Consider the following 144,179-nt stretch of genomic DNA (forward strand, 5'->3'; position numbering starts at 1 on the left):
CTCGAGTTCGGGTATAGAACTCATCTCACAAAGATCATCAAGCAGCCATAGCCAGCCAACAGATACAACAATGATATGTACACAATGCAATAAGGTAAAGCAGGTAAATAAATAACTGTACAAAAGCATGAACACCCAATAAACAAACAAACTACAAAAGCTAGGAGGGACTCGCTTAGGGAAGATGGACCAGCAAGAGGTCAACTTCTTAGATTCCCCAGCAGAGTCGCCAGCTGTCGCAACCTGAAAAATACAGTGTGCGAAAAAACAACCGGCGAAAGAGAATGACAGGAGAGTCGCCATCGTGCGTTATTCATCCCAAAGGAGGGAAAGGAAACGCTCGAAGTAAACCTGAAAAAAGGAAAGGACAAGACGGTCTCGCAACCAAATCTTGGGTTCGGGAGTCGGTTATGCGAAGGGAAGGTATTAGCACCCCTACGCATCCGTAGTACTCTACGGGATCCACTTTTGTGGCTTTTTGTCTAAAGGGTGTGGGTTTGCCTAATGTACTATTTACTAAAAGGTTAAGAGAAATGACTCGCGTGGATGTCGCATCCACTGCATACGTATCTCATCTAAATATGAGAATCAGAGTCTTCGTAGCTCGGCTGACCTATGGGTTGGGGGATGTGTGCTCGCTAAGACATCGCGTCTTATGCCTACGTATCTCATCTGGAATGAGAATCAGAGCGAGCCGTAGTTTGGCTAACTACGGGGTCATGGAATGGGTTTTGGATGAACGACGTCACTACGCAATCTACCGGATGCTCGACCTTTGGAGACTTACTCGCCTGTAGTAGAAGGAGTAAACATGTGTTACTTTGGGTTTTAGGGTTTGGGATGCTCGAGGGCAAACGGGCAGTCCTTGACGAAGGAACCGCGCTACATGTGGGGATACGAATACAAAACACAAAACATGTATCTCAAAGTAAAATGCCACCAAGGGGCTCAAACATTGCCTCCTATCGAGATCTTCCAGCTAAGAAAGCGATAAAGTATGAGAAAGGGAAAAAATTACCACACGGATAAAGATCCGAAGCTATAGCAGTTAAAGGGGCAAGAAACCCTGAAATGTCTCCAGCTGGACCGTCAAAGGAAATCAGTCAACACGAATAATCAGAATAAAACTCCAGGGGGTATCCCACAAATAAAGTGGGAAACCACGCGAGTGTCTCTGCGAAAGCCATGTGAGCCCTCACAAGACTCGACAAAGGGTTAGAGCAGCAGGATGAAATCAAGAGAAAACAATGCCATGGAAACACAAGACAGGTTAGAATAAACAAAATAGGGTAACCCAGAGTTGCCCCTAAATCAAAATGTAACCACATGAATAATTCCATCAAAATTCACATAAGGCTCACAAAAAAGGTATCAAATTCACCCATAATACCTCATACATTTAGAGCATTCAAATAAAAGCCATAAAGATGATGGATATAGGGCAAACCTGATTGGAGAGCTTGATTGAAATTGAGTTGCACCCGTGAGGTTTACAAGTTGAGTTCCCTTCAGGGTTTGGAGGCTGCTCTGAACTATGTTAGTTCTTCTCTCACTATCTTTTTCCTCGGGGTTTTGTTCCAAGGAAACCTCAGAGTATTTTGCTTCTCTCCCTTTTTCTCAAGTGAATCTCCCAGTGTAACTCCAAGTGTAACTCCTCTACTGAAACTTCAGTATTTATAGACTGATTTTCGTGGGTAGTGGGCTCAAATGAGGGAGACCCAAGTCCAAAATAATTTGTTATATTTTATTTATTTATTTATTTAATTAATTAATTTTTTTTTCTTTTTTTTTCTTTTTTTTTTCTTTTTTTTTCTTTTTTTTTTCTTTTTTTTTAAGGAAAAATGAAGGGTAAATTTTGGGGTATTACACACATCCCCACTTACCGCTTTACCTAAGCCTTTGAAGTGGTATGTGAACCACCAAAATTATTCTGAATACGTGATTAATTCACAACAACAAATTGGACTTTTGGAGCAACGCTCCCCACCAAAATAGGGTTTTTGGAACAAAAGTTCCTCAGCAAAATATCAACAAATTCTCATAATATCATATTAATTCTCATGGCATCATAACATGATCCATTCTCATTTCATAAAACATACATGTTCCATACAAAGCCTATTGATTCATTTATCAAGTGAATACTTGTGCACGATACACACCTAGGTACCGTTGCGTCCAAGCATCATCGTATACTCATTTTCATAACCTAGATTTTCTTTCTAAGTTATTGATCAAGTTGTACCCCTATGGTTTCCTCACTCATCATCATATGTTTTTAATCATTCATGCACACACACAATAACAATACTTAGCATATATCATAATATGATTCATAACATTCATAAAGTATACACAATAGCATATCACAATTTCCTACATGTAACACACATAGTAACATAACATGTCATAATAAACCCTAGGCAAAACCATCTCACAGCTCACTCATCATTATCTTAGGTTATTGAAGCTGTTATGCACAAACAAGTCAGACATAATCATTACTATCCTCTACCAATCATCCTTGGTTAATTCATGGTATCTCAACACCATTCAATAGCCCATTGGATTATCTTTCCAATGCTTTAAGTTTCATATCAATCAGATTCACGGTTCTTGAATTATGGTGAAATCAAGAACCATATATTCAATTAACTAAACAACAACTCATGATATACATATTTATCATCACTATACTATCAATAATTGACATATAATCATGTTTTTATATCCCTATATAATAGGTAATTGAAATATCTTTCCAACGCCTCCGACCACGCCCAAAACGGATTTACAAAACTCATTTTATAGTGAAAACATTGAACCAATCGATTGCTGACAAGGACCAATCGATTGTATGAAGTTTCTATCCAAATTTTAACTATTTGCAATGGACCAATCAATTAATCCATGTAGCCAATCAATTGGCATCATCAAAAATTCAACTTTTCTTCATCGTAACATGAACCAATCGATTGGTTCTGCAGTGTAATCGATTGGCCTATGTTATTTCATCAAAAATTCATCTTCTAACCACATCAAACTCCATACTTAACCATTCTAAACCATACAAACACTTACACTAACATAAACCCACAATATTCAAGGGATTATAAGGTATGATTCAAAAACAATATACATATTCTACCATGGAAATCAAAGAAAACAAGAACAACATAGAAGCAACATCAACATTTGAGCAAGAACTACATCAACATCATCATGTCATAAGCAAGTAACAACAACACAAAATTCTACATCCCAAATCATGTATTCTTTCTCCTTAAAAGCTAAATCTTATCTAAGAACTCACCTTGGACACATGGAGATGGTGAAGATGATGAAATAGAGATGAAGTTGGTGATGATGATGATGAAGATGAGATGATGGTGGTGATGATGAATATCCATGGCTTCCTTCTTCTTCTCCAAGGCCTTCTTCCTTCTTTCTTCTCTTTTCCTCTTCTCTTCTTCTTATCCTTTCTTCTTTTCTTTCTTTCTGATAACTCTCTTTGTTTTACTTCTTATTTTTATCTCTTACTTTTCCTCTTTCTTTCTATACCACACAAATATATATAATATATAATTAATATATATTATAATATTATGTAGTAACATAAAATATCTCAATTGATATTTTATCTTCCAATACCAATTGATCAATTATTAATGTTATCAAAAATGTAATCTCTTGTACTTATTAATATAGGTTTGTCTCTTTTATTAATAATTAATCTCTTCAGAGTTCACTGGTTACTCTATTGGTCCCAATTGACAACATTTAGAGCACACAGAAGCTATAATTGTTCTAACTGACAAAAGATAGAATACACAGGAACTCAATTGGTCTCAACTGACAACTAATTGAGCATTTAAGGGAATAGGTGATATTACATATATATAATATGAATCATTATTTTATAGTTTTTTCACTTTGTTGTTTAGTGCTGAAGAAACCAAAAATTAGGTGATGGAGAAGAAAAATATTTAAAAAAATTTACATATAATATATCATTATACAATGTGAATATGACGAATACAAATAATAGTGAGCTTTATTATGTAATTTCACTTATTAACCATTTATATATAATATGAATCATTAATTTATAGTCCTTTAACATTGTTACTTAGTGATGGAAAAGAAAATTATTGAATTTATTTACATAAAATATATCATAATACAATGTGAATATACCGAATACAAATAATATTGATATTGATTATGTAGTTTCACTGGTTATCCATTTATATATAATATGAATCACTCATTTATAATTTTTTAACTTTGTTTATTAGTGATGAAGTAACCTAAAATTTGGTGATGGAGAAGAAAAATATTAAATTTTTCTACATATAATATACCATAATACAGTGTGAATATGATGAATAAAAATAATATTGAGATTTATTACGTAATTTCACTTATTAACCATTTATATATAATATGAATAATTAATTTTTAGTCCTTTAACTTTGTTACTGTGTGATTAAGAAACCTAAAATTTGGTGATGGAGAAGAAAATTATTGAATTTTTTTACATATAATATACCATAATAAAATGTGAATGTGCCGAATACAAATAATATTGATCTTGATTATTTAATTTCACTTGTTACTCATTTATATATAATATGAATCATTCATTTAAATTTTTTCACTTTGTTGCTTAGTAATGAAGAAACCTAAAGTTTGGTGATAGAGAAGAAAAATATTGAATTTGTTTACATATAATATACCATAATACAATGTGAATATGCTGAATACAACTAATATTGATCTTGAACATGTTATTTCACTTGTTACCCATTTATATATAATATTAATAATTCAATTATAGTTTTTTAACTTTTTGCTTAGTGATGAACAAACCTAATATTTGGTGATAAAAAAAAGAATATTAATTTTTTTTTACATATGATATACCATAATACAATGTGAATATGACAAATACAAATAAAATTGAGGTTTATTACGTAATTACACTTATAAACCATTTATATATAACATGAATGATTAATTTATAATCCTTTAACTTTGTTAGTTAGTGATGAAGAAACCTAAAATTTGGTGATAGAGAAGAAAATTATAGAATTTATTTATATATAATATAACATAATACAATGTGAATATGCCGAATACAAATAATATTGATTTTGATTATATAATTTCACTTGTTACCCATTTATATATAACATGAATCATTCATTTATAGTTTTTTCACTTTGTTGCTTAGGAATGAAGAAACCTAAAATTTGGTGATGGAAAAGAATTTTTACATATAATATATCATTTTACAATGTGAATATGACCAATACAAATAATATTGAGCTTTATTACGTAATCTCACTTATTAACCATTTATATATAATACGAATCATTATATTATAGTCCTTTAACTTTGTTACTTAGTGATGAAGAAACCTAAAATTTGGTGATGGAGAAGAAAAATATTGAATTTATTTACATATAATATACCATAATATAATATGAATATGCCGAATACAAATAATATTGATATTGATTATGTAATTTTACTTGTAACCCATTTATATATCATATGAATCATTCATTGATAGTTTTTTCACTTTGTTGCTTAGTGATGAAGAAAACTAAAATTTGGTGATGGAGAAGAAAAATATTAAAAGTTTTTTACATATAATATACTATAATACAATATGAATAAGACGAATACAAATAATATTGAGCTTTATTACGTAATTTCACTTCTTAACATTTTATATATAATATGAATCATTCATTTATAGGTTTTTAACTTTGTTTCTTAGTGATTAAGAAACCTAAAATTTGGTGATAGAGAAGAAAATTATTGAATTTATTTACATATAATATACCATAATGCAATGTGAATATACCGAATACAAATAATATTGATCTTGATTATGTAGTTCCACTTGTTACCCATTTATATAAAATATGAATCAATCATTTATAGTTTGTTCACTTTGTTGCTTAGTGAAGAAGAAACCTAAAATTTGTTGATGGAGAAGAAAAATATTAAGTTTATTAACATATAATATACCATAATACAATGTGAATATGACAAATACAAACAAAATTGAGCTTTATTACGTAATTTCACTTATTAACTATTTATATATAATATGAATCATTGATTTATAGTCCTTTAACTTTGTTACTTAGTGATGAAGAAACCTAAAATTTGGTGATAGGGAAGAAAATTATTGAATTTTTTTCATATAATATACCATAATACGATGTGAATGTGCTAAATACAAATAATATTGTTCTTGATTATGTAATTTCACTTGTTACCCATTTATATATAATATGAATCATTCATTTATTATTTTTACACTTTATTGCTTAGTGATGAAGAAACCAAAAATTTGGTGATGGAGAAGAAAATTATTGAATTTATTTACATATAATATACCATAATACAATGTGAATATGCCGAATACAAATAATATTGATTTTGATTATGTAATTTCACTTGTTACCCATTTATATATAATATGAATCACTCATTTATAGTTTTTTCACTTTGTTGCTTAGGGATGAAGAAACCTAAAATTTGGTGATGGAGAAGAATTTTTTCCTATAATGTGAATATGGCGAATACAAATGATATTGAGCTTTATTACGTAATTTCACTTGTTAACCATTTATATATAATATGAATCATTAATTTATAATCCTTTAACTTTGTTACTTAATGATGAAGAAACCTAAAATTTGGTGATGGAGAAGAAAATTATAGAATTTATTTACATATAATCTACCATAATACAATGTGAATATGCTGAATACAAAATAATATTGATCTTGATGATGTAATTTCACAAAGTTAAAGGATTATAACTTTTTTACTTAGTGATGAAGAAACCTAAAATTTGGTGATGGAGAAGAAAGTTATTGAATTTGTTTACATATCATATACCATAATGCAATGTGAATATGCCGAATTTAAATAATATTGATCTTGGTTATGTAGTTTCACTTGTTACCCATTTATGTATAATATGAATCAATCATTTATAGTTTTTTCACTTTGTTGCTTAGTGATGAAGAAATCTAAAATTTGGTGATGGAGAAGAAAAATATTAAAAGTTTTTTACATATAATATATCATAATACAATGTGAATATGACGAATACAAATAATAGTGAGGTTTATTACGTAATTTCACTTATTAACTATTTATATATAATATGAATCATTAATTTATAATCCTTTAACTTTGTGACTTAGTGATGAAGAAACCTAAAATTTGGTGATGGAGAATAAAATTATTGAATTTATTTACATATAATATACCATAATATAATGTGAGTATGTCGAATACAAATTATTGAATTTATTTACATATAATATACCATAATATAATGTGAGTATGTCGAATACAAATAATATTGATCTTGATTATGTAATTTCACTTGTTACCCATTTATATATAATATGAATCATTGATATATAGGTTTTTCACTTTGTTGCATAGTGATGAAGAAACCTAAAATTTAGTGATGGAGAAGAAAAATATTAAATTTTTTTATATATAATATACCATAATAAAATGTGAATATGCCGAATACAAATAATATTGATCTTATATATGTTATTTCACTATTCTACATCTAAAGTTTATCAAGATTTATCAACAATCATAATCCAAGATATATCAATTCAGACTTATTCATCAATATTCTACATTCATGATTAATCTTCTACATTCATTCATCATCAAGAATAATTATCAAAACTTGGAAGTTAATTGGATTAATGGAGCCTATTCTTCAAGTTTTCCGGATTTTCTTTTCGACGCTTCGATTTTCAACACTAACCGGAGCAAATCTCCGCTCCGTCGGTAATCCTTTATCTCTTCCACATATTTTCCATGAATTATTAGATTTTTGCTTGTTGATCAATTCTAGCTACTGTTTTGGAAATGCTTATTAGATAATCACTTACTTTTGAATGAAACACATAAACTTGAAAATAGTGATTCGTTGATTCTTAACTATTATTAACATGTTAATATACTATTTGAATCGATTTTTTTCATTGATCGTGAATATATAATTAGTTTTTCATTCCGATGTATATTTTAGTTTAACCGACGAATTCTTTAATCGAATTTCTCGTCCACTTTCGCTATTTTTTTCGATATAATTGGTAACTTGTTTCACAAATTGTAGTAAATATTTAATTCCTTTGTGAAATTCTGATTTCAATGATATATTAACTCGTCAAATTCAACTTCGTTGATCGTTACCGTAAATTTGTTGAAAACTGATATTTTCTTTCTTTTCCTATATGCCATGCGTTACTGCTAATACTATATACTGTTTTTTTTCTCTTTTTGCTTTTCCTATGTTATTATTATAGGTTTTTTTATAATGAGTTATGTTATTACTTGATGGAAATGGTATTGCAAACTCTATTGTAAATTTGAATTAGATGCTTCGGGAGTGAAAGTTTGTAATTTAAATTTGACTTAGCAATTGCACCGGAAATAGCTTAACGCATCTGTTAAGTTTGTAATTCAATTTAATGTGAACCATCAAAACATACCTACTGTAACCATATTTTATTTCTTTTTCTTTTCTTTAATATTCTCTTAATTATTATATTAATTATGAGTTTTATTTTACTTAATATAATATAATATAGTTACATTTATAACTATTATTATATTAGCCTTTTTACAATAATACTACATGTTAATTCTTAGTTAGTTATTAGATTAAGTTTAGAATATAATCCTATATTTTTTATTTCTCATTTTATTCTTTTTTTTTTTTAGCAATGTTATGGGACTAAATCTTATTTTTTTAGGTGATTAATTTTACTAATCAAATTGAATCAAACTTTAAATGAATAAATTTTGATAACTAATTTTAATTAGTTAAATTTTAGTTATTTTAACTTAAGATGATTTAATTACTATATTGATTAGATCCTCTATTTTACTTAGTTAAATATTTAACTCTTGATTGATTAAGAGACTTAATACTTGAACACCAGGAATTTATCATGAATATCCATTTAGAATTTAATCATGATACTTTTTTCTTCTTTAACTTTTTGCATGGTTCTTGATGTATATAGTTTAACCAAAATCTTGCATGAAACCCGATTGTCTTGATTTAATTAATTGATTAAATTCTATTTGGGCAATTAATTGAATTGATGACTTTAGGACTATTTAGTTACATCATTTTCAAAACAAATGCATGTTCCCTTAGGATAGTTTGTAACAAATTATAACCATTAGCTTAGGTTTTAACCTAGTTCTCAAAATTATTTCGAACCTTTCGACTCAAGTTGATCAAAAGTAATTTTGATCAACTAAATCCTTTGATATTGTATAATCCCACTGTCTAAATTAAGTGACCAAAAGACCCTTGGTCACTTAAGAATACTTTTTCCTTTAATCTGTGGAGCTCGAAGCCTCAAGTTAGATTCTCGATCAAGGCATCCTCAGTCATACCAAGCAGTAGATAATACAAGCAACCAAAGGTGGCAAATTGTAAGATCTTGTTAAATTAAAGTTAGAATTGTGTGGCCGAGCTTTAAGTAATGGAGAAAGAGTGGGACTGGAGAACTCCTACCCCCATTTTGGATATCTTTGGGTATGGGACGAATGACTCAGCGCTCATCGTATCCACCTCTATTCATTGACTTTAGCACAATTCTAATCATATGATTGACAAGTCTCTCTCCCTTCATAAAGCATCATGCAACAAGCAAAGACTACATCAACAACTTATCAATCATGAATCAAGTTGTACGACACGAGTCTTAAGCAATGGAGAAGGAATTGGACTAGAGAATTCCTACCCACATTCTAAATATCTTTGAGTATGGGCCGAATGATCCAACACTCATCCTATTCACCTTTATTCATATACTTTAGTGCAATTCGAATCAGACGATTGATAAGGTCTTCATCAACACAAACAACGACAAAGATCCTCCTCTCTCCACTTGAAAGTTAGGATGAGAATTACATGTCACGAGCCTTAAGTGGTAAAGAAGGAATGAGACTGGAGTTTTCCTACACTCACTCTGGATATCTTTGGGTGCGAGGCGTTTGGCTCGTTGCTTATCGTATCCACCTTTAATCATAGACTTTAGTGTGATTCTTATCAAGTAACTATCAAGTTTATTCCTTCATTTCATTCAATCATTATATAATCTCTTCTTGCCTCATTAGTCATCTTGTTTTCAACCCTAGTAGGCTAAACTATGAAAGCTCTGATTTCCTTATTGAACTATAAGGATACGTAGGCAGGAGAATTCAGATTCTTCGCGAGTTACCTTATTTATCGAGCTACCTTATTTATTGTTACCCTATTTATCAATCAATCATTCTTCATTTTATTCAATCAATATCATCTTTTTGAGATAAATCATACTTCTCCTTAGACTCTTTGTCTATCCTTTTAGGACGATTTAGCAACAGTCCACCTCATCAATCGAGAGTTGTTTGACACATCACCCAAACATTTAATTCATTCTTTTTCGGTTAAGACGCAACTTTGCTCTTCGATTAAGAGTCTACCCCTTTTTTGGATCCAAGATACTATTCTCATTTGATCTCGAACTTTTCGTTCCCCATCCAGTGATATATTGTTCCTTGTACACAACAATACTTTCTCTTGGGCCCCACTCTTACCCCTTTGAGACGTTGTAACACCAGTTTATCCTGTGAATCGAGAGTTGTTTGGCTCGTATCCCGACATTCAATTTAGTCCTTTGGTTGAGAGGCTTGTTTACTCTTTGATTCCAAGTTCCACCCATTTGTGGGTTCCCTTGATACCATTCTGTTGGTACAAGTCATACTCTTCATCATTGTATGTCTCTCTCTCTCTCTATTCTTGTAGTTTCGAACTACGATTGCTCTGATTTTCTCATTGCACAATGAGAATACATAGGCACGAGGATGTGAATCCTTGGCGAGCATACTTCTGATTATCCTTCCTTCGCCTTAGAGCATCATTCATATCTTTCACTATTCATTACCCACCTTCGATCATAAATCGTTCATCCAGTGACATACTATTCCTTTGACATCGAAACACATTTTCTTTGGAATTCCATATACATCCTTTTAGGACGCCTAACGTAAAGTCTGCGTTTCTATCTAGAGTTGTTTGGCTTGTTACCCAGACATCTCTATGGTATAAATCCCACTTCTCTTATGGATTCCAATACACTTTCAACTTTCGGTTTCGAATTATACTTCTTCACTAACTTGTTACCAAATCCCCCAATTCTGTGACTTTGGTCACTTCATTCTATTCATCTCCATGATGAATTCATATTCTACCTTCATTCACTCCACGTGATATACCTATTCTTTGAGCCAAATATGTTATACATTTATGCTTCATCTTATACCTCCTTGTGAACCAATAGTTGTTTGGCTTGTATCCCAAACACCTAATTCCTCTCTTTTCCGGTTGTTCCAATACAGTGATATTGTGTTGTAGGCTCTCACTTGTTGGTTCATACCACTTTACTCTTGGCTTCATCTTTTCACCCTTGTTGGAGTTCAAAACACAATTCTTTGGTTCAGAACGTACTTTGATCACAATTCTTTTCATCTCCCACCTCTAGTTCCTTGAACTATGAAGCTCTGAATTCCTCACTGCATATCACAAACAAGTTATTTGTTTACATGTGGGGGTACAACTATTTTATGGAGATCGGTGAAACAAATCATAACGGTAACATCATCTAATCACATAGAACTTTTAGCATTACATAAGGCAAGTCGAGAATTCTTTGGTTAAGATCCTTAATTCAACACATACAAAATACTTGTGGTTTATCTTCTAAAAAATTAAATACAACGACCATAATTGAAGATAATATCGCATGCATCGGACAAAACACATTTCTCCAAAAGTTCTTTTTTACTCATGATCTTCAAAAGAGTGGTGATATAAGCATACAACAAACTTGATTATGTGATAATCTTGCAGATCTTTTCACAAAGTCACTCAGAAGTATGATTTTTAATCAACTAGTACAAAAGATTGGTCTTCATCGAAGAAATGATCGTTCATCTAAGGGGGAGAAATGAAAGGATATGGTACTCTTTTTCTTTCACTAGATTTTTTTCCACTGGGTTTTTTTAGTAAGATTTTAACGAGGCATATCCTCAATGGACATCCAAGGGGGAGTTTTATGAATAAAGATAAAAGTGGATGTTCATCCTTATTCTTCTTTTCATCTTCATATTCCCTATTAATAATTGTGATTTTCCATCTCTCTTAGATCCTATAAATAAGATCCACATTGCAATATAAATGGTACTTTTGAAGAAGATAATATAATATAACTTTCTCTCTTATCTTCATCTCTTTGATATATATATATATATATATATATATATATATATATATATATATATAGATATATATATATATATATATATATATATATTATATGTGTGTGTGTGCGCGCGCGCGCGGGGGCGCGCACGTGTGAGGATCAATTTATTTTTAATTCTTAAAATATCAATCTAACCCTTAAATTAGATTCAATTTAGATTAGATTTAATTGAATGATTAATTAAGTAAAATGTTAATTTAACCCTTAAATTATATTCAATTTAAAAAGTGATGATATAAACACATGGGCCATTTGTTTTGGAAAATACAATAGTAAATATGGAAACTCATGGATATGATTTGGTCATTCATTTCCTTTTCCAAAAACATGGGTGTCATCTCTTAAATTATAATGTTTGACGTGTTAGTGTCTTTGACCCTTTAACTGTCATGTGTCAGTGCTTTTGACATTTTAACTATCACGTGTCAGTGACTCTATTATGATATGTATATAATATTCCAATTGTCTCAAAATAATTATCATAATTGATAATTTTATACGGATTAAAAAAAATAATAAATAAAAGAGAGAAAATAATATTTTTACCAAACTATCATTGTTTATTATTAATGTATTTGAATTATCATAAATATAGAATGAGAGAATAATAAATTAAAAATATTAATTAGAGAGCATAATTATAATTGTAACATAAACACTAAAATTATATTGAAAACTAAAATGCAATATTGTATAGAGAAAATTATTTTAAAATAGATGGAGTATAATTATATCAAAAGAGAAGTTAAAGAATGGAAGCTATCTCAAATAACTAGATTTGATGATCTGAACATACTAAGATAAATATTATTGTCCAATTTTTGAAAAAGCTATCAGGCTCAATCACTTATGATGTAAATGCTTAATTGGAGTGATTTGGCTATTTTCTTTTCAACTAAACATTCAACATCTTTTTCCTTTCTCTGAAATGTATAGCATCAGAAAGCTCTAATGACTCCCTTCTATTAGTATTTGCATTTGTAAGAAATAAAATAAAGAGCCAACCAAACTATGTTTTATCAATCAAAAGAGCCAACCAAACTATGTTTTATCAATCAAAAGCTCAACAGTCACCCTGTTTCCTTTTGGCCCTATATAACAAACTGAAATTAATACATAATTTCTTCATATAATGAATAACCATGATCAATATCACCTACATCCTTGCTTGCTAGATTATAATCAATGATTGCTATTTTAACTGACATTGATCCATCCATTTGCTGTCAATAACATTGAGAATAGTAGGATAAGTATTAAGAGAAAATTATAATTTATGGTGGAAGATTATATAAATTGTAATGAGAGACGACAAAACCGACATAAATGAAAAATAACACATCAATTTCTCAAAGTGGCATAGTCCATACACCATAAGTTAATCAAAAGTAAGCCATGAAGTCACTACTAATCAAAGTAGGCATAAAAACAAGAAAATTAGTTAACTTATAGGCTGCACTTGAGAAATTAGTTAACTTATAGGCTGCACTTGAGTCTCTAAAAGACGTGACGTAGCACAAGATTTAGAAAGGTGATATCAAACTCTCAACGTAGACTTGAAGTACCGTATTGAGAGGGAGACGGATGTTGTTTTGAAATTCAGGAAAACTATAAGTATTATTTATGGAATCATAAACAAGCACCCTATGATTTCTTATCCCAATCATAAGAGTCTCCATGAGCACTTGGTCATCCTCTGAAATATATAATACCTTAGGTATGCGACAAAAATCCCATGATTTCAAGTAAGGAACAGTAAATAATTTAGTCCAAGACTTTTGATTAGCAAATTCTTTCATAATCCAAATGTCAGCAAACGAGGCCCCACTTAAAACATAGGACAAACAACCCCTCAATGTCCCTAAGCTAACAAAACATGAAGCTGTAAAATGCAAATTAGAGACGGGTAGTGAAAGCTTTTGATAGGAGCCTTTCTCCAAATCAAGAGAAACAATGAAGCCTGATACCATCCGCCTTTGATAGGAGCCTTTCTCCAAATCAAAAGAAACAATGAAGGCTGATACCAACCAATTAACAGAGTCACTCACAAATATTCCCTCCCGGGGACCCTCAAATGTGAGTGATGAATCTTTGTTGAATAATAATTGGTGGGGACTTGGAAAGTCTTGAATCCTTGTCCAACAATGTGTACCCAAAATATGAACATAGACTTCTCTATTGGTGGCATGATGGGCATTAAGAGCTATAACCTTATAACTATGAATGAAACGGTCATAGAGTAATGTATATATCATTTCAACATTTCCTTGGTGTGGGAATTCCAAAAAAGGCAATGTTATGAATTTTCTAGTAGAAGGGTTACACAAAAGCACTGAAGAATTACCTATCATATAACATAGGATGCCGTCACAAGTGGAGACATTACCCCCTATAGATTCTCCTTTAAGATAGTAGCCGGACATAGTGGCTTCTTTGGAGCTGAAGATAGTCGAGATTGGGAAATGTAAATGAGGGAACTCGCGAGATTTTAGGATGAGATGGTGGCGGCCTTGGCATGAGCTTGACAACCGGAGTTGCTTCTTGGCAAATTTAGAATCTTCAGAGATAAGGGAATTCCATGACTTGCTCACGCATCGGAGTTGAGTCAGTTGTTTCATGGAAAATCTACAGAGGATTTCTGCAACCAGATCCAACGGAATATGCAGTGATGGTTCAGGTTGTTTCCGTCGTGTTAGTGTTCGATGAGGTTGTTTCCTCCGTCCAATCCATGATGTTAGGCTTGGATGAGGTTGTTTCCGCCGTCGAAGCGGTGATGTTAGGGTTAGATGAGGTTGTTTCTGCCGTCGAAGCGGTGATGTTAGGGTTAGATGAGGATGTTTCCTCCGTCCAATCCATGATGTTAGGCTTGGATGAGGTTGTTTCCGCCGTCGAAGCGGTGACATTAGGGTTAGATGAGGTTGTTTCCGCCGTCGAAGCGGTGATGTTAGGGTTAGATGAGGTTGTTTCCGCCGTCGAAGCGGTGATGTTAGGGTTGGATGAGGTTGTTTCCACCGTCGAAGCAGTGATGTTAGGGTTGGATGAGGTTGTTTCCGCCGTCGAAGCAGTGATGTTAGGGTTAGATGAGGTTGTTTCCGCCGTCGAAGCAGTGATGTTAGGGTTGGTTTAGGCCGTAGCATGTTTTTTGCCATTTGCTATCACCCCTCTTATCAAAATCCTAAGGAGAAGGCTACCCTTTTATAGATTTATTTAGGTTTAACGTTTTCTTACGGTAGGTTTTCTTACGGTAGGTTTTCTTAGTATCAAATTACTTTTTTTTTAGTTAAGACCTACTTTGGTCCAACAACTCAAAAAAAACAAATTATTTAATGCTTATAAAATAAGATTTTTTTTTATAAATTATATTAATTTATATTAACACTTATATATAAATAAAATTATTACAAGATATATATATATTAATTTATATATATATTAATTTATATATATATATATATTAATTTAATTTATAAACAATTAATATTATACACATGTAAATTAATATATATAAATATTTATTTACAATATATATATATATATATATATATATATATATATATATATATATATATTATTTAATTTATATGTAAATAATATTATTTATAAATTTTTGGGAGAATTAGGGTTAATCATGTTAAGGTTAATCTATCAATTATAATTAGGGTTTATTGATCGGTTATAATAAGAGTTTGGTAGTTATGACCTAATCGAAACCCTAATTAATCAAGTGCGACACTAATTAGGGTTAAGTAGATTGGTGTACAACCCAGATCTTTTCCTATAAATAAAGTGTTATTTCCTTGCATTTGCTTCACCACTATTTCTTATCACTTTCTCTATCAAGTTAAGTTCATGGCATCTCCAAGACCGTCATGGCAGCGAACATCATCAAGGCGCCCGGATCCTGAACAAGTAATCTTAAAAAGGGATAGGCATGTTATTTTTTCACCTTTGAAACCCCCAATGGAGATGAAATTTTGGAACATCCGTTCGTTGGACCAACTAAAAAGGTCCTTGATGTCTTGGTTAGAGGGAGATTACCAACCTGGTGAAGTCATTAGAAGGATTCAGAGGCTTAGAACAAGGTTCTCATTTGAAACTGGAGAAACAATACGTTGGTGGGTTGAAGTTGAAAGCGACATTGATTGCATCTAAATGATGCATGGATCAGACGATATAGTGTTAACTGTTGTAATTTCTTAGATTTTAATGGTTGTCTGTCATGTTGTTGTTGTATTTGTTATTGTTCTAGTACTTGTTCTTGTTTTAGTACTTGTTTTTGTTCCAGTGTTTGTTTTTGTTTCTCAGGTAATTGGTGTTGTAATGTTAGATGTTTGTGTTTGTTGTTCAAGTGTCATCTTCTATTTGGAATAAAAAGTAAACTTTAATGATAAATAACATTGGTACACAGATTTATGAATATGAAAACTAAGTTGTAGAACTAGATCCACGATATGGACATTTGTTCTTATTATGCCCTAGTTGTCTACATATGCTACACTTCCTCTGCATTTTCTCTGCGACGTCCATTTCAGTTCTAATGCGCCTGCTATTTGGGCGACCACTTTTATTCCGCCGCATCGATTTGTTGTGCCAAACAATTTCCCCGTCATACTCTGGTCAATACGCCTCCAATGCTACCACCGGAAAGGGATTGTCGTATACATTGAGCAATGTTGCAACTTTGTAGATGGGAGACACTAGCGATAATGCATCGAAGTGGCTGTGTGAACACGCTGCAATGACATGGGAACAAGGCATACGATATGCCTGAAATTGACCACAATCGCACCAACGGTCTGGTATTAGGACCCTATACTCTTGTCTAGGCAGCCCTTGGTTGTGGTCAATTGTTTCCTTGACACTAAAAGTGTGGCCATGGCGGTCGAATTCCGTAACCCGATGGCTGCTGGCTTTGGCAGATTCCTGCCTCATAAACTTCATGCAGGCATCACTATATACTTGACTCGTCTGCAACACTTCATTCCAGCGCCTGCCTCTTGTTACGAACAACGTTGCCATCCGAAAATAGGTCGCATTCACCAATGCGGTTACCGGGAGGTTACGTATGCCCTTAAAGACGTCGTTCATTGATTCCACAAGATTTGTTGTCATGTGGCCCCACCTCACCCCATCGTCGTATGATCTAGTCCACTTCGCTCTGTCGATATTATCGATCCACCTCCCTGCATCAGAATTTGCCACCTCCCTGCATCAATCACAGGATCAATAACCTGTGATTGAATATTCTGAGTTGGTTGAGGTTGTTCCAACACAATGTACAACACTATGTATTCGTAACCAGAGTACTCATGGTTACGAAGCATGTATTGTGTCTCCATGTCATTTTGTATCAATGACTTATAAAACTTGACAGAGTTATTTTCTGGAAAAAAAGGTTGTTGATAAAAAATTTGGGACACGGGTTGTCTTAGTTTGGACTCAATCTTCCTTTTCAGATAAGAGAAGTCAGCTCCTCTATTTAGACAAAACCGAGTGCATTCGGTGTTTCTAAATAGGAAGCCAGACATATCACATTCATAAGTCTCACCATTGACGTGAGCTTTGATTTTGTATTGTGAAGAAGATGACATGTTTTGTGAAGGTTTTGTGAAGATTGCTGTGAAGATATTGTGAATGTTTTGTGAGGATTGCTGTGAAGAAATTGTGAATGTTTTGTGAGGATTGCTGTGAAGATATTGTGAAAATGTGTGTGAATATTTATACTGCAAGATTCCCACACATCTTTGCATGCATGTCTTCAACCAAGTCTTCCCCAAGAGCAACGCATGCAAAACTTGGAGACGTGTAAAGCATGCAAGAATCTTGCAGGCTAGGTGGTTCCCCAAGACAAGACAACTCCCACCTAGTCTGCACCAATGCATGCCAACACTACCACCTAGCCTGCACCTATTCTGCAAGATTCCCACGCATGCCTTACACTTGTCACATTTTTGCATCATCAGATTCCACCAAGTCTTCCCCAAGACAAGACAACTCCCACCTAGTCTGCACCAATGCATGCCAACACTACCACCTAGCCTGCACCTATTCTGCAAGATTCCCACGCATGCCTTCCACGTGTCACATTTTTGCATCATCAGATTCCACCAAGTCTTCCCCAATGCATGCCAACACTAGGGCAAACATTGCCTCATTCGTAAGTTTTTCTTGAACATTGCTTCTTTCGTATGTTTGTAATTTGTTTTTTAAAAGTCCAATCTAATGATTGTTTATATTGTTTGTTTTTAAAGGATCCCAAGAAATTTCGTCAACGTTCACACTCTATGCCTTATCCAGACCCATGGTGCGTACCTTACATAGAGCGTGCGGGTTTCGGTCATGTTATGCATGTCGTAAATGCCACAATTGATGTCAAATTCATTTTGGCTCTGTGTGAACGTTGGAGACCTGAGACACACACTTTTCACCTACCAACTGGTGAATGTACCGTCACATTAGAGGACGTGTACATGCTTTTGGGTCTTAGAATAGATGGTAAGCCTGTGACCGGAAATGTTCAACAGCCTAACCAAATATGTGTTCAAATGTTGGGGGTAGATCTGGTCGAGGGTGAGGGGTCTGCCAAAGCAAGGGGTCAGGGTATTAAATTATCTAGCCTACAATTGTACCACGACTCCATAACTTTGACTGAGGAATCCTCCGAACAAGAAAAAGTCATAAAAACCCGGGTTTATATCATGCTATTGTTTGGGAACTTGCTATTTCCCGAAGGGACGGGAAATAGCATAAACTTTATGTACTTGAGTTTGCTCGGGGACATTGATAGAATAAGCACATATAGTTAGGGTTCTGCAGTATTAGCATTCCTATATAGCTCTTTGTGTAAAAATGCACAAAATGAGCACTGTACATTTTCTGGATGTGCTTTTTTGCTCCAAACATGGGGGTGGTGGAGATTGCCGAGGCTAGCCCCAGAAAATCCTAATGTCTACTCCTTCCCCTACGCAACTAGGTAAATTTATGATGTTAATTCATTTTGTATATTTATTCTATAAATATTTGTAAATAATATTATTTATCTTTTTTTGTTTAGGTTCATTACAACCGGACTGGATTACAGTCTTACCCCCAAAAATAAAATTATATTTTATCGTCAACTCTTGGATCGTCTCCGAGCACAAGATGTATTACCACTAAATCACTCATCTTCTAACTAATTTATTAATATCATGCATTCTCGATAAATAACATATTTGCTTTTTTCTTTGCAGTTTATTTGGAGGCCATATTTGGGATTGGAACATCAACCCAACCCCGAAGATGCAGCTGTTTGGACAGCAAAAACGACCATAATGCGGTTCACCACTGTGGAGATGCACCAAAGTGACCGTGTCAAGCTGCAATTCAGAATGCATCAAGAAATCCCAGGCCCCCCAATGTCTATGGAACCTTGGCATCTAAAAAAAGTCAGCCACCAGTGGTATGCCCAAAATTGGAAGGAATTTGCTAAGGAGTTTCGTAAAATGTGGAAAGATCGTGCCCACTATGTTCTACAATTTCCGGTGGCGCCCAACGAAATGAAGCCGACAAGGGAATATGTGGATTGGTATAGAGCAAATACAAATCCAGAAATGATTGTGTCTGACCCGTTCTATTTTGTAACAACCCGTATAATATATGTCTAGAATAATATCATACAAGTGTTAAATTTTGGTACTGTCACAACATAAGTGCCTAATGGCATCAATATATATACATGTCCAAAACTAAAAACATCAATGGAACATGTTATACAATAATGCCTAAACAATAAAATCTAAGAACTAGGTGCAATATCTTCATTGCACACCACTCCACAGCGGAAGATCATAATGAACAGCAACCCTTGAAACATCCATAACAGCTTCTCTTAGATTCAACCTGTAAAGAATTACCTGAAAAATAACAACAATGATGGGATGAGATAATAATCTCAGTGAGTTCTCCTATCCTATGGGTCCACTCGGCTCTACAGGGTATTCTAATCGATATTCAACTCATATCCAACTCAAGTCAACAAGGGAAAGAAGACTTGAGCGATGGGGAAATTATCTCGCAATTGTATGGCAACATGCATATGAGTTCTCATAACTCAACCACGATCATTATTCAGATCACAAAACATCAATTCCCGAGCGGACTTACGTCTAAGCCAGGCCCGGTTCATGCATGCTCGTATGATTCGACTTTCGCGGTGGATATCGGATCCTCTATGAGGCTTAATCCCCAGTTCAAGCGACCGTCACCCGTATGGGACTCTAACCCACCTAGGGTATCTTTCACCGTATGGGCCTCTAACCCACATAGGTGTCCACCTTTCCCCCATGTCCGCCATGGTTGGGGCTCAAACCCAATTGAGGCTCGAATCATTGGTCCCACATCCCAATGCTTACACGTTTAAGCATACCAATAGAGATGTGTACCATCATAGAAAAAAACACATTCTGAATACATGATCGGTTTCGCAAATCATTAGTTCCACGAACCATAACAAAATTCATAAATCATAGTTGACTTCATTCACTATGATACACACATAATAACATGGCATGTTTCATAATCATAAGTGACTTCATTCACCATAGTAAACAAATAATAACATGGCATGTTCCATACAATGCGTCTCATTCTCAATCATGGCAACAATTCGTCCACGACCTCACATAAGCGTCGTACGAATGAATACCGTATTCTCATACATGTATCTCACATGTTCCATAACCTAGATTATCTTTCTAAGTTATTAATCAAGTTATTCTCCTAGGTTTCCTCACTCATCTTTGTAAGGTTTTTAATCATGTTATTTCACCTTCCACATAATAACAATATTTAATTTTCATCATAATAAAATTCATGGAATTTATAAATCACATAATATTTTATAACATGGAACAATAATAATAGCCCTTTACGTTATCTTTCTAACGCATCCGGCCGTGTCCAAAACGGAGGTATAATACTCAATTAATTCATCAATCTATCCTAATCAAGATTTAGGTTAATATTTATTCATTGCATAAGCATTCAACAACAACCTCTCTAGCCTAGTGGTAAGGCATGTACAGTTTCAGAGGAGGTCCTGGGTTCAAACCCCACAGCAGACAAATTCTGCACAAACAGAAGATTTAATTCTGTTTCAGTGTTAACCGGTTAACCACTCACGAAACAAGTTTATCACAAATTCACACAAACCCTAACCCCACAAATATAGATTATTTTCCCCCAAAGGCTAAAACTATCTAAGAACTCACCTAGTAGAAGAAGATGAAGTTGGTGATGATGAAGATGAGATGATGAAGATGATTTTCCATCTTCTTCCTTCCTTCCTCTTCTTCTCTTCTTCCTCTTTTTCCTTTCTTCTTTCCTTCTCTTCCTCTTTTTCTCCTCTTCCCTTTCTTTCTTCTTTCTGATATATCTTCTTTTCTTCTTCTCTCAATCTCTACCACACAATATATATATATATATATAATATATATATAATATCAAGTAGTAATACAAAATATCCCCATTTATATTTTGTCTTCCAGTACCAATTGACCAATTATTAATGTTACCAAAAATATCCTCTCTTGTACTTATTAATATTGGTCTATCTCTTTTATTAATAATTAATCTCTTTAGAGTTCACCAGTTACTCTATTGGTCCCAATTGACAATATTTAGAGCACATAGGAGCTCCAATTGTTACAACTAACAAAAGATATAGTACACAGGTACTCAATTGATCTCAACTGACAACTAATTGAGCATTTAAGGGAATATGGGATATTACATTCTCCCCCCCTTAAATTGAAATTCGCCCCCGAATTTCCTTCACTCAACAAACAAACAATCCTTGTATCAACGTCTTAGACCAACGCTTGACCTCTCTTCAATTCCAAGTCTCTGACATACTTATTCTTCTAACTTATCTTTGCTGACAAATTTTCCTTCTTCCCTGAACTTTCGAAACTTCTTGATTTCCATCACAATCTCATTCTGATGTTGGATTAACAATTAAACTTGCTCTCACTTATTTTATCCGATATACCGCTCAACGTCAGTGGGTCACTTTCTTCCCGGAAACCATGACTTGCCTTCCTTGTACTAAGTTACACAAAACATAATTACAACATCTTATCTGGACTTGGTTAATCAATACTCATTAATTCTTCATAAGAAAATTTATTGATTCCTTAACCACAATAACATTGACTACTCTGCTCTTGTTATTCCTTCAACAAATTCAACAACTTTGTAATCCATTTATTGATAATCTCATAAACTTCACTTGATCTGTTACTGTATGTTATAAGCCCTTACTCCTACTGATTCCCTTCTCTCGTACTACTCCAATGAGATAGAACCATTAGCACGAGATTGTCTTACTCTCATCCTTACCTCCATTCTTACGAGTTACTATCTCCATGATCCCCATAGACTTGATTGAGCTCTTTCATCCATCACCTTCCATTGTGATACTCTGATTCCAATAGTGGAACACCTGGGATTCCTAGGCACTACTGTTTAGCTAACAATCTATAAGGAAACACACTTACCCTCAGAGTGCCTACTGTCCAAAATGGTACTAGAACCTTACCAACTTCTATTAGTAGAATAACTTCCTTGGTGACTCACAAAAGTGTAGAATAAAACCAACACTCTTCAAAAGATAGGTATCCAGGATTTACATTGTTACAACCATAAAAACATAAAACATCCAAACTCATCATGGGTTCGATGTAGCTAAACCAAATTAGTTTGACAATATCCGGTCCTGGTTACTATATTCCATATCAAATCCTCTCATAGGGTTTTGATTCATTCAAGATTTCTCCCGGCACATGATCTTGACCAAAACAACATAACACCATCAAGGAACTTTAACTCATCAACGAGACACCACTTCTAAGGAACTTAAGCAATCTAGAACATAACTATGAGTGTTCATACACCTCATAGAGTCACACAAAATATTCCATACACATCTAGAGATAACATTTCACTTTGTATCCAAAATCATTCATCTCAATCATTTTGTCCCATCTTCCATAATCTTAGCTCATGCTCTTACTAACATACCATCCGAGTTACATGTTTAACCGTAGGAATAGCTGATTCTCGTTTCTCCTGGGAAGTATAACTCATGAATCCTTCCAATAGGGTAAAGTATCATCGTACACATCCATTACCACTCTCAGGGAGTTTACATCTAAGGCTATGAATCCAAATGAATCAATCAATTTCATACCATGACCAACCGCTTCACACCCTATCAATTATACCACATACCTAGCTAATCTCTTCCAGATCACCACTTAGTAGGTCTCTTCCAAATCCGTTCCGTACAGTTATTCATAATCATAATAGTGGTACTTCCCAAACTTACTTAAACTGAGCATGGTCTACCAGGTTGGTTTTCCCACGCGTCTGACTTCCATGGTATCTCCTCAGATGACACACTACGCACTACACCTTCAGAAATCCCAATTTCCAAAACTACTAATCTGACTTGTGGGGACTTGTAACTCCATCCTCAATTTGTACATCCACAACGGTACACTTATGACATTTAAGACATCCTTAGCTCCAACACGGTGTGAATGTTTATACTCCCCGACCAACAAACCAACCAAACACTTTTTAAGAAGATAAATAACAACCAGACTTCCAATAAGCCAATATTACTCTTTCAATCCAAATAAAATGCACTTAAGATGAACCTTATCATTGCCAGACAATTATGACTGGAATTTTCTTCTAAACCAATACCTATTACACCCTTCGTCATACCGGGGTTACTTGTCCCTATGACTTCCCACGAATAATCCCCTTTGCCTCCCTATAAACTCTTGCAACATAACATATTCAACATCCTACACTTAGTCCATATGCTCCAGCTTAGCTTATCTTTCATTGTCTATCATCAACTCAACTTCTTAGAATACAAGACTCACTGCTCAAAAATGTATGTTACTTTACATCCATCTCAAGACAAGGAATCCATTACACTTACTTGTGACCATAATAATTTTCTTCTAAACCAATACCTATTACACCCTTCGTCATACCGGGGTTACTTGTCCCTATGACTTCCCACGAATAATCCTCTTTGCCTCCCTATAAACTCTTGCAACATAACATATTCAACATCCTACACTTAGTCCATATGCTCCAGCTTAGCTTATCTTTCATTGTCTATCATCAACTCAACTTCTTAGAATACAAGACTCACTGCTCAAAAATGTATGTTACTTTACATCCATCTCAAGACAAGGAATCCATTACACTTACTTGTGACCATAATACTGCTATCACATACTTCTCTTAACACCAAGGTTTAACTTCCTCCATTCCACTATGTAACACCCCAGACTGCTTTCAGGATTATCAACTAACCCCACAAATCAACACGGGCCTTTTTCAACATGATTTGTCCTCACTCGCACGCTTTTCAGGAAACTTCCCAGAAGGTCACCCATCCCAATACTACTCCAAGTCAAGCACGCTTAACTATGGAGTTCTTATTGATTAGGATACCGAAAAGAAGATGCATCTTGTTGATATAGGTAGTACCAATTAATCCTTATAAGCCTTCTTTCAACCATGTAGTCTCATACCTGCACAGCCTCAGGATCCCTCTCATTCCGATGTGAATTCGGTTTTTCCCCTAGAAGTTGCTAGGAGTGTCTCATTGTCATGCATTATGCATCGACAACCACTCCATCGCCCTCAGATGTTACATGTAACCACTCTTCGGCCTCTCCGACCTCGGGTGTTACACACTACATACTCTAGAAATCCTCGATGTGAACAATCATTAACTACACGCCCATAACTCTGTCTTAATGAATCTTAATGGTCCAATTACGCCTTTATCTAAAATGTTCCTCATTACAACGGTCGTATTGCAACATCCTCACTACTTCCACACTCGGTGTTCACTTGTCTTCCCATGGTAATTCTCTCAGTTCCAATTACAAAACCATTCTACTAGAAGTCCTTAAATCCAACTTAATTACCCTTATCCTCAATCAGTTCTCATACAACCAAAACCCACTGGAGCTTCCATTACTATATAATGGGCGTTATCTCTCTCCAACACAAACTCTTATAATTGATCCTTAGGTAACTAAACATTCCATAATGGTCTTTTACTAACACTGAACCGCTGACGAGCTATCTCCAATCCGATCTCCCTTCTAAAACTAAACATTCTTGGTTTATCTTCTAACCTCCATTTGGTCCATACATGTTTCACTTGGAATAGGCAGCCATGTCCTCGAGTCTCTCCTTAGACTTCACCACTACCTTAGGCTCCCAACAAAACTGAACGTCCTTATCCCTCAAGTCTTTAACCACTTGCAAGATACAATTCCAAATATTTATATTTTGCATGAAGTACTCTTGTTCTTCCAAAATATTTTAGTGGCCTTAGAAACTGAAACACTAATACACTACCTCACTTCCAGACCTTATGACATATGTGTAACATAACCATCCCTTCTCCTTTACCATACAGAATCACTCGCAATACTTATTCCATATTAGTGAGTGTATCTTATTCCACTATCAAATTCACTCATTCCTCAAAAATGTGACAATTTATCCAATAGAAATTCTTAACTTCTTAACGCTGTTAACACCGCAGAATCGCTTGAACGATACACTACTCTTCAATTCCATAATACCCAAATCACAACGCCTCTGAAACTTCAACTGGGCCATCTAGTTCTCCTTACTTTCTAACTCTTGGCTTGAGCCTATTCTCAAAGCGCAAGTTCAACCCACACTTCGGAGTCCTCGTGGTCGCTCAACCATGATCCTACCTACCATGCACATAGCATTAGGTTGATCAGGCCCAATACTATATACAATGATATTAAGAATCATGTCGGCTAAACACACATATGAGGCAGGAATAGATTTACTTATGATGTTTCAAGGCTAGGTCGAGAATCGACCTGCTCTGATACCAACTGTAACAACCCGTATAATATATGTCTAGAATAATATCATACAAGTGTTAAATTTTGGTACTGTCACAACATAAGTGCCTAATGGCATCAATATATATACATGTCCAAAACTAAAAACATCAATGGAACATGTTATACAATAATGCCTAAACAATAAAATCTAAGAACTAGGTGCAATATCTTCATTGCACACCACTCCACAGCGGAAGATCATAATGAACAGCTGTAACACCCCGATAATAATAAAATAATTATTTAAATTGAGTTAATAATATATTTATTAATTTAATTAAATAATTGGAATTTTTATTATTATTATTTTTGGGAATTATTGAATTATTATTATTATTGGAATAAAATAAATTGGAAAATATATATATGTTGGAATAAGGAAAAGTTCTCATTGGGAAAGGCATTTCACGTGAAAACAGAACAGAGAAGCATCGTGAGAAAAAGGGAAAAAAGGGCAGAGAAGAGGAGCTGAAGAGCAAAGGTTGGAGAACGAAAGCTTGAAGCTCAAAGATTCTGCCGGATTGTTAAGGTAAGGGGGGTTTATCGTCGATTAATGGGTATTTTGGGATAATATGTCATGGGTAGTGATAAGCCGTCAATTTGACCCTAATTGGGATTTGGAATGCTGAAAATTTGTGATGAATAGGTTGAGTGAAAACCGTAATCAAATTGATAATTGTGTGTAATCAAATCGATAAATTGGTGATGAATGGCGACGAGTAAGTTTGAGTGGGAAGGGTCTGGGATGGGCACATGAGATCCCTGCCCAGAGAAAACGCGTCTGGTGAACTGTCATGTTCGCCTAGCGAACATAACCTTCGCCTAGCGAAGGAACGCGCCTCAACCTCGCCCCAGCGAGCTTGAGAGGTTTTGCTACTGTAATGTTCGCTGTGGACTCGCTGGAGCTTCGCCTAGCGAGTGAGTGCTAGCTGTGTTTTTCACCAAAACAGAATGAGTTCGCTATTACCTTCGCCTTGAGCTCGCCTAGCGAATTAATTTACCAATTTCCTGGAGCTGTTCGCCTTGAGCTCGCCTAGCGAACCAGAGCTTCGCCACTGCCTCGCCTAGCGAGCAAGGCAGAAGAAGTGTTTAGACATGCGTTGCTGAGGTGTTTCATACATGTGTTGAGGAAGTGTTTTATACATGTGTTGATGATGTGTTGATACATGTATTGATGATGTATGAGGATATGCAAAATGTTGTGAATTAATATATTATGCATGTATTTGTGAATGGACTGTTGTATGGCTTAGAGTGTGAGCATATGTCCATTGTGAGTTGTTGTTGATGCTGCATTTCTAGATGATTAGTGTGCATGGCATAGCCTGTGGGGCTGTAGCTAATTCCCATTGTGAGGAATTAGTGAGTGAATTGTTGTGATAATTGTTGTTGATGTTGCATGCTAGATGATTAGCTTGCATAGTCTAGCCTTTGGGGCTGTAGCTAATTCCCATAGTGAGGAATTAGTGAGTGAATCATTGTGGAGTCTAGCCTTTGGGGCTGTAGCTAATTCCCATAGTGAGGAATTAGTGAGTGAGTCATTAGATCTCAAATGAGTGGGACTAGTGAGCTTAGTAGCCGTATCTGGATTGATCGGTGAGCTTGAACTATATGTTCAAGAATAGTCGGTACCGCATATGTTGAGTCTCATTGCATAATGAATGCATGGCATAGCCTGTGGGGCTGTAGCTAATTCCCATTGTGAGGAATTAGTGAGTAAATCGTTGTGTTGTGTTGTGGGTGTTGAATATGGTTTGAGGATTATACATATGATATATATTATTGTTGAATAGGATGTTTGGACGGATATTGCCGTTGCTGAATGCGTAGTCTGGTTCGGGTGAATTAATGTGTTATTTACTTAGCATTACATGTTGTTCTATAATGCTTATTATATTGATTGAGGAACTCACCCTTACAACCTATTTTTCAGGTAACGAGAAATGAGTTGAGTAGAAGCTAATGCTTGGAGTCTAGAGTAGTTCTTATGGTCATGCTCTGATAGATGTAACATCGGGAGGGGATGTCTTAATTGATTTGATATTGGTTGTTGATGAGTTACATGTATTGTGTTACATGTTTTACATTGAGTTGAATTTTGTTCCGCTGCGAATTATGCAAAGAACCTTATTTTGATTAAATAAATGAGCATGACAGGATATTTTAATGATTTTGTGACATGATTGTGTGACACCCTTCGGGGCATAATTACTCTGATGAATATATTGTTATTTTAATTATAATCATTTGGGGTATTTAGAAGGGTGTTACATTAGTGGTATCAGAGCATCGTCGGTCGAGTCGAGTCGTAGTTATTCTGTTTCCCCTGTACGGGATAGGTGTTGTGTAACCCTATCAGTACTTAATTGTTTAGCTTGTTTGGGTTTTCAGAATAGAGATGGCTGGAAGGGGTAGAGATGATGCTGCGATTGCTGAGGCTCTGGGTATGCTAGCTGGAGTACTTGGAGGAAATCCGAATGTTGTGGGAATGGGAGCTGCTCGTCAACTGAGTGAGTTCCAGAAGAACAATCCTCCAATGTTCAAGGGAGCATACGATCCAGATGGTGCTCAGAAGTGGTTGAAGGAGATAGAGAGAATCTTCAGAGTGACTGAGTGTGCCGATAACCAAAGGGTCAGGTTCGGTACACATATGCTGTCAGAGGAAGCTGATGATTGGTGGGTTGCTACCCGCACTGAGTTGGAATCTGCTGGGAATACTGAGATCTCTTGGGCTGTGTTCAGAGAGAGATTCCTGAGGAAGTATTTTCCAGAGGATGTCAGAGGAAAGAAAGAGATAGAGTTCTTGGAATTGAAGCAGGGTAACCGGTCTGTTACTGAGTATGCTGCGAAGTTCACCGAGCTGTCAAAGTACTATACTCCCTATAATGAGGCTGCTGGAGAATTTTCGAAATGTGTGAAGTTTGAGAACGTGTTGCGTCCTGAGATCAAACAAGCTATTGGATATCAGAGGATCAGGGTGTTTTCTGACTTGGTTGACTGTTGCAGAATCTTTGAACAGGATTCCAAGGCTAGAGCAGAGAGCTATCAGCAGAGGGTTGATAGGAAGGGTAAGAATCAGATGGATCGTGGAAAACCGTATGCAGCTGGCAGAGGTTTTCAGAAGCAGAGTGGGATGAAGAGGCCTAGTGGGGGAGACTCTAGTGCTCCTGCTAAGTGTTATAGATGTGGTCGGGCTGGACATCGTGTTCATGAGTGTACCAGTGCTGAGATGAAGTGTTTCAAGTGTGGGAAAGGTGGTCACTTGGCTGCAGAGTGCCGATTGAAGACTGTAACTTGTTTCAACTGTGGAGAGTTGGGTCATATCAGTCCGCAGTGTCCTAAGCCGAAGAAGGAGAATCAGTCAGGAGGCAAGGTTTTTGCTCTATCAGGTTCTGAGACTTCTGCAGATGATCGTTTGATCAGAGGTACGTGTTATATTAATGGCTTTCCTCTTATAGCTATTATTGACACAGGTGCTACTCATTCTTTTATATCTGTGGATTGTGCTGTGAAACTTAAGTTAGAGATATCTGAGATGCGTGGGAGTATGGTGATTGATACTCCTGCAAAGGGTTCAGTGACTACTACTTCGGTTTGTCTGAGTTGTCCTTTGAATATTTTTGGTAGAGATTTTGGGATAGACCTTGTGTGCCTTCCATTAGTGCAGATCGATGTTATCTTGGGAATGAACTGGTTGGTGTTTAACCGAGTTTCTATTAACTGTTTTGATAAGACTGTGATATTTCCTGAGATTGAGGAAGGGCAGAGTCTGTTTCTATCAGCCAGGCAGGTGAATGAGGAAGTGGCAGATGGGGCAGAGTTGTTTATGCTGTTGGCAACTTTAGAGGCTAAAGATAAACTGGTGATTCGTGATCTAGCAGTGGTGTGTGACTTTCCTGATGTGTTTCCGGAAGAAGTGAATGAGTTACCGCCAGAGCGTGAAGTTGAGTTCTCGATTGAATTGGTACCTGGTACTAGACCGATATCGATGGCTCCGTACCGTATGTCTGCTGTTGAGTTAGCTGAATTGAAAAGTCAGTTGGAAGATTTGTTGGATAAGAAGTTTATTCGTCCAAGTGTGTCACCGTGGGGTGCACCAGTGTTGTTGGTTAAGAAGAAGGAAGGTACTATGAGGTTGTGTGTGGACTACAGGCAACTGAATAAAGTGACGATCAAGAATCGGTATCCTTTGCCGAGGATTGACGATTTGATGGATCAGTTGGTTGGTGCGAGTGTGTTCAGCAAGATAGATTTGAGATCTGGGTATCATCAGATACGTGTGAAAACTGAGGATATTCAGAAGACTGCTTTCAGGACGAGGTATGGACATTATGAGTATTCTGTGATGCCTTTTGGTGTGACTAATGCGCCTGGAGTATTCATGGAGTACATGAATAGAATTTTCCATCCGTATCTAGATCAGTTCGTTGTGGTGTTTATCGATGACATTTTGGTGTATTCGAAATCTGAAGAAGAGCATGCTGAGCATTTGAGAGTGGTTTTAGGAGTGCTGCGAGAAAAGCAGTTATTTGCTAAATTGTCTAAGTGTGAATTTTGGTTAGAAGAGGTTAGTTTTCTTGGTCATGTGATTTCAAGAGGTGGTGTTGCTGTTGATCCTTCTAAGATAGAAGCGGTATCTAAGTGGGAAGCTCCGAAGTCTGTTGCTGAGATTCGAAGTTTCCTTGGGTTGGCTGGTTATTATAGGAAGTTCATTGAGGGATTTTCCAAGTTGGCGTCACCGTTGACGATGTTGACTAGAAAGGGACAAGCATTTGTTTGGGACTCAAGATGTGAAGAAGGTTTCCAGGAATTAAAGAGAAGGTTGACTACTGCTCCTATTTTGATATTACCGAGTTCGTCGGAATTATTTGAAGTTTACTGTGATGCTTCATTGTTGGGTATAGGTGGTGTGTTGATGCAGAATAAGCAGGTTATAGCTTATGCTTCGAGACAGCTGAGGGTTCATGAGAGGAACTATCCGACGCATGATTTAGAGTTGGCAGCTGTGGTATTTGTTTTGAAGTTGTGGAGGCATTACTTGTATGGATCAAGATTTGAGGTTTTCAGTGACCATAAGAGTTTAAAGTATCTGTTTGATCAGAAAGAGCTGAATATGAGACAGAGGAGATGGTTAGAATTCCTGAAGGATTATGATTTTGGTTTGAATTACCATCCGGGTAAAGCAAATGTAGTGGCTGATGCGCTGAGTCGGAAATCATTACATATGTCTATGTTAATGGTTAAGGAATTTGATTTGATTGAACAGTTTAGAGATTTGAGTTTGGTATGTGAGAGTACTCACAATAGTGTTAAATTGGGAATGTTGAAGTTAACAAGTGGTATTTTGGATGAGATCAGAGAGGGTCAGAAATCTGATATGCTTTTGGTTGATAAGTTGACTTTAGTGAATCAAGGCCAAGGTGGTGAATTCAGAGTTGATGAGAATGGTGTTTTGAGATTTGGTAATCGAGTGTGTATTCCGGATGTTATGGAACTTAAGAAGAGTATTCTGGAAGAAGGACATCGTAGTGGTTTGAGTATTCATCCTGGAGCTACGAAGATGTATCATGATTTGAAGAAGTTGTTTTGGTGGCCGGGAATGAAAAGAGAAATTGCAAGTTTTGTGTATTCTTGTTTGACTTGTCAGAAGTCAAAGATTGAGCATCAGAAGCCGTCTGGGCTAATGCAACCGTTGGCTATTCCAGAGTGGAAGTGGGACAGTATCAGTATGGATTTTGTTTCTGGTTTGCCGAGAACAAGTAAGAATTTTGAGGCTATTTGGGTGATTGTTGATAGATTGACGAAGTCGGCTCATTTCATTCCGATCAGAATGGATTATCCGTTAGAGAGATTAGCCGAGTTGTATATTGAGAAGATTGTAAGCTTGCATGGTATTCCGTCTAGTATTGTTTCGGACAGAGACCCTAGATTTACATCGAAGTTCTGGGAAGGTTTGCAGAGAGCTTTGGGAACTAAGCTGAGATTGAGTTCTGCATATCATCCGCAGACTGATGGTCAGACTGAGAGGACGATTCAGTCACTAGAGGATCTTTTGAGGGCTTGTGTTTTGGAAAAAGGAGGTGCTTGGGATTGTTATTTACCTTTGATTGAGTTTACCTACAACAATAGTTTTCATTCGAGCATTGGTATGGCACCGTTTGAAGCTTTGTATGGTAGGAGATGTCGGACACCTTTATGTTGGTATGAGTCCGGTGAGTGTGCTGTGGTTGGACCGGAGATTGTTCAACAGACTACGGAAAAGATTAAGATGATTCAGGAGAAGATGAGAATTGCTCAGAGTCGTCAGAAGAGTTATCATGATAAGAGGAGGAAGTCACTTGAGTTCCAAGAGGGAGATCATGTGTTTCTTCGTGTTACTCCGATAACTGGTGTTGGTCGAGCCTTGAAGTCGAAGAAGTTGACACCTCGATTCATTGGTCCTTATCAGATTTTGGAGAGGATAGGAGAGGTAGCCTATCGTATCGCTTTACCGCCGTCGCTTGCGAATTTGCATGAGGTTTTTCATGTGTCTCAGTTGAGGAGATACATTCATGATCCGTCGCATATAGTCCAAATAGATGATGTACAGGTGAGAGATAACCTGACTGTTGAAACACCACCTATGAGGATCGAGGATCGAGAGTTGAAGCAGTTGCGGGGTAAAGAGATTGCCTTGGTGAAGGTAGCTTGGGGAGGACCAGCAGGTGGCAACGTGACTTGGGAACTTGAGAGTAAGATGAAGGAGTCTTACCCAGAGTTGTTCGCTTGAGGTATGTTTTCGAGGACGAAAACTCTTTTAGTGGGGGAGAGTTGTAACACCCCGATAATAATAAAATAATTATTTAAATTGAGTTAATAATATATTTATTAATTTAATTAAATAATTGGAATTTTTATTATTATTATTTTTGGGAATTATTGAATTATTATTATTATTGGAATAAAATAAATTGGAAAATATATATATGTTGGAATAAGGAAAAGTTCTCATTGGGAAAGGCATTTCACGTGAAAACAGAACAGAGAAGCATCGTGAGAAAAAGGGAAAAAAGGGCAGAGAAGAGGAGCTGAAGAGCAAAGGTTGGAGAACGAAAGCTTGAAGCTCAAAGATTCTGCCGGATTGTTAAGGTAAGGGGGGTTTATCGTCGATTAATGGGTATTTTGGGATAATATGTCATGGGTAGTGATAAGCCGTCAATTTGACCCTAATTGGGATTTGGAATGCTGAAAATTTGTGATGAATAGGTTGAGTGAAAACCGTAATCAAATTGATAATTGTGTGTAATCAAACCGATAAATTGGTGATGAATGGCGACGAGTAAGTTTGAGTGGGAAGGGTCTGGGATGGGCACATGAGATCCCTGCCCAGAGAAAACGCGTCTGGTGAACTGTCATGTTCGCCTAGCGAACATAACCTTCGCCTAGCGAAGGAACGCGCCTCAACCTCGCCCCAGCGAGCTTGAGAGGTTTTGCTACTGTAATGTTCGCTGTGGACTCGCTGGAGCTTCGCCTAGCGAGTGAGTGCTAGCTGTGTTTTTCACCAAAACAGAATGAGTTCGCTATTACCTTCGCCTTGAGCTCGCCTAGCGAATTAATTTACCAATTTCCTGGAGCTGTTCGCCTTGAGCTCGCCTAGCGAACCAGAGCTTCGCCACTGCCTCGCCTAGCGAGCAAGGCAGAAGAAGTGTTTAGACATGCGTTGCTGAGGTGTTTCATACATGTGTTGAGGAAGTGTTTTATACATGTGTTGATGATGTGTTGATACATGTATTGATGATGTATGAGGATATGCAAAATGTTGTGAATTAATATATTATGCATGTATTTGTGAATGGACTGTTGTATGGCTTAGAGTGTGAGCATATGTCCATTGTGAGTTGTTGTTGATGCTGCATTTCTAGATGATTAGTGTGCATGGCATAGCCTGTGGGGCTGTAGCTAATTCCTATTGTGAGGAATTAGTGAGTGAATTGTTGTGATAATTGTTGTTGATGTTGCATGCTAGATGATTAGCTTGCATAGTCTAGCCTTTGGGGCTGTAGCTAATTCCCATAGTGAGGAATTAGTGAGTGAATCATTGTGGAGTCTAGCCTTTGGGGCTGTAGCTAATTCCCATAGTGAGGAATTAGTGAGTGAGTCATTAGATCTCAAATGAGTGGGACTAGTGAGCTTAGTAGCCGTATCTGGATTGATCGGTGAGCTTGAACTATATGTTCAAGAATAGTCGGTACCGCATATGTTGAGTCTCATTGCATAATGAATGCATGGCATAGCCTGTGGGGCTGTAGCTAATTCCCATTGTGAGGAATTAGTGAGTAAATCGTTGTGTTGTGTTGTGGGTGTTGAATATGGTTTGAGGATTATACATATGATATATATTATTGTTGAATAGGATGTTTGGACGGATATTGCCGTTGCTGAATGCGTAGTCTGGTTCGGGTGAATTAATGTGTTATTTACTTAGCATTACATGTTGTTCTATAATGCTTATTATATTGATTGAGGAACTCACCCTTACAACCTATTTTTCAGGTAACGAGAAATGAGTTGAGTAGAAGCTAATGCTTGGAGTCTAGAGTAGTTCTTATGGTCATGCTCTGATAGATGTAACATCGGGAGGGGATGTCTTAATTGATTTGATATTGGTTGTTGATGAGTTACATGTATTGTGTTACATGTTTTACATTGAGTTGAATTTTGTTCCGCTGCGAATTATGCAAAGAACCTTATTTTGATTAAATAAATGAGCATGACAGGATATTTTAATGATTTTGTGACATGATTGTGTGACACCCTTCGGGGCATAATTACTCTGATGAATATATTGTTATTTTAATTATAATCATTTGGGGTATTTAGAAGGGTGTTACAACAGCAACCCTTGAAACATCCATAACAGCTTCTCTTAGATTCAACCTGTAAAGAATTACCTGAAAAATAACAACAATGATGGGATGAGATAATAATCTCAGTGAGTTCTCCTATCCTATGGGTCCACTCGGCTCTACAGGGTATTCTAATCGATATTCAACTCATATCCAACTCAAGTCAACAAGGGAAAGAAGACTTGAGCGATGGGGAAATTATCTCGCAATTGTATGGCAACATGCATATGAGTTCTCATAACTCAACCACGATCATTATTCAGATCACGAAACATCAATTCCCGAGCGGACTTACGTCTAAGCCAGGCCCGGTTCATGCATGCTCGTATGATTCGACTTTCGCGGTGGATATCGGATCCTCTATGAGGCTTAATCCCCAGTTCAAGCGACCGTCACCCGTATGGGACTCTAACCCACCTAGGGTATCTTTCACCGTATGGGCCTCTAACCCACATAGGTGTCCACCTTTCCCCCATGTCCGCCATGGTTGGGGCTCAAACCCAATTGAGGCTCGAATCATTGGTCCCACATCCCAATGCTTACACGTTTAAGCATACCAATAGAGATGTGTACCATCATAGAAAAAAACACATTCTGAATACATGATCGGTTTCGCAAATCATTGGTTCCACGAACCATAACAAAATTCATAAATCATAGTTGACTTCATTCACTATGATACACACATAATAACATGGCATGTTTCATAATCATAAGTGACTTCATTCACCATAGTAAACAAATAATAACATGGCATGTTCCATACAATGCGTCTCATTCTCAATCATGGCAACAATTCGTCCACGACCTCACATAAGCGTCGTACGAATGAATACCGTATTCTCATACATGTATCTCACATGTTCCATAACCTAGATTATCTTTCTAAGTTATTAATCAAGTTATTCTCCTAGGTTTCCTCACTCATCTTTGTAAGGTTTTTAATCATGTTATTTCACCTTCCACATAATAACAATATTTAATTTTCATCATAATAAAATTCATGGAATTTATAAATCACATAATATTTTATAACATGGAACAATAATAATAGCCCTTTACGTTATCTTTCTAACGCATCCGGCCGTGTCCAAAACGGAGGTATAATACTCAATTAATTCATCAATCTATCCTAATCAAGATTTAGGTTAATATTTATTCATTGCATAAGCATTCAACAACAACCTCTCTAGCCTAGTGGTAAGGCATGTACAGTTTCAGAGGAGGTCCTGGGTTCAAACCCCACAGCAGACAAATTCTGCACAAACAGAAGATTTAATTCTGTTTCAGTGTTAACCGGTTAACCACTCACGAAACTGCCCAGAAAGTGAGTTTTGCTACGCGTTAACCGGTTACCTCATACCGTTAACCGGTTAACACCTTAAAAAATGGGAAAAATAAGTCCTCTTTTATTTTCCTTAAATAAGTCCACTTCTTTTCCTTAAATAACTCCTCTTTTATTTTCCTTTCCATCTCCCATTTTTAACTACCATTTTCACATAACACGATTTTTCAACACATAGCACGGATAGGGAGTATGAACACAACAAGTTTATCACAAATTCACACAAACCCTAACCCCACAAATATAGATTATTTTCCCCCAAAGGCTAAAACTATCTAAGAACTCACCTAGTAGAAGAAGATGAAGTTGGTGATGATGAAGATGAGATGATGAAGATGATTTTCCATCTTCTTCCTTCCTTCCTCTTCTTCTCTTCTTCCTCTTTTTCCTTTCTTCTTTCCTTCTCTTCCTCTTTTTCTCCTCTTCCCTTTCTTTCTTCTTTCTGATATATCTTCTTTTCTTCTTCTCTCAATCTCTACCACACAATATATATATATATATAATATATATATAATATCAAGTAGTAATACAAAATATCCCCATTTATATTTTGTCTTCCAGTACCAATTGACCAATTATTAATGTTACCAAAAATATCCTCTCTTGTACTTATTAATATTGGTCTATCTCTTTTATTAATAATTAATCTCTTTAGAGTTCACCAGTTACTCTATTGGTCCCAATTGACAATATTTAGAGCACATAGGAGCTCCAATTGTTACAACTAACAAAAGATATAGTACACAGGTACTCAATTGATCTCAACTGACAACTAATTGAGCATTTAAGGGAATATGGGATATTACATATTTGGACGATCCCCGGATGCAACAGCCATATTTCCAACAACAACAACCACCACAGTATTCCCAACAACAACAACCACCACCTTATTACCAACAACAACCACCACCACCATTTTACCAACAACAACCACCACCACCTTATTACCAACAACAACCACCACCACCATATTACCAACAACAACCACCACAACACATGTCCACCCCCCAACCAAATCAACAATACATACCACAAACTCAATCCCAATACCATGAAGACTACCAACACCAAACTCAACATTCCCACCACCACCAACAGTCCCAACACCTACCACAATATCAATCCCCCCACTTCCACCAATCCCAACACTTCCATCACGACAATGTCCCGAGCTCTTCCAGTCCTCCACCTAGCCCCGACACGGGTATACAAGAGGACTACCAACAGGACTACTACACACCACAACAAACATTGTTCTTTGGCCAACCCGATTCAACCCTAAACTACCAAAGACCACAATTCGAGGGCGCACCCAGCAGTAGTTGTAACACCCTTCTAAAATACCCCAAATATTAATTAAAACAACAAAATATAAATCAGAGTAGATATGCAATTTAAGGGTGTCACACATTCACTTCACACCATTCACCATAATAATTTGTCATGCTCATTATTTAATTAAGTAAAATATTGCACAATTCGCAGCGGATAGAGATCGAATCAATCATGCAAAACATGTAACATATTACATGTAAACTGGTTCAACAACCAACAATAAAAATAAGTAAAACATCCTGTCCCGATGTTACATCTACCAGAGCATGACCCACTAAGGAACTACACTAGACTCCAAGCACTAACTTCTACTCAATCACTGCTCGTTACCTGAAACATAGTTGTAAGGGTGAGTTCCTCAATCGATATAATAAGCATTATAAAATATCATGTAATGCTAAGTAAATTAACACATTTCCTCACCCTAATCAGATCACACATTCAGCAACGGCAACATCAACTCATAATCATACTCAACACAACACAACACAAAACACACGTATAATATTGGAATACATCCATTCATATTATACGCCATACATACATTATGCAATGAGACTCCATGCATGCGGTACCGACTATTCGTGAACACATAGTTCAACCTCACCGATCAAATCCAGATACGGCTACCAAGCTCACTAGTCCCACTCATTTGAGACCTAGTGACTCACATCACTAATTCCTCACCATGGGAATTAGCTACCACCCCAAGGGCTATGCTATGCACGCTAAATCACCTAGCATGCAAACATCAACAACAATCCACAATAACTCATCACTAATTCCTCACCATGGGAATTAGCTACCACCATAAAGGCCATACTATACACGCTAAATCACCTAGCATGCAAACATCAACAACAATCCACAATGGACATATGCTCACACTCTAAGCCATAAACAGTCCATCCACAATTTGCATACATAATAGATATATTCACAGCATTATGCATACCAACATACATTATCAGCATATTTATCGCAGAATCATATCATGTCATGCCAAATAATAATCACAGTATTAGCACACTCTACTAATACCCCTACTGCTCAAAACAACGGGAAATGATCCCTACTATATCATACACCAATATAGGCCAATCATCAAATATGTACACCATATTTAAATATCAATTTTTCACTTTTCCAACAGTGTTAACCGGTTAACGCCCTGGGTTAACCGGTTAACGCAGAACAGAACACGCTTCCTGGCACATTTTAACAGTGTTAACCGGCTAACGCCCTGGGTTAACCGGTTAACGCAGAACAGACAGCAATTTTTCCATAATTCATAACAGTGTTAACCGGTTAACACCCTGGGTTAACCGGTTAACGCAAGACAGAAAGCTGTTCCTGCGCTAACACGAACGGAATGCAGAATTCTCCGCATTCTTCGCCGTCGGAGGACTTCCGGACCTCCGATTTCAATTCCGTAAAAAGCTACACGTCCAGAAAATTACGACTCACCTAATTATGGATTCAATTACAGTTTTTAACATCATTTGTTCATCACGATTTGCAACATTCATAATCCCAATTAGGGTCAAATCAATGGCTTATTACTACCCATTACATGTTAACCCATAATACCCATTAAACGACGATAAACCCCCCTTACCTGAGTTAATCCGGCAATCCTTCAGCTTCAAGCTTTTCTCTTCTCCAACCTTCGTTCTCTTGCTCTTCCTCTTTGCCCTTTTCTCACTTTCTGTCGCTTCTCTGGTTTTCACGTGAAAACCCCTTTTTACCAAATGGAACTCTTTATATATATTCCAACTTTATAATCCCAATAATATTATTCCAATTATTTAATTAAATTAATAAATATATTATTAACTTAAATTAAATAATTATCTTATTTTATCGGGGTGTTACAACTCTCCCCCACTAAAAGAGTTTTCGTCCTCGAAAACATACCTCAAGCGAATAACTCCGGATAAGACTCCTTCATCTGACTCTCAAGTTCCCAAGTCACATTGCCACCTGCTGGTCCTCCCCAAGCTACCTTTACCAAAGCAATCTCTTTACCCCGCAACTGCTTCAACTCTCGATCCTCGATCCTCATAGGTAATGTTTCAACAGTCAGGTTATCTCTCACCTGTACATCATCTACTTGGACCACATGCGACGGATCAGGAATGTACCTCCTCAACTGAGACACATGAAAAACCTCATGCAAATTCGCAAGTGACGGCGGTAAAGCGATACGATAGGCTACCTCCCCTATCCTCTCCAAAATCTGATAAGGACCAATAAATCGAGGTGTCAACTTCTTCGACTTCAAAGCTCGACCAACCCCAGTTATCGGAGTAACACGAAGAAACACATGATCTCCCTCTTGAAACTCAAGTGACTTCCTCCTCTTGTCGTGATAACTCTTCTGACGACTCTGAGCAATCCTCATCTTCTCCTGAATCATCTTAATCTTTTCCGTAGTTTGTTGAACAATCTCCGGTCCAACCACAGCACTCTCACCAGACTCATACCAACATAAAGGTGTCCGACATCTCCTACCATACAAAGCTTCAAACGGTGCCATACCAATGCTCGAATGAAAACTATTGTTGTAGGTAAACTCAATCAAAGGTAAATAACAATCCCAAGCACCTCCCTTTTCCAAAACACAAGCCCTCAAAAGATCCTCTAGTGACTGAATCGTCCTCTCAGTCTGACCATCAGTCTGCGGATGATATGCAGAACTCAATCTCAGCTTAGTTCCCAAAGCCCTCTGCAAACCTTCCCAAAACTTCGATGTAAATCTAGGATCTCTGTCCGAAACAATACTCGACGGAATACCATGCAAACTTACAATTTTCTCAATATACAACTCAGCTAATCTATCTAACGGATAATCCATTCTGATCGGAATGAAATGAGCCGATTTTGTCAATCTATCAACAATCACCCAAATAGCTTCAAAATTCTTAATTGTCCTCGGTAAACCAGAAACAAAATCCATACTGATACTATCCCACTTCCACTCTGGAATAGCCAACGGTTGCATTAGCCCAGACGGCTTCTGATGCTCAATCTTTGACTTCTGACAAGTCAAACAAGAATAAACAAAACTCGCAAGTTCTCTTTTCATTCCCGGCCACCAAAATAACTTTTTCAAATCATGATACATCTTCGTAGCCCCACGATGAATACTCAGGCCACTACGATGTCCTTCCTCCAGAATACTCTTTTTAAGTTCGGTAACATCCGGAATACACACCCGATTACCAAATTTCAAAACACCATTCTCATCAACTCTGAATTCACCACCTTGACCTTGATTCACTAGAGTCAACTTATCAGTGTTGGATATTTCATGGTGAGAAAATTAACGAGAATGTTGAATCGAGTGGAAAAAGTAATACGACCTATGCTTCATACGACAAAGACACGGAAACATACGATTGTGATCGAGTTGAAGAGATTGTAGAAGCACTGGAAGAAGATCTTCATGATTGTCCTGAAATGTTTGAGAGGATGGTAAGCGATGCAGAGAAACCGTTGTACAAAGGTTGCACTAAATTCTCAAGACTTTCTGCGGTATTAAAGTTGTACAACTTAAAGGCGGGCAATGGATGGTCGGATAAAAGTTTCACAGAGTTGTTGGCCCTTATGAGAGAAATGCTACCGGATGATAATGTTCTTCCTAATCGAACCTATGAGGCAAAAAAAATGTTGTGCTCTATTGGCATGAGCTATGATAAGATACATGCTTGTCCTAACGATTGCATTTTGTTTCGTAACGAATATGCAATGTTAACTGAGTGCCCTAAATGCGGTTTGTCTCGATATAAGAAAAGATTATCTCCCGCAAAAGTCTTATGGTATTTTCCGATAATTCCGAGATTTAGGCGCATGTTTCGTAGTGAAACCGATGCAAGACATCTTACTTGGCATGCAGATGAAAGAATTATTGATGGAATGTATCGGCATCCGGCTGATTCACCACAGTGGTCGAAGATTGATAATGATTATCCTGAGTTTGGATCAGAAGCAAGAAACCTTCGATTGGCATTATCTACTGATGGAATGAACCCACATGGTCTTCAAAGTATCTCACATACCACATGGCCTGTGATTCTTATGATTTATAACCTACCTCCGTGGCTATGTATGAAGCGTAAGTACATGATGTTATCTGTGTTAATCTCTGGGCCTAAACAACCAGGGAATGACATAGACGTATACTTGACACCTCTGATCGAAGATTTAAAGATTTTGTGGGAGAACGGTGTGGAGGTTTATGATGGATATAGGAAAGAAAGTTTCAATTTGAGGGCGATGTTGTTTGGCACAATTAATGATTTTCCAGCATACGGGAATCTATCTGGGTATAGCATTAAAGGTCAACGTGCGTGTCCTGTTTGTGAAGACGGAACCGATACGATTCGATTGGAACTTTGCCAGAAGAATGTGTTTCTCGGTCATCGTAGATTCTTACATTCTAAACATCACTACCGTGGGTGGAGAAAAGCATTCAATGGAGACACCGAACATCGTAGAGCTCCACCCGCATTGTCAGGTGAACAAGTTTTTGAAAAGGTGAAAGATGTGCGTACTGAGTTTGGCAAGCCTTTTGCACATAAGATTGTGAAAGGTGGGTGGAAGAAAAGGTCGATATTTTTTGAATTGCCATATTGGAAGTCTTTGTACGTGAGACATTTTCTCGATGTTATGCATATTGAAAAAAACGTATTTGAAAGTGTTATCGGTACATTACTCAATATAAAAGGCAAGTCTAAGGATGGCCTTAAAGCAAGGGAGGACATGTTAAAAATGGGAATGAGAACTGAATTAGCACCCGTGAAGAAAGGAAGACGAACATATCTACCACCTGCTGCTTTTACTTTATCTAGAAAGGAGAAAAAAAAATTGTGTAAGTCTCTGAGTGAAGTTAAGGTTCCAGAAGGATACTCATCTGATATCAGAAGACTTGTTTCTATGAAAGACCTCAAGTTGAAGAATTTGAAGACACATGATTGCCATGTTATAATGGAACATTTTCTACCGATAGGTATACGTTCTATTTTGCCAGAAAAAGTAAGAAGTGCCATAACTAAATTGTGTTTTTTCTTTAGGTCAATTTGTAGTAAGGTGATCGATCCCGAGATCTTACCAACACTACAAAAAGATATTGTAATTACCTTGTGTGAGCTTGAAATGTATTTTCCTCCGTCTTTTTTTGACATAATGGTTCATTTAGTTGTTCATCTTGTGAAAGAGACACAGTTGTGTGGACCAGCTTATATGAGATGGATGTACCCTGCTGAACGGTATATGAAAATATTAAAAGGGTACGTGAAATCCCGAAGTCGACCAGAGGGTTGTATTGTTGAACGATACATTGTTGAAGAAGCTGTTGAGTTTTGTACTGAATATTTGTCTAACGTTCAATCGATTGGACTCCCCAGAGCTCAGATTTTCGACAAAATGGAAGGTAAAAAATTAATTGGGAATAAAATTGTGACAATATCAAGGGATGAACGGGATCAAGTTCATTTGTATGTTCTGCACAATAATAATGAGGTTGAGCCATATGTTGAAATGCACAAGGATGTACTCCGAAGGTTAAATCCGAACAGAAATGAAAATTGGATAGTTATAGAGCACAATCAAAGTTTCATACAATGGTTGAAGGATCATATTTATTTGAAGCGCTCTTCAGATCCTTCTTCGGTAACAGAAATGTTGAGATGTTTGGCATATGGTCCAAGTTTGCATGTGTTTTCTCATAGCGCATATTCAATTAATGGATACACATTTTATACCAAAGAACAAGATGATAAGAGTACTATGCAAAATAGTGGTGTCACCGTGCTAGCTGAAGCAATGCATATATCAAGTATGAAGGACTTAAACCCCAAATATGCAAATTTGTCATATTTTGGAGTTATTGAGCACATTTGGGTGTTTGATTACGAGAAGGTTCAGATTCCCATCTTTGGTTGCAAGTGGGTGAATAGTAGTGGCATACGAATGGATAAGTCTGGATTTTTGCAAGTTGATCTTACTAGGGTGGGGTACAAAGATGAACCTTTTATTCTAGCATCTCAAGCTAAACAAGTGTTCTATGTGAATGACCCGAAGAGTACAAAATGGTCTATAGTGCTTTTCTCTAACAAAGTGACTGATGATAGCGGTGTCGATCAATGTGATATTGATGTTGAGAATGAGTCATGCATTAGACGGAATGAGTTGAATAGAAATGATGAAGTTGAGGATCTTATACCGGATGAGTCATATATAAGAAACGATCATAATGAGGGAATTTGGATCAATTCATCCGTACGCATTGCTAAGAAACAAGTGATTAATATTCCAACAAAGAAAAGAAAGAGATGTTAGTGACTTAGGTAAATTATCCATGGTTTCTTTATTTATTTTTTTTCATTTGTTTTGATTATAAGTTATATGTGATAATGCATGATTTCATTATATTTTTGTTTTCAATTGCTTTGATTATAAGTTATATCTGATAATGCATGATTTCTTTATTTTTTTTGTTTTCAATTGCTTTGATTATAAGTTATATTTGATATTTGATGGTTTCCTTGGTTTATTACAGGTTAGACATGGCTGATGACCAACATGAGGAAGTTAGTAAAGTATCCGCGGAAGAAGAAATTCGAAGAGGCATCACAGTAATGCGAAGGGTGGTCCAAGGAAGATCTCGAGGCATCATACTAGATGTCTCTTGGAACAACCAGGGACAACTTATAGAACCTAATGGGCATACCTTAACTAGTTTCATCGGTGCACTAGTAAGGAATGAAATTCCCATTACATGTGATGATTGGAGAAATAAAGAGTTGAAAGAGTCCAAAGAAAAAATTTGGAGTGAGATAAAGGTACAATCATTTGGCCCTTAATTATACGGTATCAATTATGTTTTTTCAATTACCGATACTAACTATCAATCTGTATGTTTTTCTTAGCGATGTTTTAACATCGAAGAAGAAAGAAAAGGGTTTTGTATGAAATTGGCCGGAAAGCTTCTTAGAGGGTTTCGGACATTTTTATCATCCAAGTTCCTTAAGGATGCGGATGGTAATTTTGTGGATGCGGAGCTTCCTAGAAAATATGAAAGTTTGATATCGGCTGAAGAATGGGAAGCTTTCAAATCCAAAAGACAAGACCCGACTTTTCAAAGAATAAGTGCTACAAATCGGGAAAGAGCATCAAGTCCCGCATATCCGTACCGAAAAGGACGTGTCGGATATGGACGCTTAGAACAATCCATGGTAAGTATTTATAAATTGCGAAAACAAATTTGTTCATCATATATTAGTTTTATCTGATCAAATTGTATGACTTAATGTGTAGCTGCAGAAGGAGGAAAGTTCAGAAACATCTCTTCCTGCACATGTTTTATGGAAGGAAGCCCGTGTGGGCAAATCTGGAGTTCCTCAAGAAGAAGTTTTAAACGTATACCAGAAATGTGTAAGTATAACATTTTTTCATTAATTGAATAACATTTTTATACACAAATATTTGACAAGTATATGGTATTCATCTGATTTTTCAGGAGGAGCTATCTCAGTCTCTATCTCCCGATGATACTAAGAGCATACTTAGTCGGGCATTAGATGTCCCTGAGTATTCTGGTCGGGTGAGGGGTAAGGGATTTGGAGTCACTCCGACCTCCCTCAGTGTTAAAAAAGGAAAGGCTCCTAGTAATCGGGAGCTTCATGCAAGATTGGAAGCCATGCAAGCTGAGCTTGATGCATTGAGGAGAGAAAGAGAGGCTAGCGCCTCAACGGTATACAGAGATGCTTCGGACAAAAACAGTATCAACTGTACCTTTCAGCCGAACATTCCAGAGGTAATTACATATAATTTTCTTAAATTGAACTATTTGCTTAAATTATGTATTTGACATATATACACATTAACGATTTCTTGTTATTATTGGTTTTAGGGCATTTCCCATTGTCAGTTGTATTTGTCGTCACCATACTATCGGATGGTTGGCAAGGGAAAAGTGCATAACGTTAGCGGAGTATTACTCCACACTAGAGAGCTCCCTGCTGGATGTTTGAAGGTATCAGTTGATATTGCAGTTGAGCCGAATGCAGCATTACCATATCCTAGCGATGATTCGGATGCAACAACGGTGCACGAAGCAGTAGGTTCGTTTGTTGCATGGCCGACAAACCTCATATGCGTAGGATATGAGGTATGCTTAAAACTTATGTTAACTTTAATGTGTATATTCAAAGTTTAAAATTTATGCTTAAAATTTTACTTACATATTTTCCTTGGTTATGTTAAATAGACTCCCACAAAATCCAAATCAAAAGAAAATGAGGTTAGCAATGCCTCCGCACAACAAAAAAAGGAGGTTAGCAACGCCTCCGCACGGGTAAAAAGTTCTGGTGCTAAGAAGACCGTAGCTAGGAAAAAACCTACCACCAAGTATAGGTCGTGCCTCAGGACATTTCTAGAGATGACCGATATACCGACCGGAGGTGTTCGGAATGTACATATGGAGGTAGGGATTTTCGGCTTTGATTACGACCAAATGATTGGTGTAGCGGTGTATTCGTCGCTATATGATCTATCGATTAAATCATAAGCTATGAGATACATTGAAATTTCGAGTCGCCACCGCACTTTTATTTATCCAAAGGATTGGCTAAAAAGCGAACAAAAGCCTAAGAAGTTTTACACGTAGAAAACTAATAAAAAGATCAGAGATTCTGGGTAAGGGGTAAATTACGCAATGGGAAGGTGTTAGGCACCCATCACGTCCTAGGTACTCCTAGGGATCCCTTTTCACACTTGTTGTACTAAATTGTTATTTGTTATGACATAAGTATTGTGCAAACATGATTGGGATGGTGAGAGAAGAATATACAATTTAGTTATTTTTGTGTTTTATTGGGTTCGAACGGATGAACCCGCTGCCTACGTACCTTCCATCAAAGGTAAGGATCAAAACACCGTAGTTCGGCTAAAAGATTTCCAAAAGTTGGTGGATTCAGTTTTAAGCACAAGCACTGAGGCTTTTCATTATTAATGGGAGAACACTCGACCAAGAACAACATCCACCATGTGAGGATAGCTTCGACGCACTAGAGGGGTTAACCCTGTTTTCAGTACGGAAGTCTTACTGTCGACTCACTAAGGATAGGCGAGATTTACATCAACCACAATGATAATTGAAGCCTATGGCTAATGCATGAAAAGATTAATGGACAAAGCCAAAACAAGTGAATGAGTGAAGTTAGTTGATTGTGATTATGAAAAGTGAAGTCAGAGTATGATTAAGATTGATTCAAAGAAGTATTATGAAAATGAGTTTGAAAAAAGTCAAGGACTTGGGGTCCAGGTTTTTAGTTAGAAAACATGAAGAAGTTTGCACAACACTTATGTCAAGTTTAAAAGGTATAGTGTGAAAAGTCTAGGACATAATGAATGATGAATGGATGAGGATGGATAGTAAAACTTCTTAGAAGGTTCACTTCTTGAGATCATATGGGAGATGATTCAAGTGTGTCCTTTGGAATGCAATGGATAATAGAAAACAAACAAAGATGAAATCCAAAAGGCGGATATCGGATGCCAATCACTGGGCTTATACCAATCTCCTAAAACAGAATGGGATATCAGATGCCACTCAATGGACTTACACTAATCTCCACAGAAGAAAACAAGAAATGGGATATGAAATGTGGAAGTCAACTGCCAATCTGTCTGGACTTAGGTTAACCCCACACATATGATCATAGGAATACCAATGCCTCATTGCAGGGACTTACAAGGATCCTCACATACAAGAACTATGCAACATGAGATGATGAGAAAACAAAAGCCAACTTGCAGGGACTTACAATTGCAATTTCTCATACAATCAAACAAATCAACTTATGATCACAGGAAAACAGATGCCAACCTGCAGAGACTTATAGCTGTATCCTCACATACAAATCGAACAGATCAAATTATGATCATAGGAAAACAGATGCCAACTTGCAGGGACTTATAACTGTATCCTCACATACACACAAAGCAATGACAGGAGATATGAGTGACCAAGGAGGTCTTGCACTCTATCCTTCCATATCACAGGAGCAAAGGCCAAAAGAGATGGACTTACAATTGTCCTCAATGGGCAAGCAACAATAATAGCATCACAAGAGCAAATGAGATGAACATGCACTAATGGCAATTGATGATGATGATAAATGCATAGCATACAGGCAAACAAATGCATATGAAGCAATCAATCAATCAATGAATATCAAACAGCACACTCTATAGCCAAACAATGGGGGGCTCATACAAGAGGGTTTGACTTTGAAAGTCTACTGTAATAGGTGAAGGTCGCTCTTAACCTTGCCATTGAGAGGCTAAGGTGAAGCAGATGAAAAGGAGATGAGGGGTGTGCCTCATTGCTTCTATCTCAGATCAGAGAGAGCATCAAAGAAAGTGTGGGAGTTCAGAAAGTAGGAACTCTCTCCACATTATTGACTCTATTAGATCTTGGGTATTTATCTCAATGCTTCAACCATGTAATGGGAGCAAAGAGAGGACACACTGAATAGTGGGGGATAGATTACTTATCCCTACCTTCCACCAATTGCCTTACTTGAAGGACTTTTCCTGCTTGGGACAAATTTAAACACACACAAGCATTGCCTCTTAAGGAGGACTTCAGACAGTTTGCCCGGTCAAATAACAGACCGGGTCTCCAGACTACATGAAGAAGAAAGGTTTATACCTCAAAGCAAATGCTAAATAGCAAAGCAAGCAAGTTCAGAGAACTTAAGCAACTAAAGTGCCTGAAAAAGTCAAACTCATTAGTAAACAAGTCAACAATCAAAATCAAAAGAAAATGAACCAATAGTCAACCACGGAGGGACCAATTGTGCAAGGCACAAAGACTCAAGTATGTGAGTCACACCTACAAAACAAAGGTTAGCACAATATATAATTCAACTCAAACAAATTTGAATGGTCTTTGAGGCATTGGGGCTTAACCTGAAACAATAGCTCAATTGTAAGCTCAAAAGACCACTAGGACTAGCCTAGGGTCAAAGGTGAAAGAAAAAAGTCAAACAGCAAAGGAAAGTCAACCCAATTCATGTTCAAACATTTAATAAGCAATCTCAATTGGATTCATAATCAAATCATGCATCAATGTCATTTCATATGCAAAAGGATGCAAAGCATGGCAAGCAAGAGCACAAATAGGTCAACAGCAAGACCTCTTTCAAAAGTCAACCCAAACAATCTCAAAAATCATGAAATAAATCACACTCAATCCTAACATCTAGCATGGTAGACATGCAAAATTTCATGTCATTTGGATGAGAGGAAGGCAGTCAAGTAAAATCATGAAGTCAAACCAAATTCAAGTAAGCATAATGAAAGTCAACAAACATGGGTCAACTTTAAAAAAACATATCAAATTGAAAACAGAAGAGAAATGAATGAGATTAACACCAATGCAAAGCTTGAGATGTCTAGTTATCACATATGAAATTTCATGGTCATACAATAAGATTTGAGAATTTCACAAAAGATTTGGCAACATGTAGCACAAAAAGTCAACAAATGACTAAGCATGGGAGAAAATTCTCAAATAAATGGAAAACAGCATGATTAATTCCAAGAAAATTCATACACAAAATAGACATATGATAGATGATTCATGCAAAATTTCAAGTGATTTGGATGTAGGGAAACATGTGAACAAAAATCATACATTTGCATATCATTGGTGTGACACAAATTGTCACACCCTACTTCAAAAATTCACAACCAGCAAACCACAAATGAGAAATGTATAAACTCTACATGGAAACAAAGGTCAATGTGTCTAGTTTTACCACAAAAAGTTTCAAGCTCATTGGATATGTCATGACAATTTCACAATAGGAATGGCACAATGTATCATTTGAGCATACATGTTGGGAAAACAATTATCACTTAAAATCCAGCCAATGGAAAATTAATTAAAAATCACAATCAAATACTAGACATTTTCATGAGCATGATGCAAAAAAAATCAGAATTTTTGGAGTTGCAATGAATTAAAAATGAATTGTTGAAGTTTGATGAAATAATGGAATGAACATGAACAAGATAGCATGGCATATGGTCAACATGTGGTCAACCGATGGCAGAGCTGTAATATCCGCCTCACTAATCAAAGCTGCGCGTTTTGGCAAAGGGAAATGAAATGTTTTGATTGGCTCTCAGCCAATGAAACAGTAACCGGCCAATGGATTTCAAAGTTCTGGGTTTTCAAAAACCCTAGGGTTTAACATCCAAGTTCAGCATTCAGGGCATTTTGTTCATTAACAAAAATCAAACCAAGTTCGTCCAAACAATCACAACAGCATACATTGAAATACATCATGCAACATGAAAGCTGGGTTTATGGAAGAACATTAGGGTTTATCTCAACAGCAATGTTTCATCATCTTCATGTTCAAACACCAATCGAAACTCAAGTAATTCCATACAACCATCAAAGCAGTGAAACAATAGTGTTCATGCACCAACAGACAAACAACAAATCCAATCATCATTCATGTAAGTATTCTGGAAACTCATTTAGGGTTCATCACAGCAGCAATGTTCATCATCATGTAATCATCATGAACAAACATCAAGCAAACAGCATGGCAACTATCAACATTCTTCATGACATAACAACAAAACAACATGAGCATGAAGATTTCTGGGCAGGGTTTCCAAAACTGCAGCAAACATTCATCATCATCATGAACTCAACTTTCGAAATATCCAGAAATCCAAATCAAGTGCACTAACAGCATCCTTAAACATCAAGCATCACAAATATGGTGTTCATTTCCATTAAAACAAACTAAACACACCAAATCGAAGGAAAACACATTTGTGTATGAAAATGAAAGTTCAAATTTCTCCATCATGAGAGCATCATTTCAAGCAAGGCATAGCATTTTAGAATCAGCATTCAAGGACCTTTCATGAACATGGCATAGCAAAGCAAATAATGGAGGTTGATTACTTACTTGGTTTTGAAGCAAAATGTGAAACAGGGCTGTTTGGAGGTTTCCAGCTCGAAACAGATCTTCCTTGTGCTTTATGTTGATGGATGATGAAGTTTTTTAAGCTCAAGAATGCTTGGACACAAGTAAACCACAATCTGCCATGACTGGTCCTTCGAAGAACAGAGTTAGAAAATGACAATCCAGTTGTGATTTGGTGGTTGGAACAAACTCAATGTTGGTGATGGATGATGGAACAACCAAAGGTAGCTTGAGGGTTTTGGAAATTTTGTGCAGAAATCCAACTCGAGCCCAAATTGCAAGAATGAGAGGAAGTGTATTTTCTGTGTTGGCTGCTGCAAAACTAGGGTTGAAATGCAGAAAATGAAGCTTAAATATCATCTGTTTAGTATTGTTAATCCATGTTGTAAATTGGTTTAGTGTGAAATGAAGTATTTGCAAAAGTTGCTAAGTTTGGTTCAAGTGAATAAGGGAGGTGCAATGCTTGGTCGAATTGGGCCTTGGAATGAGCAGAAAAGGACATCCAATTTGCTGTTTTGCCTTTGCTTGTGAAATGCTATTTTTGTCTTACTCATGTGAAGCCAATTGCACATTTTGTCCATTTTGCATTTTGGTCCATAATTGTGGCATAATGGTGATATGAACATGGTTTAGGGCTTGGAGCAAATTTCAAACATGATATGAAAGCAATCTCAATTGGCAAAATGGTGAAAAAAGTCTTAATTCAAAAAGTCAAAGTTTGGTCAAACTTTGAATTTAAATGAAAAAGGTCCAAAAATGCCATTTTGATTGGTAGGGTTTTAATGAATGAAATTTATATTTTTGGAAAGAGGATGAAAAATGTGGTTTGTAGGAAAAAACCCCACCAAATTTGGCCTTATGGTTTGAGAGATATGGCTCTTTGAAGTTCACAAATTTCTGAAAATGAATTGATCATATCTTGACAACCACACATGGGATTTGAGAGTTCTTGGACTTTTTGAAAATGGGAGAACAAGATCTTCAACTTTCATGTTGGGCAAAAATTCATTTGAAGCTTGTATCATGATGTAAGTTGAGGATCAAGAAGTTTCCATTTTTGGCAGTTGAAATTACAGGTCCACTTTCTATTTCTGGAAATTTTCTGTTTGGCTTGATTTTCTTCCATGATGAGGTTGAACATGATAGATGAGGCTTATACAAGCATGAATGAGCTCCTTCAAATCAATTCCATCCATCAAAACACTGATTAAATCAACAGTTGACCAAGTTTGACTTTTCTAGGGTTTTGGATGATTGGACCACTTCTGATGAATTCCAAACCCTAATTCCTTGAGAACTTGACTTCAAATGATGTCCCAAGATATATGAGCTCTTGATTAATGATCATGGTGCCCAAATTCTGCAAGAATGGCCACCATCCATTGCTTTGACTGACTGTTGACTGTCTTTGACCTAATTGCTGATGATTGCTTCAACTGCAAGCAACAAGGTTAGACTGACAATATTTTTGTACTTTTTGAATTATAAACATATGAAAAGCAAAGATATACAAATGCAAAGTATGCTTGGTGATCAAGAAATCAACCCACAAGGCAACCTATCCACTAGGAGGGAAGCAAAGGCATGCAATGATCCTTGAGGCCATGATATGATATGATATGGGCCATGAGGGATCTTAGGGCCCAAAATTGGGGTCTTACAGATGCCCCTATTTAAGGTCATTCTAGCCGGAGAAGTGAAGTTTAGAAATCTTCATCTCGACGCGGTAGAATGGACTTAAATAACAGTAATGAGACAAATTTTGGTCCCTAAGAGACCTCATGATGCAAATGTATGCATGCAAAAGACACAAATTCCGTGGGGAATATGATTCACACAGAAGAAAAGACGATCCATCGGAGTAGTACACTCACCAGGAACAGAGACTCTAACAAGACTCTATGGGGATAATAAAAGAAAAAGAAATGCGTGAACAAGACACGACTCCAAACTGGGGAAGAAACAAAATTGACATAACGTGGACAAGACACGACTCTGATTAGGGAAAACAGAAAACAGACTGGAGAACTCACTGGGGAGTGAAGGACTCATACTGGGAAAAGAATTCCAAATGGAAAATAAATCCATTGGAGAGACACAAGCTGACTCCTGGGGAGAAGCAACAAAAAGCTTCACTGGGGAAGTAACAAGCAAAATGAGATGCTACCGGTAAGGGTAACAAACTCAGGAAGGAACACCAAGGATACCGGGTTGTAGGTATGTAACAGGTGACCGACCAAAGACGTGAATTGGTGTGTGTTCCAAAACACTCATCATCCTGAAGTGAGCGAAAGCAAACTTGTTTATAGGATGGACATTTGATTCTGTAAAGAATGCAAATCTTACTCAGTTGGGGAAACAAACAAAGTGTTCGACAAGAGAGTGCATGAGATATATTATTCATAGCCGTCAAAACGTGAATAATATACTCGCATGGAAAGTTATCCTGAACCGGTTACTGGGTTGTTTATAGGATAAGATCCGGAGACGTGAATTGGTTTGTGTTCCAAGACACTCATCATCCTGAAGAAAGCTAGAACAGCAGACTTGTTTATAGGATGGATATTCAATTCCACAAGGAAAATGAATCTTACTCTGAGGGGAAAACAATCAAAAGATTGACCCAGGAGTGAACGAGATATAATATCCATTACCGTCAGAACGTGGATAGAATACTCACAAAGGAAGATTATCCTGAACCGGGTTGTAGGTTGTTTATAGGAAAAAAATCCGAAATCGTGAATTGGTTTGTGTTCCAAGACACTCATCACCCTGAAGAAAGCTAGAACAGCAGACTTGTTTATAGGATGGACATTCGATTCCACAAAGAATGCGAATCTTACTCGACTGGGGAAGATCAACAAAGGACTCCAACCAAAGAGCGCATGAGACATATTATTCATAGCCGTCAATACGTGAATAATATACTCGAAAGGAAAATTATCCTGAACCGGGTTGTAGGTTGTTTATAGGATAAAAACCGAAATCGTGAATTGGTTTGTGTTCCAAGACACTCATCATCCTAAACACGAATTGGTTAAAGGATGGATATTCGATTCTACAAAGAATGAATCTTGCTCAGTTGGGGAAAATCAACAAAGGACTCCAACCAAAGAGCGCATGAGACATATTATTCATAGCCGTCAAAACTTGAATAATAAACTCGCATGGATGATTATCCTTAACCGGGTTGTAGGTTGTTTACAGGATAAAATCCGAAAAAGAAAGGCATCGGGATACCAGGAGAGGTATATAATGATGACCAATCAAAAGGAGCAACAGACATTACCGACAAAAGGGTAAATGAAAGGCGAGCTGCTGAGGATAATTTGCAAGCATCCGGCAATTATCGACAGAAGACTAGCTGAGGATGCATTGGTAAACAACCAATGATCCGGGGAACAAATCACTAGCATACGGTGAAAAGACCCACTGGGGATAAAATTGCTAGCATACGGCAATTATCCACAAAAGACTTGCTGAGGATATAAGTGCTGATCTGAGCAACTTATACAAGCAAAGGAAAATCATCATCAAATATTGAATGAAGATAACCACAACAATTAGGGTTTACATCTACCGAATACGGGGTAGAAGACCAACAACTCCGCATGGGGATAGAACAAATCACAAATCCGCACGGGAAACCAAAATAGGGTTTATAACAAACCACCAACTGCTGAAGAGCAGGAAAATAGGATTTACAACTACCGGGTAGTAGGTAGAAAACCAAAAACTCTGGCTGGAGAATAAAAGGTGTATAACCACAAATTCTGTTAAGAAAGCCAGGAAAAGTAGGACTTACAACTGCTGGTTTGTAGGCAGAGGCCCAAAAACATTCCGCTGGGGAACAACCCGCTGGGAAGTACAAGATTTTGACAAATGGCCAATTCGGGAATGATCCGAAAAGGCAGACTGAATAAAGACACGTCCTAATGAGGATATAGCTCAAATAGGAAAATTCATCCCAATATGTGTGTTGGGAGGAAACGGAAGAAACCGTCATCCACGAGGATATATCTCAGTGGGGAACTGCAGAAGGAAAGACAGACATTTTCTGCTTATGGGGTTGACTCTATATGGAGAGATTTTAAACACCCGACATCCGCTTGGGGAGATCTGTAAAGAGATCCATATCACCCGTTGCAGGAGACTCGACAAACAAAAGATATATGGCAAGAAATGCAACATGAATATCTGAATGTTTTATGAATATGCATGAATATGCGTGATTTATGTTTGATGAATGCTGACAAAACAGACAATTCTAACACAAACAGGTTCAGGAACAAACGTCCGGTATTATACTTCCAGGGGAAAAACCAGCTGGAGAGCCAATCTGCGGAGATCTATATGCTGTAAAGCAAAGATCTGCAGGTACTGCCGAAGAAGCAGAGAATCAGAAATATCAGGACACAACCCAATCAGGGTACAGAAAGTCACAACGGGCATAACAGCCACCAAGACAAATCTGTAAGGGAACAAGAGAAGTCCCAAAGTATCTGCAGGGGATCCCAGTGTTAACTGAGAAACAAAAGATGCATGAGCACGAACTGCTGTAGAAGCAACTCCACACAACTCCGCTGGGGGACAACCCACTGAGGGAGAGTGATATCATCCAAGTAGAATCTAACTGCACAAGCAACTCTACTGGGGAAAACTGTCGGCTACTCTCTTGGGGAACAACCCACTGAGGGAGGACAGATCAGACAAATATATTCTGCAACGGACCACTCCACTTGGGGAGAATACACAGCAAACTGATCACGACAAGTAGATTCTGCAATAAAAGCCACTCTACTGGGGATCACAAAACAGTCAGGAAATCAATCCGTTCACTGGAGGCCAAAGCCATCATCCGACCATACTGGGGATTGAAAGAGTATTCAACAGGCAAAGCTGCCATAACAAACACTCTGCAGACTAAGCTGAGGAAAAGATGGTTGCAATACTGGGATGTCAACCCAAATCAACCACTGAGTAGGAAAATAAATCCTGCTCTGCTGGAGAGAATAACTCTGATGGAGAGATAGCAACAATTCCGCAGACGACCTTGCCGGGGAAAGGGTAAAGTACCGGGTATCAAACCACTGACTTACCGAGTCTTCAAAAAGAAAGCGATCATGCTGAGGAAACAGACAGTTCCGCTGGCACACTGCATGGGGAGAAGAGGTAACAACTCCACTTGCAACCCTGGTGGGGATATTAATAATAGTTCTACTCGCGACTCCGAGGGGAGTATCAATCAATCAGTTATACTCATGACTGTGCTAAGGAGACAAATAAAGTTTGGGGGTATGCGACCCACTGGAGAAAGTAACGGGGCACCAAGATGACAAACCATCAACCGCCGAAACTTCTACAAGAAAAACACCCATGCTGGGGGAAAACTGCTGCTGGAGAAAGCAAATCTTCAACAACACTCTGTTTGCGATTGTACTGGGGAACAGCCCCAACAACAACTCTGTCTGAGGAACAACCTCAACAAAGATCTGAAGAAAGAAGATACCACCAAACCAGGAATATGAACAAATGTCTTACCTGTTGGGAATCATGCCACCCTCGGGAGAGCACTGAGATATTCTTGAGTATCCTTTCAATCTGGTGAATGTTCACTTTGTTTAAAACAAAAATTTGAAAAATTTGATTTGTTTAAAACAATGACATTTTATCAATTTAAGACAATGCAAAACATTTGTTGAATTGAAACAAATAAGAGCGCAAATAATTGGATAAAAAGCTCAAATTGATTTGATAGAATGGTAGTCTGCAAATGGCAAGACTCCATAGATCTGTACAAATTTGAAATCAGTGATATATATTGGAAGAGGGCTACATTGAACATAATGATCCTTTCTCTACCAATTTGAATCTCGATGTGTCCGAAGCTTCGGTTGACGACGAATCGAGAATCTTCTGACGGAATGACGACTGATGAACCAGAAAGTCTTGTCAGGATGCAGTTACTTGCCAAATCCCTAATTTTTGCCTAGATTGCCCCAGAGTGAGGTACTCAATCTAGCGGGATGCAAATATATTTTTCAAGTCTCTAATTTTTGCCTGGATTACCCTTGCAGGTCCTCCACCGAGACGCTCATTTTTGCCTAAGCCGCCCTTTCGGGTTTTCAACTTAGCGAGCTATTCTGTTTTTTTTTATTCATTGTTTTTTTCATTTGCATATACTTTTTTTTAGGCAAAGTATCTCTTAACTGCATCTGAATTCACAGGACGAGTGAAATCCTCCCCATCCATTGTTGTAAGCATCAAAGCACCGCCTGAAAAGGCTCTCTTAACAACATATGGACCCTCGTAGTTTGGAGTCCACTTGCCCCTGGAATCGGGCGCGAAAGACAGAACTTTCTTGAGCACAAGGTCACCTTCTCGGAACACACGAGGCTTGACCTTCTTGTCGAATGCTTTCTTCATTCTCTGCTGATACAACTGACCATGGCACATGGCAGTTAATCTCTTCTCTTCGATCAAATTCAGTTGGTCATATCGACTCTGAATCCATTCAGCATCCGTCAACTTGGCTTCCATCAAGACTCGCATTGATGGGATCTCCACCTCTACTGGGAGAACGACTTCCATGCCATAAACAAGAGAAAAAGGGGTTGCCCCTGTTGAAGTGCGTACAGACGTACGATATCCATGCAAAGCAAATGGCAGCATCTCATGCCAATCTTTGTACGTGACAATCATCTTCTGGATAATTCTCTTGATGTTCTTGTTAGCAGCTTCAACAGCCCCGTTCATCTTGGGTCTGTAAGGAGAGGAATTATGGTGTGCAATCTTGAATTCAGCGCACAACTCATCCATCATCTTATTATTCAGATTGGATCCATTATCAGTAATGATCCTCTCTGGCACACCATAACGGCAAATCAGCTGGTTCTTGATAAACTTCACAACCACCTGCCTGGTTACGTTCGCGTATGAAGCGGCTTCAACCCATTTGGTGAAGTAATCAATTGCTACGAGAATAAACCGATGTCCGTTGGACGCTTTCGGCTCAATCATGCCGATCATGTCGATTCCCCACATAGAGAAAGGCCATGGTGATGAAATCACATTCAGGAGTGTCGGAGGAATATGAATCTTATCCGCATAAATTTGACACTTGTGACATTTCTTCATATACTTGCAACAGTCAGACTCCATTGTCAGCCAATAGTAGCCTGCTCTCAACATCTTCTTAGCCATGGCATGTCCATTGGAATGAGTACCAAATGAACCCTCATGGACCTCAGTCATCAATAGGTTTGCTTCGTGTCTATCCACGCATCTGAGCAAAACCATATCAAAATTTCTCTTGTACAGCACTTCACCACTGAGGTAGAAACTGCCTGACAACCTTCTCAAAGTCTTCCTATCTTTCACAGATGCCCCAGGCGGGTAGACCTGGTTCTGGAGGAAATTCTTGATATCAAAATACCAAGGCTTGTCATCTTTCACTTCTTCAATTGCAAATATGTGAGCGGGTCTGTCCAAGCGCATCACAGTAATGTTGGGAACATCATTCCACCATCTGACAACAATCATGGAAGCAAGCGTAGCAAGGGCATCTGCCATCCGATTATCCTCTCGAGGAATATGATAAAATTCAACTTCTGTAAAGAAATTTGAAATTCTCCTTGCGTAATCTCTGTATGGGATGAGACCTGGCTGATTCGTCTCCCATTCACCTTTGATCTGATTGACCACCAAAGCTGAATCACCATAGACATCAAGATACTTGATTCTTAAGTCAATGCATTCTTCCAGTCCCATAATACAGGCTTCATACTCCGCCATATTATTCGTGCATTTGAAAGTTAGCCTTGCTGTAAATGGAATGTGCGATCCCTGGGGATTAACAATTACTGCCCCAATTCCATTTCCATATTGATTAACAGCGCCATCAAACACCATCGTCCATCTGGAACCAGGTTCTGGACCTTCATCAAGTGTAGGCTCATCGCAATCTTTCATCTTCAAATACAGAATTTCCTCGTCAGGGAAGTCATACTGAACAGACTGATGATCTTCAATTGGCTGGTGCGCTAGATGGTCAGCCAAGATACTACCTTTGATAGCTTTCTGAGCTCGATACTCGATATCATACTCAGACAACAGCATCTGCCAACGGGCGATCCTCCCAGTTAAAGCAGGCTTCTCGAAGATATACTTAATTGGATCCATTCTGGATATCAACCAAGTTGTATGATTTATCATGTACTGGCGCAAACGCTTAGCAGCCCAAGCCAAAGCACAGCACGTCTTCTCAAGCATAGAGTATCGAGACTCACAATCAGTAAACTTCTTACTGAGGTAGTAGATAGCAAACTCCTTCTTCCCTGATTCATCTTGTTGACCGAGTACACAACCCATCGAGTCTTCAAGAACTGTTAAATACATAATCAGAGGTCTTCCTTCCACAGGCGGAGACAAAATCGGAGGTTCAGACAGATAATCTTTGATACTGTCGAAAGCTTTCTGGCAATCCTCGGTCCAATCATGAGACTGATCTTTCCGGAGGAGCTTGAATATCGGCGCACATGTGGCAGTCATGTGGGATATAAATCTGGAAATGTAGTTCAAGCGGCCAAGAAAACCTCGGACTTGCTTCTCAGTTTTGGGTGCGGGGATCTCTTGTATTGCTTTGACCTTTGCAGGATCAACCTCAATACCTCTTTCACTGACCACAAAACCCAACAACTTGCCGGAACGGACTCCAAAGGTACATTTGTTCGGATTCAGGCGAAGCTGGAATTTCCTCAGACGCTGAAAAAGCTTCAACAAATGCTCAATATGCTCAACTTCCGTTCGGGACTTAGCGATCATATCATCAACATAGACTTCTATCTCCTTGTGCATCATGTCATGAAACAAGGTAGTCATAGCTCGTTGATACGTGGCTCCGGCGTTCTTCAAACCGAAGGGCATCACTCGATAACAGAATGTTCCCCAAGGTGTGATGAATGTTGTCTTCTCCATATCCTCTGGTGCCATCTTGATTTGATTATATCCGGAAAATCCGTCCATAAAGGAAAAGACTTTGAATTTAGCTGTATTGTCTACCAACATGTCAATGTGTGGTAGAGGAAAATCGTCTTTTGGACTAGCTTTGTTCAAATCTCTGTAGTCAACGCACATACGGACTTTTCCGTCCTTCTTAGGAACAGGCACAATGTTGGCCACCCATTGAGGATATGTAGAAGTCACCAGAAACCCCGCATCAATTTGCTTCTGAACTTCCTCTTTGATTTTCACTGCCATATCTGGATGAGTTCTTCTGAGCTTCTGCTTCACAGGCACGCACTCAGGCTTCAAAGGCAGGAAATGTTGCACAATATCTGTATCTAAACCCGGCATGTCTTCATAGGACCAAGCAAAGATATCTGAATATTCTCGTAGCAAGTTGATCAAATCTTCCTTAACAGACCCTTCAAGAAGTGCCCCAATCTTCACTAGGCGAACACAATCTTCAGACCCCAAGTTGACTGTTTCCAAGTCTTTGAGATGCGGCTGAATGATCTTCTCTTCGTGCTCAAGGAGACAGGTGATCTCATCAGGAATCTCTTCAACGTCATCTTTTTCTGCCTCGAATACAGGGAATTCAAAATTGGGAGATGGCGTTGGATCATTATGTTCAATGGGTTTTAGGATCAACCTGCATAATGATTTTGGTTAAGAAAAAAAACTTCAGAATTTTAAACAAGCAAATCATTATGCAGATGAAAAATGTTTGCTTTTATAGCTTTTATTTTTGTTTTTATGGTTTTTTGTGATCACTGATTTCATAAAGAAAAGCAAAAAGTGAAAACAAAGGAAAAACAAATGTTTTGACAATGCAAAAATTGAATGAAAATATCATTGTATATATGCTTTGCCAACAATGTCATCACTTCTCCTTTTGGCATGGGAGAAGGGTTTTAAACAAAATGAACAATTACTCTGATCTATGGATAACTGTAGGAACATCCACAGCGACCCAATTGTGGCAGACACCACCAGGAATAATAAAATTGTTCAAGTCTTCTGCATCTTCTTCTTCAATGATAGCAGCAGCTTCCTCTTCTGCAGGTTGATCAGCATGGATGAATCCTCCACTTGTGAACAGACCTTGCTCGTTGCATGCCCCAGAACCATAGCCAATGCCAGCCCGGGATCGATTATCTTCAAGTTCAAGCACTTTTCCTAAACCAGCGACTGCACCACATTCGATGGCCAGTTTCGCATCTCGGTAGGAAGTGAATGAAGGAGACTTCTTCTCGATTGGTTTATCAATAGATAAAGCTTGGAACTGAGTTCCAACTTCATCCTCTGCGTCAATGTACGAGAAAGAAGACAGATTACTGACCAGGAGAGCCTTTTCTCCCCCTACTACAACCAATTTCTTGTTTTTCACAAACTTCAGCTTTTGGTGTAGGGTGGATGTCACGGCGCCAGCTTCGTGAATCCAGGGTCTGCCCAAGAGACAGCTATAAGATGGGTGGATATCCATTACTTGAAAAGTGATCTGGAAATCACTTGGTCCAATTTTGATTGGGAGATCGACTTCCCCAATCACGGTCTTGCGCGACCCATCAAAAGCTTTAACAACAACCCCACTCTGCCTCATAGGAGGACCTTGATATGACAATCGAGAGAGTGTGGATTTTGGCAATACATTAAGGGACGATCCAGTGTCCACCAACACATTGGACATTGCATCAGATTTGCAATTCATAGAGATATGTAAAGCCATGTTGTGGTCTCTTCCCTCCTCAGGGAGATCAGCGTCACAAAAGCTCAGAGTGTTGCAAGCGGTAATGTTTGCAACAATGCTATCAAATTGTTCCAGGGTGACGTCGTGATCAACGTACGCCAGGTCCAAGACTTTCTGCAGAGATTCCCGATGGGGTTCTGAATTCAGCAATAGAGAAAGAATGGAAATCTTGGAGGGCGTGTGTAGAAGCTGGTCTACAATATTGTACTCACTCTTTCTGATGAGCCTCAGCATCTCATCAGATTCTTCATCAACAATGCCGCTCGGGCCAACTGAAGGAATAGGAGTCTTTTGTACAGACGAGGAGGGTTTGGCAACATCAAGTGCCGGATTCTGAACATTCACAGCATTCCCTACAGGGTGCACAACAGTGTCAGAAGGAACAGCCTTTGCCGGCGCAGAAAATACACGACCACTTCGGGTCAACCCACTGACATCAGCAATAGTGGTCACGGAAGTGGAAGGCAAAGGAACCTCAATCCCATCCTGGACAGCAACAGGATTGTACCGGAAAGGTACGGCTTTATCAGATGAATACGGCACAGGGCCGGCTAGTTTGATAATCAGAGAAGGTGAAGCCTTCGGTTTGTTGCTATTGTAACGAATAACAACCGGCTCAGGCAATTTGAACACCGGGGAGATGACACTCACTTCGGGCTCAACTACATCCACATTGCGATTCTGAAGAATCTCAATGGTACCTTCATTCAACATCATTTGCAATTCCTTGCGAACCTGGTCACAACCCAAACGATTGACCGAGCAGACGCGACACTGGTCATGGTTATGCTTCAAATAGCTGTGCTGACACAGCATTTTATGTAATCCAACCAATGACTGCCGGATATGACTGACATACTTCACCTTGTATTTCCCAAGGTTTTCCTGGATCATGTTGACAGATTTCCCATGCGACGACAATGGGTTCCTGGTGACATTCGGGTTGGAGTCTTCGAAACTCAGAATTCCGCTTCTCATAAGGTCTTGAACCTTAGTCTTCAGCTGGAAACAATTTTCAATATCATGGCCCGGAGCGCCAGAATGATAGACACAGTGCTGGTCAGGCTTGTACCACCACTGAGGGTTGACAGGTATAGCTGGAGGATCTCTCGGAGACACCAACTTCCGCTCTGTTAAAGAGGGATACAACTCTGCGTACGACATCGGAATTGGATCGAAGCTGATCTTCTTCCTTTCATAGCCCATGTTCGCTTGATTACTCGTACTCCCACGAGGCTGGTAAGCCTGTTGCTGTGGACGAGCTTGTTGTTGATACTGTGGTTGCTGATATTGTTGCTGATGCTGATACTGTTGAGGTTGATATTGCTGACGTTGAGGAGTGTTATCCTTGAAAACAGGCGCTACGTGAGCCACCTGGTGCTGATGACCGGAATGTCGTGCAGACTTCCTCTGAACAGAGGGTCTTCTTTGCTTTGGCTGAGACTGCACAGCATGGGCTTCTCCTTCTTTCCTCTTAAACGCTCCATAACGCTTAGAGGAAGAACCATCATCTTTAGCTAACCGTCCTTCGCGGGCACCTTCTTCGAGACGCATCCCCATGTTCACCATCTCGGTGAAATCAGAGGGAGCGCTGGCCACCATTCTCTCATAGTAAAATGACCCAAGAGTCTTCAGAAAGATCTTGGTCATCTCTTTCTCTTCTAATGGTGGAGTGATTTGAGCTGCCAGCTCACGCCATCTCTGGGCGTACTCCTTGAACGATTCCTTGTCCTTTTGTGACATAGACCTGAGTTGATCTCTGTCAGGCGCCATGTCAACGTTGTATTTATATTGCTTGACGAAAGCTTCGCCAAGATCGTTGAAAGATCGGATGTTGATACTGTCCAGGCTCATGTACCAACGGAGAGCAGCACCAGACAAACTATCTTGGAAGTAGTGGATCAAGAGTTGATCGTTGTCGGTCTGTGTGGACATCTTTCTAGCATACATGACCAAGTGTGCCAAAGGACAAGTGTTCCCTTTATATTTTTCAAAGTCTGGGACCTTGAATTTGACTGGTATTTTAACACCGGGAACTAGACAAAGTTCGGCTGCTGACTTGCCGAAGAGATCTTTGCCTCGGAGAGTTCTCAATTCCTTTCTCAGCTCGAGGAATTGATCGTTCATAGCATCCATCTTTTCATGAACATCTGAGCCTTCAGAAGCTTCAGAGTGATAGATGGTGTCGTCTACCCTAGGCATGGTATGCACGACAGGAGGAACAGGTATAGGGACCGGGCTAGATGCCGGCATTTGAGCGAAGGTAGGAGCTGGCAGATCAGGCATGAAGCCAGGAGGCATCCCCCAAGGAAAACCGGGAGGCATAGCATTGGGCTGATGGGCACTAACAGGCACCGTTGATGTAGCCACTTCGGATATAACCGTCCGCTGAACGGGAGTTGCTGGCTGAGGAGCAGGCTGATTCTGGGCAGCAAGAAGTTGCTCCATCAAAGCGCCAAGTCTGGCGACTTCATCTCTCAGACTCTGGTTCTCTTGTTCCAACTGCTCCATGATCCTTGCAGAGTTGACTCTCGTATAATACCGGTGAGTCAGCTTGTCTTCAAAATAAATGAAGAGCAAAGGTTAGAACCGGAAGACCAGAAAAATGGGTACCTGCTTATGCAAGAATGATGCATGAAATGCTTTGTGCAAATGCTTTGTTTTCAAGGAACCCTTAGGGTACATTTGCAATATTTCGAATATTAAACATTTTGATTGCTCACGGAAAATATTTCATTCAAATATATCAAAACAGAGAAATACAGCATTCTTGATTCAATTATTACAAAGAGAAAAGGTAAATGACATCCTATGGATCCCTATTAGCTCGGGATGCTGGAAGACGAGAAGTGCACAACTTCTTGATCTCTCTCTCATAGGCAGCCTCCATATCAGCCTTCTCTTTTGCAAGTCGATCATACTTCCTCTTCCAGAATTTGGATGACTGAGGAAGCAGAGAAGTCCAAGCGTCGTTCGGGTCGTCGATCACTCGGTGCTCGAGAAATTCAATCATGGCATCTTTCTCCTTGAGCTGGTGCAGCAATTCCTCTCTCTCGCGGATCCAAGCACGCGAAAGGTCTTCTTCTCTCAACTCCTCTACACGTTGGGTAGGGAGGGTTGAAGGCCCAGCCACATCCAACAGTGTAGGTCTTGGATGATCATATGGCATCAGGTAGGTAGCAGCTCTCTGTCTGACCCAAGAGGTGTACGGCTCCAAAGCAATGCAGTTCTTTGGACCCAGCTCATTCCTACTCTTTATGCGAATATTGCGCCAAGCGCGGACAAATCTGGCTTTCAGGCCTTGGGGATCTTTACCCTCCTGAAAGAACACACCTTCTAACAGAATGTTATGGGGTTTATCCTTTAGGGGGAACCCAAGCTGACGACGTGCAAGCGTAGGGTTGTAGCTGATCCCACCACATGTACCAAGAAGAGGCACATTGGGGAATTCACCACAAAAATCAATGATCTGAACGGTATCGTACACGCGATCATACCAGGTGATATCATCATTGGTGAGAGACATAGGTCTCTGAGACCACCGTAGACATCCCTTGTTCTCCTTGAAAGCGACTGTCTGAGGCAAGTGCGAAATAAACCACTTGTACAGCAGGGGTAGACAGCAGACAATGACTCCTCCATTCTTCATATTCCTCAGATGCAAGGAGACATATGCATCGCCCAACAAGGTCGGAACCGGATTAAGGACGGAAAAGATCCTAATGGCGTTCATGTCCACGAACTTGTCGAAGTTGGGAAACAGCACCAATCCATAGATGAGTAACACAAATAGAGCCTCAAAGGCATCCTCACTCATGGCTTTCCCATAAAAGGTAGCTTGGGCAATGAGGAACTCGGAAGGAAAACCCTGAATTCCGCCTTTGGTAGTCAGATTAGCTCTAATTAGATCTTCATCTATGTGCAACAAACTGGAAATCTCTCGAGCAGATGGAATACTCTCTAGGCCACTGAACGGCACTTGATCCAGAATAGGAATCCCAATAAGGTGAGAGTATTCTTCCAAAGTTGGCAACAGCTGGAAGTCCAGAAATAAGAAGCAATGATAGAGCGGATCATAGAACTGAGCAAGAATGCTCATCAATCCCTCATCCACCTGAGTAGTCAACAGCGGCAGAAGCTTCCCATAGCGAGCCTTGAAACCCAAGGGATCTAATACATATGATGTCAGATTCCTTAACTCTTTGACATCAGGCTGCTTGAAGCTGTATTTCTTTGTATACCTCTTTGGTCTTTCCATGTCTGAAAATTTTGCAAATAACCCTTTAAGTTCCTTGAAATTTTTTTTTTTTTTTTTTTTGATGACATGAATGCGGATGAATGCGTGAATGCATGAATGCAACAAGCACACTCAAGGATCAAACAAAGCACGCCAAACAAAGGTCGTGGGAAAGCTCTATGTATCCCTAATATCAATCATCCATTTTGGTGGATTTAGGTTTTCACCTTATCGACACCCAAGTTCCATTGATATTAACGGTACATGAACCGGTTCAGACATTCTTAATATCAACCAGCTACTTTGGTGGATTTTAGGTTTTACACCTGATCCGGGATCCATTGATATTAACAATGTTTGAACGACTCAACCACGAATCACGGGTTTGTTGAGAGTCACGAGCATGGAGTCTCGGTTAAGAACCACCCAAAGGGAGTGTACTAGGGTTTAAACCTGCCAGACATGTTCTATCAGAGGTTCCCATAGTCATCGTTCCATCTTTCGAATATTATCGGAGGAACGAATACTCGTATTCCAAGAATATTCTCAAGAGAAACTCTTATGAGTGTAGTATCGCGTGACAATCGTATCAGAACTGACATCTGAACGACCTCCGCACTACGGTCCTAAAAATAGGCCAAGATGGGTTTGGTAAACTAAGGTCCTTGGCTTCTGCGGAACATGATTGAAAGAATAATGCCTAACCACAAATAACTTGTGTGACATTATTAGTTCAACATGACCTCCACCAAGTGAATGGACTCGCAAGTCAACTGGCTAAGGAATACTCCACACCAGTCGACAAGACTATGCCATTCTCCTATCCTAGAGAGCACTCGAGTTCGGGTATAGAACTCATCTCACAGATCACCAAAGCAAACAACAATGTATATCAAGCAATTCACACATTACAATCAATACAGTGATCCCAAATTGTACAAAAATATGTCAAATAAAGAATAACAATATATCACAACAAGGGTGAAAAGTAGGAGAAAAAAAATTTGTGTAAGTCTCTGAGTGAAGTTAAGGTTCCAGAAGGATACTCATCTGATATCAGAAGACTTGTTTCTATGAAAGACCTCAAGTTGAAGAATTTGAAGACACATGATTGCCATGTTATAATGGAACATTTTCTACCGATAGGTATACGTTCTATTTTGCCAGAAAAAGTAAGAAGTGCCATAACTAAATTGTGTTTTTTCTTTAGGTCAATTTGTAGTAAGGTGATCGATCCCGAGATCTTACCAACACTACAAAAAGAGATTGTAATTACCTTGTGTGAGCTTGAAATGTATTTTCCTCCGTCTTTTTTTGACATAATGGTTCATTTAGTTGTTCATCTTGTGAAAGAGACACAGTTGTGTGGACCAGCTTATATGAGATGGATGTACCCTGCTGAACGGTATATGAAAATATTAAAAGGGTACGTGAAATCCCGAAGTCGACCAGAGGGTTGTATTGTTGAACGATACATTGTTGAAGAAGCTGTTGAGTTTTGTACTGAATATTTGTCTAACGTTCAATCGATTGGACTCCCCAGAGCTCAGATTTTCGACAAAATGGAAGGTAAAAAATTAATTGGGAATAAAATTGTGACAATATCAAGGGATGAACGGGATCAAGTTCATTTGTATGTTCTGCACAATAATAATGAGGTTGAGCCATATGTTGAAATGCACAAGGATGTACTCCGAAGGTTAAATCCGAACAGAAATGAAAATTGGATAGTTATAGAGCACAATCAAAGTTTCATACAATGGTTGAAGGATCATATTTATTTGAAGCGCTCTTCAGATCCTTCTTCGGTAACAGAAATGTTAAGATGTTTGGCATATGGTCCAAGTTTGCATGTGTTTTCTCATAGCGCATATTCAATTAATGGATACACATTTTATACCAAAGAACAAGATGATAAGAGTACTATGCAAAATAGTGGTGTCACCGTGCTAGCTGAAGCAATGCATATATCAAGTATGAAGGACTTAAACCCCAAATATGCAAATTTGTCATATTTTGGAGTTATTGAGCACATTTGGGTGTTTGATTACGAGAAGTTTCAGATTCCCATCTTTGGTTGCAAGTGGGTGAATAGTAGTGGCATACGAATGGATAAGTCTGGATTTTTGCAAGTTGGTCTTACTAGGGTGGGGTACAAAGATGAACCTTTTATTCTAGCATCTCAAGCTAAACAAGTGTTCTATGTGACTGACCCGAAGAGTACAAAATGGTCTATAGTGCTTTTCTCTAACAAAGTGACTGATGATAGCGGTGTCGATCAATGTGATATTAATGTTGAGAATGAGTCATGCATTAGACGGAATGAGTTGAATAGAAATGATGAAGTTGAGGATCTTATACCGGATGAGTCATATATAAGAAACGATCATAATGAGGGAATTTGGATCAATTCATCCGTACGCATTGCTAAGAAACAAGTGATTAATATTCCAACAAAGAAAAGAAAGAGATGTTAGTGACTTAGGTAAATTATCCATGGTTTCTTTATTTTTTTTTTCATTTGTTTTGATTATAAGTTATATGTGATAATGCATGATTTCATTATATTTTTGTTTTCAATTGCTTTGATTATAAGTTATATCTGATAATGCATGATTTCTTTATTTTTTTGTTTTCAATTGCTTTGATTATAAGTTATATTTGATATTTGATGGTTTCCTTGGTTTATTACAGGTTAGACATGGCTGATGACCAACATGAGGAAGTTAGTAAAGTATCCGCGGAAGAAGAAATTCGAAGAGGCATCACAGTAATGCGAAGGGTGGTCCAAGGAAGATCTCGAGGCATCATACTAGATGTCTCTTGGAACAACCAGGGACAACTTATAGAACCTAATGGGCATACCTTAACTAGTTTCATCGGTGCACTAGTAAGGAATGAAATTCCCATTACATGTGATGATTGGAGAAATAAAGAGTTGAAAGAGTCCAAAGAAAAAATTTGGAGTGAGATAAAGGTACAATCATTTGGCCCTTAATTATACGGTATCAATTATGTTTTTTCAATTACCGATACTAACTATCAATCTGTATGTTTTTCTTAGCGATGTTTTAACATCGAAGAAGAAAGAAAAGGGTTTTGTATGAAATTGGCCGGAAAGCTTCTTAGAGGGTTTCGGACATTTTTATCATCCAAGTTCCTTAAGGATGCGGATGGTAATTTTGTGGATGCGGAGCTTCCTAGAAAATATGAAAGTTTGATATCGGCTGAAGAATGGGAAGCTTTCAAATCCAAAAGACAAGACCCGACTTTTCAAAGAATAAGTGCTACAAATCGGGAAAGAGCATCAAGTCCCGCATATCCGTACCGAAAAGGACGTGTCGGATATGGACGCTTAGAACAATCCATGGTAAGTATTTATAAATTGCGAAAACAAATTTGTTCATCATATATTAGTTTTATCTGATCAAATTGTATGACTTAATGTGTAGCTGCAGAAGGAGGAAAGTTCAGAAACATCTCTTCCTGCACATGTTTTATGGAAGGAAGCCCGTGTGGGCAAATCTGGAGTTCCTCAAGAAGAAGTTTTAAACGTATACCAGAAATGTGTAAGTATAACATTTTTTCATTAATTGAATAACATTTTTATACACAAATATTTGACAAGTATATGGTATTCATCTGATTTTTCAGGAGGAGCTATCTCAGTCTCTATCTCCCGATGATACTAAGAGCATACTTAGTCGGGCATTAGATGTCCCTGAGTATTCTGGTCGGGTGAGGGGTAAGGGATTTGGAGTCACTCCGACCTCCCTCAGTGTTAAAAAAGGAAAGGCTCCTAGTAATCGGGAGCTTCATGCAAGATTGGAAGCCATGCAAGCTGAGCTTGATGCATTGAGGAGAGAAAGAGAGGCTAGCGCCTCAACGGTATACAGAGATGCTTCGGACAAAAACAGTATCAACTGTACCTTTCAGCCGAACATTCCAGAGGTAATTACATATAATTGTCTTAAATTGAACTATTTGCTTAAATTATGTATTTGACATATATACACATTAACGATTTCTTGTTATTATTGGTTTTAGGGCATTTCCCATTGTCAGTTGTATTTGTCGTCACCATACTATCGGATGGTTGGCAAGGGAAAAGTGCATAACGTTAGCGGAGTATTACTCCACACTAGAGAGCTCCCTGCTGGATGTTTGAAGGTATCAGTTGATATTGCAGTTGAGCCGAATGCAGCATTACCATATCCTAGCGATGATTCGGATGCAACAACGGTGCACGAAGCAGTAGGTTCGTTTGTTGCATGGCCGACAAACCTCATATGCGTAGGATATGAGGTATGCTTAAAACTTATGTTAACTTTAATGTGTATATTCAAAGTTTAAAATTTATGCTTAAAATTTTACTTACATATTTTCCTTGGTTATGTTAAATAGACTCCCACAAAATCCAAATCAAAAGAAAATGAGGTTAGCAATGCCTCCGCACAACAAAAAAAGGAGGTTAGCAACGCCTCCGCACGGGTAAAAAGTTCTGGTGCTAAGAAGACCGTAGCTAGGAAAAAACCTACCACCAAGTATAGGTCGTGCCTCAGGACATTTCTAGAGATGACCGATATACCGACCGGAGGTGTTCGGAATGTACATATGGAGGTAGGGATTTTCGGCTTTGATTACGACCAAATGATTGGTGTAGCGGTGTATTCGTCGCTATATGATCTATCGATTAAATCATAAGCTATGAGATACATTGAAATTTCGAGTCGCCACCGCACTTTTATTTATCCAAAGGATTGGCTAAAAAGCGAACAAAAGCCTAAGAAGTTTTACACGTAGAAAACTAATAAAAAGATCAGAGATTCTGGGTAAGGGGTAAATTACGCAATGGGAAGGTGTTAGGCACCCATCACGTCCTAGGTACTCCTAGGGAGCCCTTTTCACACTTGTTGTACTAAATTGTTATTTGTTATGACATAAGTATTGTGCAAACATGATTGGGATGGTGAGAGAAGAATATACAATTTAGTTATTTTTGTGTTTTATTGGGTTCGAACGGATGAACCCGCTGCCTACGTACCTTCCATCAAAGGTAAGGATCAAAACACCGTAGTTCGGCTAAAAGATTTCCAAAAGTTGGTGGATTCAGTTTTAAGCACAAGCACTGAGGCTTTTCATTATTAATGGGAGAACACTCGACCAAGAACAACATCCACCATGTGAGGATAGCTTCGACGCACTAGAGGGGTTAACCCTGTTTTCAGTACGGAAGTCTTACTGTCGACTCACTAAGGATAGGCGAGATTTACATCAACCACAATGATAATTGAAGCCTATGGCTAATGCATGAAAAGATTAATGGACAAAGCCAAAACAAGTGAATGAGTGAAGTTAGTTGATTGTGATTATGAAAAGTGAAGTCAGAGTATGATTAAGATTGATTCAAAGAAGTATTATGAAAATGAGTTTGAAAAAAGTCAAGGACTTGGGGTCCAGGTTTTTAGTTAGAAAACATGAAGAAGTTTGCACAACACTTATGTCAAGTTTAAAAGGTATAGTGTGAAAAGTCTAGGACATAATGAATGATGAATGGATGAGGATGGATAGTAAAACTTCTTAGAAGGTTCACTTCTTGAGATCATATGGGAGATGATTCAAGTGTGTCCTTTGGAATGCAATGGATAATAGAAAACAAACAAAGATGAAATCCAAAAGGCGGATATCGGATGCCAATCACTGGGCTTATACCAATCTCCTAAAACAGAATGGGATATCAGATGCCACTCAATGGACTTACACTAATCTCCACAGAAGAAAACAAGAAATGGGATATGAAATGTGGAAGTCAACTGCCAATCTGTCTGGACTTAGGTTAACCCCACACATATGATCATAGGAATACCAATGCCTCATTGCAGGGACTTACAAGGATCCTCACATACAAGAACTATGCAACATGAGATGATGAGAAAACAAAAGCCAACTTGCAGGGACTTACAATTGCAATTTCTCATACAATCAAACAAATCAACTTATGATCACAGGAAAACAGATGCCAACCTGCAGAGACTTATAGCTGTATCCTCACATACAAATCGAACAGATCAAATTATGATCATAGGAAAACAGATGCCAACTTGCAGGGACTTATAACTGTATCCTCACATACACACAAAGCAATGACAGGAGATATGAGTGACCAAGGAGGTCTTGCACTCTATCCTTCCATATCACAGGAGCAAAGGCCAAAAGAGATGGACTTACAATTGTCCTCAATGGGCAAGCAACAATAATAGCATCACAAGAGCAAATGAGATGAACATGCACTAATGGCAATTGATGATGATGATAAATGCATAGCATACAGGCAAACAAATGCATATGAAGCAATCAATCAATCAATGAATATCAAACAACACACTCTATAGCCAAACAATGGGGGGCTCATACAAGAGGGTTTGACTTTGAAAGTCTACTGTAATAGGTGAAGGTCGCTCTTAACCTTGCCATTGAGAGGCTAAGGTGAAGCAGATGAAAAGGAGATGAGGGGTGTGCCTCATTGCTTCTATCTCAGATCAGAGAGAGCATCAAAGAAAGTGTGGGAGTTCAGAAAGTAGGAACTCTCTCCACATTATTGACTCTATTAGATCTTGGGTATTTATCTCAATGCTTCAACCATGTAATGGGAGCAAAGAGAGGACACACTGAATAGTGGGGGATAGATTACTTATCCCTACCTTCCACCAATTGCCTTACTTGAAGGACTTTTCCTGCTTGGGACAAATTTAAACACACACAAGCATTGCCTCTTAAGGAGGACTTCAGACAGTTTGCCCGGTCAAATAACAGACCGGGTCTCCAGACTACATGAAGAAGAAAGGTTTATACCTCAAAGCAAATGCTAAATAGCAAAGCAAGCAAGTTCAGAGAACTTAAGCAACTAAAGTGCCTGAAAAAGTCAAACTCATTAGTAAACAAGTCAACAATCAAAATCAAAATAAAATGAACCAATAGTCAACCACGGAGGGACCAATTGTGCAAGGCACAAAGACTCAAGTATGTGAGTCACACCTACAAAACAAAGGTTAGCACAATATATAATTCAACTCAAACAAATTTGAATGGTCTTTGAGGCATTGGGGCTTAACCTGAAACAATAGCTCAATTGTAAGCTCAAAAGACCACTAGGACTAGCCTAGGGTCAAAGGTGAAAGAAAAAAGTCAAACAGCAAAGGAAAGTCAACCCAATTCATGTTCAAACATTTAATAAGCAATCTCAATTGGATTCATAATCAAATCATGCATCAATGTCATTTCATATGCAAAAGGATGCAAAGCATGGCAAGCAAGAGCACAAATAGGTCAACAGCAAGACCTCTTTCAAAAGTCAACCCAAACAATCTCAAAAATCATGAAATAAATCACACTCAATCCTAACATCTAGCATGGTAGACATGCAAAATTTCATGTCATTTGGATGAGAGGAAGGCAGTCAAGTAAAATCATGAAGTCAAACCAAATTCAAGTAAGCATAATGAAAGTCAACAAACATGGGTCAACTTTAAAAAAACATATCAAATTGAAAACAGAAGAGAAATGAATGAGATTAACACCAATGCAAAGCTTGAGATGTCTAGTTATCACATATGAAATTTCATGGTCATACAATAAGATTTGAGAATTTCACAAAAGATTTGGCAACATGTAGCACAAAAAGTCAACAAATGACTAAGCATGGGAGAAAATTCTCAAATAAATGGAAAACAGCATGATTAATTCCAAGAAAATTCATACACAAACTAGACATATGATAGATGATTCATGCAAAATTTCAAGTGATTTGGATGTAGGGAAACATGTGAACAAAAATCATACATTTGCATATCATTGGTGTGACACAAATTGTCACACCCTACTTCAAAAATTCACAACCAGCAAACCACAAATGAGAAATGTATAAACTCTACATGGAAACAAAGGTCAATGTGTCTAGTTTTACCACAAAAAGTTTCAAGCTCATTGGATATGTCATGACAATTTCACAATAGGAATGGCACAATGTATCATTTGAGCATACATGTTGGGAAAACAATTATCACTTAAAATCCAGCCAATGGAAAATTAATTAAAAATCACAATCAAATACTAGACATTTTCATGAGCATGATGCAAAAAAAATCAGAATTTTTGGAGTTGCAATGAATTAAAAATGAATTGTTGAAGTTTGATGAAATAATGGAATGAACATGAACAAGATAGCATGGCATATGGTCAACATGTGGTCAACCGATGGCAGAGCTGTAATATCCGCCTCACTAATCAAAGCTGCGCGTTTTGGCAAAGGGAAATGAAATGTTTTGATTGGCTCTCAGCCAATGAAACAGTAACCGGCCAATGGATTTCAAAGTTCTGGGTTTTCAAAAACCCTAGGGTTTAACAGCCAAGTTCAGCATTCAGGGCATTTTGTTCATTAACAAAAATCAAACCAAGTTCGTCCAAACAATCACAACAGCATACATTGAAATACATCATGCAACATGAAAGCTGGGTTTATGGAAGAACATTAGGGTTTATCTCAACAGCAATGTTTCATCATCTTCATGTTCAAACACCAATCGAAACTCAAGTAATTCCATACAACCATCAAAGCAGTGAAACAATAGTGTTCATGCACCAACAGACAAACAACAAATCCAATCATCATTCATGTAAGTATTCTGGAAACTCATTTAGGGTTCATCACAGCAGCAATGTTCATCATCATGTAATCATCATGAACAAACATCAAGCAAACAGCATGGCAACTATCAACATTCTTCATGACATAACAACAAAACAACATGAGCATGAAGATTTCTGGGCAGGGTTTCCAAAACTGCAGCAAACATTCATCATCATCATGAACTCAACTTTCGAAATATCCAGAAATCCAAATCAAGTGCACTAACAGCATCCTTAAACATCAAGCATCACAAATATGGTGTTCATTTCCATTAAAACAAACTAAACACACCAAATCGAAGGAAAACACATTTGTGTATGAAAATGAAAGTTCAAATTTCTCCATCATGAGAGCATCATTTCAAGCAAGGCATAGCATTTTAGAATCAGCATTCAAGGACCTTTCATGAACATGGCATAGCAAAGCAAATAATGGAGGTTGATTACTTACTTGGTTTTGAAGCAAAATGTGAAACAGGGCTGTTTGGAGGTTTCCAGCTCGAAACAGATCTTCCTTGTGCTTTATGTTGATGGATGATGAAGTTTTTTAAGCTCAAGAATGCTTGGACACAAGTAAACCACAATCTGCCATGACTGGTCCTTCGAAGAACAGAGTTAGAAAATGACAATCCAGTTGTGATTTGGTGGTTGGAACAAACTCAATGTTGGTGATGGATGATGGAACAACCAAAGGTAGCTTGAGGGTTTTGGAAATTTTGTGCAGAAATCCAACTCGAGCCCAAATTGCAAGAATGAGAGGAAGTGTATTTTCTGTGTTGGCTGCTGCAAAACTAGGGTTGAAATGCAGAAAATGAAGCTTAAATATCATCTGTTTAGTATTGTTAATCCATGTTGTAAATTGGTTTAGTGTGAAATGAAGTATTTGCAAAAGTTGCTAAGTTTGGTTCAAGTGAATAAGGGAGGTGCAATGCTTGGTCGAATTGGGCCTTGGAATGAGCAGAAAAGGACATCCAATTTGCTGTTTTGCCTTTGCTTGTGAAATGCTATTTTTGTCTTACTCATGTGAAGCCAATTGCACATTTTGTCCATTTTGCATTTTGGTCCATAATTGTGGCATAATGGTGATATGAACATGGTTTAGGGCTTGGAGCAAATTTCAAACATGATATGAAAGCAATCTCAATTGGCAAAATGGTGAAAAAAGTCTTAATTCAAAAAGTCAAAGTTTGGTCAAACTTTGAATTTAAATGAAAAAGGTCCAAAAATGCCATTTTGATTGGTAGGGTTTTAATGAATGAAATTTATATTTTTGGAAAGAGGATGAAAAATGTGGTTTGTAGGAAAAAACCCCACCAAATTTGGCCTTATGGTTTGAGAGATATGGCTCTTTGAAGTTCACAAATTTCTGAAAATGAATTGATCATATCTTGACAACCACACATGGGATTTGAGAGTTCTTGGACTTTTTGAAAATGGGAGAACAAGATCTTCAACTTTCATGTTGGGCAAAAATTCATTTGAAGCTTGTATCATGATGTAAGTTGAGGATCAAGAAGTTTCCATTTTTGGCAGTTGAAATTACAGGTCCACTTTCTATTTCTGGAAATTTTCTGTTTGGCTTGATTTTCTTCCATGATGAGGTTGAACATGATAGATGAGGCTTATACAAGCATGAATGAGCTCCTTCAAATCAATTCCATCCATCAAAACACTGATTAAATCAACAGTTGACCAAGTTTGACTTTTCTAGGGTTTTGGATGATTGGACCACTTCTGATGAATTCCAAACCCTAATTCCTTGAGAACTTGACTTCAAATGATGTCCCAAGATATATGAGCTCTTGATTAATGATCATGGTGCCCAAATTCTGCAAGAATGGCCACCATCCATTGCTTTGACTGACTGTTGACTGTCTTTGACCTAATTGCTGATGATTGCTTCAACTGCAAGCAACAAGGTTAGACTGACAATATTTTTGTACTTTTTGAATTATAAACATATGAAAAGCAAAGATATACAAATGCAAAGTATGCTTGGTGATCAAGAAATCAACCCACAAGGCAACCTATCCACTAGGAGGGAAGCAAAGGCATGCAATGATCCTTGAGGCCATGATATGATATGATATGGGCCATGAGGGATCTTAGGGCCCAAAATTGGGGTCTTACAGATGCCCCTATTTAAGGTCATTCTAGCCGGAGAAGTGAAGTTTAGAAATCTTCATCTCGACGCGGTAGAATGGACTTAAATAACAGTAATGAGACAAATTTTGGTCCCTAAGAGACCTCATGATGCAAATGTATGCATGCAAAAGACACAAATTCCGTGGGGAATATGATTCACACAGAAGAAAAGACGATCCATCGGAGTAGTACACTCACCAGGAACAGAGACTCTAACAAGACTCTATGGGGATAATAAAAGAAAAAGAAATGCGTGAACAAGACACGACTCCAAACTGGGGAAGAAACAAAATTGACATAACGTGGACAAGACACGACTCTGATTAGGGAAAACAGAAAACAGACTGGAGAACTCACTGGGGAGTGAAGGACTCACACTGGGAAAAGAATTCCAAATGGAAAATAAATCCATTGGAGAGACACAAGCTGACTCCTGGGGAGAAGCAACAAAAAGCTTCACTGGGGAAGTAACAAGCAAAATGAGATGCTACCGGTAAGGGTAACAAACTCAGGAAGGAACACCAAGGATACCGGGTTGTAGGTATGTAACAGGTGACCGACCAAAGACGTGAATTGGTGTGTGTTCCAAAACACTCATCATCCTGAAGTGAGCGAAAGCAAACTTGTTTATAGGATGGACATTTGATTCTGTAAAGAATGCAAATCTTACTCAGTTGGGGAAACAAACAAAGTGTTCGACAAGAGAGTGCATGAGATATATTATTCATAGCCGTCAAAACGTGAATAATATACTCGCATGGAAAGTTATCCTGAACCGGTTACTGGGTTGTTTATAGGATAAGATCCGGAGACGTGAATTGGTTTGTGTTCCAAGACACTCATCATCCTGAAGAAAGCTAGAACAGCAGACTTGTTTATAGGATGGATATTCAATTCCACAAGGAAAATGAATCTTACTCTGAGGGGAAAACAATCAAAAGATTGACCCAGGAGTGAACGAGATATAATATCCATTACCGTCAGAACGTGGATAGAATACTCACAAAGGAAGATTATCCTGAACCGGGTTGTAGGTTGTTTATAGGAAAAAAATCCGAAATCGTGAATTGGTTTGTGTTCCAAGACACTCATCACCCTGAAGAAAGCTAGAACAGCAGACTTGTTTATAGGATGGACATTCGATTCCACAAAGAATGCGAATCTTACTCGACTGGGGAAGATCAACAAAGGACTCCAACCAAAGAGCGCATGAGACATATTATTCATAGCCGTCAATACGTGAATAATATACTCGAAAGGAAAATTATCCTGAACCGGGTTGTAGGTTGTTTATAGGATAAAAACCGAAATCGTGAATTGGTTTGTGTTCCAAGACACTCATCATCCTAAACACGAATTGGTTAAAGGATGGATATTCGATTCTACAAAGAATGAATCTTGCTCAGTTGGGGAAAATCAACAAAGGACTCCAACCAAAGAGCGCATGAGACATATTATTCATAGCCGTCAAAACGTGAATAATAAACTCGCATGGATGATTATCCTTAACCGGGTTGTAGGTTGTTTACAGGATAAAATCCGAAAAAGAAAGGCATCGGGATACCAGGAGAGGTATATAATGATGACCAATCAAAAGGAGCAACAGACATTACCGACAAAAGGGTAAATGAAAGGCGAGCTGCTGAGGATAATTTGCAAGCATCCGGCAATTATCGACAGAAGACTAGCTGAGGATGCATTGGTAAACAACCAATGATCCGGGGAACAAATCACTAGCATACGGTGAAAAGACCCACTGGGGATAAAATTGCTAGCATACGGCAATTATCCACAAAAGACTTGCTGAGGATATAAGTGCTGATCTGAGCAACTTATACAAGCAAAGGAAAATCATCATCAAATATTGAATGAAGATAACCACAACAATTAGGGTTTACATCTACCGAATACGGGGTAGAAGACCAACAACTCCGCATGGGGATAGAACAAATCACAAATCCGCACGGGAAACCAAAATAGGGTTTATAACAAACCACCAACTGCTGAAGAGCAGGAAAATAGGATTTACAACTACCGGGTAGTAGGTAGAAAACCAAAAACTCTGGTTGGAGAATAAAAGGTGTATAACCACAAATTCTGTTAAGAAAGCCAGGAAAAGTAGGACTTACAATTGCTGGTTTGTAGGCAGAGGCCCAAAAACATTCCGCTGGGGAACAACCCGCTGGGAAGTACAAGATTTTGACAAATGGCCAATTCGGGAATGATCCGAAAAGGCAGACTGAATAAAGACACGTCCTAATGAGGATATAGCTCAAATAGGAAAATTCATCCCAATATGTGTGTTGGGAGGAAACGGAAGAAACCGTCATCCACGAGGATATATCTCAGTGGGGAACTGCAGAAGGAAAGACAGACATTTTCTGCTTATGGGGTTGACTCTATATGGAGAGATTTTAAACACCCGACATCCGCTTGGGGAGATCTGTAAAGAGATCCATATCACCCGTTGCAGGAGACTCGACAAACAAAAGATATATGGCAAGAAATGCAACATGAATATCTGAATGTTTTATGAATATGCATGAATATGCGTGATTTATGTTTGATGAATGCTGACAAAACAGACAATTCTAACACAAACAGGTTCAGGAACAAACGTCCGGTATTATACTTCCAGGGGAAAAACCAGCTGGAGAGCCAATCTGCGGAGATCTATATGCTGTAAAGCAAAGATCTGCAGGTACTGCCGAAGAAGCAGAGAATCAGAAATATCAGGACACAACCCAATCAGGGTACAGAAAGTCACAACGGGCATAACAGCCACCAAGACAAATCTGTAAGGGAACAAGAGAAGTCCCAAAGTATCTGCAGGGGATCCCAGTGTTAACTGAGAAACAAAAGATGCATGAGCACGAACTGCTGTAGAAGCAACTCCACACAACTCCGCTGGGGGACAACCCACTGAGGGAGAGTGATATCATCCAAGTAGAATCTAACTGCACAAGCAACTCTACTGGGGAAAACTGTCGGCTACTCTCTTGGGGAACAACCCACTGAGGGAGGACAGATCAGACAAATATATTCTGCAACGGACCACTCCACTTGGGGAGAATACACAGCAAACTGATCACGACAAGTAGATTCTGCAATAAAAGCCACTCTACTGGGGATCACAAAACAGTCAGGAAATCAATCCGTTCACTGGAGGCCAAAGCCATCATCCGACCATACTGGGGATTGAAAGAGTATTCAACAGGCAAAGCTGCCATAACAAACACTCTGCAGACTAAGCTGAGGAAAAGATGGTTGCAATACTGGGATGTCAACCCAAATCAACCACTGAGTAGGAAAATAAATCCTGCTCTGCTGGAGAGAATAACTCTGATGGAGAGATAGCAACAATTCCGCAGACGACCTTGCCGGGGAAAGGGTAAAGTACCGGGTATCAAACCACTGACTTACCGAGTCTTCAAAAAGAAAGCGATCATGCTGAGGAAACAGACAGTTCCGCTGGCACACTGCATGGGGAGAAGAGGTAACAACTCCACTTGCAACCCTGGTGGGGATATTAATAATAGTTCTACTCGCGACTCCGAGGGGAGTATCAATCAATCAGTTATACTCATGACTGTGCTGAGGAGACAAATAAAGTTTGGGGGTATGCGACCCACTGGAGAAAGTAACGGGGCACCAAGATGACAAACCATCAACCGCCGAAACTTCTACAAGAAAAACACCCATGCTGGGGGAAAACTGCTGCTGGAGAAAGCAAATCTTCAACAACACTCTGTTTGCGATTGTACTGGGGAACAACCCCAACAACAACTCTGTCTGAGGAACAACCTCAACAAAGATCTGAAGAAAGAAGATACCACCAAACCAGGAATATGAACAAATGTCTTACCTGTTGGGAATCATGCCACCCTCGGGAGAGCACTGAGATATTCTTGAGTATCCTTTCAATCTGGTGAATGTTCACTTTGTTTAAAACAAAAATTTGAAAAATTTGATTTGTTTAAAACAATGACATTTTATCAATTTAAGACAATGCAAAACATTTGTTGAATTGAAACAAATAAGAGCGCAAATAATTGGATAAAAAGCTCAAATTGATTTGATAGAATGGTAGTCTGCAAATGGCAAGACTCCATAGATCTGTACAAATTTGAAATCAGTGATATATATTGGAAGAGGGCTACATTGAACATAATGATCCTTTCTCTACCAATTTGAATCTCGATGTGTCCGAAGCTTCGGTTGACGACGAATCGAGAATCTTCTGACGGAATGACGACTGATGAACCAGAAAGTCTTGTCAGGATGCAATTACTTGCCAAATCCCTAATTTTTGCCTAGATTGCCCCAGAGTGAGGTACTCAATCTAGCGGGATGCAAATATATTTTTCAAGTCTCTAATTTTTGCCTGGATTACCCTTGCAGGTCCTCCACCGAGACGCTCATTTTTGCCTAAGCCGCCCTTTCGGGTTTTCAACTTAGCGAGCTATTCTGTTTTTTTTTTATTCATTGTTTTTTTCATTTGCATATACTTTTTTTTTAGGCAAAGTATCTCTTAACTGCATCTGAATTCACAGGACGAGTGAAATCCTCCCCATCCATTGTTGTAAGCATCAAAGCACCGCCTGAAAAGGCTCTCTTAACAACATATGGACCCTCGTAGTTTGGAGTCCACTTGCCCCTGGAATCGGGCGCGAAAGACAGAACTTTCTTGAGCACAAGGTCACCTTCTCGGAACACACGAGGCTTGACCTTCTTGTCGAATGCTTTCTTCATTCTCTGCTGATACAACTGACCATGGCACATGGCAGTTAATCTCTTCTCTTCGATCAAATTCAGTTGGTCATATCGACTCTGAATCCATTCAGCATCCGTCAACTTGGCTTCCATCAAGACTCGCATTGATGGGATCTCCACCTCTACTGGGAGAACGACTTCCATGCCATAAACAAGAGAAAAAGGGGTTGCCCCTGTTGAAGTGCGTACAGACGTACAATATCCATGCAAAGCAAATGGCAGCATCTCATGCCAATCTTTGTACGTGACAGTCATCTTCTGGATAATTCTCTTGATGTTCTTGTTAGCAGCTTCAACAGCCCCGTTCATCTTGGGTCTGTAAGGAGAGGAATTATGGTGTGCAATCTTGAATTCAGCGCACAACTCATCCATCATCTTATTATTCAGATTGGATCCATTATCAGTAATGATCCTCTCTGGCACACCATAACGGCAAATCAGCTGGTTCTTGATAAACTTCACAACCACCTGCCTGGTTACGTTCGCGTATGAAGCGGCTTCAACCCATTTGGTGAAGTAATCAATTGCTACGAGAATAAACCGATATCCGTTGGACGCTTTCGGCTCAATCATGCCGATCATGTCGATTCCCCACATAGAGAAAGGCCATGGTGATGAAATCACATTCAGGAGTGTCGGAGGAATATGAATCTTATCCGCATAAATTTGACACTTGTGACATTTCTTCATATACTTGCAACAGTCAGACTCCATTGTCAGCCAATAGTAGCCTGCTCTCAACATCTTCTTAGCCATGGCATGTCCATTGGAATGAGTACCAAATGAACCCTCATGGACCTCAGTCATCAATAGGTTTGCTTCGTGTCTATCCACGCATCTGAGCAAAACCATATCAAAATTTCTCTTGTACAGCACTTCACCACTGAGGTAGAAACTGCCTGACAACCTTCTCAAAGTCTTCCTATCTTTCACAGATGCCCCAGGCGGGTAGACCTGGTTCTGGAGGAAATTCTTGATATCAAAATACCAAGGCTTGTCATCTTTCACTTCTTCAATTGCAAATATGTGAGCGGGTCTGTCCAAGCGCATCACAGTAATGTTGGGAACATCATTCCACCATCTGACAACAATCATGGAAGCAAGCGTAGCAAGGGCATCTGCCATCCGATTATCCTCTCGAGGAATATGATAAAATTCAACTTCTGTAAAGAAAGTTGAAATTCTCCTTGCGTAATCTCTGTATGGGATGAGACCTGGCTGATTCGTCTCCCATTCACCTTTGATCTGATTGACCACCAAAGCTGAATCACCATAGACATCAAGATACTTGATTCTTAAGTCAATGCATTCTTCCAGTCCCATAATACAGGCTTCATACTCCGCCATATTATTCGTGCATTTGAAAGTTAGCCTTGCTGTAAATGGAATGTGCGATCCCTGGGGATTAACAATTACTGCCCCAATTCCATTTCCATATTGATTAACAGCGCCATCAAACACCATCGTCCATCTGGAACCAGGTTCTGGACCTTCATCAAGTGTAGGCTCATCGCAATCTTTCATCTTCAAATACAGAATTTCCTCGTCAGGGAAGTCATACTGAACAGACTGATGATCTTCAATTGGCTGGTGCGCTAGATGGTCAGCCAAGATACTACCTTTGATAGCTTTCTGAGCTCGATACTCGATATCATACTCAGACAACAGCATCTGCCAACGGGCGATCCTCCCAGTTAAAGCAGGCTTCTCGAAGATATACTTAATTGGATCCATTCTGGATATCAACCAAGTTGTATGATTTATCATGTACTGGCGCAAACGCTTAGCAGCCCAAGCCAAAGCACAGCACGTCTTCTCAAGCATAGAGTATCGATATATCATGTACTTAATATAATATAATATAGTTACATTTATAACTATTATTATATTAGCCTTTTTACAATAATACTACATGTTAATTCTTAGTTAGTTATTAGATTAAGTTTAGAATATAATCCTATATTTTTTATTTCTCATTTTATTCTTTCTTTTTTTTAGCAATGTTATGGGACTAAATCTTATTTTTTTAGGTGATTAATTTTACTAATCAAATTGAATCAAACTTTAAATGAATAAATTTTGATAACTAATTTTAATTAGTTAAATTTTAGTTATTTTAACTTAAGATGATTTAATTACTATATTGATTAGATCCTCTATTTTACTTAGTTAAATATTTAACTCTTGATTGATTAAGAGACTTAATACTTGAACACCAGGAATTTATCATGAATATCCATTTAGAATTTAATCATGATACTTTTTTCTTCTTTAACTTTTTGCATGGTTCTTGATGTATATAGTTTAACCAAAATCTTGCATGAAACCCGATTGTCTTGATTTAATTAATTGATTAAATTCTATTTGGGCAATTAATTGAATTGATGACTTTAGGACTATTTAGTTACATCATTTTCAAAACAAATGCATGTTCCCTTAGGATAGTTTGTAACAAATTATAACCATTAGCTTAGGTTTTAACCTAGTTCTCAAAATTATTTCGAACCTTTCGACTCAAGTTGATCAAAAGTAATTTTGATCAACTAAATCCTTTGATATTGTATAATCCCACTGTCTAAATTAAGTGACCAAAAGACCCTTGGTCACTTAAGAATACTTTTTCCTTTAATCTGTGGAGCTCGAAGCCTCAAGTTAGATTCTCGATCAAGGCATCCTCAGTCATACCAAGCAGTAGATAATACAAGCAACCAAAGGTGGCAAATTGTAAGATCTTGTTAAATTAAAGTTAGAATTGTGTGGCCGAGCTTTAAGTAATGGAGAAAGAGTGGGACTGGAGAACTCCTACCCCCATTTTGGATATCTTTGGGTATGGGACGAATGACTCAGCGCTCATCGTATCCACCTCTATTCATTGACTTTAGCACAATTCTAATCATATGATTGACAAGTCTCTCTCCCTTCATAAAGCATCATGCAACAAGCAAAGACTACATCAACAACTTATCAATCATGAATCAAGTTGTACGACACGAGTCTTAAGCAATGGAGAAGGAATTGGACTAGAGAATTCCTACCCACATTCTAAATATCTTTGAGTATGGGCCGAATGATCCAACACTCATCCTATTCACCTTTATTCATATACTTTAGTGCAATTCGAATCAGACGATTGATAAGGTCTTCATCAACACAAACAACGACAAAGATCCTCCTCTCTCCACTTGAAAGTTAGGATGAGAATTACATGTCACGAGCCTTAAGTGGTAAAGAAGGAATGAGACTGGAGTTTTCCTACACTCACTCTGGATATCTTTGGGTGCGAGGCGTTTGGCTCGTTGCTTATCGTATCCACCTTTAATCATAGACTTTAGTGTGATTCTTATCAAGTAACTATCAAGTTTATTCCTTCATTTCATTCAATCATTATATAATCTCTTCTTGCCTCATTAGTCATCTTGTTTTCAACCCTAGTAGGCTAAACTATGAAAGCTCTGATTTCCTTATTGAACTATAAGGATACGTAGGCAGGAGAATTCAGATTCTTCGCGAGTTACCTTATTTATCGAGCTACCTTATTTATTGTTACCCTATTTATCAATCAATCATTCTTCATTTTATTCAATCAATATCATCTTTTTGAGATAAATCATACTTCTCCTTAGACTCTTTGTCTATCCTTTTAGGACGATTTAGCAACAGTCCACCTCATCAATCGAGAGTTGTTTGACACATCACCCAAACATTTAATTCATTCTTTTTCGGTTAAGACGCAACTTTGCTCTTCGATTAAGAGTCTACCCCTTTTTTGGATCCAAGATACTATTCTCATTTGATCTCGAACTTTTCGTTCCCCATCCAGTGATATATTGTTCCTTGTACACAACAATACTTTCTCTTGGGCCCCACTCTTACCCCTTTGAGACGTTGTAACACCAGTTTATCCTGTGAATCGAGAGTTGTTTGGCTCGTATCCCGACATTCAATTTAGTCCTTTGGTTGAGAGGCTTGTTTACTCTTTGATTCCAAGTTCCACCCATTTGTGGGTTCCCTTGATACCATTCTGTTGGTACAAGTCATACTCTTCATCATTGTATGTCTCTCTCTCTCTATTCTTGTAGTTTCGAACTACGATTGCTCTGATTTTCTCATTGCACAATGAGAATACATAGGCACGAGGATGTGAATCCTTGGCGAGCATACTTCTGATTATCCTTCCTTCGCCTTAGAGCATCATTCATATCTTTCACTATTCATTACCCACCTTCGATCATAAATCGTTCATCCAGTGACATACTATTCCTTTGACATCGAAACACATTTTCTTTGGAATTCCATATACATCCTTTTAGGACGCCTAACGTAAAGTCTGCGTTTCTATCTAGAGTTGTTTGGCTTGTTACCCAGACATCTCTATGGTATAAATCCCACTTCTCTTATGGATTCCAATACACTTTCAACTTTCGGTTTCGAATTATACTTCTTCACTAACTTGTTACCAAATCCCCCAATTCTGTGACTTTGGTCACTTCATTCTATTCATCTCCATGATGAATTCATATTCTACCTTCATTCACTCCACGTGATATACCTATTCTTTGAGCCAAATATGTTATATATTTATGCTTCATCTTATACCTCCTTGTGAACCAATAGTTGTTTGGCTTGTATCCCAAACACCTAATTCCTCTCTTTTCCGGTTGTTCCAATACAGTGATATTGTGTTGTAGGCTCTCACTTGTTGGTTTATACCACTTTACTCTTGGGTTCATCTTTTCACCCTTGTTGGAGTTCAAAACACAATTCTTTGGTTCAGAACGTACTTTGATCACAATTCTTTTCATCTCCCACCTCTAGTTCCTTGAACTATGAAGCTCTGAATTCCTCACTGCATATCACAAACAAGTTATTTGTTTACATGTGGGGGTACAACTATTTTATGGAGATCGGTGAAACAAATCATAACGGTAACATCATCTAATCACATAGAACTTTTAGCATTACATAAGGCAAGTCGAGAATTCTTTGGTTAAGATCCTTAATTCAACACATACAAAATACTTGTGGTTTATCTTCTAAAAAATTAAATACAACGACCATAATTGAAGATAATATCGCATGCATCGGACAAAACACATTTCTCCAAAAGTTCTTTTTTACTCATGATCTTCAAAAGAGTGGTGATATAAGCATACAACAAACTTGATTATGTGATAATCTTGCAGATCTTTTCACAAAGTCACTCAGAAGTATGATTTTTAATCAACTAGTACAAAAGATTGGTCTTCATCGAAGAAATGATCGTTCATCTAAGGGGGAGAAATGAAAGGATATGGTACTCTTTTTCTTTCACTAGATTTTTTTCCACTGGGTTTTTTTAGTAAGATTTTAACGAGGCATATCCTCAATGGACATCCAAGGGGGAGTTTTATGAATAAAGATAAAAGTGGATGTTCATCCTTATTCTTCTTTTCATCTTCATATTCCCTATTAATAATTGTGATTTTCCATCTCTCTTAGATCCTATAAATAAGATCCACATTGCAATATAAATGGTACTTTTGAAGAAGATAATATAATATAACTTTCTCTCTTATCTTCATCTCTTTGATATATATATATATATATATATATATATATATATATATATATATATATATATATATATATATATATATATATATATATATATATATATATATATATATATATATATATATATATCTATATCTGTGTGTGTGTGTGTGCGGGGGCGCGCACGTGTGAGGATCAATTTATTTTTAATTCTTAAAATATCAATCTAACCCTTAAATTAGATTCAATTTAGATTAGATTTAATTGAATGATTAATTAAGTAAAATGTTAATTTAACCCTTAAATTATATTCAATTTAAAAAGTGATGATATAAACACATGGGCCATTTGTTTTGGAAAATACAATAGTAAATATGGAAACTCATGGATATGATTTGGTCATTCATTTCCTTTTCCAAAAACATGGGTGTCATCTCTTAAATTATAATGTTTGACGTATTAGTGTCTTTGACCCTTTAACTGTCATGTGTCAGTGCTTTTGACATTTTAACTATCACGTGTCAGTGACTCTATTATGATATGTATATAATATTCCAATTGTCTCAAAATAATTATCATAATTGATAATTTTATACGAATTAAAAAAAATAATAAATAAAAGAGAGAAAATAATATTTTTACCAAACTATCATTGTTTATTATTAATGTATTTGAATTATCATAAATATAGAATGAGAGAATAATAAATTAAAAATATTAATTAGAGAGCATAATTATAATTGTAACATAAACACTAAAATTATATTGAAAACTAAAATGCAATATTGTATAGAGAAAATTATTTTAAAATAGATGGAGTATAATTATATCAAAAGAGAAGTTAAAGAATGGAAGCTATCTCAAATAACTAGATTTGATGATCTGAACATACTAAGATAAATATTATTGTCCAATTTTTGAAAAAGCTATCAGGCTCAATCACTTATGATGTAAATGCTTAATTGGAGTGATTTGGCTATTTTCTTTTCAACTAAACATTCAACATCTTTTTCCTTTCTCTGAAATGTATAGCATCAGAAAGCTCTAATGACTCCCTTCTATTAGTATTTGCATTTGTAAGAAATAAAATAAAGAGCCAACCAAACTATGTTTTATCAATCAAAAGCTCAACAGTCACCCTGTTTCCTTTTGGCCCTATATAACAAACTGAAATTAATACATAATTTCTTCATATAATGAATAACCATGATCAATATCACCTACATCCTTGCTTGCTAGATTATAATCAATGATTGCTATTTTAACTGACATTGATCCATCCATTTGCTGTCAATAACATTGAGAATAGTAGGATAAGTATTAAGAGAAAATTATAATTTATGGTGGAAGATTATATAAATTGTAATGAGAGACGACAAAACCGACATAAATGAAAAATAACACATCAATTTCTCAAAGTGGCATAGTCCATACACCATAAGTTAATCAAAAGTAAGCCATGAAGTCACTACTAATCAAAGTAGGCATAAAAACAAGAAAATTAGTTAACTTATAGGCTGCACTTGAGAAATTAGTTAACTTATAGGCTGCACTTGAGTCTCTAAAAGAGGTGACGTAGCACAAGATTTAGAAAGGTGATATCAAACTCTCAACGTAGACTTGAAGTACCGTATCGAGAGGGAGACGGATGTTGTTTTGAAATTCAGGAAAACTATAAGTATTATTTATGGAATCATAAACAAGCACCCTATGATTTCGTATCCCAATCATAAGAGTCTCCATGAGCACTTGGTCATCCTCTGAAATATATAATACCTTAGGTATGCGAAAAAAACCCCATGATTCCAAGTAAGGAACAGTAAATAATTTAGTCCAAGACTTTTGATTAGCAAATTCTTTCATAATCCAAATGTCAGCAAACGAGGCCCCACTTAAAAGATAGGACAAACAACCCCTCAATGTCCCTAACCTAACAAAACATGAAGCTGTAAAATGCAAATTAGAGACGGGTAGTGAAAGCTTTTGATAGGAGCCTTTCTCCAAATCAAGAGAAACAATGAAGCCTGATACCGACCGCTTTTGATAGGAGCCTTTCTCCAAATCAAGAGAAACAATGAAGGCTGATACCAACCAATTAACAGAGTCACTCACAAATATTCCCTCCCGGGGACCCTCAAATGTGAGTGATGAATCTTTGTTGAATAATAATTGGTGGGGACTTGGAAAGTCTTGAATCCTTGTCCAACAATGTGTACCCAAAATATGAACATAGACTTCTCTATTGGTGGCATGATGGGCATTAAGAGCTATAACCTTATAACTATGAATGAAACGGTCATAGAGTAATGTATATATCATTTCAACATTTCCTTGGTGTGGGAATTCCAAAAAAGGCAATGTTATGAATTTTCTAGTAGAAGGGTTACACAAAAGCACTGAAGAATTACCTATCATATAACATAGAATGCCGTCACAAGTGGAGACATTACCCCCTATAGATTCTCCTTTAAGATAGTAGCCGGACATAGTGGCTTCTTTGGAGCTGAAGATAGTCGAGATTGGGAAATGTAAATGAGGGAACTCGCGAGATTTTAGGATGAGATGGTGGCGGCCTTGGCATGAGCTTGACAACCGGAATTGCTTCTTGGCAAATTTAGAATCTTCAGAGATAAGGGAATTCCATGACTTGCTCACGCATCGGAGTTGAGTCAGTTGTTTCACGGAAAGTCTACAGAGGATTTCTGCAACCAGATCCAACGGAATATGCAGTGATGTTAGGGTTGGTTTAGGCCGCAGCATGTTTTTTGCCATTTGCTATCACCCCTCTTATCAAAATCCTAAGGAGAAGGCTACCCTTTTATAGATTTATTTAGGTTTAACGTTTTCTTACGGTAGGTTTTCTTAGTATCAAATTACTTTTTTTTAGTTAAGACCTACTTTGGTCCAACAACTCAAAAAAAAAACAAATTATTTAATGCTTACAAAATAAAGAAAAGGACTTAAAACAACAAAGAAATAAAAAATAAAAAATAAAATGTTAACCCAAACGGTATCTGAACATGTATACAAAATGACATATTTTATAAATATTTTTAAGCATGGAAATAATGACATACAATCCTTTTTCTTTTTTTAAATAATTCCTATTTTTTAAAAAAAAATTCAAATAATCAATTTTTTAAAGTATAAATCAAACTAACCATTTTTCAAATAAAAAATTTATCTTCTAAAAGATACATCACTCTTTGTGACGTATGTAATTATTTTTAGCCTAAGATGCAATTACCTGTGAAGCATCTCCTTTGTAATATCAATTGCAGTGGTCCATGCATGCAAACTTTAAGAATATGTTGTAGCACCTCAAATTTGCCCTTCTCATTCATGCATCCATTTTAGGTCATTTAACATTTCATATTGCATTTCAGCAAAGATCATCTGAATTAGGGGTTTGACTTCTGGTCAACTTTGGTCAACTGAAGCAGTCAGAGTAGGATTTCTCAAGGATTAAGATGCAATCTTGGTTTGAAGGTCTTATGGATGTTGTGTAGAGCTCTTGGGAGCTAGGGTTTCATTTTCAGAGGTCTTCCTTAAAGGATCAAGCTTAATGGACTCAGTATAGTTCAAATTCAACTGTGAAGTCAAAAGTCAATTGAAGGTCAAATGGCTAGGGAATGACTTGAGTTACTTTCAACATGTTCAAATGGGGTCTATTCATCATTCAAAGCGTTAATCTTGAAGGAGCAAAAGTCCGTTCCTGAGCTGTCATGCTCGCTAGGCGAGCAGAATGGTTCGCCTAGCGAGTCCGAAGAAAAGCCACCAGAGTCACCTGCGCCCAGAAGAAACTTCCTGAACTATCATGCTCGATAGGCGAGCAAATCCTTCACTAGGCGAAGCCCACGCTTTTAAAAAAAATATATAACAAATAATCATGGACTTGGATTGCCTTCATTTTGAGCCCACCAAGCCACAAAAATCAGAGTATAAACTCTAAAATTTCATTGGAACAAAACCCTAATTCGGGCAGCCTCCATACACACTGAAAAATTCACCTGCACAAAATCACCTCTATCAATTCCATCTCCCAAAAAACCCTAACATTGTTTTGCCAACCCAACCGTGCAATTAAATTTCAGTCAATCTCTCCAATCAGGTTTGCCCTATTTCCATTACTTTGTGCTTTCAATTTGAAATTTCTGAAGTATGAGGCATTATGGGTGAATTTGGGAGAGTGGGTATCATTAGGTTTTGCATGTGGGTTTAGATGTGCATAAATGTGTAGAACAATGCCTTGAATGTTTAATCACTTAGTTTCTGAAATGGGTACCATAGGATTTGGGGTTTCTGAAATCAGACTGATACCAAGGAAGAACCCAAAACCCGTAAGCATTCGCTAGCACCTCGCTAAGCGAACCTGTAGCGAAAGCTTCGCTAAGTCTTTGCTAAGCGAAGTAGTAGCGATCATGACAGTAGTTGGTTTTTTCTGTTTGCTCTCTAATTTGTTTTGTGTTTGTTGTGACATGTTTTCTATTGTATCCGTGCACTGTTTACCTGACGTTGTTCTTGTTGTGATTCTTCTGTTTGGTGCAACTCTTGATTGCACCTCATATTGTTATTCTAACTTGTTTGTTGAGTTTTGTGAGGGCTCACATGACTCTTGAAGAGATAGCTTGCTTGGTATTCCACTTTATTTGTGGGATACTGTTAGATGCCCAAAAGTGCTTATTTGAGCTATCAAATATGGGCATCTTTCACTCCATTTCCTTGCTAAAGTGTTCGAAACCACCTTTGTTTTGGATGAAATGCAATTCAATGATAAACGATCTTGGTACCTTTGATTTGTGTGTTATTGTGCAGGAAGTAGGCATGAAATAATGGAAAGTGAAGACACAAGAAATTTGGCAAAGGGATCAAATAAAACAAGCATTCATCAGCTTGCTCGCTAGGCGAGGGCTGTTGCGAAGGACTCGCTAGGCGAGCGTCCAGCGAGAGCCCAGCGAAAAGCTCCAGTAAAATGTCAATAAATTCGCTAGGCGAGCTGCTAGCGAAGGTGGTAGAGAACACGTCCAGTTTTGGTGAAAAGCGCAGCCAGCACTCGCTCGCTAGGCGAGCCATTAGCGAGCTCCCAGCGAACATTCCAGTAGCAAAACCTCTCAACCTCGCTGGAGCGAAGGTTGAAGCGTGGGATTCGCTAGGCGAAGGTTTTGTTCGCTAGGCGAACATGACAGTCTGGCAGAAGATATTTCCCTGCGCACAGGTGCCTCAGGTGCCTCATTTTGTTGCTCGCTAGGCGAACCATTCTGCTCGCCTAGCGAGCATGACAGCCCAGTAGCAGCTCTATAAGTAGCAAGGGCTACTTTTTGGACCCATACCTTATTTTTTCCATACTTTTGTACTTTTTCTAGATATTTTACAGCATTGCTCTAAGGATATTTTGGTGACCTAGAATCCATTTTTCTTCATCTCTTAACCATCTTTCACAAAAAGAAGGTGGATTCCCATCCAATCTCGATTATTCGACTCGGATGTTGATCAACCCTCTTTCGAAACTTGTTGACCAAGCTACCATGGAAATGAGTAGCTAAGTTCTCCATTTGTCAAGGTTAGATGTAGATGATCATTAGCTTTGTGTGTAAATGTAAGGATCTTCATTTGTAAACTCTTTAATGGTGAATATATGGTGAAAACTTTGTTCTTATTGAAAACTCTTTGTGTTGGTTTATGATCGAGAGATGTTTACCAACTCTTAACCTAGGTTTTCATCCAATCTTGTTTGTTAGCTAGAGATAGTAATGAATGATTTTGTTCACCATAGGGTTGAACCAAAAAGTTGTCATTTTGATAGATTGTGTTAGAGATAAACAATCGATCAAAATGGGAAAACTCACAATGTGTGTTAGAGATAAACACATTGGGAGGACTTTGTGAAATAGTTTATCATCTAAAGGAGTTTATAAATTTGTTGATCGAACATATACATGCAAAGTGATCGTCGAACCCTAACTTTGGCAATATTTCTCAAATATTAAAACCAAAACTTTTACCGCTTTTTATTACACTTTTATGCAAGATACCGTGACAAAATACCAAAACCCCATTGTTACCTTAAGTTAAGAATTAAAACAACTGTTGAACGGCTGCGATATCTCACAATCCCTGTGGAGACGATAACAAAAACCCGACACTTAAAATTACAACCAACAAAATGGCGCCGTTGCCGGGGATTGTGAATTGATATTGCGAGCATCGCAATAGTTGCTTAATTTTTAGCTTTTGAATTTTTGACTTGTGCTTGTAATTTGTTTGGTTTTGTGTGCAGCTTTCGTTTTATACGAGGTTAAATCCCTGTGGACGAACTTCTTTTTGATCCTGAGATCGAGAGGACCGCAAGGAGGCTCAATAGCAAAACGAGACGAAGGAGGCAACAAGCGAGACATCGTCAAGAGCAAGGAGAAAGTTCTTCTACCACATATCCACCACCATTCATACCTAACATGGAGCCACCACCACCACCGCCTATTTCTACTCCATGCATAAACAGTCCAAGAAACACTGCTCAGTTTGCCAACCACACTGGAAGGCAAGCTGAGATGAAAACGGGAACTCTCAATTTATTATATGGAAGTCCATTCACCGGAATGGACCATGAAGATCCCTTTGCTTTTCTCACAAAATTTTATGAGATAGCATTGGCGGCCGGAGTGGATCAGGCTCAAGAGCTCCCGTTGTTCAAGAGATTATTTCCCCATGCCTTACTCGGTAAAGCAAAAGATTGGTACTTAGACCAAACACCAGCCGTCATGACAGACTGGAACGTGTTAGAGGAGAAGTTCATCGAGAGATTTTTCTCTCATAACCGGTTCATGGAATCCAAGACGGCCATCTCAGTGTTTGCACAAGGAACCAATGAATCATTAAATGAGGCGTGGGAAAGATTCAAATCCATGCTTCGGAAATGTAAAGGGCGTGGATTTGATGAATTGACTCAAATCCATATTTTCAAAAGTGGACTTCAACCAAATTGTAAGACGTTGTTGGATGCTACCTCAGGTGGGTCTTTATTGTCGAAAAGTGCCGAAGAAGCTACAAACATCATAAGTCGAATGGCTCTAAATGATCTTCAGAGTCAAAGTAGAGGTAGCTCTTTGAAGAAGTCGGGGGTACTTGAACTTGGGACGAATGATGCCATCCTTGCCCAAAACAAGCTCATCTCACAACAAGTGGAACTCTTAACGCAACAAATAAAAGAGTTAAGAGAACCTTCTAAAGCTAAACAAATTGCTTGTTGTGAGCTTTGCAAAGGTGAGCATGACACCGGATTCTGTCCACCTCCTGGTTTCGAAGAAGTAAACTACATGGAAAACCAACGGGACTATCATCCGAGACAACAACAACAACAACCTTATCAACCACACCCTCAAAATCAACAACAAAATTTCCAAGGGAATCAAGGGTTCCAACCTAGGAGTAACTATTACCATAATCAAGGTTATGGAGGTGATTCTTCTAGCCGTCAAAACCCTCCCCAAAATCCTTATCAACCTCAACAACCGCCGGTCGTAACTTCTAAGTTGGAAGAGACATTGACACAACTCATGCAAATGTCAATGGCTAATCAAAAAAGTAACGACGCGGCTATAAAAAATCTCGAGACTCAAGTTGGGCAACTTGCTAAGCAACTCGCGGAACAACAAACCGGTCCTTCCTTTTCGGCAAACACGCAAACAAATCCTAAGGAGCATTGTAAGGCGATCACAACGAGAAGTGGGAAGGAGTTGATGAGTGAGAATAAAAAAAGAGTTGAGAGTGAACAAAGAGAGAAAAAGAAAGAAAATGAGGAGGAAATATTGGAGGATAATATTGATGGTAAAGTGGGGGAGTGGAGTGAGAAGGAAGAAGTTGAAAAGAATGAAAATAATGGTGAAGTTGAAAAGAAAAAAAGTGTGGAGATTGAGAAGAATACGAGTGATGAAGTAATGGGGGAGGAAGTGAAAAAGCCTAGATGGAGGAGTTCTAGAGTTGCAAAGGGAAAGGAGGTAGTGAGCACTACTCCAATCCAAAACCTCTCTTATCCTCATGCTCCGTCCAAAAGGGAGAATGAACGGCACTACGCCTGGTTCATAGATATTTTTAAACAATTGCAAATCAACATTCCGTTTGCCGAAGCCTTGGAGCAAATGCCCAAGTATGCCAAATTTATGAAGGACATACTTACAAAAAAGCGGAGGTATACGGAACTGGAGACCATCGTCCTCGATGCAAGCTGTAGTGCAATTATTCAAAGGACGCTTCCTAAAAAAGAGGTTGATCCGGGAAGAGTTACGTTGCCGGTTAAAATTGGTGATATCTATGTTGGGAAAGGACTCATTGATTTGGGGTCAAGCATTAATCTTATACCTTTGTCAATTATAAAGAGGCTTGGCAACATTGAAATTAAGTCCATCCGAATGACGTTGCAATTGGCGGATAAGTCGACTACCCATCCTCATGGCGTAGCCCAAGATGTGTTGGTTAAAGTCGACAAATTCTTTTTCCCGGTCGATTTTATTGTTATTGATATGGAGGAAGATGATGATGCTCCGCTCATCTTGGGCCGACCGTTCATGAAAACCGCGCGAATGATGATAGACGTTGATGACGGTTTAATGAAGGTGAGAGTCCAAAATGAGGAAGTAACATTCGATCTATTCGAAGCAATGAAGCATTCTAAAGATAGAAATGATAGCTTTCGCATCGATGTGATCGAAGAAGCAGTTTTGGAGGTTTCTAAGCATGTTCATGAGATATCTCCTATGGAGTTAGCTCTTGATGACTCATTGGAGGTTTTCACCGTTGAAGAAGAGCAAGCTCTTGAGGAATGCTTAAAGGAACTTGATAGTCTAGACGAACTACAACCGTGGGAAGTTGAGGAAGAAGATTTGAAGAAGGAGGTTACTGACGAAAAAGCGCCTATTGAATTGAAAATACTACCTTCTACTTTGAAATGTGTATTCCTAGATGAGACCGAGGCAAAGGCGGTCATCATAAGCAACCTTTTTACAAATGATGAAGAAGCCCGCTTGATCCATGTGCTAAAAACAAATCATGAAACCATGGGTTGGACTCTTTCCGATCTAAAAGGAATTAGCCCTTCCTATTGCATGCACAAGATCTTGATGGAAGAGGATTTTAAGCCGGTAGCTCAACCTCAACGCCGCTTAAATCCTACCATGAAGAAGGTTGTTCGAAAGGAAGTTGTAAAGCTGTTGGATGCGGGAATGATTTACCCGATCTCGGATAGTCCATGGGTTAGTCCCGTGCATGTGGTTCCGAAAAAGGTGGAATTACCGTGATCCGGAATGACAAGGATGAATTGATCCCTACTAAAGTTGCAACGGGGTGGCGAATGTGTATTGATTATAGGCGGTTGAATACCGCAACTTGAAAGGACCATTTTCCACTCCCGTTCATGGATCAAATGCTCGAAAGACTCTCGGGCCAACAATACTATTGTTTCTTGGATGGCTATTCCGGGTATAACCAAATTGCGGTTGACCCGGCCGATCATGAAAAGACGGCTTTCACATGTCCGTTTGGAGTGTTCGCATACCGAAAAATGCCCTTTGGGTTGTGCAATGCACTGGCGACTTTCCAACGATGTGTGCAAGCCATTTTTGCCGACCTTATTGAGAAAACAATGGAAGTCTTCATGGATGACTTCTCGGTATTTGGTGGGTCCTTTAGTCTATGCTTGGCAAACTTGAAAATTGTGCTTGAAAGATGTGTGAAGACCAATCTAGTGCTTAATTGGGAGAAGTGTCACTTCATGGTGACCAAGGGGATCGTGCTAGGCCATAAAGTCTCTTCAAGAGGGCTTGAAGTTGATCGAGCTAAGGTTGAAGTGATTGAAAAGTTACCTCCTCCGGTGAATGTGAAGGGAATCCGAAGCTTTTTGGGGCACGTCGGGTTCTATCGGCGCTTTATCAAGGACTTCTCAAAGGTGGCTAAGCCTTTGAGCAATTTGCTAGCTAAGGACCAGGTATTTGTCTTAACCGATGAATGTTTGCAAGCTTTTGAAACTTTAAAAGAAAAATTGGTTACCGCTCGGATTATAGTCGCTCCAAATTGGAATTTAAATTTTGAGCTAATGTGTGATGCTAGCGACTATGCAATTGGAGCGGTACTTGGCCAAAGAAAAGAAAAAAAATTTCATGCGATACATTACGCAAGTAAAGTTCTTAATGAGGCTCAAATTAACTATGCCACAACTGAAAAAGAATTACTTGCTATAGTGTATGCGCTTGAAAAGTTTAGATCTTATCTTATAGGGTCTAAAGTCGTAGTGTATACCGACCACGCGGCGATAAAATATTTGCTCACCAAACCGGATTCGAAGCAAAGGCTCATCCGTTGGATCCTCTTGTTGCAAGAATTTGATGTTGAAATCAAAGACAAGAAAGGATCGGAAAATTTGGTGGCGGATCATTTATCCCGCTTGGTGAATGTGGAGGTTACTGCGTCGGAAAAGGAAATCCGGGAAGAATTTCCTGATGAAAAACTGTTTAAAGTTCAAGTTAGGTCGTGGTTTGCAGACTTTGCGAACCACAAGGCTAGTGGTTTTGTGCCTCCCGACCTAACTTCGAACCAAAAAAGGAAGTTTCTTTCGGATGCCAAGTATTACGTATGGGATGACCCGTACTTGTTTAAGTTGGGTAGTGATAACCTTTTAAGGAGATGCGTCACTGGCGATGAAGCGCAGAGCATCCTTTGGCATTGTCACAACTCGCCTTACGGCGGACACTATAATGGGGTAAGAACGGCCACTAAAATCCTTCAGTCAGGATTTTATTGGCCCACTATTTTCAAAGACGCACATACCCATGCGCAAAGTTGTGATAGTTGCCAAAGAAGCGGTGGGATTGGTAAGAGAGATGAGATGCCTCTCCAAAACATCCAAGAGGTCGAAGTATTTGATTGTTGGGGCATTGATTTTGTAGGACCATTCCCACCCTCTTATGGTAACGAGTATATGCTTGTCGCAGTTGATTACGTTTCTAAGTGGGTTGAGGCGATTGCCTCACCTCGGGCGGATGCGAAAACGATAATAAATTTTTTGAAGAAAAACACATTTTCCCGTTTCGGAACTCCCCGAGTGTTGATAAGTGACGGAGGGTCACACTTTTGTAATGCACCGTTGGAAAGCATATTAAATTACGGTGTATCACATAGAGTGGCAACTCCGTATCACCCACAGGCTAATGGGCAAGCCGAGGTCTCTAATCGTGAGATTAAGAGAATTCTCAAAAAAACTGTGTCAAATTCGAAAAAAGAGTGGTCACAGAAATTGGATGAAGCGTTATGGGCATACCGTACCGCCTTTAAAGCTCCAATTGGCCTAACTCCTTTTCAATTGGTGTTTGGTAAAACTTGCCATTTGCCGGTTGAATTGGAGCACAAAGCCTTGTGGGCTCTGAAATTTTTAAATTTTGAAAATGATTTGGCCGGTGAGAAAAGGAAGGTGCAACTGCTTGAGTTGGAAGAGATGCGCAATGCCGCATACCACTCAAGCTGGTTGTACAAAGAGAAGGTAAAAAAATACCATGACAAAAAGCTCCGAAAGAAAGAATTTGTGCCCGGACAATTGGTCCTCTTGTTCAATTCCAGGTTGAAGTTATTCCCCGGAAAGTTGAAATCAAAATGGTCCGGGCCATTTCGGGTCAAAGAAGTTAAGGAGTACGGAGCTATTGTCATTGAGGACCTGGAAAAGAAGGACACTTGGACCGTTAATGGCCAACGTTTGAAGATTTATCTTGGCGGTCATGTGGATCGCGAGAGTTGTGCTATTCCCTTGGATGCTCCTCAGTGAGCGTCGAACCGTCGAGCTTAGCCGACGTTAAACAAGCCCTTGTTGGGAGGCACCCCAACATTGTAAGTATTTACTGTTTTCCTGTTCTGTTGTAGTGGGTTCCTAATTGTTATGACCTTGCTGAATGTACTTGGAATGCTGCCTTTGAAAAGGCAAATGCTGTCATGCTCGCTTGATGCTCGCTAGGCGAAGCAGTAGCGAGCTAATTCACTAGCTGCTCCCTAGGCGAGGCAGCAGCGAGCGCTGCGTGACAACACTTATTTAAAACTCAGCAGGCCATGTATTTTGGGCCCAAAAACTTATTTCCTTTTTACAAACTCTGCTGAGGCATTTGCACGAACACTCACCTCACTCTCTCATTTTCATCTCTCTCACAAACACTCAAACCCTAAATTGGAGGATTGTGAACTTCACTGCATTTCATATCCAATCACTCTATTTTGCTAAGGTTTGCCCTAATACCATCTCTGTATGTGTAAGCTTTGTTTATTTCTGATTTGAATGACATTTAGGATGAAGTTGTTGGTGTAAGACCCCAATTTTGTCCCTAAGATCCCTCATGGCCCATATCATATCATAGCCTCAAGGATCATTGCATACCCTAGCTTCCCTCCTAGTGGGTAGGATACCTTGTGAGTGTGGTTCTTGATCACCAAGCATGTATTGCATTTGTATGCCATTGCTTTTCATATGTTTACTGACCAAAAGTACAAAAATATTGCCATCTAACCATGTTTCTTGCAGCTGAAGCAATCATCAGTCAAACAGTCAAAATCAGCCATTGAGCTAGATGGTGACCATTCTTGAAGAATTTGGGCACCATAATCATTCATCAAGAGTTCATGTGACTTGTGATATCATTTTGAATCAAGATCTCAGGTGAAAGAGGCTTGGAATTCATCAGAACATGGCCCAGTCAACCAAAACCCTAGAAAGGTCAACTGTGGTCAACTGTGCATTTAATCAGTGATTGGAAGGTGTGAGATGGTTGGAAATGTCTCATTCATGTCCATGTAAGCCTCATTTGGCATTTCAAAGATCAAGGTTGAAGGATTTGAAGTCAGACAAAAAGTTGCCAAAAATGGAAATGACCTGTAATTCTCACCTGCCCAAAATGGAAAGTTTTTCTCTTCAAAATTACATCATGAACCAAGCTTCAAATCAAAATTTGTCCAACATGAAAGTTGAAGATCTTGATCTCACTATTCCAAAAAGTCCAAGAACTTGAAATTCCCATGTGTGGTTGACAAGATATGGTCATATCAATTTCAGAAAATGCCTAAATTCAAAGTGGCATAACTTTCACATGGAATGGCCAAATTGGATGGTTCTTCTTTGAGCAAACCACATTTGATATGTACTTTCATAATCCATCATCACATTTTGCCAAAAACCTGGTCATTTTTTAAGTGAACCAATTAAAATGCAAGGGCAAAATGGTCCAACTTTCAAAGTACAAGGAATTTTGGCATGTGACCAATTCCAATAGCTTCCAAATGAGATTTGTGACTTGTTCAAATTGAAAAATCACTGTTACATTGCTTCTAACCATCCAAGGGCAAAAAGGCCAAAATGCTTAAATGTGCACATTTGCTAATTATCAAAAAATTTGCTAATCATGATTATGAGCTGGATTAACATGAAGTATATAAGATTAATTCTAACAGAAACTCAGGGTCCATAACCACTTTTTCAGATCAAAGCAAAAAATTCTAGAATTCTCTCAATTTTCTCCACTTTTCACACAAACTTTTTTTCATCAATTCACCAAGAATCCATCAATCTTTGTGCAATTTTTTGTTGTATTCATCATTTGCAGGTACTTTTGGAGTTCTGTTCGTGGTAATTGGAAGAGAAAACCGTGCAAATACCAACTGTTGTAAAGCTTGTTCATCAATGGCAGCTGGAAGAATCGTCATGATCGTGCACTCTTGAGCTTGCCAATCACCACCAGCCACCTCCTACAGCATATTACATCATCTGTTTCGCACAAATCGGAGCTGAATCGCGTGAAATCCAACCGTTACCATCACTAAGGTCAGATCTCGATTCTCACCGTACTTAAAATCGCGATATGGCTTTTGTAGAGCGTACAACGTAGAGTAGTTTGCAATTCGAATCGTGCTAAATCATCGAGTATTCATGGAGAAATCTTGAATTAAAGATTGCATACCAAAACTTCTTTCGATTAGATCTTTTTGTACGTTAATCTTTGGACATTTTCGTTGCCATAACTGTGATCTATGTGGAGAGACGAAGAAAACGGTATAAGGCTCGTGCGATTTGGTGAAGAAATGGCCATGACCGAAGCTGGCGATGAAGAACACGGTGTTGTTCTTGAATTCTGTACAGAAAACGCGATTCAATCCGCTCCAGCGCCGTAGCATTTCAAAATGCTGTTTCCCTCCAGTACCGTCCATTCACGCGATGACAACACATAAATGAAGCACCTGCGTTTTGACTCTGGCCTGGCATAATTACGGAAATGCCATTCGTGGCTTAATTAATTCAATTAATTCATAATTCCATTAAATAATTATTCAATAATACAACAAATCTTAAAAAATTCACATAAAATCCAATATTAGTCCAAATTAGGTGGCAATTTTTTTGTTAGATCCCAATTTGTCTCTAGATTTTTTTAGGCATAATAGTTCATGTTGTGCTTGGTAGAATTTTGGATTTGTATATTAATCTTTATCATGTGTGACATATGTGTACGTTTTACCATTTTAATCACCAAATAATCATGCTTCATCCAAAATTAATGAAATTTCATATGATGATTCTTGACACCTGCCTGGAGATTTTGATATATAATTTGTAATTTTTGGACCTCTGGTTTGTTAGATATGACATATTCTTTTTGAGTGTGACAATATGTGTCACACTATGCTATGCTGAGTTCATGAATTATTTTTCCATGCTTCCCCTAGGCCTATGGCCCTGATTTTTTGCATGAGATGACTTTCATATGTTAGGTTTCACCCTGAATTTTTGTGGATTTAATTGATCCATTTTCTAATTGATTTGGATTTTTGATTTCTGTTTAGCAATTTTGGATTGTTTTATGAGTGACAAATGTACATGTGTTGTTAAATGCTCATCCCTTATCCTATGAATATGAAATTTGATGGAGTGCTTCCTAACAAGTATAGCTTTGATTTGGCTTTGGTCCCACTCATTTCTAATTTGATATCACTGTTTTACCATTGATTGAAGTTGATACTCATTTGGTGACCCAATTTGGTTGTGTTTTTGCATGCCTTGACATGTTGATTTAATTCCCATAGTTCCTTTTATCCAAATGGCATGAAAATTGATATGTAGCTCATTGAATGTGCTCTGTTTAGAATAGAATTTTTGTGGAATTTATTGGGCTGTTTTGATATTTGTTTGGATGTAATCATTCTGGTTGCTCATATGTGGTTCAACTTTGCTCACTTTGTCTTAATTTGTGCATAAAATGAAATTAGTACATAGTTTGGATATGAGACCAATTGGGATCTCTTCTTATTTGAATTATCTTGACATTGATTATGTTTCACTTGCTGTTTTACATTTTTTCCCTCCTTTGGACCCTAGGCTTGTCCTAGTGGTCTTGTTACTCATGTTTGAGTTTGACTTTGACTTTTCAGGTTAAGAAGCAAAGTGCTTAAAAGGAACTAATGCAAGTTGAATTGTTTCATTTGACTATTGTTGACTAACCTATTTGTTTTGTAGGGTACTTGGTTCACTTGAGATTTGTGCTATGCACGTATTGCATTATTGATTGTACATTGTTGTTGATTCTTATGTTGTTGTTTTGATATTAATGATTGGGATGCTGATTATATTTGATTGATTTCAGGTACCCTTAGTTGCTCAGTTCTCTTAAGAACTTGCTTTGCTTTGCTTAATAGCAATTTGCATTGAGGTAGACTCTCTTGTCTCCATGTAGTCTGGAAGACCTGGCTTGTTATTTAGCCAGGCAACTGTCTGAAGTCCTCCTTAAGAGGCGATGTTTGTGATTGTTTAAATTTATCCCCAAGCAGGTAAAGACCTCATATGAGGCAATTGGTGGATATAAGAGATATGTAGCCTATCTCCCACTATTCTGTGAGTCTTCTCCTTGCTCCCATTACATGGTTGTAGCATTGAGATCCTAACCCAAGATCTATCGAGTCAATAAAATGTGGAGAGAGTTCCATCTTTCTGAACTCCCACACCTTCTGATATTCAATACTCTCCCTGACCAGGGATAAGAGTGATGAGGCACACCCCTCATATCCTTTCATCTGCTTCACCTTAGCCCCTCAATGGCAAGGTTAAGAGCGCCATTCATCTATTCCAGTGGACTTTTTAAGTCAAACCCTTTGATTGAGCCTCCTTGTTTGGTTATAGTGGGTGCTAAATGACTTTGTTTGTTTGATTGATTGTTGCATTTGTACATGCTTACTTGCCATTGTGCATTCATCATTATTGATTGTTAATTCTTGTATGATCATTATTGTATACCCTTGTGGTTTGTTTGTTTGCCCATTGAGGACCATTGTAAGACCATGTTGATTGGCTTTTGCTCCCATGATATGGAAGGATAGAGTGTAAGACCTCATTGGTCACTCATATCTTCTTTGTTCTTGTTTGTTGTATGAGAGGATGCAATTGTAAGTCCCTGTGATGTGGCATTTGTATTCCTATGACCATACTTTGGAGGTTGGTTTAAGTCCAGATAGATTGGCATCCGACTTCCAAATTTTGTTTTGTTTTAGGAGGTTGGTATAAACCCAGTTATTGGTATCCGACATCCGATTTTGCTTTTGTGAGATTGGTATAAGACCATTGATGGCATCCGGTATCATTGTTTTACTTTAGGAGGTCGGTATAAACCCAGTTATTGGTATCCGACATCCGCTTTTTGCTTTGTGAGATTGGTATAAGACCATTGATGGCATCCGATATCATTGTTTATTTTTAGGAGGTTGGTGTAAACCCAGTCATTGGTATCCGACATCCGCTTTTGTTGTGAGATTGGTATAAGACCATTGATGGCATCCGGTATCACCTCATTTTGCTTACTTGCTTTGTTGCCTCACTCCTAAGGACACACTTGAATCATCTTCTATATGATTTCAAGAGGTGAACTTCTAGGAAGTTTTACACTTCATCCCCACCCTTTTTATTTCAAAACCCTTTTCACTTGTTAAATTTTAAAATTTGTAAACACATGTTGTGCAAACATTCTCACTCCTTTCCAAATTAGAAACTTGGACCCTAAGTCCTCGACTTTTCAAACTTCTTTTCATAACACTTCTTTGAATCAATCTAATCATACTTTGACCATCCTTTTGTGAATAATCATAATCCATTAACCCAACTCATTCAAATGATTTTGTGGCTTTGTCCATGCTTGCTAAGTTTTCATACATTAGCCATAGGTTTGATTTATCCTAGTTGGTTGATGTTAACCTCACCTATTTGTCCTTAGTTGATTGAATTGTAAGTCTTCCTCGCTTATTATAGGGTTAACCCCTCACTAGCGAGTGGAAGCTTTTCTCACATGGTGGACGTGTTGTTTCATAAGGTTGAGTTTTCTCCCGTGGATAACGTAAAACCTTAGTGCTATTGTTTTAAAATGAACTCACAAATACTTGGAAATTTTAGCCGAACTACGGCGTTTTGATCCTTACCTTTGATGGAAGGTACGTAGGCAACGGGTTCATCTGTTCGAACACAAAAATAATTAACTTGTACATTCTTTTCTCATCATCCCACTCATATTTGCACAATATGTCAAAACAAATAAACATTTTTTATACAACAAGTGTGAAAAGGGCTCCCTAGGAGTACCTAGGACGTGATGGGTGCCTAACACCTTCCCATTACGTAATTTACCCCTTATCCAGACTCTCTGATCTTTTTATTGGTTTTCTACGTGTAAAACTTCTTAGGTTTTTGTTCGCTTTTTAACCAGTCCTTAGGATAAATAAAAGTGCGGTGGCGACTCGAATTCATTGTATACATTGCTTATGATTTAATCAATAGATCATATAGTAACGAATACACCGCTACAGAAAAGTGGCGACTCCACTGGGGAATTGCTCCTTGGTGGTATTGCCTACTTTTCACCTTTGTGTGATATATTATTATTTGTTATTTGACATATTTTTGTACAATTTGGGATAACTGTATTGATTGTAATGTGTGAATTGCTTGATATACAATTGCTGTTTGCTTTGGTGATCTCTGTGAGATGAGTTCTATACCCAAACTCGAGTGCACTCTAGGATAGGAGAATGGCGTAGTCTTGTTGACTGGTGTGGAGTATTCCTTAGCCAGTTGACTTGCGAGTCCATTCACTTGGTGGAGGTCATGTTGGATTGATAATGTCACACAAGTCATTTGTGGTTAGGCATTATTCGTTCAATCATGTGCCTTAGAAGCCAAGGACCTTAGTTTACCAAACCCATCTTGGCCTATTTTTAGGACGTAGTGCGGAGGTCGTTCAGATGTAAGATCTGATGCGATTGTTACACGATACTACACTCATAAGAGTCTCTCTTGAGAATATTCTTGGAATACGAGTATTCGTTCCTCCGATAGTATCCGAGAGATGGGACGATGATTATGGGAACCTCTGGTAGAACATGTCTGGCAGGTTTAAACCCTAGTACACTCCCTTTGGGTGGTTCTTAACCAAGACTCCATGCTCGTGACTCTCAGCAAACCCGTGATTCGTGGTTGAGGCGTTCAAACATCGTTAATATCAATGGAACTTGGGTATTTATAAGGTGTAAAACCTGAATCTACCAAAATGGATGATTGATATTAAGGATGTTTGAACCGGTTCATGTACCGTTAATATCAATGGAACTTGGGTGTCGATAAGGTGAAAACCTAAATCCACCAAGATGGATGATTGATATTAGGGATACGATGAGCTTTCCCACGACCTTTGGTTGGTGTGCTTTGCTTGATCCTTGAGTGTGATTGTTGCATTCATGCATTCATGCATTCATCTGCACCTCATGTCATCAAAAAAAAAAGAAAATTTTCAAGGAACTTAAAGGGTTTATTTGCAAAATTTTCAGACATGGAAAGACCAAAAAGGCATACAAAGAAGTACAGCTTTAAACAGCCCGATGTGAAAGAGTTAAGGAATCTGACATCTTATGTACTAGATCCCTTGGGTTTCAAGGCTCGCTATGGGAAGCTTCTACCTCTGTTGACTACTCAGGTTGATGAGGGATTGATGAGTACTCTAGCTCAGTTCTATGATCCGCTGTATCACTGCTTCTTATTTCCGGACTTCCAGTTATTGCCTACCTTGGAGGAGTATTCTCACCTCATTGGGATCCCGATTCTGGATCAGGTGCCGTTCAGTGGCTTAGAGAGTATCCCGTCTGCTCGAGAGATTGCTAGTCTATTGCACATCGACGAAGCTTTGATCAAAGCCAATCTGATTACCAAAGGTGGAATTCAAGGATTTTCTTCCGAGTTCCTTGTCGCTCAAGCTACCTTCTATGGAGAAGCCAGGAGTGAGGATGCCTTTGAGGCTTTGTTTGTATTGCTCATCTATGGGTTGGTTTTATTTCCCAACTTCGACAAGTTCGTGGACATGAATGCTATTAGGATCTTCTCAGTTCTTAATCCTGTTCCGACTTTGTTGGGTGATGCATATGTCTCTCTGCACCTAAGGAATATGAAGGGTGGAGGAGTTATTGTCTGTTGTCTACCTTTGTTGTACAAGTGGTTTATTTCGCACTTGCCGCAGACTCTTGCTTTTAAGGAGAACAAGAGTTGTCTACGGTGGTCTCAGAGACTCATGTCTCTCACTAATGATGATATCTCTTGGTATGATCGCGTGTATGATACTGTGCAGATTATTGATTATTGTGGTGAATTCCCGAATGTGCCTCTTCTTGGTACATGTGGTGGGATAAGCTACAACCCTATTCTAGCACGTCGTCAGCTTGGGTTCCCCCTAAAGGATAAGCCTCATAACATTCTGTTAGAAGGTGTATTCTTTCAGGAGGGTAAAGATCCCCAAGGCCTGAAAGCCAGATTCGTCCGCGCTTGGCGCAAGATCTGCAAGAAGGGTAGGAATGAATTGGGTCCGAAGAACTGCATTGCTTTGGAGCCCTATACCTCTTGGGTCAGACAGAGAGCTGCCACTTACTTGATGCCATACGACCATCCGAGACCTACACCGTTGGATGTGGCTGGGCCTTCAACCCTCCCTACCCAACGTGTAGAGGAGTTGAGAGAAGAAGACCTTTCACGTGCTTGGATCCGTGAAAGAGAGGAGCTACTTCAGCAGATTAAGGAAAATGATGCTCTGATTGAGTTTCTCGAGCATCGAGTGATCGATGATCCCAACGATACTTGGACTTCTTTGCTTCCTCAGTCTTCCAAGTTCTGGAAGAGGAAGTATGATCAGCTTGCGAAGGCAAAAGCAGATATGGAAGCAGCTTATGAGAGAGAGATCAAGAAGCTGTGCACTTCTCGTCTTCCAGCATCCCGAGCTAATAGGGATCCATAGGATGTTGTTTTCCTTTTTCTCCTTGTAATTGAATCAAAACACTGTACTTCTTTGTCTCGATTATATTGAATGAGATATTTTCCATGTGAAATATAAAATGCTTTTAATATTCAAAAATTGCAAATAACACCCTAAGGGTTCCTTGAAAATAAAATAAAGCATATGCACAAGCATTTCATGCATCATTCTGCATAAGCAGGTACCTTGTTTCTGGTCTTCTTGTGCTGACTCTGTGTGCTTCATTTATTTTGAAGACAAGCTGACTCACCGGTACTATACCAGAGCAAATTCTGCCAGAGTTATGGATCAGCTAGAGCAAGAGAACAGAGAATTGAAAGAAGAGGTCGCCAGACTTGGCGCTTTGATGGAGCAACTCCTTGCTGCTCAGAATCAACCTGCTCAACTGCCTGCAACTCCTGTTCAGAGGACCGTGATTTCAGAGGTTGCTACTTCAGCTATGCCTGCTGCCAGTGTTCCTCATATGTCCAATGCCATGCCAGTCGGGTTCCCGTGGGGTATGCCTCCAGGTTTCATGCCTGACATCCCAGCTCCGACGTTTGCTCACATGCCGGCATCTAGCCCGGTCATTACTGCTGCTCCTCCTGTCGTGCATACCTTGCCAAGGGCAGAAGACCCCATCTATCATTCCGAGCCGTCTGAGGGCCCGGATGTCAATGAAAAAATGGACGCCATGAATGACCAATTCCTTGAGCTGAGGAAGGAATTGAAGACCCTCAGAGGTAAAGACCTGTTCGGCAAGTCTGCTGCCGAGCTCTGCCTGGTTCCCGGAGTCAAAATTCCAATCAAATTCAAAGTTCCTGACTTTGAGAAATACAAAGGGAACACCTGTCCACTAGCTCACCTGGTCATGTACGCCAGGAAGATGTCTACTCAGACTGACAATGATCAACTCTTGATCCACTACTTCCAAGACAGCTTGTCTGGTGCTGCGCTTCGTTGGTATATGAGTCTGGACAGTGCCAACATCAGATCCTTCAACGACCTTGGCGAGGCTTTCGTCAAGCAATATAAATATAACGTCGATATGGCGCCTGACAGAGATCAACTCAGGTCTATGTCGCAGAAGGATAAAGAAACTTTTAAAGAGTACGCCCAGAGGTGGCGAGAGCTTGCTGCTCAGATCACTCCACCACTCGAGGAGAAAGAAATGACTAAGATCTTCCTGAAGACTCTTAGCTCATTTTATTATGAGCGAATGGTAGCTAGTGCTCCCTCAGACTTCACCGAGATGGTGAATATGGGGATGAGACTTGAAGAGGGTGTCCGTGAAGGACGGTTAACGAAAGATGAAGGCTCTTCTAGCAAGAGGTACGACTCATTTGCTAAGAAGAAGGATGGGGAAGCGCATGCTGTGCAGTCCCATAAATTGAGGAAACCTCCGGTTCAGAGGAAACCAGCACGTCGTGCCGGTCATCAGCATCAGGTGGCCCATATTGCGCCTGTCTTCAAAGACAATGCTCAGCATCAGCAATATTAACCTCAGCAACAGTACCAACAGCCTCAGTATCAGCAACAGCAACGTCCACAGCAACAGGCTTACCAGCCTCGTGGAAGTACAACCAATCAAGCCAATTTGAGTTATGACAGGAAAAAGATCAGCTTCGATCCTATCCCCATGTCATACGCAGAGCTTTATCCCTCCTTGTTGGAGAGAAAATTGGTTACTCCCAGGGATCCTCCTGCTATTCCTGCAAATCCACAATGGTGGTACAAACCAGATCAGCATTGTGTTTATCACTTCGGAGCTCCGGGCCATAATATCGAGAATTGCTATCCACTCAAGACTAAGGTTCAGGACCTTATGAGATGTGGGATCTTGAGCTTCGAAGATTCGGGCCCAAATGTCACTAAGAACCCACTGCCTTCGCATGGGAAGTCTGTGAATATGGTCCAGGGATGCCCTGGCAAATATAAGGTCAAATATGTAAGTCATATTCGACAGTCGTTGGTAGAGCTACATTGGTTGCTGTGTCAATACAGCCATATGGAACATGACCACGACAAATGCCGCATTTGCTCGGTGAACCGCTTGGGGTGCAATCAGGTCCGCAGAGAATTGCAAGAATTGCTTGACGAAGGAACCATTGAGATTCTGCAGAATCGCAATGTCGATGAGGATGAACCGGAGGTGAATGTTATATCTCCAGTGTTCAAATTACCAGAGCCTGTTGTTATTCGCTATGATAGCAGCAAGCCGTAGACTTCTCCCTCCTTGGTGATTAAACCTGCAGGCCCTGTGCCTTACTCATCTGATAAAGCTGTACCTTTCAGATATAACCGAATGGCCGTGCAAGATGGGGTCGAAGTGCCTTTGCCTTCAACTGCTGTAACTAATATCGCTGATGTAAGCGGACTGACCCGGAGTGGTCGTGTATTCTCTGCGCCTGTTAAGGCTCCTGTTGCTTCTGAATCTGTCGAGCGTCCGGTTGGGACCGCTGTTAATATTCAGAATCCGGCACTTGATGTTGCCAGACCTTCCTCCGTATAAAAGACTCCCACTTCTTCAGTTGGCCCGAGTGGCATTGCGAATGAAGAATCTGATGAGATGCTGAGGCTCATCAAGAAAAGCGAGTATAACGTTGTAGACCAGCTTCTACAAACGCCGTCCAAAATCTCCATACTATCCTTGCTGTTGCATTCAGAACCCCATAGAGAGGCTCTGCAGAAAGTCTTGGACTTGGCGTACGTTGATCACGACGTCACTATTGAGCAATTTGACAGTATAGTTGCAAACATCACCGCTTGCAACACTCTGAGTTTTAGTGACGCTGATCTCCCTGAGGAGGGAAGAGACCACAACATGGCTTTACACATATCTCTAAATTGCAAATCAGATGCTATGTCCAACGTGCTGGTAGACACATGATCATCTCTTAATGTGTTGCCTAAATCCACACTCGCCCGATTGTCATATCAAGGTCCTCCTATGAGGCAGAGTGGGGTTGTTGTGAAGGCATTTGTTGGGTCGCGCAAGACCGTGATAGGGGAAGTTGATCTCCCTATCAAGATAGGCCCAAGTGATTTCCAGGTTACCTTTCAGGTAATGGACATCCACCCATCTTATAGCTGTCTCTTGGGCAGACCATGGATTCACGAGGCTGGCGCCGTGACATCCACCCTACACCAGAAGCTGAAATTTGTGAAGAACAAGAAACTGGTTGTAGTAGGGGGAGAAAAGGCTCTCCTGGTTAGCCACTTGTCTTCTTTCTCATATATCGATGCAGAGGATGAAGTTGGAACTCCGTTCCAAGCTTTATCTATTGATGAACCGATTGAGAAGAAGTCTCCTTCATTCGCTTCCTACCGAGATGCGAAACTGGCCATTGAATGTGGTGCAGTCGCTGGTTTAGGGAAGGTGATTGAGCTAGAAGACAATAGATCCCGGGCTGGCATTGGCTATTGTTCTGGGGCGCGTAATGAGCAAGGTTTGTTCACGAGTGGAGGATTTATCCATGATGATCAGCCTGTTGAAGAGGAAGCTGCTGCTATCTTTGAAGAAGATGCAGAGGATATGAGCAATTTCGTTATTCCTGGTGGTGTCTGCCGCAATTGGGTCGCTGTAGATGTTCCTACAGTCATCCATAGATCAGAGTAATAATGCTCACTTTGTTTAAAACCCTTCTCCCATGCCAAAAGGAGAAGTGATGACATTATTGGCTCATATATACAATGATATTGCATTCAATTAATGCATTGTTAAACATTTGTTTTTCCATTTATTTTCACTTTTTGCTTTTTGCATGAAATCAGTGATCACAAAAAACCCATAAAAACAAGAATAAAAGCAAACATTTTTCATCTGCATAATGATTTGCTTGTTTAAATTCTAAAGTTTTTCATTAACCAAAATCATTATGCAGGTTGATCTTAAAACCCATTGAACATAATGATCCAACGCCATCTCCCAATTTTGAATCCCCTGTATTTGAGGCAGAGGAAGATGACGTTGAAGGAATTCCTGATGAGATTACCCGTCTCCTTGAGCACGAGAAGAAGATCATTCAGCCGCACCTTGAAGATTTGGAAACAGTCAACTTGGGGTCCGAGGATTGTGTTCGTATGGTGAAGATTGGGGCACTTCTTGAAGAGCCTGTCAAGAAGGATTTGATTGAATTGCTACGAGAATATTCCGATATCTTTGCTTGGTCATATGAAGACATGCCAGGTTTAGATACAGATATTGTGCAACATTTCCTGCCTTTGAAGCCTGAGTGCGTGCCTGTGAAGCAGAAGCTCAGAAGAACTCATCCAGATATGGCAGTGAAGATCAAAGAGGAAGTTCAGAAGCAAATTGATGCGGGGTTTCTGGTGACTTCTACATATCCTCAATAGGTGGCCAATATTGTGCCTGTTCCTAAGAAGGACGGAAAAGTCCGTATGTGCGTTGATTACAGAGATTTGAATAAAGCTAGTCCGAAAGATGATTTTCCTCTACCACACATTGACATGTTGGTAGACAATACAGCTAAATTCAAAGTCTTTTCCTTTATGGACGGATTTTCCGGATATAATCAAATCAAAATGGCACCAGAGGATATGGAGAAGACAACATTCATCACACCTTGGGGAACATTCTGTTATCGAGTGATGCCCTTCGGTCTGAAGAACGCCGGAGCCACGTATCAACGAGCTATGACTACCTTGTTTCATGATATGATGCACAAGGAGATAGAGGTCTATGTTGATGATATGATTGCTAAGTCCCGAACGGAAGATGAACATGTTGAGCATTTGTTGAAGCTTTTTCAGCGCCTGAGGAAGTTTAGACTTCGTTTGAATCCGAACAAATGTACATTTGGAGTCCGTTCTGGCAAATTGTTGGGTTTTGTGGTAAGTGAAAGAGGTATTGAAGTTGATCCTGCAAAGGTCAAAGCAATACAAGAGATGCCTGCACCCAAAACTGAGAAGCAAGTCCGAGGTTTTCTTGGCCGCTTGAACAATATCTCCAGGTTTATATCCCACATGACTGCCACATGTGCGTCGATATTCAAGCTCCTCCGGAAAGATCAGTCTCATGATTGGACCGAGGATTGCCAGAAAGCTTTCGACAGTATCAAAGAATATCTGTCTGAACCTCCGATCTTGTCTCCGCCTGTGGAAGGAAGACCTCTGATCATGTATTTGACTGTTCTTGAAGACTCGATGGGTTGTGTACTCGGTCAACAAGATGAATCAGGGAAGAAGGAATTTGCTATATACTACCTCAGTAAGAAGTTTATTGATTGTGAGTCTCGGTACTCTATGCTAGAGAAGACATGCTGTGCTTTGGCTTGGGCTGCTAAGCGATTGCGCCAGTACATGATAAATCATACAACTTGGTTGATATCCAGAATGGATCCAATCAAGTACATTTTCGAGAAGCCTGCTTTAACTGGGAGGATTGCCCGTTGGCAGATGCTGTTATCTGAGTATGATGTCGAGTATCGAGCTCAGAAAGCTATCAAAGGTAGTATCTTGGTTGACCATTTAGCGCACCAGCCGATCGAAGATCATCAGTCTGTTCAGTACGACTTCCCTGATGAGGAGATTCTGTATTTGAAAATGAAAGATTGTGATGAGCCTACACTTGATGAAGGTCCAGAACCTGGTTCCAGATGGACGATGGTGTTTGATGGCGCTGTATGTAACACCCTTCTAAAATACCCCAAATATTTAATTAAAACAACAAATATATACATCAGAGTAAAGGTGCAATTAAGGGTGTCACACAATCACTTCACACCAATCATCAAAATAACTGTCATGCTCTTTTATTAATTCAAACATAAAACATTTGCACAATACACAGCGGATAGAAATCAAATCAATCATGCAAAACATGTAACACATTACATGTAAAATTATTCAACAAGGTAAAACATCCCGTCCCGATGTTACATCTATCAGAGCATGACCCACTAAGGAACTACACTAGACTCCAAGCTCTAGCTTCTACTCAATCACTGCTCGTTACCTGAAACATAGTTGTAAGGGTGAGTTCCTCAATCGATATAATAAGCATTATAAAATATCATGTAATGCTAAGTAAATAACACATTAATCACCCTAATCATATCACACATTCGGTAACGGCACATCAACTCAAACATCATACTCAATACCAATACAACTCATACTCATACTCAATACCAACACAAACACACGTATAATATTGGAATACATCCATTCATATTATACGTCATACATACATTATGCAATGAGACTCCATGCATGCGGTACCGACTATTCGTGAACATATAGTTCAACCTCACCGATCAAATCCAGATACGGCTACCAAGCCCACTAGTCCCACTCATTTGAGACCTAGTGACTCACTCACTAATTCCTCACCATGGGAATTAGCTACCACCCCAAGGGCTATGCTATGCACGCTAATCACCTAGTATGCAAACATCAACAACAATCCACAATGATTTACTCACTAATTCCTCACCATGGGAATTAGCTACCACCATAAAGGCCACAATATGCATGCTAATTCACCTAGCATACAACCATCAACAACAATCCACAAGGACATATGCTCACACTCTAAGCCATAAAACAGTCCATTCACAAATACATGCATAATATATACATTCACAACATTATGCATATTTTCACTCATCATCGGCATATTTATCACATACTCATATCATGTCATGCCAATCAATTCAATCACAGTATTAGCACACTCTACTAATACCTATACTGCTCAAAACAACGGGAAATGATCCCTACTATATCATACACCGATATAGGCCAACCATCAAACATGTACACAACATTTTAAATATTAATTTTTCCACTTTTCAACAGTGTTAACCGGTTAACGCCCTGGGTTAACCGGTTAACGCAGACAGAACACGCTTCCTGACACATTTTAATAGTGTTAACCGGTTAACACCCTGGGTTAACCGGTTAACGGAAACAGAACAGCAATTTTTCATAAATCACAACAGTGTTAACCGGTTAACACCCTGGGTTAACCGGTTAACGCAAGACAGAAAGCTGTCCCTGCGCTAACACGAAGCAGAATGCAGAATTCTCCGCATTTTCCGCCGTTGGAGGACTTCCGGACCTCCGATTCCAATTCCGTAAAAAGCTATACGTTCGGGAGATCACGACTCACACAAATACAAATTCAATTACAGCTTTAACACAACTTATCCAACACAATTTTTCAACATTCAACATCCCAATTAGGGTCAAATCAATGGCTTATTACTACCCATTACATGTTAACCCATAATACCCATTAAACGACGATAAACCCCCCTTACCTTAGTTAATCCGGCAATCTTTAAGCCTCAAGCTCTTCTCTTCTCCAACCTTCTTCCTCTTGCTCTGCCTCTTTGCCCTTTTCTCCCTTTTCAACCGCTTCTCTGCTTTTCACGTAAAAACCCTTTCTTTACCAAAATGGAACTCTTTTTCTTATTTCCAACTTATATATATTTTCCAATAATTATTATTCCAATAATAATAATAATAATCCAATAATTCCAATTATTTAATTAAATTAATAAATATAATATTAACTTAAATTAAATAATTATCTTATTTTTATCGGGGTGTTACAACTCTCCCCCACTAAAAGAGTTTTCGTCCTCGAAAACATACCTCAAGCGAATAACTCTGGATAGGACTCCTTCATCTGACTCTCAAGTTCCCAAGTCACATTGCCACCTGCTGGTCCTCCCCAAGCTACCTTCACCAAGGCAATCTCTTTACCCCGCAAATGCTTCAACTCTCGATCCTCGATCCTCATAGGTGATGTTTCAACAGTCAGGTTATCTCTCACCTGTACATCATCTACTTGGACCACATGCGAAGGATCATGAATGTACCTCCTCAACTGAGACACATGAAAAACCTCATGCAAATTCGCAAGTGACGGCGGTAAAGCGATACGATAGGCTACCTCCCCTATCTTCTCCAAAATCTGATAAGGACCAATAAATCGAGGTGTCAACTTCTTTGACTTCAAAGCTCGACCAACCCCAGTTATCGGAGTAACACGAAGAAACACATGATCTCCCTCTTGAAACTCAAGTGACTTCCTCCTCTTATTGTGATAACTATTCTGACGACTCTGAGCAATCCTCATCTTCTCCTGAATCATCTTAATCTTTTCCGTAGTTTGTTGAACAATCTCCGGTCCAACCACAGCGCTCTCACCGGACTCATACCAACATAAAGGTGTCCGACATCTCCTACCATACAAAGCTTCAAACGGTGCCATACCAATGCTCGAATGAAAACTATTGTTGTAGGTAAACTCAATCAAAGGTAAATAACAATCCCAAGCACCTCCCTTTTCCAAAACACAAGCCCTCAAAAGATCCTCCAATGACTGAATCGTCCTCTCAGTCTGACCATCAGTCTGCGGATGATATGCAGAACTCAATCTCAGCTTAGTTCCCAAAGCCCTCTGCAAACCTTCCCAGAACTTCGATGTAAATCTAGGATCTCTGTCCGAAACAATACTCGACGGAATACCATGCAAACTTACAATTTTCTCAATATACAACTCAGCTAATCTCTCTAACGGATAATCCATTCTGATCGGAATGAAATGAGCCGATTTTGTCAATCTGTCAACAATCACCCAAATAGCTTCAAAATTCTTAATTGTCCTCGGTAAACCAGAAACAAAATCCATACTGATACTATCCCACTTCCACTCTGGAATAGCCAACGGTTGCATTAGCCCAGACGGTTTCTGATGCTCAATCTTTGACTTCTGACAAGTCAAACAAGAATAAACAAAACTCGCAATTTCTCTTTTCATTCCCGGCCACCAAAATAACTTTTTCAAATCATGATACATCTTCGTAGCTCCAAGATGAATACTCAGGCCACTACGATGTCCTTCCTCGAGAATACTCTTCTTAAGTTCGGTAACATCCGGAATACACACCCGATTACCAAATTTCAAAACACCATTCTCATCAACTCTGAATTCACCACCTTGACCTTGACTCACGAGAGTCAACTTATCAACCAAAAGCACATCGGATTTCTGACCCTCTCTAATCTCATCCAGAATACCACTCGTTAACTTCAACATTCCCAATTTAACACTATTGTGAGTACTCTCACACACCAAACTCAAGTCTCTAAACTGCTCAATTAAATCCAATTCCTTAACCATTAACATAGACATATGCAATGATTTCCGACTCAATGCATCAGCCACTACGTTTGCTTTACCCGGATGGTAATTCAAACCAAAGTCATAATCCTTCAGAAATTCTAACCATCTCCTCTGTCTCATATTCAACTCTTTCTGATCAAACAAATACTTTAAACTTTTATGGTCACTGAAAACCTCAAATCCTGACCCATACAAGTAATGCCTCCATAACTTCAGAACAAACACCACAGCTGCCAACTCTAAATCGTGTGTCGGATAGTTCCTCTCATGAACCTTCAGTTGTCTCGAAGCATAAGCTACAACCTGCTTATTCTGCATCAACACACCACCCAAACCCAACAATGAAGCATCACAGTAAACCTCAAATGGTTCTGACGGACTCGGTAATATCAGAACAGGAGCAATAGTTAACCTTCTCTTTAACTCTTGGAACCCTTCTTCACATTTTGAGTCCCAAACAAACGCTTGCCCCTTTCTAGTCAACGTCGTCAACGGTAACGCCAACTTAGAAAATCCCTCAATGAATTTCCTATAATAACCAGCCAAACCAAGGAAGCTTCGAATCTCAGCAACAGACTTCGGAGCTTCCCACTTAGATACCGCTTCTATCTTAGAAGGATCAACAGCAACACCACCTCTTGAAATCACATGACCAAGAAAACTGACCTCTTCTAACCAAAATTCACACTTGGATAGTTTAGCAAATAACTTCTTTTCTCGTAGAACTCCTAAAACCACTCTCAATTGCTCAGCATGCTCTTCTTCAGATTTCGAATACACCAAAATATCGTCAATAAACACCACAACAAACTTGTCTAGGTACGGATGGAAAATCCTATTCATATACTCCATGAATACTCCAGGCGCATTAGTCACACCAAAAGGCATTACGGAATACTCGTAATGTCCATACCTTGTTCTGAAAGCAGTCTTCTGAATATCCTCAGTTTTCACACGTATCTGATGATACCCAGATCTCAAATCTATTTTGCTGAACACACTCGCACCAACCAACTGATCCATCAAATCATCAATCCTCGGCAAAGGATACCGATTCTTGATCGTCACTTTATTTAGTTGCCTGTAGTCCACACACAACCTCATAGTACCTTCTTTCTTCTTAACCAATAACACTGGTGCACCCCACGGCGACACACTCGGACGAATAAATTTCTTATCCAACAGATCTTCCAACTGACTCTTCAATTCAGTTAACTCAACCGCAGACATACGGTACGGAGCCATCGATACCGGCCTAGTACCAGGTACCAAATCAATCGAGAACTCAACTTCACGCTCTGGCGGTAATTCATTCACTCCTTCAAGAAACACATCAGGAAAATCACACACCACGGCTAGATCGCAAATCACCAGTTTATCTTTAGCCTCTAAAGTCGCTAACAACATAAACAACTCTGCCCCATCCGCTACTGCCTCATTCACCTGCCTTGCAGATAGAAACAAACTCTTCCCTTCCTCAATCTCAGGAAAGATCACAGTCTTATCAAAACAGTTGATATAAACTCGGTTAAATACCAACCAGTTCATACCCAAGATAACATCAATCTGCACTAGTGGAAGACACACGAGGTCCATCCCAAAGTCTCTACCAAAAATACTCAAAGGATAATTTAAACAAACTGAAGTAGTAGTCACTGAACCCTTCGCAGGAGTATCAATCACCATACTTCCATGCATCTCAGATATCTCTAACTTAAGTTTCACAGCACAATCCAAAGATATAAAGGAATGAGTCGCACATGTGTCAATAATAGCTACAAGAGGAAAGCCATTAATATAACACGTACCTCGGATCAAACGATCATCTGCAGAAGTCTCAGAACCCGATAAAGCAAAAACCTTGCCTCCCGACTGGTTCTCTCTCTTCGGCTTAGGACACTGTGGACTGATATGACCCACCTCTCCACAGTTGAAACAAGTCACAGTCTTCGACCGGCACTCTGTAGCCAAATGACCACCTTTTCCACACTTGAAACACTTCCTCTCAGCACTGGTACACTCATGGACACGATGTCCAGCCTGACCACATCTGTAACACTTAGCAGGGGCACTAGAGTCTCCCCCACTAGGCCTCTTCATCCCACTCTGTCTCTGGAAACCTTTGCCAGCTGCATACGGTTTCCCACGATCATTATGATTCTTGCCTTTCATATCAACCCTCTGCTGATAGCTCTCCGCTATGGCCTTGGTATCTTGTTCAAAAATCTTGCAACAGTCAACCAAGTCAGAAAACACTCTAATCCGCTGATACCCAATAGCCTGCTTGATCTCGGGACGTAACCCGTTCTCAAACTTCACACATTTCGAAAATTCCCCAGCAGCCTCAGCATAGGGAGCGTAATACTTCGGCAGCTCTGTGAACTTAGCAGCATACTCAGTAACAGACCAATTGCCCTGCTTCAATTCCAAGAACTCTATCTCTTTCTTTCCTCTGACATCCTCTGGAAAGTATTTCCTCAGGAATCTCTCTCTGAACACCGCCCAAGTGATCTCAGCATTCCCAGCAGATTCCAACTCCGTGCGGGTAGCAACCCACCAATCATCTGCTTCCTCTGACAGCATATGCGTACCGAACCTGACCTTCTGGTTATCGGCACACTCAGTCACTCGGAAGATCCTCTCGATCTCCTTTAACCACTTCTGAGCACCATCTGGATCGTATGCTCCCTTGAACATTGGAGGATTGTTCTTCTGGAACTCACTCAGTTGACGAGCAGCTCCTATTCCCACAACATTCGGATTCCCTCCAAGTACTCCAGCTAGCATACCCAGAGCCTCAACAATCGCAGCGTCGTCTCTACCTCTTCCAGCCATCTCTATTCTGAAAGCCCAACAAGCTAAAACAATAAGTACTGATAGGGTTACACAACACCTATCCCGTACAGGGGAAACAGAATAATTACGACTCGACTCGACCGACTATGCTCTGATACCACTAATGTAACACCCTTCTAAAATACCCCAAATATTTAATTAAAACAACAAATATATACATCAGAGTAAAGGTGCAATTAAGGGTGTCACACAATCACTTCACACCAATCATCAAAATAACTGTCATGCTCTTTTATTAATTCAAACATAAAACATTTGCACAATACACAACGGATAGAAATCAAATCAATCATGCAAAACATGTAACACATTACATGTAAAATTATTCAACAAGGTAAAACATCCCGTCCCGATGTTACATCTATCAGAGCATGACCCACTAAGGAACTACACTAGACTCCAAGCTCTAGCTTCTACTCAATCACTGCTCGTTACCTGAAACATAGTTGTAAGGGTGAGTTCCTCAATCGATATAATAAGCATTATAAAATATCATGTAATGCTAAGTAAATAACACATTAATCACCCTAATCATATCACACATTCGGTAACGGCACATCAACTCAAACATCATACTCAATACCAATACAACTCATACTCATACTCAATACCAACACAAACACACGTATAATATTGGAATACATCCATTCATATTATACGCCATACATACATTATGCAATGAGACTCCATGCATGCGGTACCGACTATTCGTGAACATATAGTTCAACCTCACCGATCAAATCCAGATACGGCTACCAAGCCCACTAGTCCCACTCATTTGAGACCTAGTGACTCACTCACTAATTCCTCACCATGGGAATTAGCTACCACCCCAAGGGCTATGCTATGCACGCTAATCACCTAGCATGCAAACATCAACAACAATCCACAATGATTTACTCACTAATTCCTCACCATGGGAATTAGCTACCACCATAAAGGCCACAATATGCATGCTAATTCACCTAGCATACAACCATCAACAACAATCCACAAGGACATATGCTCACACTCTAAGCCATAAAACAGTCCATTCACAAATACATGCATAATATATACATTCACAACATTATGCATATTTTCACTCATCATCGGCATATTTATCACATACTCATATCATGTCATGCCAATCAATTCAATCACAGTATTAGCACACTCTACTAATACCTATACTGCTCAAAACAACGGGAAATGATCCCTACTATATCATACACCGATATAGGCCAACCATCAAACATGTACACAACATTTTAAATATTAATTTTTCCACTTTTCAACAGTGTTAACCGGTTAACGCCCTGGGTTAACCGGTTAACGCAGACAGAACACGCTTCCTGGCACATTTTAACAGTGTTAACCGGTTAACACCCTGGGTTAACCGGTTAACGCAAACAGAACAACAAATTTTCATAAATCACAACAGTGTTAACCGGTTAACACCCTGGGTTAACCGGTTAACGCAAGACAGAAAGCTGTCCCTGCGCTAACACGAAGCAGAATGCAGAATTCTCTGCATTTTCCGCCGTTGGAGGACTTCCGGACCTCCGATTCCAATTCCGTAAAAAGCTATACGTTCGGGAGATCACGACTCACACAAATACAGATTCAATTACAGCTTTAACACAACTTATCCAACACAATTTTTCAGCATTCAACATCCCAATTAGGGTCAAATCAATGGCTTATTACTACCCATTACATGTTAACCCATAATACCCATTAAACGACGATAAACCCCCCTTACCTGAGTTAATCCGGCAATATTTAAGCCTCAAGCTCTTCTCTTCTCCAACCTTCTTCCTCTTGCTCTGCCTCTTTGCCCTTTTCTCCCTTTTCAGCCGCTTCTCTGCTTTTCACGTAATAACCCTTTCTTTACCAAAATGGAACTCTTTTTCTTATTTCCAACTTATATATATTTTCCAATAATTATTATTCCAATAATAATAATAATAATCCAATAATTCCAATTATTTAATTAAATTAATAAATATAATATTAACTTAAATTAAATAATTATCTTATTTTTATCGGGGTGTTACACTGTAAATCAGTACGGAAATGGAATTGGGGCGGTAATCATTACTCCTCATGGCACGCATATTCCGCTTACAGCAAGGCTAACTTTCAAATGCACGAATAATATGGCTGAGTACGAGGCCTGTAGTATGGGACTTGAAGAATGTATTGATTTGAGAATCAAACATCTTGATGTATATGGTGATTCGGCCCTGGTTGTCAATCAGATCAAGGGTGAATGGGAGACGAATCAGCCAAGTCTCATTCCATACAGAGATTATGCAAGAAGGATTTCAACTTTCTTTACAGAGGTTGACTTTCATCATATTCCTCGAGAGGATAATCGGATGGCAGATGCGCTTGCTACGCTTGCTTCCATGATAGTTGTCAAGTACTGGAATGAAGTTCCTAATATTGCCGTGATGCGCTTGGATAGACCAGCTCACATATTTGCAATTGAAGAAGTCAATGATGACAAGCCTTGGTATTTTGATATCAAGAATTTCCTCCAGAACCAGGTCTACCCGCCTGGGGCATCTGTGAAAGATAGGAAAACTTTGAGAAGGTTGTCAGGCAGTTTCTACCTCAGTGGTGAAGTGCTGTATAAAAGAAATTTTGATATGGTTTTGCTCAGATGCGTGGATAGACACGAAGCAAACCTGTTGATGACTGAGGTCCATGAGGGTTCATTTGGTACTCATTCCAATGGACATGCCATGGCTAAGAAGATGTTGAGAGCAGGCTACTATTGGCTGACAATGGAGTCTGACTGTTGCAAATATGTGAAGAAATGTCACAAGTGTCAGATTTATGCGGACAAGATTCATGTTCCTCCGACACTCCTGAATGTGATTTCATCACCATGGCCTTTCTCCATGTGGGGAATCGACATGATCGGCATGATTGAGCCGAAAGCGTCCAATGGACACAGGTTTATTCTCGTAGCAATTGACTACTTCACCAAATGGGTTGAAGCCGCTTCGTATGCGAACGTGACCAGACAGGTGGTTGTGAAGTTTATCAAAAACCAACTGATTTGCCGTTATGGTGTGCCAGAAAGGATCATTACTGATAATGGATCTAATCTGAATAATAAGATGATGGATGAGTTGTGCGCTGAATTCAAGATTGCACACCATAATTCCTCTCCTTACAGACCTAAAATGAATGGGGCTGTTGAAGCTGCTAATAAGAATATCAAGAAGATCATCCAGAAGATGACAGTTACATACAAAGATTGGCATGAGATGCTGCCATTTGCTTTGCATGGATATCGTACATCTGTACGCACTTCAACAGGGGCAACCCCTTTTTCTCTTGTCTATGGCATGGAAGCTGTTCTCCCAGTAGAGGTGGAGATCCCATCAATGAGAGTCTTGATGGAAGCCAAGTTGACTGATGCTGAATGGATTCAGAGTCGTTATGACCAGTTGAATCTGATCGAAGAGAAGCGATTAACTGCCATGTGTCATGGTCAGTTATATCAGCAGAGAATGAAGAAAGCATTCGATAAGAAGGTCAAGCCTCGTGTGTTCCGAGAAGGTGACCTTGTGCTCAAGAAAGTTTTGTCTTTCGCGCCCGATTCCAGGGGCAAGTGGACTCCAAACTACGAGGGTCCATATGTTGTTAAGAGAGCCTTTTCAGGCGGTGCTTTGATGCTTACAACAATGGATGGGGAGGATTTCACTCGTCCTGTGAATTCAGATGCAGTCAAGAGATACTTTGCCTAAAAAAAAAGTATATGCAAATGAAAAATAGAATTGCTCGCTAAGTTGAAAACCCGAAAGGGCGGCTTAGGCAAAAATGAGCGTCTCGATGGAGAACCCGCAAGGGTAATCCAGGCAAAAATTAGAGACTAAAAAGTGTATTTGCATCCCGCTAGATTGAGTACCTCACCCTGGGGCAATCTAGGCAAAAATTAGGGATTTGGCAAGTAACTGCATCCTGACAAGACTTTCTGGTCTACAGCCGTCTGTTCGTCAGAGGATTCTCGATTCGTTGTCGACTGAAGCTTCACATACATCGAGATTCAAATCGGTAGAGAAAGGATCATTATGTTCAATGTAGCCCTCTTCCAATATATATCACTGATTTCAAATTTGTACAGATCTATGGAGTCTTGCCATTTGCAGACTACCATTCCATCAAATAAATTTGAGCTTTTACCCAATTATTTGCACTCTTATTTGTTTCAATTCAACAGATGTTTTGCATGTTTTAATTGATAAAATGTCATTGTTTTAAACAAATGAATTTTTCAAATTGTTGTTTTAAGCAAAGTGAATATTCACAATGGTAAAAGGATACTCAGGGATATCTCAGTGCTCTCCCAAGGGTGGTATGATTCCCAACAGGTAAGACATTAGTTCATATTCCTGGCATTTGGTTGTATCCTCTTTCTCCCGCTTTGTTGTTGGGGTTGTTCCCCAGGCAGAGTTGGTTGTTGAAGACTCAGTTTCTTCTCCGGCAGTAATCTCCCGGCATGGTTTATTCCCCTTGTGGTAGATTCAGTGGTTGGTGGATTGATATCCTGGTACTTTACCGCTTTCCTCAGCATTGTCGCAAGCAGAGCTGTTGGTGGGGTTGTTCCCCAGTATAGTCGCGAGCAGAGATGTTGTTGAAGACTTCGCGTTCTTCTCCAGCAGTAATCTCTCTCCAGTGCAGTTGCCAGCAGAGTTGTTGTGTCTCTCCTCAGCGTGGTTACTTCCTGTTTTTTCCAGCTTAGTCTGCAGAATGGTTGTTGTGGCAGTTTCTGCCTGTTGAAAGCTATCTCAATCCCCAGTAAGGTAGGTTGGTGGCTCTAGCATCCCAAGGTTGGATTAATTTCCTGAATTACTTTTGGTCCTCAGTAGAGTGGCTATTTGTTGAATCTACTTGTGTGATCCGTCAGATGTATACTCTCCCTGAGTAGAGTGGATTGTTGCAGAATCTACTTGTGTGGTGCTTTCTCCCTCAGTGGGTTATTCCCCAAGAGAGTAGCTGACAGCTTTCCCCAGTAGAGTTGTTTGTGCAGTTAGATTCTACTCGGATGATTCTCCTGCAGTGGGTTGTTCCCCGGAGTTGTTTGGAGTTGCTTTTGCAGCAGTTCTTGGTTGAACCATGAATTCTTGTTTCTCAGTTGATGTTGAGATCCCCTGCAGATATCCTCAGGATTCCCCTGATCCCCTATAGATTGGTCTTGGTGGCAGTTTTGCCTGTTGTGACTTTCTGTACCCTGTCTGGGTTGTTTTGCTGATCCTCTTGCCTCTGCTTCCCCAGCAGTGCCCGCAGATCCTTGCTTTACAGCACGTGGATCTCTAGCAGATTGGCTTTCCAGTTGGTTTTTCCCCTGGAAGTATAGTACCGGACGTTTGATTCCTGGACCTGTTGTGTTAGATATGTCTGTTTTTCAGCATTCATCAAACATAAATCACGCATATTCATGCATAATCATAAAACATTCAGATATTCATATTGCATTTTTGCCATATATCTTTTTGTTTGTTATTCTCCTGCTATGGGTTTCATAGATCTCTTTATAGATCTTCCCAAGCAGATGTCGGGTGGTTAATCTCTCCATATAGAGTCAGCCCATAAGCAGAAAGTGTCTGTTTTTCCTTCTGCAATTCCCCACGGAGATACGTTCTCGTGGATGACGGTTTCTTCCGTTTCCTCCCAACATATATATTGGGATGGATTTTCCTACTGAGTTATAGCCTCATAGGACGTGTTTTGATTTAGTCTGTCTTTTCGGATCAACCCCGAATCGGCATTTTGTCAGCTGTTTCTTGTACTTCCCTGTGGAAGAAATGGATGGTTTGCCCAGTAACCGGCATTAATTCATTTATCCCCAGCGGAGTTTGTGGGCCTCTACCCTTATACCGGTAGTTGTAAGTCCTATGTTCCTTGCTTCTTGGCGGAATTTGTGGTTATATACCTTTTATTCCTCCAGCAAGAGTTGTTGGTCTTCTACCCAGTAGTCGGTAGTCGTAAATCCTATTTGTCTGCTCTCCAGCAGTTTTGTGGTTTGTTATAAACCCTATTTTTGTTTCCCGTGCGGATTTGTGATTGCTTCCCATCCCCCACGCGGAGTTGTTGGTTTTCTACCAAATATTCGGTAGATGTAAACCCTAATTTGTGGTTGTTCCCACCAGAGTATGGCTACTACCCCGTATTCGGTAGTTGTAAGTCCTATCTCTTTTCCCCTAGCAGAGGTAACCTTTGTGGTTCGTTCTGGTTGTCGGTGGATTTTCTGTTGTGGTGATTTTTATCCCAAACAGAGTTTGCGTTTCCCTGTGGTGATTTTTATCCCCAGTGGAGTTTGTGGTCTTCTACCCCATATTCGGTAGTTATAAATCCCATGTTGTGATTGTTCTCCCCATCGGAGTTTGTACCTTATGGTATGAGTGGATGATTGCCGGTTGCTAGCAATTTTATCCCAGCTGAGTCTTTGGTTTCTACCCAGTAGTCGATATTGTTAACCTCTTGTTTCCTCAGCCAGATTTGTGGTATTCTACCCCGTATTCGGTAGTGGTAAACCCTAATCTCTCCTTTGCAGAGTTAACCTTGTTGTTCATCCTAACCGATGACGGTTACTCTTTGTGGTTATCTTCATTCGTTGTTCGATGTTGATATTACCTCTTTGCGGATAATTGCCGGATGCTAGCAATTTATCCCCAGCAAGTTGTCTTCTGGATCATTGCCGTATGCTCGCAATGTTATCCCTTTTTGAAGTTGCCAGTGGGTCTTTTCACCGTTTGATAGTGATTTGTTCCCCGGATCATTGATTTGTTTATCAATGTATCCCCAGCCAGTCCCTGCGGATGATTGCCGGATGCTTGCAATTCATTCCCAGCGGATCGCCTTTCATTCACCCGTTTGCTTGGTAATGATTGTTGCCCTTTTGAGTAGTCATCATTATATACCTAGTTTTGGTGTCCCGATGCCTTTCTTTTCGGTCGATTTATCCTTTATTAACCCTCATACCGGTTGTGGATAATCTTCCCTGCGAGCATGTTATCCACGTTCTGACGGTAATGGGTAATATATCTCATGTACTCTTCAGTTGAAGCCTTTTGTGTTTCCCTGGTTGAGTAAGATTCGTTGTATTCCCTTTGCGGAGTCGAAGATTTGTTGTTTGGATAATTGCCGGATGCTTGCAATTTATCCCTTTGAGTTGTCTTTCGTTTACCCGGATGCTTGGTATCGATTGTCTCTCTTTTTGGTTAGTCACCTATTATATACTTCGGTATCTCTGGTGTCTGTTCCTCTCGAGTGTATTATTCACGGTCTGCCAGTAATGAATAATATATCTCTTTCACTCTTTGGTTGGAATCCTTTGTTGACCTTCCCCAGTAGAGTAAGATTCATATTCTTTGTAGAATCGGATGCCCATCCTTTAACCAGTTTGTGTTTTGGATGATGTGTGTTTTGGCATATATACCAATTCACGTTTTCGGTAGATCACCTATTATGTACTTCGGTATCCTTGGTCTCTTACCATGCGAGTGTATTATCTATGTTCTGACGGTAATAGATGATATATCTCATGCGAGTATTCTATCCACGTTCTGACGGTAATGGATATTATATCTCATGCACTCTTCGGGTTTGTGTCCCCAGTTGAGTAAGATTCGTTTTCCTATTGTGGATTCGAATGTTCATCCTGTAAGTCGAGCTGCTTTTTCAAGCCTTCCTTTCGGATGATGAGTGTCTTGGCATATATACCAATTCACGTCTTTGATTAGTCACCTATTATATACTCCGGTATCTCTGGTGTCTCTTCCTTTTCGAGTATATTATTCGCGGTCTGCCGGTAATGAATAATATGTCTCATACGCTCTTGGATTAATCTTTTGATTGTTTTCACCGCAGAGTAAGATTCATATTCCTTGTGGAATTGAGTATCCATCCTATAAACAAGTCTGTTTTTTCTAAACTGTCTCCAGGATGATGAGTGTCTTGGCATATATACCAATTCACATTTCGGTCGGTCACCTATTATATACTTCGGTATCCCTGGTGTTCCTTCCTTTCTGCTCCCTATTATGACCTTGGTCCCCTGCGGAGTCAGATTTCCCTGAGTTTATGTACCTTTTTAGGGTCTTTCTCAGATGTTTGGTTGATTGATATCTCTCACCCTGATACCGGTCTTAGATATTCATCCTTCCTGAGTTTGTTGCCCTTATACCGGTGACATCTCATCCTTTAGTTTCCCCTGGAAAGTCTTTTCTAGATTTCCCCAGTGGAGTTGTGTTGCTACTTGTGTTGCTGTATTGGCGTTATCCCCAGTACATGCATTTTGAGTCAGCTTGAGTCTTTCCAATGGAAATGTTTCCTTTGGAATTGCTTCTTTCCCCGGCTCGAGTCCTTTACTTCCCCAGTGAGGTCTCCAGTCTGATTTCCGTTATCCCCTAATCAGAGTCGTGCGTTGTTCACGTTGTGTCAGTTTTGTTTTCCCCAATTCGAAGTCGTGGCCTGCTCACGCATTCTTTTTCTTTTATTATCCCCTATAAGAATCCCCATGAGAGTCTTGTTAGAGTCTTTGTTCCTGGTGAGTGAATTACTTCGATGGATCGTCTTTTCTTCTGTGTGAACTATATTCCTCACAGAGTTTGTGTCTTTTGCATGCATACATCTGCATCATGAGGTCTCTTAGGGACCAAAATTTGTCTCATTTCTGTTATTTAAGTCCATTCTACCGCGTCGAGATGAAGATTTCTAAACTTCACTTCTCCGGCTAGAATGACCTTAAATAGGGGCATCTGTAAGACCCCAATTTTGTCCCTAGGATCCCTCATGGCCCATATCATATCATATCATAGCCTCAAGGATCATTGCATACCCTAGCTTCCCTCCTAGTGGGTAGGATACCTTGTGAGTGTGGTTCTTGATCACCAAGCATGTATTGCATTTGTATGTCATTGCTTTTCATATGTTTACTGACCAAAAGTACAAAAATATTGCCATCTAACCATGTTTCTTGCAGCTGAAGCAATCATCAGTCAAACAGTCAAAATCAGCCATTGAGCTAGATGGTGACCATTCTTGAAGAATTTGGGCACCATAATCATTCATCAAGAGTTCATGTGACTTGTGATATCATTTTGAATCAAGATCTCAGGTGAAAGAGGCTTGGAATTCATCAGAACATGGCCCAGTCAACCAAAATCCTAGAAAGGTCAATTGTGGTCAACTGTGCATTTAATCAGTGATTGGAAGGTGTGAGATGGTTGGAAATGTCTCATTCATGTCCATGTGAGCCTCATTTGGCATTTCAAAGATCAAGGTTGAAGGATTTGAAGTCAGATAAAAAGTTGCCAAAAATGGAAATGACCTGTAATTCTCACCTGCCCAAAATGGAAAGTTTTTCTCTTCAAAATTACATCATGAACCAAGCTTCAAATAAAAATTTGTCCAACATGAAAGTTTAAGATCTTGATCTCACCATTCCAAAAAGTCCAAGAACTTGAAATTCCCATGTGTGGTTGACAAGATATGGTCAGATCAATTTCAGAAAATGCCTAAATTCAAAGTGGCATAACTTTCACATGGAATGGCCAAATTGGATGGTTCTTCTTTGAGCAAACCACATTTGATATGTACTTTCATAATCCATCATCACATTTTGCCAAAAACCTTCACATAAAAAGGTCATTTTTTAAGTGAACCAATTAAAATGCAAGGGCAAAATGGTCCAACTTTCAAAGTACAAGGAATTTTGGCATGGGACCAATTCCAATAGCTTCCAAATGAGATTTGTGACTTGTTAAAATTGAAAAATCACTGTTACATTGCTTCTAACCATCCAAGGGCAAAAAGGCCAAAATGCTTAAATGTGCACATTTGCTAATTATCAAAAATTTTGCTAATCATGATTATGAGCTGGATTAACATGAAGTATATAAGATTAATTCTAACAGAAACTCAGGGTCCATAACCACTTTTTCAGATCAAAGCAAAAAATTCTAGAATTCTCTCAATTTTCTCCACTTTTCACACAAACTTTTTTTCATCAATTCACCAAGAATCCATCAATCTTTGTGCAATTTTTTGCTGTATTCATCATTTGCAGGTACTTTTGGAGTTCTGTTCGTGGTAATTGGAAGAGAAAACCGTGCAAATACCAACTGTTGTAAAGCTTGTTCATCAATGGCAGCTGGAAGAATCGTCATGATCGTGCACTCTTGAGCTTGCCAATCACCACCAGCCACCTCCTACAGCATATTACATCATCTGTTTCGCACAAATCGGAGCTGAATTGCGTGAAATCCAACCGTTACCATCACTAAGGTCAGATCTCGATTCTCACCGTACTTAAAATTGCGATATGGCTTTTGTAGAGCGTACAACGTAGAGTAGTTTGCAATTCGAATCGTGCTAAATCATCGAGTATTCATGGAGAAATCTTGAATTAAAGATTGCATACCAAAACTTCTTTCGATTAGATCTTTTTGTACATTAATCTTTGGACATTTTCATTGCCATAACTGTGATCTACGTGGAGAGACGAAGAAAACGGTATAAGGCTCGTGCGATTTGGTGAAGAAATGGCCATGACCGAAGCTGGCGATGAAGAACACGGTGTTGTTCTTGAATTCTGTACAGAAAACGCGATTCAATCCGCTCCAGCGCCGTAGCATTTCAAAATGTTGTTTCCCTCCAGTACCGTCCATTCACGCGATGACAACACATAAATGAAGCACCTGCGTTTTGACTCTGGCCTGGCATAATTACGGAAATGCCATTCGTGGCTTAATTAATTCAATTAATTCATAATTCCATTAAATAATTATTCAATAATACAACAAATCTTAAAAAATTCACATAAAATCCAATATTAGTCCAAATTAGGTGGCAATTTTTTTGTTAGATCCCAATTTGTCTCTAGATTTTTTTAGGCATAATAGTTCATGTTGTGCTTGGTAGAATTTTGGATTTGTATATTAATCTTTATCATGTGTGACATATGTGTACGTTTTACCATTTTAATCACCAAATAATCATGCTTCATCCAAAATTAATGAAATTTCATATGATGATTCTTGACACCTGCCTGGAGATTTTGATATATAATTTGTAATTTTTGGACCTCTGGTTTGTTAGATATGACATATTCTTTTTGAGTGTGACAATATGTGTCACACTATGCTATGCTGAGTTCATGAATTATTTTTCCATGCTTCCCCTAGGCCTATGGCCCTGATTTTTTGCATGAGATGACTTTCATATGTTAGGTTTCACCCTAAATTTTTGTGGATTTAATTGATGCATTTTCTAATTGATTTGAATTTTTGATTGCTGTTTAGCAATTTTGGATTGTTTTATGAGTGACAAATGTACATGTGTTGTTAAATGCTCATCCCTTATCCTATGAATATGAAATTTGATGGAGTGCTTCCTAACAAGTATAGCTTTGATTTGGCTTTGGTCCCACTCATTTCTAATTTGATATCACTGTTTTACCATTGATTGAAGTTGATACTCATTTGGTGACCCAATTTGGTTGTGTTTTTGCATGCCTTGACATGTTGATTTAATTCCCATAGTTCCTTTTATCCAAATGGCATGAAAATTGATATGTAGCTCATTGAATGTGCTCTGTTTAGAATAGAATTTTTGTGGAATTTATTGGGCTGTTTTGATATTTGTTTGGATGTAATCATTCTGGTTGCTCATATGTGGTTCAACTTTGCTCACTTTGTCTTAATTTGTGCATAAAATGAAATTAGTACATAGTTTAGATATGAGACCAATTGGGATCTCTTCTTATTTGAATTATCTTGACATTGATTATGTTTCACTTGCTGTTTTACATTTTTTCCCTCCTTTGGACCCTAGGCTTGTCCTAGTGGTCTTGTTACTCATGTTTGAGTTTGACTTTGACTTTTCAGGTTAAGAAGCAAAGTGCTTAAAAGGAACTAATGCAAGTTGAATTGTTTCATTTGACTATTGTTGACTAACCTATTTGTTTTGTAGGGTACTTGGTTCACTTGAGATTTGTGCTATGCACGTATTGCATTATTGATTGTACATTGTTGTTGATTCTTATGTTGTTGTTTTGATATTAATGATTGGGATGCTGATTATATTTGATTGATTTCAGGTACCCTTAGTTGCTCAGTTCTCTTAAGAACTTGCTTTGCTTTGCTTAATAGCAATTTGCATTGAGGTAGACTCTCTTGTCTCCATGTAGTCTGGAAGACCTGGCTTGTTATTTAGCCAGGCAACTGTCTGAAGTCCTCCTTAAGAGGCGATGTTTGTGATTGTTTAAATTTATCCCCAAGCAGGTAAAGACCTCATATGAGGCAATTGGTGGATATAAGAGATATGTAGCCTATCTCCCACTATTCTGTGAGTCTTCTCCTTGCTCCCATTACATGGTTGTAGCATTGAGATCCTAACCCAAGATCTATCGAGTCAATAAAATGTGGAGAGAGTTCCATCTTTCTGAACTCCCACACCTTCTGATATTCAATACTCTCCCTGACCAGGGATAAGAGTGATGAGGCACACCCCTCATATCCTTTCATCTGCTTCACCTTAGCCCCTCAATGGCAAGGTTAAGAGCGCCATTCATCTATTCCAGTGGACTTTTTAAGTCAAACCCTTTGATTGAGCCTCCTTGTTTGGTTATAGTGGGTGCTAAATGACTTTGTTTGTTTGATTGATTGTTGCATTTGTACATGCTTACTTGCCATTGTGCATTCATCATTATTGATTGTTAATTCTTGTATGATCATTATTGTATACCCTTGTGGTTTGTTTGTTTGCCCATTGAGGACCATTGTAAGACCATGTTGATTGGCTTTTGCTCCCATGATATGGAAGGATAGAGTGTAAGACCTCATTGGTCACTCATATCTTCTTTGTTCTTGTTTGTTGTATGAGAGGATGCAATTGTAAGTCCCTGTGATGTGGCATTTGTATTCCTATGACCATACTTTGGAGGTTGGTTTAAGTCCAGATAGATTGGCATCCGACTTCCAAATTTTGTTTTGTTTTAGGAGGTTGGTATAAACCCAGTTATTGGTATCCGACATCCGATTTTGCTTTTGTGAGATTGGTATAAGACCATTGATGGCATCCGGTATCATTGTTTTACTTTAGGAGGTCGGTATAAACCCAGTTATTGGTATCCGACATCCGCTTTTTGCTTTGTGAGATTGGTATAAGACCATTGATGGCATCCGGTATCATTGTTTATTTTTAGGAGGTTGGTGTAAACCCAGTTATTGGTATCCGACATCCGCTTTTGTTGTGAGATTGGTATAAGACCATTGATGGCATCCGGTATCACCTCATTTTGCTTACTTGCTTTGTTGCCTCACTCCTAAGGACACACTTGAATCATCTTCTATATGATTTCAAGAGGTGAACTTCTAGGAAGTTTTACACTTCATCCCCACCCTTTTTATTTCAAAACCCTTTTCACTTGTTAAATTTTAAAATTTGTAAACACATGTTGTGCAAACATTCTCACTCCTTTCCAAATTAGAAACTTGGACCCTAAGTCCTCGACTTTTCAAACTTCTTTTCATAACACTTCTTTGAATCAATCTAATCATACTTTGACCATCCTTTTGTGAAAAATCATAATCCATTAACCCAACTCATTCAAATGATTTTGTGGCTTTGTCCATGCTTGCTAAGTTTTCATACATTAGCCATAGGTTTGATTTATCCTAGTTGGTTGATGTTAACCTCACCTATTTGTCCTTAGTTGATTGAATTGTAAGTCTTCCTCGCTTATTATAGGGTTAACCCCTCACTAGCGAGTGGAAGCTTTTCTCACATGGTGGACGTGTTGTTTCATAAGGTTGAGTTTTCTCCCGTGGATAACGTAAAACCTTAGTGCTATTGTTTTAAAATGAACTCACAAATACTTGGAAATTTTAGCCGAACTACGGCGTTTTGATCCTTACCTTTGATGGAAGGTACGTAGGCAACGGGTTCATCCGTTCGAACACAAAAATAATTAACTTGTACATTCTTTTCTCATCATCCCACTCATATTTGCACAATATGTCAAAACAAATAAACATTTTTTATACAACAAGTGTGAAAAGGGCTCCCTAGGAGTACCTAGGACGTGATGGGTGCCTAACACCTTCCCATTACGTAATTTACCCCTTATCCAGACTCTGATCTTTTTATTGGTTTTCTACGTGTAAAACTTCTTAGGTTTTTGTTCGCTTTTTAACCAGTCCTTAGGATAAATAAAAGTGCGGTGGCGACTCGAATTCATTGTATACATTGCTTATGATTTAATCAATAGATCATATAGTAACGAATACACCGCTACAGTTGGTATGGAAAACTTTAGGTTTGCATGTGGGGATTTTAGGTTTGTCAATTGGGAATTTTAGGTTGTGCATGTGAGTTTGTAATTACCTATACCATTGAACGTTTCTTTAATTGATAGATCATTTCGTTCTGATATTGGAACCATGAGAATGTGGGTTTTGGGAAGATTTCACTGAAAATACTGCAGAACCCAAAAACCCGTAAGGTTCGCTAGCAACTCGCTAGGCGAACCAGGGGCGAGCATTCGCTGCCACTTCGCTAGGCGAAGCAGCAGCGAGCATGACAGTTCTTTGAATTCTGGTTTTGCTGTCTAATCTGTTTTGTGTGTGTTGCTTCCTCTTTTATTTTGCAGATGGAATCTAGATCCGGCGCTTCAAAGAAGAGAAATGGAGGGAACACTTCCCGTCCCGTAACAATACAGTTTGATACCGACAAGTTTGTCGGCCCGAAGCAGGCCGCAAGGTACATTGCTTTGGAGAAGCGGAAAATTCTACCGGAGAAGAGATTCATCATCAACCCTCAAGGCACAAATAGAGCATTCGCCGGGTTGATTGACACCAAGAAGTGGGATCGGTTAATTTCCCCACTTGAGCATTATGATATTGCAACGGTGCGTGAGTTCTATGCGAATGCACTTCCGGATGATGACGAGCCATTTACTTGGACATCTAGAGTGGTCGATCGTCCAGTTGCTTTTGATCGGGATGCTATTAACCGCGTCCTTGGTGAACCGCTCCAACTGGGAGCCGAGGAGCGAGACACATACCACACTGACTTACGGCTTCACCGGGATATTGATGCGATCTCTGCCGCCCTGCTGTTAAGAGGGAAATCAGTTGAGCTGAACCCATCTGGGGTTCCTATGAGATACCACAGGGAGGACATGACTCCCTTGGCTCAACTGATCCTGCTGTTGGTTCTGACAAACATCCAACCCAAGTCCCACACTTCTACAGTGCCGATCCCAGTGGCACACTTGGTACACTCTATCCTCACTAACGTCCAGATCGATGTGGCAAGGATCATTGCTAATGAGCTTAAAAAAACAACTCAAAAAAAAACAAATTACTTAATGCTTACAAAATAAAGAAAAGGACTTAAAACAACAAAGAAAAAAAAAATAAAAAAAAAATGTTAACCCAAACGGTATCTGAACAAGTATACAAAATGACATATTTTATAAATATTTTTAAGCATGGAAATAATGACATACAATACTTTTTCTTTTTTTAAATAATTCCTATTTTTTGAAAAAAAATTCAAATAATCAATTTTTTAAAATATAAATCAAACTAACCATTTTTCAAATAAAAAAATTTATCTTCTAAAAGATACATCACTCTTTGTGACGTATGTAATTATTTTTAGCCTAAGACGCAATTACTTGTGAAGCATCTCCTTTATAATATCAATTGGAGTGGTCCATGCATGTAAACTTTAAGAACATGCATCATTGCATATGGCTCATATGTTGTTTTATTTTTATTACAAATATAGGTTATTCTCTCTCCACCATTTCTCACTCATCTTATAATTCTCTTCTTCAATTTTTTTTTAAATGTCTTGTATCATCAAAAGAAATTCAATTTTTCTTTAAAATGTCTTATATCATCAAAAGAAATGCTAATTTGATTTATTCGACAATAAATCCTCCGAACTTTGGAACACATAGACTTTCGAGCATCATCAGATTCGCTACTATGGAGATGCACCAGAGTGACCGTGTCAAACTGCAGTTTGGTATGCATCAACAAATTCCATACCCTCCAACGTGTTTGGAACAATGACATCAATTAAGAGTCGATGCCCAATGAAATTATTCTAATTTGAGAGAGTTCTCTATAGAGGCATATCATCAATGGAAACATCGACATCAACGGACCATAAATGAACATATCATACATGATGTTAGACCAACTCGAAATTATATGAATTGCTATAGATCGGTTACAATTATATAATTTGTGTACAATCTGAGGTATTTGATCGATCCACGCCTACGAGCTTCGTCATCATACGCCCAACAACCAACCCCACAACATTAGTAAACCCAACAACATTGTCAACCCATCCAAAACCAACAACCAATCCCACAACATTAGCATACCGCATACACCCAACAACCAACTGAGCGAGATTACAAAACAACATATATTTAATCCCGCAACCAATTCATGTCACACACCTAAACACAAAACCAAAAGCATGACGCATACCACTAAAAATCATATGTCGCCACCACATCTTAATATAGCCACGATGTGGCATCTGATACCACCCCATCCTACCATAGCACCCAACCAATGTACACCCAAACATCACACCATCAAAGCACTCAAACATCACATAGCAAAAGCATTCAAACATCAAATAGTGTAATACCCCAAAATTTGCCCGTTAATCTTGCAAAGCATCTCTCGAGGCACTCCAACTTATTCTGCAAGGCACTGACCTTAAAGGAACAAAATCCCAGCTCACAACAGACCCAATCCAGGAAAAGGCCCAAACTAGCTTGCTCGCTAGGCGAGCAACTCCTTCGCCTAGCGAAGCTTGCGATATATCAGAATTTTCGGGCTTCATTCTGAGCCCATTAGGTCACCACAATCACTATAAATACCGACACTTCAGTCACGAAAAGAGACAGACGAAGACGGACAGAAACCCTGGCATAGAAACCCTGGAGACTAACTCAGAGAATTCCGAGTAAAGAAACCCTGAAGGCCGCTCATCCGCACCGAAGTTACCTCCGCCCAACTCCATCCGATACCAAGAGTGGTCAGTCCCTTCAAAATCGCAGCTCAGTTGCAAACAGGTTTGCGCATCACTACTGTTTTATGCTTTTAATCGGTAATCTCTACGTACATAAGGCATCATGATTAAATTTTCGAATATGTAATTTGATTTCACATGTGAATTTAAGTATGCCTGAATATCCTGAATGTTTGTCCATGCTATTCCTGTAATTAAATGCCATAAAGTTCAGGGTTCCGGAGATCATGCTGCTATCAAACTCAAAACCCGTAGCCGCTTGCTAGCACATCGCTAAGCGAGCCTGTAGCGAGCACTCGCTAAGCCTTCGCTAGGCGAAGCAGGAGCGAACGGGACAGTGGCTGTTTTGTTTCTTTTTTGTTCTGCCTTATGTTTATCTAATCAAGATTTATTATAATTCTGCATTATTTGGCCTGACTTTATGACTGTTGTGTTTATTTCGTGGTGCAATTTTCAATTGTACTTTATCTCGATGTTCTAACCCGTGTGCTGAATTGTGTAAAGGCTTACATATTCTCGAGGAAACGGCCGGCTAGGTATTCCACTTTATGTGTGGGATACCCTTATGGAGATGGATTCTGAATTACTTAATTTTAATGTGGAGATTCATCCTAATTGCCTAATTAATTTTAATATGGAGATTCATCCTAATTACTTAATTAATTTTAATGTGGAGATTCCTCCTAATTGATCATAATGTGGAAATTCATCTTAAATACTTAATTGCAAAATATTGCCTTTGAATATGTGATCTTGGACCTCTCTTTGTTGCCTTACGGTATTACGGTCATGTCCCGCGAATATGGGGATACCCTTAGCCAAGACCCTTCGATTAAATCATCATGTCCCTCTAAAATAAATCATAGTCCCTCGGATGTTGCCTTTGAATATATGATTTTGTCCCTCGATGACCCTTCGGTGTAGCCTACGGTTAAATGATGATAGTCCCTTCGAATGCTAAGGTATCCTTACCACCGTTGCTTTCAATGACCAATCAAACTACACTCTTTGAGATTGGACTTTAGGGAAGCTTCGGTCAACTACTTGGTGTTGCACTGAAGTGGACTTAAAGGAAGGTCAATGATTTGAGATCCTTCTAGAACCCGGTTACTATTCTAGGACAGGTTGAACCAACCAAACTTCAGTGGGGAGGGTACTTACCTATGGAACTCATGCAAGCCTTAAAACCTAGGAATGATTGTTGTGTGACTTGTTTGTGCTTGTTGTTTACTTAACATCATAACATCATAACATCATAACATCATAACATCATGACATCGTGGCATTGTACTAACCATTTCAAGGACTTTAAACATTGAAAACATTTCATACATTGCATAGCATGACATAACATTGCATAACAGGTACTCTAAAGGGATCAATGTTCTCACGGTTTTCCTGCAAACAGAAAAATGGACCTCGAACAAATTGTCAAAGATCTCCAGGCTCAGAATGCTCAATTCCAGGAGATGATCTTGAACTTATCCAAGGGGCAGGAGGAACTGAAGGCTCTCTTGCTCGAGAAGAAAAAAGACAAGAAACCTGTGAGTTACATTAACCCGGGAAGAAGGCTTAAAGGACAGGCTGTAGGAGTCAAGATTAGACTTCCGAAGAATCAAGAAGAGGAGACAGAAAATGATTCGGAAGATGAGAATGCTGACCCTTTCAACCATGAGGACGATGATGAAGATTATGAAAATGAATTATACTCTCCAAAAGATGCTAAATATAAGTTGCTGGAAGAACGCATGCTAGCTATGGAGGGTCATAAGGCGCCCGGTCTGGATTTCGAAAGCTTGGGTCTGGTCTCTGATGTGGTCATTCCTCGCAAATTCAAGATCCCCACTTTCACTATATACGACGGGGCATCTTGTCCTCAGATGCATCTGAGAGCTTATGTGAGAAAGATTCAGCCGTATACCACTGATAGGAAACTATGGATCCATTTCTTCCAAGAGAGTCTGTCTGGCACACAGTTAGAATGGTACTATCAGCTCGAGAGCTATGACATCCACACCTGGACTGACTTAGCGACAACTTTTTACAAGCATTACCAGTATAATTCTGAATTAGCTCCTACTCGGCTACAGTTGCAGAATATGACTATGGGCTCTAAAGAAAGCTTCAAAGAATATGCTCAAAAATGGAGAGATTTGGCTGGCAGAGTCAAACCCCCCATGACTGACCGAGAATTAGTGGACATGTTCATGAGCACACTAACTGGCCCATTCTACAGCCATCTATTGAGAAGTTCCTCATCGGGTTTCATTGAACTTATATTAACAGGTGAGCATGTGGAACGCGACATTCGAAGTGGAAAGATACAGGCGGCTACCTCTGATCCTCCGGAGACTCCTAATGACATCACTGCCCCTCTGCCTAACCATGACGAGACTGTCAATGCTGTGGAAGATGCTGATAACGATTGTGACTTGGATAGTTGGATTTTCCTAACAATTGGTGACGAACTCAATAATTGGAAGGCTGAAGACACTATTCTGATTTCCTTTAGTCAGGAGTAATTGTTATTGCTTATTTTAATGTATTAAATTTTGTTAAAGGTTTTGTCATTTTCATAAGCATATTCATATTCAATAAATCAATGGACCTTTTTGCATTCAAATATTGCACTCTTTATCTTTCCTGTCATCTTTCAAATAAGCCATGTTTTCTTGCACACACTCACGTAACAATTTGCCGATCCATATCCACTCTGGGTCCTGTTGGTAATAATTCTGCTACTGTGCATTATGACTTTGAAAATCCGATCTACCAAGCCGAGGATGGAAGTGAGGAAGATTGTGAAGTACCTGGAGAACTTGCCAGACTGTTACTGCAAGAAGAAAAGAAGCTTTTGACGAAATTAAGAAGTATCTCCAAGAACCTCCAATTCTGATTCCACCAGTTGAAGGAAGACCTCTAATCATGTATTTGACCGTGTTAGAAAATCCAATGGGGTGTGTGTTGGGGCAACATGACGAGTCTGGTCGAAAAGAGCATGCAATATACTACCTTAGCAAAAGGTACCGACTGTGAAACAAGATACTCATAGCTCGAGAAAGCTTGTTGTGCTTTGGCTTGGGCTGCTCGCCGACTAAGACAGTATATGTTGAATCATACCACTTTATTGATTTCTAAGATGGATCTTATCAAATATACATCTGAGAAACCTGCTCTCTCCGGAAGAACAACAAGGTGATCACTGAACTCTGCACGCAGTTCAAAATAAAACACCATAACTCTTCTCCGTACCGGCCAAAGATGAACGGCGCCGTGGAGGCTGCTAATAAGAATATCAAGAAGATCATACAAAAGATGACAGTAACGTACAAAGACTGGCATGAGATGTTACCATTTGCTCTTCATGGTTATCGCACTTCAGTACGCACTTCGACAGGGGCAACTCCTTTCTCTTTAGTCTATGGAATGGAAGCCGTCCTACCGGTAGAGGTTCAGATTCCCTCTCTAAGAATCATGAAAGAGACAGGTTTAGACGAGGATGAATGGATTCAGACTCGACTCGATCAGATAAATTTGATTGATGAAAAGAGACTGACGGCTGTTTGTCATGGGCAGATATATCAGAAGCGCATGACCCAGGCATTCAACAAAAAGGTCAAGAGACGGGTGTATCAAATCGGCGACTTAGTTATCAAGCGTATCATTCTACCACAAGGTGATCCCAGGGGCAAATGGACTCCCACGTACGAAGGGCCATTTGTAGTTAAGAAGGTATTCTCTGGTGGAGCCATGATACTCACTACAATGGATGGCGAAGACTTCCCACATCCTGTGAACGCAGACATAGTCAAAAAAATACTACGCATAAAAGAGACCCGCTAGGTCGACGTACCTAGGCAAAAATTAGGGATAAACATATAAAAATGTACACCCGGAAAGTCGAAAACCGGAAAGGGCGGCTTGGACAAAAAAGGGTATCCTGGTGGACTGAAAACCTGAAAAGGCGGTCCAAGCAAAAACTAGGGATTAAAAGCGTATGACTATGTCCCGTTCTCAGACAGCTTCATCCAAGTTCAAGGGACTGAACAAGCCAATCACTTCTATCCGACATCTGGAGATGAGATGCTTGAAGACATAATGACAGTAGCAGAATTAAAATCGATAGGACTTTTCCTTCATAGCTTTTTCTTTATGTTCTCGACGATTTCCTCTTACTAGGATTTCTGTCTCTTTGTACACAAATTGCCTGTCTATATGCCCTCTTCCAAACTCAATACAATTTTATTTCTAAAAAAAAATGCTTTTGTTTTACTTTTTCTGTTTGGCTTGCATAAACGTCCATTGATTTAATTTGAATTGATATATGCATTTGAATATGATCGATGTTTATCAAAATACATGCATAAAATAGACAATAACAATTACTACTAGACTTCAGGATCAAGGAGGAGGTCTAACCATGCTTCCAATGAATCCGCTACCAATTCTATTCCCCCGGCAAGCCTGTTATTCCCCAGAAGGAATTGGCATTATTCCCCGGCAAAACCAGCTATTTCCCAGAAGAGGTCAGAATCACCAGACAGGCTGATCATCTCATCCATCCCCAGCCAGGCTCTGTTGAATATTTCTGCCACCAGACAGAAACCAAGTACCCCCCCAGCTGAGAAAGGGTCATTAACACAAATATCTCCAACCAGTATCTCGGGATTTATTTTCCCCAGTGGAGTCGCCAGGAAAAACTTCTCAGATGCATAATTCATTCATTACATCATTTCACAACATACGCATGCATACATTGTTCGCATTTATTTTCATAAGCATAAAACATCTCATGCATCATGACATGGCATGGAGCCAACTTTATTTTTCAGGTTAATTATCCTCCTGATACAGTCAAAATAAAGGTCCATTCAGACGGACATCTTTATCAATTACAGTCAAGATTCAAATACATCTCAGATATTCATTGCAAATACAACATATACGAATACTATCAGATATAGCCTGGCATACGGTTCATTCTGATTCAGCTCAATACAGGACTCCTTCAACTCAGATATGATCTAACGTACGATCCATTCTGACCTTCAACTACTCCAATACGGTCTAATGTACGACCCATTTGGACCCTCAAATCCTCAGATACTGCCTAGCGTACGGTACATTCCGGGGTGTAGTCTAGCGTACGACTACTTTCTTCTTCAGATACAGCCTAACGTACGGCTCATTCTGCAACTCCAATACGGTCTAGCGTACGACCCATTTGGACCTTCAAATCCTCAGATACTGCCTAGCGTACGGTACATTCCGAGGTGTAGTCTAGCGTACGACTACTTTCTTCAGATACAGCATAATGGACGGCTCATTCTACGATTCAGATACGATCTGGCATACGATCCATTCTGATCCTTATTCCTTCAGATACAACCTAATGGACGTCTCATTCTGCAATTCAGATACGATCTGGCATACGATCCATTCTGATCCTTATTTCTTCGGATACAACCTAATAGACGGCTCCTTTTGCAACTCCAATACGGCCTAGCGTACGACCCATTTGGATGTTCATCCCCTCAAATATGATCTAGCGTACGATCCGTTCTGATCTCTCATCTCCAGTGAAGTCACCCGCCTAATGGACAACTCATTCTACTATTCAGATGCGGTCTAGCGTATAATCCATCCTGATCCTTTATCCCCAGCAGTATATAACATACTCCGACTCCCCAGCGAAGTCGACAGCCTAATGGGCGACTCACTATACAGTCTAACGTACGACCCGGTATGACACCCATGTCTTCAGATATCGTCTAACGTACGACACAATCTGAAGCTCTCATCATCAAACTTCCTGGATGGCATCTTTAAGCCCATCTCCATCAAGACTAATGGACAAGTGCAAATTTTTGGGGCATTCTAGTGTTCAATAATCTTCCACCTCCAGACCACGAACGGCATACTTGCCATCCTAACTCTCTCGGTTCAAGAATATTGAACAGGGGCAACTGTAATACCCCAAAATTTGCCCGTTAATCTTGCAAAGCATCTCTCGAGCCACTCCAACTTATTCTGCAAGGCACTGACCTTAAAGGAACAAAAGCCCAGCTCACAACAGACCCAATCCAGGAAAAGGCCCAAACTAGCTTGCTCGCTAGGCGAGCAACTCCTTCGCCTAGCGAAGCTTGCGATATATCAGAATTTTCGGGCTTCATTCTGAGCCCATTAGGTCACCACAATCACTATAAATACCGACACTTCAGTCACAAAAAGAGACAGACGAAGACGGACAGAAACCCTGGCATAGAAACCCTGGAGACTAACTCAGAGAATTCCGAGTAAAGAAACCCTGAAGGCCGCTCATCCGCACCGAAGTTACCTCCGCCCAACTCCATCCGATACCAAGAGTGGTCAGTCCCTTCAACATCGCAGCTCAGTTTCAAACAGGTTTGCGCATCACTACTGTTTTATGCTTTTAATCGGTAATCTCTACGTACATAAGGCATCATGATTAAATTTTCGAATATGTAATTTGATTTCACATGTGAATTTAAGTATGCCTGAATATCCTGAATGTTTGTCCATGCTATTCCTGTAATTAAATGCCATAAAGTTCAGGGTTCCGGAGATCATGCTGCTATCAAACTCAAAACCCGTAGCCGCTCGCTAGCACATCGCTAAGCGAGCCTGTAGCGAGCACTCGCTAAGCCTTCGCTAGGCGAAGCAAGAGCGAACGGGACAGTGGCTGTTTTGTTTCTTTTCTGTTCTGCCTTATGTTTATCTAATCAAGATTTATTATAATTTTGCATTATTTGGCCTGACTTTATGACTGTTGTGTTTATTTCGTGGTGCAATTTTCAATTGTACTTTATCTCGATGTTCTAACCCGTGTGCTGAATTGTGTAAAGGCTTACATATTCCCGAGGAAACGGCCGGCTAGGTATTCCACTTTATGTGTGGGATACCCTTATGGAGATGGATTCTGAATTACTTAATTTTAATGTGGAGATTCATCCTAATTGCCTAATTAATTTTAATATGGAGATTCATCCTAATTACTTAATTAATTTTAATGTGGAGATTCCTCCTAATTGATCATAATGTGGAAATTCATCTTAAATACTTAATTGCAAAATATTGCCTTTGAATATGTGATCTTGGACCTCTCTTTGTTGCCTTACGGTATTACGGTCATGTCCCGCGAATGTGGGGATACCCTTAGCCAAGACCCTTCGATTAAATCATCATGTCCCTCTAAAATAAATCATAGTCCCTCGGATGTTGCCTTCGAATATATGATTTTGTCCCTCGATGACCCTTCGGTGTAGCCTACGGTTAAATGATGATAGTCCCTTCGAATGCTAAGGTATCCTTACCACCGTTGCTTTCAATGACCAATCAAACTACACTCTTTGAGATTGGACTTTAGGGAAGCTTCGGTCAACTACTTGGTGTTGCACTGAAGTGGACTTAAAGGAAGGTCAATGATTTGAGATCCTTCTAGAACCCGGTTACTATTCTAGGACAGGTTGAACCAACCAAACTTCAGTGGGGAGGGTACTTACCTATGGAACTCATGCAAGCCTTAAAACCTAGGAATGACTGTTGTGTGACTTGTTTGTGCTTGTTGTTTACTTAACATCATAACATCATAACATCATAACATCATAACATCATGACATCGTGGCATTGTACTAACCATTTCAAGGACTTTAAACATTGAAAACATTTCATACATTGCATAG

General features: G+C 39.0%; 2 protein-coding genes across 5 annotated transcripts; one reads left to right on the forward strand and one right to left on the reverse strand.

The window, feature by feature from the left end:
- Positions 1 to 13,317: 13,317 nt before the first annotated feature.
- Positions 13,318 to 89,883, reverse strand: LOC127096721 (F-box/kelch-repeat protein At3g23880). 2 transcript variants are annotated; one of them, XM_051035272.1, is made up of 2 exons: positions 89,478 to 89,883; positions 13,318 to 13,610 (listed from the first exon to the last, which is right to left on the reverse strand). In XM_051035272.1, exons 1-2 carry the CDS (start codon positions 89,839 to 89,841, stop codon positions 13,585 to 13,587), a joined length of 390 nt encoding a protein of 129 aa, XP_050891229.1. In that variant the 5' UTR covers positions 89,842 to 89,883; the 3' UTR covers positions 13,318 to 13,584. The 2 variants fall into 2 exon arrangements, with proteins under 2 accessions (XP_050891229.1, XP_050891230.1); XM_051035273.1 differs by lacking the exon at positions 13,318 to 13,610 and adding an exon at positions 88,174 to 88,356.
- On the forward strand, positions 14,892 to 15,561 carry LOC127096722 (uncharacterized). Of its 3 annotated transcripts, XR_007792783.1 has the most exons (3): positions 14,892 to 15,136; positions 15,263 to 15,388; positions 15,431 to 15,542. XR_007792783.1 is itself a non-coding variant. In XM_051035274.1 (2 exons), the coding sequence occupies exons 1-2, from the start codon at positions 14,966 to 14,968 to the stop codon at positions 15,512 to 15,514; spliced, it is 423 nt and encodes a 140-aa protein (XP_050891231.1). In that variant the 5' UTR covers positions 14,892 to 14,965; the 3' UTR covers positions 15,515 to 15,561. The 3 variants fall into 3 exon arrangements, 1 of the variants encoding a protein (XP_050891231.1); XM_051035274.1 differs by having other exon boundaries at positions 15,263 to 15,561; XR_007792784.1 differs by having other exon boundaries at positions 15,045 to 15,136; positions 15,305 to 15,561.
- Positions 89,884 to 144,179: the final 54,296 nt, after the last annotated feature.

This window comes from Lathyrus oleraceus, chromosome 6, assembly GCF_024323335.1.
Source record: "Lathyrus oleraceus cultivar Zhongwan6 chromosome 6, CAAS_Psat_ZW6_1.0, whole genome shotgun sequence".
Classification (NCBI taxonomy): Eukaryota; Viridiplantae; Streptophyta; class Magnoliopsida; order Fabales; family Fabaceae; genus Lathyrus; species Lathyrus oleraceus.

What these genes read in the sequence shown, in the direction of transcription:
- LOC127096722 (XM_051035274.1), top strand. Translation starts at nt 14,966, where the DNA reads ATGACTTGCTCACGCATCGGAGTTGAGTCAGTTGTTTCATGGAAAATC. An exon ending in TGATGTTAGGCTTGGATGAG is followed by an intron (nt 15,137 to 15,262) that starts GTTGTTTCCGCC and finishes GGCTTGGATGAG; the next exon opens with GTTGTTTCCGCCGTCGAAGC.
- LOC127096721 (XM_051035272.1), bottom strand. Translation starts at nt 89,841, where the DNA reads ATGGCAAAAAACATGCTGCGGCCTAAACCAACCCTAACATCACTGCAT. An exon ending in CATTCTATGTTATATGATAG is followed by an intron (nt 13,611 to 89,477) that starts GTAATTCTTCAG and finishes TGTTATTGACAG; the next exon opens with CAAATGGATGGATCAATGTC.